The sequence below is a fragment of the Cenococcum geophilum genome (genome assembly GCF_001692895.1).
Source record: "Cenococcum geophilum 1.58 unplaced genomic scaffold K441scaffold_45, whole genome shotgun sequence".
Classification (NCBI taxonomy): Eukaryota; Fungi; Ascomycota; class Dothideomycetes; order Gloniales; family Gloniaceae; genus Cenococcum; species Cenococcum geophilum.
The window spans coordinates 436,463-568,910 of record NW_027137603.1 but is presented as its reverse complement, the minus strand read 5'-3'; the positions used below and the strand labels follow the sequence as shown (position 1 = coordinate 568,910).

At 38.3% G+C, this 132,448-nt stretch overlaps 13 protein-coding genes across 13 annotated transcripts; 5 read left to right on the top strand and 8 right to left on the bottom strand.

The window, feature by feature from the left end:
- Window positions 1-46,573: 46,573 nt before the first annotated feature.
- Window positions 46,574-47,269, top strand: K441DRAFT_493282 (uncharacterized protein; the record flags this gene model as incomplete). The annotated part of the gene is made up of 1 exon (XM_067641989.1): window positions 46,574-47,269. A coding segment is annotated over one exon (696 nt), but the record flags the coding sequence as incomplete, so codon positions are not given.
- A 6,282-nt stretch (window positions 47,270-53,551) lies between these two features.
- Window positions 53,552-57,604, bottom strand: K441DRAFT_665667 (copper-transporting ATPase-like protein). The gene has a single exon (XM_067649532.1). It carries the CDS (start codon window positions 57,189-57,191, stop codon window positions 53,598-53,600), a length of 3,594 nt encoding a protein of 1,197 aa, XP_067500226.1. The 5' UTR covers window positions 57,192-57,604; the 3' UTR covers window positions 53,552-53,597.
- A 778-nt stretch (window positions 57,605-58,382) lies between these two features.
- On the top strand, window positions 58,383-59,701 carry K441DRAFT_665664 (uncharacterized protein). Its single transcript, XM_067649531.1, has 2 exons — window positions 58,383-58,672; window positions 58,766-59,701. Exons 1-2 carry the CDS (start codon window positions 58,435-58,437, stop codon window positions 59,341-59,343), a joined length of 816 nt encoding a protein of 271 aa, XP_067500225.1. The 5' UTR covers window positions 58,383-58,434; the 3' UTR covers window positions 59,344-59,701.
- A 655-nt stretch (window positions 59,702-60,356) lies between these two features.
- Window positions 60,357-61,151, bottom strand: K441DRAFT_578096 (uncharacterized protein; the record flags this gene model as incomplete). Its single annotated transcript, XM_067644280.1, has 1 exon — window positions 60,357-61,151. The coding sequence occupies one exon, from the start codon at window positions 61,149-61,151 to the stop codon at window positions 60,357-60,359; it is 795 nt and encodes a 264-aa protein (XP_067500224.1).
- A 1,337-nt stretch (window positions 61,152-62,488) lies between these two features.
- Window positions 62,489-65,047, top strand: K441DRAFT_617316 (uncharacterized protein; the record flags this gene model as incomplete). The annotated part of the gene is made up of 4 exons (XM_067645788.1): window positions 62,489-62,713; window positions 62,784-62,935; window positions 63,086-64,622; window positions 64,800-65,047. Exons 1-4 carry the CDS (start codon window positions 62,686-62,688, stop codon window positions 65,045-65,047), a joined length of 1,965 nt encoding a protein of 654 aa, XP_067500223.1. The 5' UTR covers window positions 62,489-62,685.
- Window positions 65,048-65,889: 842 nt separating this feature from the next.
- On the bottom strand, window positions 65,890-73,423 carry K441DRAFT_617313 (uncharacterized protein). The gene is made up of 4 exons (XM_067645787.1): window positions 73,005-73,423; window positions 67,448-72,949; window positions 66,440-67,399; window positions 65,890-66,376 (listed from the first exon to the last, which is right to left on the bottom strand). The coding sequence occupies exons 1-4, from the start codon at window positions 73,164-73,166 to the stop codon at window positions 66,359-66,361; spliced, it is 6,642 nt and encodes a 2,213-aa protein (XP_067500222.1). The 5' UTR covers window positions 73,167-73,423; the 3' UTR covers window positions 65,890-66,358.
- Window positions 73,424-73,615: 192 nt separating this feature from the next.
- K441DRAFT_233537 (Metallo-dependent hydrolase) lies at window positions 73,616-75,802 on the top strand. The gene is made up of 4 exons (XM_067640664.1): window positions 73,616-73,639; window positions 73,780-73,923; window positions 73,978-74,853; window positions 74,916-75,802. The coding sequence occupies exons 2-4, from the start codon at window positions 73,788-73,790 to the stop codon at window positions 75,635-75,637; spliced, it is 1,734 nt and encodes a 577-aa protein (XP_067500221.1). The 5' UTR covers window positions 73,616-73,639; window positions 73,780-73,787; the 3' UTR covers window positions 75,638-75,802.
- Window positions 75,803-75,966: 164 nt separating this feature from the next.
- On the bottom strand, window positions 75,967-76,716 carry K441DRAFT_680113 (DUF899-domain-containing protein; the record flags this gene model as incomplete). The annotated part of the gene is made up of 1 exon (XM_067651341.1): window positions 75,967-76,716. One exon carries the CDS (start codon window positions 76,714-76,716, stop codon window positions 75,967-75,969), a length of 750 nt encoding a protein of 249 aa, XP_067500220.1.
- Window positions 76,717-77,485: 769 nt separating this feature from the next.
- Window positions 77,486-77,846, bottom strand: K441DRAFT_233521 (uncharacterized protein). The gene is made up of 2 exons (XM_067640663.1): window positions 77,771-77,846; window positions 77,486-77,703 (listed from the first exon to the last, which is right to left on the bottom strand). Coding segments are annotated over exons 1-2 (183 nt in total). The 5' UTR covers window positions 77,773-77,846; the 3' UTR covers window positions 77,486-77,522.
- Window positions 77,847-80,241: 2,395 nt separating this feature from the next.
- On the bottom strand, window positions 80,242-81,595 carry K441DRAFT_665656 (ribosomal protein L18ae). Its single transcript, XM_067649530.1, has 4 exons — window positions 81,556-81,595; window positions 80,939-81,123; window positions 80,671-80,847; window positions 80,242-80,613 (listed from the first exon to the last, which is right to left on the bottom strand). The coding sequence occupies exons 1-4, from the start codon at window positions 81,557-81,559 to the stop codon at window positions 80,455-80,457; spliced, it is 525 nt and encodes a 174-aa protein (XP_067500218.1). The 5' UTR covers window positions 81,560-81,595; the 3' UTR covers window positions 80,242-80,454.
- Window positions 81,596-81,849: 254 nt separating this feature from the next.
- Window positions 81,850-83,731, top strand: K441DRAFT_689269 (uncharacterized protein; the record flags this gene model as incomplete). Its single annotated transcript, XM_067652282.1, has 6 exons — window positions 81,850-82,439; window positions 82,500-82,572; window positions 82,628-82,777; window positions 82,840-82,901; window positions 82,970-83,396; window positions 83,642-83,731. 6 exons carry the CDS (start codon window positions 81,850-81,852, stop codon window positions 83,729-83,731), a joined length of 1,392 nt encoding a protein of 463 aa, XP_067500217.1.
- A 1,570-nt stretch (window positions 83,732-85,301) lies between these two features.
- Window positions 85,302-86,760, bottom strand: K441DRAFT_233435 (uncharacterized protein). The gene is made up of 4 exons (XM_067640662.1): window positions 86,341-86,760; window positions 85,945-86,275; window positions 85,611-85,883; window positions 85,302-85,536 (listed from the first exon to the last, which is right to left on the bottom strand). The coding sequence occupies exons 1-4, from the start codon at window positions 86,514-86,516 to the stop codon at window positions 85,510-85,512; spliced, it is 807 nt and encodes a 268-aa protein (XP_067500216.1). The 5' UTR covers window positions 86,517-86,760; the 3' UTR covers window positions 85,302-85,509.
- Window positions 86,761-89,457: 2,697 nt separating this feature from the next.
- On the bottom strand, window positions 89,458-91,391 carry K441DRAFT_233404 (uncharacterized protein). Its single transcript, XM_067640661.1, has 2 exons — window positions 89,532-91,391; window positions 89,458-89,489 (listed from the first exon to the last, which is right to left on the bottom strand). The coding sequence occupies exon 1, from the start codon at window positions 91,294-91,296 to the stop codon at window positions 89,935-89,937; it is 1,362 nt and encodes a 453-aa protein (XP_067500215.1). The 5' UTR covers window positions 91,297-91,391; the 3' UTR covers window positions 89,458-89,489; window positions 89,532-89,934.
- Window positions 91,392-132,448: the final 41,057 nt, after the last annotated feature.

Below are 132,448 nucleotides of genomic sequence, written 5' to 3'. Positions count from 1 at the left end.
ACTATACCTTTATAATAACTAATGGCTAACTAGAGCCCGCTAATTAGTAAATGCCAGCCTAGTATATAGCGCTATACCTTACAATATCTAGTGCTATTGGCTTTGCTGCCTTAAAGAGACCTAGGTTGGATACCTCCTATACCTACCATAAGTTTAATAGCAGAGGCTGCGATAATATAGCTTATAAATACCCGCATAAGTGCTTAAAGTGTAGTAAAGATTATACTGTATTATCTAAAGCTTGCGCCTAGGAATAGTAAAGCGAACCTTATAAAGTAGGGTCTAGCCTAATAATAACACTAACTTTAATTATACGCCTAGGGCCTAGGCCTAATACGTTACTATTATTCCCTACCTTTATAGAGGCGAAGGCTCTCTACTACTCTCTATCGCCCCTAAGGATCTTAGCGTAGTACTCCCTTTTATCTAACTACCTAGGTAATCTACTAGCTATCTTAGTAGGTATCCTAACCTATAGCTGTGAGATAGGAGCTGAATTTATCCCTACTCCGAGATCTTATATAAACTATAACTCCTTTTAGGATAACGCCAACCTTATCTTTAAGAAGATAATATTAGACCTTAAAAAAGAATATATTAGAATCGCGATAGGGCCTATTATAGTCTTACCTCTTAGCCTAGTGCTAAAATCAGATAGAGGATACCGCTAAATTTACGATCTCTCCTTTCTACTAGTATCTTTAGTTAATAACGCAATCCTAGAAGAATATAGAACACTAGTATATATTATAGTTACCGCTATTTAAGCCCACGTTATTTCTATAGGTTGTAGATATCTACTGCTTAAAAGAGATATTAAAGACGCGTTCTATATAGTCCCCCTATCTTATAGGGCAAGAATATTAATAGGCTTCTCCTAGGAAGGTGTTACCTACTAAAAATGCTGCCTATTCTTTAGTCTTTAAACTGCGCCGCTTATATTTAACCTCTTCGCGGAAGGCCTATACTGGATACTCTATTTATAACTACCTTACGAGGTGGAATACTACCTAAATGACTTTATCTTTATCCTTACCAACCCGAATAACTTAGCGGCTATTACCTAGACTTATATCTCTGTTATTAACTCCCTAGGTATCCCTTAAAATAACTCTAAAGATATAGCAGGAACTATTATTAAAGTTCTAGGATATACTATTAACACTATATAAATATAAACGCGATTATTACTATAGAAACAATTACGTGCTATTAAGAAAGTCACTACCGCACTTTAATACGGCTTATTATTGTTCCTTTAAGCCTAGTAGCTTACGGGCTACCTTATATAGTGCGCCTACGTAATTAAACTTAGTTAATCTTACTCTAGATCCCTTTAGATCTTTATTACTACTTAGCCGGAGACTTTAGTAAATAAGTATAAACCTAGACGATTTAGCACCAAGTTGCGAAGTAACTTATATATCTGGCTTAACCTACTTACTATAAGTAATAGGGTATTATTCTTTAACAACGTTAAGCGTGCCCGTATTTATTTCTTTACTAACGCCTTTACCTAGTTTAGGTTTAGCGGCTTTTACTTTTTTAAGGAACTTAAATATAAGGATAACTAGTAGTGGTATACAGCTAATCTCCCTTAATCTTAGGCGTTTAACATATTACCTAAGCCTAGTTAACGAGTAGACTATATTAATCCAAAAGAGATGCATGCTATTGCTTACGTATTTAATTTATAGTCTACCAACTAACAGTATAGCGCGCTATCTATTTACACTAATAGCATAGTGGTTTACTAGGGTATTAAGAAGACCGTTATCCGTAGTATAGTAAACGAATCACTTTATAAGATCATGCTTGCTGCTATAGCTTATGATATTATAATATCCGCAAAGTAGATTCTAGGTGATTTAAATAGCTTAGCTAATATACTATCTTAATTCCAGGCCGCAGCTATCTATTAGTTCTACCCACACTAGGCCCTTAATTTATTACTACTAAAGCTAATAAGTTTTTAATAGGTGCCGTAAACCTAATAGACTACTTATAACCGCCTATAAACTTTAAAGATAATATTAACGCGCTATTTAACCTCTACGCGCTTCTTCTCTAGAACGGCCTTACGCTAGTAACCCATAGGAACTATTCCTTAGCAGTTAACAGCTAGGAGTTATACTGCGCACTTAAAGGAGTCTCCCCCTACCTAGCTAAGCCGCGTAAACTAGGCGAATAGATTACCTACCGCGTATTTAGTACCTCCTAGCCATAAATAGGTAGGCTTAAGGCCGAAACCTTATAAGCCTACATCTCCGTAATTCGCTCGCGCTATATAGATTACGGTATCTTAATTATAGCATTTAAGGATCCTATAGTATACCAATTACTTACTAAAGTAACCACTATTTCTCCCTTAGTAAAAAAGGACAAGCAACCTATTACTAGAGATATTTTAGCCTAGGTAGTAACACACGGCCTATTACTACTGGATATTAACACTAATGCCGCATTTACCCTTGCATTTACTGGATTTCTATAGATAGGCGAGATTATATATACTATGGCGGAGCTTAAGAACCGAATAACTTTCCTAGCAAAAAAGGCCACCTAATATAATATCACCTTTACGCCTAGTGGGATAATATTCCGCCTTAAATGGAGTAAAGCCGATAAGTAATACTAGGGCGTTAACATTACCATCGCGGCGGTAGGCGGCCTATTATGCTTAGTTGCTACTATAACAAAGCTGTTTAATAGGGACCCTTAACCCCTTAACTCTCCCTTATTTAGTCTTAATAGTAAACCCTTTACCTCTCTAGGGGTTTATAAGATCTTTCCTCTTATTTAGTAGCTGCTAGAATTAACCTAAGTAGTTAAACTACTCCTTCCGCTAGGGCGCTACCTAGTTCGCTAAAGATTTAGGGTATTTATATTAGCAAATTTAGTAGCTAGGCCGGTAGTTATTAAAAGCCTTTCGCCTATATATTAGGACTAAAACCACTAATCTCCGTTGCCTTAACTCTTACTTTTAGCGTAGTGTACCACTCTTAGCGTAAGGATTACTAGGTAGCAAGTTAAGATATTAAGAGCGCCGCTAAGGCGCTAGTGGTAAGTAAGCTAATAGCAATTTTCTATGCCGGGTATAGAAAATCCTAATTAGTTGGCTTATAACTTAGGGTTGGTAGAATATGGCAGAATATAGCAGAATACGACAATATAGCAGAATTTGGCAGAATGCGATAATATAGCAGAATTTGGCAGAATGCGATAAGGTGGCAGAATTTAGTAGAATATAATAATATAGCAGAATATAGCAGAATGAGGTAATGTCTTGTTGGGCGTAGGAGCTTTGCTTGGGGACATCTGGCCGCTTTAAGGCAAATCCTTAGCAGATTTAAGTGCTAGGAACTAGTAAAACTACTAAGAACTAGCCCTAGAGCGACCTTATAGCCCTACGCCTCCTAATTATATAAAAATTAAATATCCCCTTATGTGACTGCGATAGATAGATACTAGCGTCTATATATTACTTGGCAGTATCTACCTTAGCAACGCATAATGCTAAGACCTCCTATAATATTCGTAAATATTAAACGCAGTTACTATATAGCTAATTTGCTTTCCCTACCCGCTATCCCTTATACTTAGTATACATTATATATAGATAGCGCTTTAAGGCAATTCTTTAGTAGGTGCTAGGAACTAGCAAAACCACTAAGANCTAGCCTTANTGNNACTACTATAGTTANATAGTCTTGNAGCTATAGGCTTNCNGNTAGGGANATCTAGCCGCTTTAGGGCAAATCCTTAGCAGATTTAAGTGCTAGAAACTAGCAAAACTACTAAGAACTAGCCCTAGAGCGACCTTATAGCCCTACGCCTCCCAATTATATAAAAATTGAATATCCCCTTACGTGACTGCGATAGATAGATATCCTTTATAACGGTTATAATATTACTAGGAAGTAACTGGAACCCCTTTAAGCTTTAGTCCTACCTAAGCTAATTAAAAAATTAAGCGCTAAAGGTAACTTTAAAATCTTCCCTTAAGCTAGAAATACTAGAGGAATATATTAATATATCTAACTAGGGACCTAACCGGAACCCTCCCGGAAGACTACTAGCCTATAATTAGTATAGTAGTGGTATATAGACTGCTTATAAGCTAAGTAGGCTTATCCCTTTAAGTAATTTAATTTAAGCACTTGTGATAGCGCTATGGCACGCCACCTGCTAAATTCTACCATATTCTACTAACCTATAATTGGCTCGCCTATTACTAGCGCCTTAGCGGCTGCCCTTATATATTTATTTACTTCGGTCCTAATAACCCCTTTTCCTTCTCTTTAGCTTAGTATCTTTGTAATATAGCATTCTATAAGCTTCGGTTTAGAGGCATTTATACGAGCCATAATATTATACTAAGCTTACCCTACACTGCCTAGGAAGGCCTTAATAATATCCTACTCTAAAAAAGAACATTTATCTGCAATAACGTGTTAATATATTATACTTAGATATTAAATAACACTATACTACCTAGGAAGGCCTTAATAATATCCCCCTTTATAAGCCAGACAGGATTAGACCTTTACTATTAGAATTAAAACTAAAGCATATAATACTAATATACCCTAGGAAGCTAACAATAGTACCTAAAGTAAGCTTATTTAAGAGAGCTGCCTCTACCTAAGAGGAACCTAAGATTTAATTAGGATTAGAAATTAAAGATAATAATAACATTATAGACGTATACGAGCAGATTTGCGCCTTTAAGGCTAGCTAGAAAGCTAATTGTCTTAAAGTAAGAAATATATAAGAAACCCTATAAGAGATCCTAAAAAGCCTTACAGCCCTATAAAATAGCCTAGCTTCCCCTTTTTAAAGCCCTAGCCGACCTATTTACTCTACTAAATGCGATATACTAGGGAGTACGGATATAATAACGAAGTAATTAAAGTCCGTTAAGCTCTTTAACCCTTAACCCCTATCTAATGGGATAAACTCTACCTTTAAGAATTAGAGGATCTAAGTATAAGGAAAACTCCGCGTTAACTATAACTATTTCCCCTCTAAAGAAGCTAAGATGCTTTACCTCTTTAGTTAAACTATAGAAGATGCCTAATATTACCTTTAAGCCAAATTTAAGGACAACTCCCCTATCCGCTTTATATCTATTAATATAATACTATAGTATTTAGCCGCTATATATATAAATCCAAATAAAGTATAGGATACGCCTTATAACTATAATGGCTTAATAATAAAGTTAAACTAATCCTTTACTAAGTTTTAGACTTAATTCTTATACCTAGTAGGCAAAGGTTATATTCCCCTTAAGAACTACTATTTAGACCTGTATAATAAGCTAACGGTTTAACTATAAGAGAAGATCATAGTAGCCTTAAACAACCTACTAACCTACTAAAGACTTATAGCCTACTATCTATCGCTAGACTTAAAACTAAAGCGAATTAATACCCATTCTAATTAATAAAAAAAGGCTTATAGTAGTTAAAACTCGTTAACTATACCTATAGGAGCTAGAGTAGGAAGATAAGCTATAACAGCTTTTATATTAAAAGCGGTTATATTTATATACTAGCGAGCCTCGCCCGACTAGCTATATACTATATTATTAACTAGTACCCGTCGTAATACCCTAATTAACCCTGCCTTAGCTACGTGATATAACTATAATAAGGAGGGTTAGTTTACCTTATTATGCCTAGAGCTAAAGGATATAGGCAATATTAAGGAGATAGAGAAAGGAGAAATGTCTAATAAGTTAGGAAAAGAAGAACCCTAGGGAAAAACTCCCCCCTAGGGTACCCTATTAATTTTAAAGAAATTAATCTTAGTTAGTTAATAGGTAGAAAGTATTTTATAGTTCTATATATAGTATCTTAAAATAAATATAGAGTAAATATAACCGCCCTTATTAATACTAGAGCAAATAGGGTTAGGTAACTAAGCTACCTCGCTTATATATATTGTTCCGCATAGCCGTGCCTAGCATTAAGCCAGTTACTTACTTACCTTTTGGTTTATATAGCTAAGTAGTACAAAGCTTATTACCTTATATAGTAACTAGCTTAATACCTAGGGCCTTATAGGTTTAAACCTCATTTATACCCTAGGCTAACTTAGAAATAGCCTACTAATCGTATAACTAAAGGAGCCGGTTACGCAGCTAAGCCTTAGCTTGGTTAGGTTAATACCGTAACTAAAGACGCTAGTGCCTACGATTAAAGCGTAAGGCTAGCCTCTTTAGGCGCCGCGCTGTAGCTGTTAGAGGTCTAATATATTTATACACATATGCTCCCGAGGTATAGGTCCACCGAGTTTATATCTACTACTATTGCGCCTAGGGACAGTCGCCATTAGTAGGGATGCATTGTTAGGTAACCAAGCCACCTCGCCTATATATATTGTTCCATACAGCCGTGCCTGGCACTAAGCTAGTCACTTACTTACCTTTTAGTTTATATAGCTAAGTAGTACGGAGCTTATCATCTTATAAATAGCTTCGCCTTTATAAATACTGCCTATATAAATTATATTGCCAAATTTCTAAATATAAAGGCCACTTAATTAGAGAAGCCTATTTAGGTAAAAGGCTATAACGCCTAAGCTAGTTAGCTAGTTACCTATATCTTAAAGTTATATATTACTCTTAACAGACGACGCTAATATAGTATCCCTTTTTATATTTTAGACCTAGGGTCTTATAATATAATCCTTAGCCAAAAATAGATATCCTATTTTAATATTAGGCTAAATATATAATAAAAATAATTTATTTGGCTAGAGGATAAACCAAAATTACCTTATTTATTAGGGAAATCTAAACTAATTATAAGACACTAACTATAAAGGCTAACCCTATATACTAGTAGGATATCTAGGCCCGTAACCTAGCCTTTACTTAAAAAAAAACGCCCGCTAGAAAGCTAGAAAGAACTCTATACTAATAAAGATACTTTTCTAAAGCGCTATATTTAAAGAGGACTCTATATATAGAAGTGGGATAGATAGTAACGTAAACAACGTCTAAATTATATAGATTTAACTGGTATAGAAAAGAACGTATTAATAGGATATAAGGGATAACCTCTAAAAGATGTGATAAAAGCTAAAAGGAGTAATAATAACGTTAGTACCCTAGAAGCCCCTAAAGTTATATATACCCCCATTATTATATAACCCTCCTATAGTAAATATTGCTATAATTAGCGCTATAGCGTTTTACTTTAATATATACTAGAAGAACAATAAGGTCTTTATAATAAGCCTATATAAGATTAACTAAATTATTAATAATAGGGAGGAAAAGCTAGCTAAGAAAACTAATAAGGAACTAGTTAAACGCCTTCTTTTTACTATCTATATAAATTATAAGGATATATTCTCAAAAGCGGCTTTAGATAAGTTACCCCCTTACCAGATATATAATTATAAGATTTAATTAAAAGCTAATAACTCGCTAAGCTATAGCCCCCTCTACTAATAATTAATGGATAAGCTAAAAGTAACTAAGTAGTACTTAATTAATAACCTAGATAAAGGGTTTATTAAGCTAAGTTAAGCCNCTTTTACTTCCCCTATTTTATTTATAAAAAAGCCTAATAAAGGCCTTTGTTTATATATTAACCATTAAAAGCTAAACGCTATTACTTAAAAGGATTAGTATCTTATTCCTTTAATTAATAAGACCTTTATATATCTAAGCTAGGTAAAGATCTTTATTAAACTTAATACTGCTAAGCTTTCTACCGAATTAGAATAGACCCTATATTTAAAGATTTAACAATATTCCGTACCTATTATAGTTCCTATAAATATAAAGCTCTTCCTTTTAGACTAATAAACGGACCGGCTATATACTAAAGGTATATAAATAATGTTCTTTTTAATTACCTTAATAAATTCTATACGGCGTACCTAGACGACATTTTTATATACTTAGATAATAAACTTAAGCATTAAGTTTATATTAAGAAGGTTTTAGAGAAACTACGGAACGTAGGCTTATAAGTTAATATTAAGAAATATAAGTTTAGGATAAAACGTATAAAATACCTTAGGTTTATTATAACTATAAAAGAAATTAAGGTTAACCTTAAGAAGGTAGAGGTAATCTATAACTAGAAGCCCTTTTATATAGTAAAAGAGATCTAATCCTTCCCTAGTTTTTATAACTTTTACTACTGGTTTATCTATAACTACGGAATTATAGTAAAACGTCTTATACGACTAACTAGGAAGAATACGCCTTTTATTTTTAATAATAACTATATAGAAGCCTTTAAAGAGATAAAAGATTAGCTTATCTCTTTTTTAATTCTTTATTACTATAACCTAGACCTTAAATTAATGCTAGAAACGGACCCTTCTAATAGGGTTATAGCGGGAATTCTATTATAGCGACTAGTACCCTATTACCTTCTTTTTAAAAATAATAAACCCGGCTAAGTATAACTATAAAGTATACAATAAAGAAATGCTAGCTATTATTTAATTTCTTCTTTAATAGCGCGTAGAGCTAGAAGGTATAAACTCCTAAATTAAAATATATATAGATTATAAAGCCCTAGAGTACTTTATAACTATAAAGCAGCTTATTAGTTAATAAGCCTAGTAGGCTAAAATACTCTCCTAATTCTTCTTTACGATTATATATTATTCTAGTAAGTAAAACTCTAAGGCTAACGCCCTAACCTAAAGAGAATAAGATATAGGACCCTAGGATGAGCTAAAGACCTAATATTAGACGCGCGCCTTTCTCTATCCTAAATAGCTTAACCTATAGATCCTTAAGGAGCTAGACTCCCAGCTAAACAAGCTAGTATTAATAGAGGAGACCTTAGACGAACTAATAGGGCTAATTAACTACCTTTTAACTATAAGCCGTACGGCTAATGCCCTAAAGGCCCTCTGCGATTAAGCCGTAAAAGAAACCCCTAATTTTAAAGTGGAGGAAGGGTTGTTCCTATATTAGGAGCGGCTTATAGTCTCTAATATTAATAATTTACGGACTAAACTAATCTATAAAGCTTATTATTAAGTTTCTACGGTATACCCTAGCAAGAATAAGACCTATAAAATTATTAACTACCGTTATTGCTAGCTAAGAACAGTTATAAATATCAATTAATATATACGGAACTGCGAAGACTGCTAAAGACCTATAACCCCATAGGACAAGACCTTAAAACTATTTAAGCTACTTCTAATACTAGAGCGCCCTTAGTAGTATATCTCTATAGACTTTTATAAACTACCTATAGACCGTAACGGATACGATATAGCTATAGTTATAGTTAACCGCTTTAATAAACGCCCGTTTTTAATTCCCTGTTATAAAAATATTAATACTAAAGAGGTAGCCTAGCTATATATCTATTACGTCTACTAAATTTACGGACTACTAGATATTATTATATCTAATTATAGGCTATAGTTTATATTAGCCTTCTAGAATAAGTTTACCTAAATCCTAGGTATTAAGCTAAAGCTTATTACGGCTTATTACCCCTAGATAAACGGTTAGACGAAGATTATAAATTAGTACCTAGACTAGAGGCTTAGGCCCTTTATTAACTACTTCTAAAATAACTGGTTTAAACTACTACCCTTAATAGACTACGCCTAAGTAACCCTACCCTATAACTCCATAGGGTTTGCCCTAATTTAGCTAAAAATGGGATACTTACCCTATATAAGCTTTAACTAGAAAAGGCTAGAAAACCCCTAGACTATATAAGAGAAGCTATCCTATAGTAAGGCCTAATAGTATACTAAACGCTTAGAGGAAGTCTAGACGGTAGCCTATAAGAACCTAAAAAAAGCCTAAAGGTTAATAAAATAGTAGGTGAATAAACACTATTAAGAGCCTAACTTTATCCCTAGCGATATAATCTAGGTTATAATAAGGAATTAAAAAACTAAACGACCTAGCTATAAGCTAGACTACTAGATAGTAGGACTATATAAGGTAAAGCTCCTAGATTTAATTAGGGTTAACCCTATTTTCTCGCTAAATAAGCTACGGAAAGCTATAAATAACCTATTACCTAGATATAAAAAAAAAAGCCTCCCCTACTAATTTAAGTAAACGGTAATAATAAATAGAAAGTTAACAAAATACTAGCCTATAAGATAGTATAGGGAACGCTAAAATACCGTATTTAATAGAAGAAGTATAATTAAGACTTAACCTAGTACCCTATATAGAACTTTATAGGCTACCCCTAAAAGCTTAAAAGGTTTTATAACTAATACCCTAATACGCCTAGACCCCTAAAGTACCTAAATAAATAGATAGAATACTAGTATAATAAAGACAATAAGTTACTAGAAGAGTATAGGGATAAAAACGCCCTAAAGACCTAATATAGCTATCTGCTAAATTCTGCCAAATTCTGCTAAATTCTGCCAAATTCTGCTAGTACTGTAAAACTTTAAATATCTAGGAACTTTAACCACTGGTTAAAGTTATTTAATTAGTTAGATCCTTGCTAAGATTTTTAGCGGCTCTTAGCTAATTACTTTCTATATAACTTATAGTTACCTCTTATACTTAGTCTAGACGCACTTACGTCTTCTTTTCTTTATCTTATATTTTATAATCTTATATTTATAAGCCTAGTACTATTTTATTTCTAATTAAGCCTAAGGGTAGGCTTTCTTTTAAAAGGGGGGGGGAGGGGGGGTAATATAACGGCGCTATAGCACACTACCTGCTAAATTCTGCTAAATTCTACTAACTTATAATTAACTCGCCCATTACTAGCGCCTTAGCGGCTGCCCTTATATATTTATTTACTTCAGTCCTAGCGACCCCTTTTTCTTCTCTTTAACTTAGTATTTTTATAATATAGTATTCTATAAGCTTTGGTTTAAAGGCATTTATATAAGCTATAATAGTACTAACTTAAGACCTAAGGCTTATTAGAAAACCTATACTAGTTACTAATACTAATACTACCTCTATAGAGGCAGCGGCCAAAAGTACCTAGCCCCCCCCCCCCTATATGCGCTAGCCGTTAGTAGCTTAATATAGCGTAAGTAATGCTTAGCGTATACTACGGGGTTGCGGCGTATATAGCTCTCCCTTTAATACTATATTTATTATAGAGTGAGTATAAGCGGCAATAATATATAGTAAGGTAGATATTATTAAGCTATATATATAAACTATATGGGGAGGTTAAAATATTACGTAAAGAAAGAAGGTAGGAAAATAGGAAGAAAGGGTATATATTATAGACTTAGTTGCTTAGTTAATACATACATAGAGTAAAATAGGATTTAAGTGGTAGTCTTAGCAGAACTTAGTAAAACTTAGTAGAACTTAATAGAACTTAGTAGAACTTAGTAGAACTTAATAAAACTTAGTAAAACTTAGTAGAACTTAGTGGAACTTAGTAAAACTTAGTGGAACTTAGTAAAACTTAGTAGAACTTAGTAGAACTTAGTAGAATATGGCAGAATGCGGCAGATTGCCATTAGATTGCCATAGATTGCGGCAAATTGCGGTCTCGTAGTCGGTCTTTAGTTGCTAAGTTAGTGGGAATAGGTAGACGTGTATAAGGTGTTACGGGGGTGTCCTGTAACAATATTCTATAAGCTTTTAAAATCTATTAAATCCTTACTATATCTTACTATTTATAATAAGTAACTTATATAACATCTATATAAGGGCTTAGGCCCTTACTATAAAGATTTACGGTAGTATAAATGCCGATATTTAAGCCGCTACTAGAATAAGCGTCTCCCGCATTAAATTAGTCATCTAAAAGCATGGAAACGCGGCTTTAACAAGGCCAAAAGCCGCATAATTTTTAATATCTACCTTAGAGATATACCTTAATTAGGTCGCCTAACTAAACATATATTTACTAAAATTTAAGAGGTTATAGAGAAGGTCTATTATAACTACTATAGTAGAGAAAAGAGTACCGGGTAACTTACTCTTAATACTAATATTAGCGCTAAAACTATATAGTAAATCCTTAGGTTATAGAATTTCTATAAGACTAAGCCTACTTATAAGCCTGGCCTTTTAGTATAGATAAAGAAGAATAGGCTTAAGTTCTACCTTTACTATAAGGACTAGACTTTAGAGGACTAAATAAACATTATCTAGAGTAATAAGACTTTAGTTATTCTTAGCTATTGCCTTAGAGGCTATCGCGTATAGAGGCAGCTAGAAAAACGCTTTCTTAAATCTATAATAAAACCTCAGTAGAAGGGCTATTTAGAGTTTATATTCTAGGGCAGCTTTTTATATTATAGAAAGGGCCCCTGCTATATTTAAACCCCTAAGATAATATAATAATAAGCTACTATAATAGCTAATCTTATTAGAATTAACGCCGAATTTAAGCCTATTATAAGAGTAGAATAGGAGCTTACTACCACCATAAGGAGAATAGAAATTTGGAATCTTATAGGTAAGAAACCTATATGGAAATGGGATAAAAGGCACGGTAAGCTTATAAGAGGTAATAGTAAAGGAGTTAATTAGTATTGCTATATAACGTTTATTCTTACGCTAAAGCTAATTCCGTTTGCTTAAGCTTACAATTTTTTTTTTAAATATACTAATTTAAGAAGATAAGGCTCCCTCTTACGTTGCTAAGTATTATAACCTTTTAATAAGTGCTATAGAAGTTTAACGCCTTACTTAGTATAGTAATTCGCCTAATATAAATATAATAAAGCCAGCGTGGCTATACCTTAAGAGAGTTATTACTAAGAAGGGCGCCCTTATAGCTTAAAAGCCTATTAAAAAAGCTTAGTATAAAGCATAAAGGGAGCTAGAGCAGTAGCGGATCTAGCGTTAGATTAAAAGGATCCCTTATTATATATAGGAGATAATAAGGCTTAAGGGAGGCAATAAGTATCACGAAGGCTTATTAGATAAGCTATCTTAACTAGGACTACTAGAATACTAAGTCCCGTAGCATAATTAAGAGGATATATCTAATATTAAGAAAGAGCTATAGCTAAAGCCACAGCAGTATGCTCTAAAGAAGGCCCTAATAGTAGTAGTTAAGAGCGCTACTAGCACTGCCCTTACTGCTATCTTCGCGATATAAAAAGCTTATAAACTATCTTAAAAACTACCCTAAGAGCCTCTAAAGCCACCTTCTAAATTACCTCCTAAATTACTATAAGCTCTACCTTTAGAGCTATAACAAAACCCACAACAGCGCCTGCTAATTAAGCTACTTAATAATATCATGGACCTTATATCGGCAGTAGTATAACTACTAAAAAGAGTTATAAATGGGTTGGTTAAGATAGCACGGGGGGCGCTAGAGCCAATTAAGCTATAGGATAAGGGGTAGCTAAGTTATATAGCCAGTTATATTATAAGTTTAGAATATAGGAATATAGGACGTACTAACGTACTAACGTACATTTCTTAGGCACAGTATTATGTATTTAAAGGACTATAGTCCCTACCTAGATAGTTCTCTTCTTTATAGTAAATCTTAAAATATAATTAGAGTTAATCTATTAGGTAACTACTCCACTAGTTATATTACCGTTATTAACTTATTAATTACCTATATACCTAGCCCACTAATAAGTCTATTATAGTATTTCCTATAAGGCTTTGTTATACATTTACTACCTAGTTATAGTATTAATAAGTCGAATAATATGCTATTAAAAGCACTAGTTATAACACTATTAATAGTAGCAACTACTTTAGGAGTAAGTGGAGATACTAGTCTAATATATACTGGAATTGGGTTAAATCTAAGACTTTAATTAGTTCAATTTGGTACTAGTTACCTGATAAAGGGACGTGCTCTCTTACGTGCTACCCCATCAAACTTGCGACCTCGACCTTACGACCTTAAATCTCAAATCTACCCCTTACTACCCTCTACCTTCTACCCTAGTTACTACTCCCTACTACTACCTAAATGCCTCCCGATCGTATATTTTGCACCGCCTATAGGCAGCATCGTTCTTCTACTAACTTTGCAATAAACTATCTTGGAGCTCCATATAAGACCTATAACTCTTATAGGGTTAATACTTTTTATTCTCTCTTTACTTACTACCCTTCTAACTCTATATATAGGAGAAAAGAAAGGGTCAGTCTTAATAACAACCTTTAGCGGACCTTCCGTAGCCTATAAACCAAACTACAGCCGCTACTGCCTCCGCTACTTCCACCGCTGCCTCCGCTGCCGCTTCTCCCTTTACTTCCCGCCTCCTTATACCGCCCGTATTAATCTAGCTACAACTGCCCGTATTAATTTAGCTATAACCTACTACCGTCCGCCCTATCGCGGAGCAGCTAGATTATAGTCCTATTACTACCGTCCGCCCTATTACAGAGTAGCTAGATCTTGGCCCTATAGACGTCGCCTATAACTTCTACGCCGCCCTATATTAGATTAATAAACGTATTAGTATATTACAGCCTAGTAATCTACGCTTTAAAGCCTGCTATAAGCACGGCGATATAAACCTCCCTCTATTTTAGCCTCCGCCAAAATATCTATACGATCTTTTAGAGTCCTGTAGTACTTCTACTAGGCAGTTTAGGGAGCGGCTCCGCGCATATAATGCAGCATTAGCTTTTACATCCGTAAACTATACCGTTACTAACTATAGTATAGCCTATAGCGGCCTAAATTACTTTTAGATATATGGTGAGCTTTACCACCTATAGGGCCCACTAGAGCCTCCTACTAACGTTGCTCCGCAGTATACCTAGCTATACTTTTATAACCCTAGTTATGCTACAGATATCCGGCTATAGGCCTATCCTAATACCTAGCTAGATGTAAATATTCTGCGGTACCTTACTGCTATACTATCTAAGATACGGAACCCTTTTATTACCCTTTATTAAACCGCAAGGGAACGGCTTTAGGCTTAGCCCGTAATAACCCCGTTACAGATTATTTTAAACCCGCAGATATAGCTTATCTTAAAGGCTAGTGCTAATTGGCGCTATAAGAACCTCCTAATAAGCGATAAGGTGGCCATTATTATACCAGACGAGTATAGTAATGCTAGCTTCCGTAATATTGTGCTTACAGAGCGTTATACGCCTAATAAGCAGCCGTAATACTGCCGTATTAACTTAACGCATGCCGCATATATGCCACTCCACTACGTGCTACTCTTCCCCCGCGGTAATACTGGCTGGCACTAGGGTCTCTAACTACGCGACTCCAATTAAGCCCACTAGCGAGACCGTTTAACCTAATAGGCCTACTTTTAGTTCTACCTACACGTCCGTAGGCACTCTAAGTTAATCCCTTTTACCTACTACCGGCTATTTTAGCAGTATATTGTAGATATATGGGCACTATATAATTAGAATAAGCTTAACTAGATCTGCTTTTACTAACCTACCCTCTATATAGAGCTATATAACGGCGTTATAGACGCTCTTACCCGCGCCAATCTGGACCCTAAATTATTAGGCCGCTGCGTAGTCCTTTTATTAAGCTTCCTTAGCAAAGCTCGCTTTATTAGCCAGTGCTATTAGGATTTAATAGCTATTATCCGCAAATATAGCCGTCCTAGTATATTTATTACGTTTACTACTAACCCTAAGTAGGATGAGATTACTTATAAGCTACTGCCTAGCTAGACCGCTATAAATAGGCCCGATTTAGTTATACGCGTCTTTTATATAAAAGTTACCTACTTCCTACACGACCTAAAACGAAAGCAAATCTTTAGCTAATACCGCGGCTCTATTTAGACCATTAAGTACTAGAAACAGGGCCTGCCCTATCTATACCTACTATTTTTCCTATATCTATATAACCGTAATAGGCTGCTAGACCTAGCTATTATTAACTATTTTATATCCGCCGAGCTTCCGCAGCCGGAGGATAATCCTACTAGCCGTCTTACTAAGATCGTAAAGTTAATAATAGTTTACGGCCCTTGCGGCTCCTAGAATCCGCAAGCTCCCTATATAGTTGCGCTAGGGCTAGGCCTTCCGCTAACCTACTTAAAGCGGTACCCTAAGCCTTTTAACCCTACTACCGTTATATATAAGGACGGCTATCTAAAATACCGCCGTTATAATAATCTGCAGTTATAGTCTGTCCGCTTACTAGGGGGGGCTACGTTTAAAATAAATAACCGCTAAATTATTCCGTACTCCCTATATCTAACCGTAAAGTATTATATATATATAAATGTTAAGATCTACGCCTCCATGCGGTCTGTTAAGTATATCCATAAATATATATATAAGGGGAGCAACCGCACTACTTTACGGCTTATGGACGGTAATAAGGTAAGCCAGTATTTATAGGGCCGTTATATTAGCCCCTCTGAGGCTATCTAGCGGCTATTTAAGTTTCCCGTTTATAAGGAGTTCCCCCCTATAATCTAGCTTGCGGTATACCTTCTAGGCAAGCAGCCTGTATACTTTTAGCTAAACTAGTCCATATAGGAGATCTAGCAGCGCCTTAAGCTCTCCTACTCTACCTTAATGGCCTTCTTTAAGTATAACGCGGAGTATAAGGATGGCCGTAACTACCTATATTAAGACTTCCCTAAGCGGTATATCTTTTATATAAAGTAGCGGGAATAGCGTCCTCGCTAGCGAAGTACTGTAATAGGCCGTATATATTACTACAGCCCTATTACGGGGGAGAGGTTCTACTTATGGCTACTACTAACGTCCGTTTTTAGCCCTACCTCCTTTAAGGACCTCTATACTGTTGCTAGTATAATATATCTAACCTTTTAGACTGCCTGCGTAGCCCTAGGGCTGCTAAAGGATAATTGTAAGTGGATTAATTGCTTTATAGAGGCCGCTATTTTTGCTATTAGCGCCCAGCTACGCTCCTTATTCGTAACTACTTTACTTTACGGCCCTATTACGGAACCAGTTACCTTATAGGACCGCTTTAAATAGTTAATCTGTAATAACCTACCTTGCTTTCTAGCCCGCCAACCTAATATTTCTCCTATAGTCAGCGAGGACGATAACGCCTATCTTAATTACGGCCTATACCTTATTTAATAGATACTTGCGGATTACCAAAAGACGCTTGCGGACTATAGCCTGCCCTAGTTTTAGCACTAATAGGGTATTATTACGGAGAGAAGTAACCCGCTTTTTATAGCTGAGCTACTACAATATAACCCTATAGAGGAAGAACGCTAGTTTACTAAGCTACGCTAGCAGCTAAATACGGACCAAGCAGCGTGCTTTAATACTATTATTGCCGCTATAAATACCGATCCGTAAACGGCCCGCTTCTTCCTCTAGGGCCCTATAAGCACTAGTAAAACGTTTCTCTATTACTACCTCTATCACTACTATCGCTTACGCGGTAAGATTGTTCTTTATATAGCTTCTTCTGGTATTACGGCCCTTCTACTACCCGGCAGCCGTACTGCCCATTCCTATTTTTGGATACCTATTAATCTACACAAAGAGTCTACTTATAATATCTTTAAAAACTTAAATCTAGCCAAGCTTCTACGCCGTACCTCTCTGCTTATCTAGGATAAGGTGCCAATGCAGCACCGCTACTACTTTAAAGCCGTACACCGTATACTTACAGACGTCCGTTCTAACGACTTTACCTTTAGCGGACTCCCTACTATCTTAGGCGGCGACTTTGCTTAAATACTACCTATCGTCCTGTGGGGGAACCGCGCAGCTATTATAGGTGCTTACCTGCAGCGGTTATTCCTCTAGCCTACCTTCCGTATTCTCTTTCTATGGTTAAATATACGTGTCCGCTAGGGCGAGATAAACTAGCAGTTTACCGCTTAGGTATAAAGCTTATCCTACGATATATCCCTAGCTAGTAGGGTTAGTATTCTACCTAGTATAGCCCAGTTCCAGTTTTAGGAATCCTTCTACGGGTATATATACCCTCCATATCTACTTATATAGGCACACTATAACCTAGATACCTTCCACAATCGCGCTATCTTAACTATTCGTAACAATACTATAGCTAAGATTAACAAGGCTATCCTTACGCGGATCTGCGGCTCCCTAAGCACCTTTTATTCTATGGACTCTGTAGAGTAAAATAAAAAAAAAGATTATATAGAACTGCCGCCAGTAGAGCTCCTATAAACATTTAACCCTAGTAGCCTACCTCTATTAAAGCTTTCCCTAAAGGTAGGGGCGCCTGTAATCCTTTTACGGAACCTTTACCCTAAAAAAGGGCTATATAACGGCACCTATATAGTTATTACACACCTAGGCCGGCGCTATATTAAAGCTTAGATGCTTAGCGGCAGCTTTTACAGGCAGCTACGGCTAATCCCTTATATTAAGCTTACCTCTATAGAGGGAGAACTGCTATTTATTGTCAGTAGAAGGCAGTTTCCAATTCGGCTATGCTTTGCTATAACTGTAAATAAGTCGCAAGGGCAGTCTTTTAACTTTATTAGGGTTGATTTACGTATACTAGTCTTTATATATAGGCAGCTATATATTATATTATTAAGAGTAACAGATATATACGGGCTTTTGCTATTACTGCCGCAGAATGGGGATAGTATAACTGCTAATATTATATATTTGGAGGTATTACTAGCCGTTATAGGCTAAGACGCGGGGGGATAGTATGGTAGTAGTGGTGGCAGTAGGGTAGTAGTAGGGCAGTAGTAGGGTAGTAGGGTAGTAGGGCAGTAGTAAGGCAGTAGGGTAGTAGTAGGGCAGTAGTAGGGCAGACTAAGTTTAGAAAGCTAAAAGCCCGCCGCAGTATCTATTTAGAGGTTTTGCTTTTATAATAAGGTATATTATTTTATTATATAACTACTTCTATAACTGCCCTATAGGGCTAGTAAAACTTTTATAAATGCCCTATAGGGCCTAGTAAACCCCCCCCCCCCTCTACCCCCCCTCTATCTCCCCTCCCCTACTCCTTATCCTTATCCTCTGACGACTCCTCCTTAAGCATAGCCACTAAACGGCGGAGCAGCCCTATAACCCGCCCGCGCCGCCTAAGATAGGGGCGGACGCGGGTAGACAGCGCCTCTTCCTCCTCCTCCTTATTATCGTCATCATTATCATCATTGTTATTGTTATTGGCGGCGGCGGCGGTAGCGGAAGGTACGTGGGTGTAAAAGTGGGAGTGGGAGTGGGAGTGGGAGTAGGCTGCGGTAGGGGAGGCGGAGGCGGCAGCAGACGCTATTATCTCTATTAGTTATGCTTTTTACGGCTTATATTACTAACTTACGGACTTAAAAGGAGTAGCGCGCCCCTTTACTGCTATAATGGCAGTTAGTATAGCTACCGCGCAGCTGGCTAGCAACTAGCACATACTCCATAAATAGGCCACCGCCCTATATGCACGACGCATAAGCCTATAGGGCTATTATACCCCGGCTTTACGCTAGGGCGGCCTCCATATTCGGGGCCCTGGCCTTTAGGCGGACCCCCCAATAGACCCTAAGAGCTCCACCTAGGCCAGGAGCCTACTATAGAGACACGCCCTAGACGCGCGGCAGGGGATATAGCGCCCGCATTATGGCCATATTAGCGGCGGCGGCTTCGGCAGCGGCGGCGAGCGCGGTAGGCGAGGGATTCTAGGGCGGGAGGGCGGCGGGCTAATTCACAGCCGTAAAGCTGGCTGGGGAGGGAGTAGCGGTAGTGGGGGCAGCAAGAGCGGCGGCGGTAGTGGGAGCAGCGGCGGCAGCGGGAGCGGTAGTAGCGGCAGTAGTAGGAGCGGGGAGGGGTCTAGCGGCAGCGGCAGCTACAGCAGCTATTTACATATTAGTATCTTCTTAAATTCTTAAATTCTTTTATAGTACTAATACTTACCAGTACGCTTATCTACTAGGACTAAAGTCCCGCGCGCAGGTACCTTAGCCTAAGACGGCGGCGGTAAGGGCGAGAAACGGCGGCCGGGCGCGGACATGGCGGCGGCAGCGGCGGTGGTGGTAACGGTAGTGGTAGTAGTAGTAGCGGCAGCGGTAGCAGCAGTAGCAGAAGCAGGAGCAGAAGACGCAGTAGCAGCAGCAGCAGCAGTAGTAATGGTGGTAGTAGTAGTAGTGCTGTTGCTTAAGGAAGAAGACAACGACAATAACGACGACGTAAATAGCTATTATTAATATACGTCACGTAATTAATTATATAAATCTATATTACGCGATTATTATATAAAGGTAGTTTTATGTTACTATAAGGTAGCTACATAAATTCTATAGTAGTAAGGTAGTAGTGTAGTAGTAGTAGGGTAGTAGTAGGGTAGTAGTAGGGTAGTAATAGGGCAGTAGTAGGCAGTAGAGGGCAGTAATAGGCAGTAGAGGGCAGTAATAGGCAGTAGAGGGCAGTAATAGGCAGTAAAGGGCAGTTAAAGCTTTAATACTCTAATTTTTATTTTTTTTCCTACTCTTATCTTATATAAATATATATAAAAATATTAATAGTCTTTATAATAGTCCTTATAGTAGGGTCTTTAGTATATATAATTATCTTATATAATATTTTTAAAGAAAGAATTTAATTTTAAATATAAAATGTATTCTATAATATAAAGTACTCTTTATAATAGTAAAAGTAGTACTATATAAAATTAGAATAAAAGTAAAAATAAAAGTTATAGCTATATCTTAAGTAGTAAAGTTAGTAAATTAAAAGGGAATTAATATAATAATAGTACTATAAATATAAATAAATGTAAGAATAAAGATAAAAATAAAAATAAAAATAGTTATAATATAGTATTAAAATTAATAAACTAATATAATAATTATAATAATGTAGAAATAGTAGTAATAATAATAATAATAATAAATTAGTAACTAAAGTATTAGTAAAATATAGTATATAAGTAGTAATAAATATAGCTATAAATTAGGAAATAAAGATATATTAGGAGTAATAAAAAAGAAGTTATTTTAGTATTTAAAAGGGGAGTAGTAAAGGTAGTAAGGGTAATAATAAAAATAGTATAATGGTAGTAGTGGGTAGTATTAAGCAGTAGTGGGGCAGTAAAGGGCAGTAATAAGTAGTAGAGGGCAGTAACAGGGCAGTAGTAGTAGGGCAGCAGTAAGGCAGACTGAGTTTAGAAGGACAAAAGCCCGCCGCAGGCGCGAGAATTCCATTAAATTTCCAAGGAACCAAATTACTGGCTGTAAGTCAGTAATTTGGAAATTTTCCTTGGAAAATTTAACGGAATTCTCGTATATAAGATACTAACTAATAGCTTATTACAGTAGGTTAATTATAAAAAATAGTTAATTAATTAATAGATAATAATTAAATACTTAAAGAACGAATTAATGGCATTGAAGTAGTAAAGGTTAAGTTACTGTTAGTTAAGCGATTTTTAGGGGAGAAGTTAAAGCTTAAAGGGTTTTAGTATAAATATGTTTTAAGGTAATACAGGAGGGTATAAAGCTCGCTATGCTAATAGACTAAGTAGTTTACGCAGGATTGTTCCTAATGGGAAGAGCACTTAAGTAGTTTAAATCTTACCTTACTAAGATATAAGAGAACGGGAATACGACTATAAACCTAGAGGTAAAGTTTATGTTCTTAAGTTAGGGAGAATTTATAGAATAACTTATATAGATATTCGGGGACCTAAAAGTAATAACTACGGTAGAATAAAGCTCTAAAACCTAGTATAATAAACCTTAGCAATTAAGTATATAACATAGTTTTAAACACTAGCTATATAGGTTAAGTAGAATAATAAGGCACTTATAGTATAGTATAAACAGGGACTTAAGGCAAAAGTCTAGGATGTAATTATTCTAATAGAAAATGCGGATATACTTAGGGAACTTATAAATTAAGCAATTAAGATTAATAATAGAATCCATTAAAGAGAACAAACCAAGAGAGGATAAGATAGAGTTTTATAGTTGTATAAGGCGCAGAGCATGTAATAATATAGTTAAAATTAGAAACTATAAAATAGCGGACTAGAGCTAATAGACCTAAGCGGTACTAAAAAATCTAAAAAGTGAAATAAAAAACTATAAAAACCTAAAGGTTAAAGATTAAGTAATTATAGGACTAAGGAGTAGAGGCTAAACTAGGGATCTTAGTAGTAGAAGATATTTAGGCAGACTCTATAATAAGAGAAATGGTTTAAAGAGGGGGCTTATATAAATTATAGAAAATAGGGTTATTTCGCTAGAGACTGTAAAGATAGTTAGAATAACTATACGGTAAAGGGAACTAGGCTAGTAGATAATATATATATATAAAGGGACAATAGTATGCTGCGGGGAACTAAAGAGTGTTTAATTAAAAGTTTTATGTTTTATTATAATAACATATACTAAATTTATAAAAACGCTAAGTATAGCGTAAGCTATTAGCTATAAGAGCTAAAATTAATAGAGTTTAGAGAAACTAATAAACTATTACGTAGATTAGATATTAAAGATAATAAATTTAAAATAGGCAAAATATTTAGCAATAATAAGGTAATAAAGGTAGCTTACTAGGAGTATATAGACCTTAAAGAAGTTATAATAGAGGTAGAAGCCAAACCTACTATAAAGAACGGATTAGTAATAAGGGTTAAGACTCTATTAAATATAATATTTATTACTTTATAAAACATAAGAGAAGTAAAATAGTAAACTACTTTAGTACTTAATAAAGGCAAAAGGCCTAAGACTTAAGACTTTAAAGAAAGGATAATAGTATAAGCTAGTTATCTGTAAGGATAGATTAAAGCAGAAGATTAGGAAGATAAGACTTCCGTAATAAAGAGGAAGTATCCTATAATAGGTAGATAAAGTATTTAGCCTTAGAGTTAAATAGTTAATACTAGAATTATAAAGTTTATAAATCTAAAGGATTCTATAGCTAGATACAAACTAAAAGAAGACTAAAAAGGATTTAAAAATTAAATCAAAGTGTGGTAAGAATAAAGAGGCTACTAAGGGTTAGAGTACCTATATAAAAAATTACTAATAGGCTAATAGTAGGTACGCTAAGAGTAAAATAGCTTAAAGAATTAAAATAAGAAGAGGACCTAGGAGTTCTAACTAGATTTAAAGAAAGGCATACTAAAGGTTATAATAATGCAGTAATAATAAGATGTTTTCTTATAGATAGATTATATACGCTTATAAAGCTATACTAAAAGTAGTATAAGCAGCGATATAATAATAAATAAAAAGACTTTTATATATAGCTAAATAAAAAAGTTATTTAAGACTAAGTAATTATAAAGAAACGCATAAGTTATATTAAAGGAGCATTAATTATAACGTTAAGGAATCTAGAAAAAAGATTAGAAGACTAGAGAAGTGAAAGGAAAATTATAGTACCTATAAATAATAAACTAGCGTTTAGATTAGCTAAATAAAGGTTTAAACTTATAAATAAAGATAAGCTAAGAGTTAACCTAAGACACCTAGTATATTATATATTAGTATAGATTATATATATAGATAATATATATAATATAACGTGTTTCACCAGCGAGCCAGCCACCCCACTAAGCCGGCCACTTCAAAATACACCAAAAAGCCAATATTTTAATCTTAAATATCTTAACTACTACTTAATAATATTTTCTAAAAATTTAAATATAAGCTCTTATATACCTATTTTAGTATATATTATAATATTAGAGCATACAGCTTAGTGGTTATTATAATATAGAGTTTAGGGGTTAAAAATAAAGATATTTTTAAATATCTTAACAACTACCGGAGCGCATACTCTTATATTGTAATGAGTACTAAAATAGGCATATGAAAGCTTATATTTAAATTTTTAGAAAATATTATTAAGTAGTGGTTGAGATATTTAAGACTAAAATATTGGCTTTTTGGTGTATTTTGAAGTGGCCGGCTCGGTGGGGTGGCCGGCTTACTAGTGAAACACGTTATAAGAATCCGAAGAAAAAGAATTAAAAATACCCTATAAGGATATATTGGGCGCTAGATAAGCGATAATATAGGAATGCTAAGTATATATACGGCTGGTATCTAATAGAAGTTTAAAAGTTAGAAGACTTAATACTTTAGCTAGGAAGATTCCTTATAGAAAAATACTTAGATAGATAATAGTAGTGGGAATGCCTAGAGAACACGTGCTTATAGTATATTAAAGACAAGAAATAAACTAGGTATTGGCTAAAGAGTAAGCTAAGTGCGGCAGGATTAAGTAGCTAATAGTTAGGAAAAGTAGAGGCCTATAGGACTAGAGGGAGCTAGTAGTAGAACCTTAGACCCTTAAAGGAATTTAAGGACGACACCTAAATTTATGAGTTAAATAGTAAGATTAGCAGTTCGAAGCGCTAATAGATAGTAAAGTAATGCGAAACTATATCTTACTAGTAGCAGTTAAGAGAATAGGACTACCTTATAAACAGAAGGAGCAATCTTACCTATTAGTTATAATTTTAGGAGATCTAATAGCCTATAGAGGAGGGATTATTAACCTTAAAATAGGACCTATTTAGATAACCATTAAAGGGAGACGAATTAAGATGTCTTTTAATATCCTACTATTAGGACGGGATAAGGCAGTATTAGGAATGCCTTAGTTATAGGAATATAATCTAAAGATNNATTAGATTANANGTTAGGTNAATATTANAGATACTTAACGCNNTAAGATNNNANAGNAAACNAAGNTAGTATNGTACTAAGTTNGAGTAATATATAAAGAGACTAAGTAAGGCTTAAGTTATATACTAAAGAGATACTATAAGTATAGCAAGAAACTATAGTTACTAGAAAGTAAAAAGCTAGTAGAGTATATAGCATAGAACTATAAGATAGAGTTAGAACTAGGAATAAGTCTAAGGTTCTTTCTAACCTATAAGCTTACTAAAAAAGAGTTAAAAGCACTTAAAGAGTTTGTTTAGGAAAACTTACAAAAGGGATATATTAGACTATTATAGTTATTAGCGGGTTATCTAGTACTGTTCGTACTAAAGAAAAATAGAAAGCTTAGGTTATGCATTAACTATAGGCAGTTAAATAGTATTACTTAAAAGGATAGGTATTCTTTACCCTTAATTAGCGAAATTTAGGATAGGATAGGTAACGTATAAATCTTTATAAAGATAGATCTAAGATAGGCGTACTATTAGATTAGGATTAAGGAAGGTAACGAATAAAAAGCAGCTTTTAGATTAAAGGAAGGACTATATAAACCATTAGTTATATAATTTGGGCTTATAAACACATTAGTAATGTTTTAAAAGCGTATTAATAATATATTAGGAGAATACTTAGATGAATTTATTATAGTATACTTTAACGATATTATTATCTACTTAATAACTAAGGAAGAACATAGGGAATACGTTAAATGGGTCTTAAAGAGACTATAAGAAGAATAGATGCTAGTAGTAATTAAGAAATACGAGTTCTTTATAAGGAAGACCAATTTTATTAGATTTATTATTAAACTAGGCTAACTTAGTATAGATCTAAAGAAGATTAAGGCTATAGTGAATTAGTAAGAACTAGAGAATGTTACGCAATTAAGATTATTTCTAGGGTTTTGCAATTACTGTAGAAGGTTTATAGCGTAATAGTTAAAGGATATTAAACTATTTACGCGATTAATAAAGAAAAAAGAACTATAGGTATAGGGAGAGGAGTAATAAGAATTATTTAAGAAAGTTAAAGAGTTATTTACCTAGGAGCCAGTTTTTAAGATCTATTAACTAAAACTAGAAATAGTTGTAGAAATAGATACATTAGACTTTATACTAGGGGCGTGCTTTATATAGAAATACTAAAATGGATAGTACCTAGTGGTATACTATAGTTAAAAGATAATACTACTAGAGTTAAACTATAACATCTATAATAAGGAGTTATTAGGTATAGTTACAGTACTAAAAAAATAGAGAGCATTCTTATAAGGTATAGAGAAACTATTTATGGTTAAGACGGATTATAAGAACTTAATAGAATTCCTAACAACGAAGAAACTTAACTAAAGATAGGTTAGATGGGCAGAGATACTTATAGAATACTATTTTGAGATTTAGTATACTAAAGGCACGGATAATATACGAGTAGACGCTCTAAGCTAAAAAGCTAAACTATAGAATAACGAAAAGCCGTTAGGGGCTTTACTATAAAAAGACATAGACGGATTAATTAGGTATAATTATCCGAAAATTATAGTAACTTAAAAGGAGCTAGAAAGAGTCTATAAGACACTAGGAAGCTTTTAGGTATAAAGAATTCTAGAAGCATAGCTAGAAGATCTATAGATGGATATATATAAGAATTAAGAAGTAAAGTATATCCTAAGAAGTATAGCGAAGTATTTTATGGAAGACTTTTATAAGGGAATAACTTAAGGACATAATAGAGCTACGGGCTTAGTGTTAAGACTCTAGGAAGAGTACATTATTAACGGAATCTAAAATATTATAAGAAAAGTTATAAAGGAGTGTCTAAATTGTTAAAGGAATAAACTAATAAGGTATAAGCTATATGGAGGGCTATAACCTATTAAAATACTAGAAAGACTATAGGAGGTCATATTATAGGACTTTATTATTAAGTTACTAAAGTTAAGAAATTTTATTACCGGATAAGATTATAATATAATCTTAGTAATAATAGATAAGCTTATAAAGTAGGGATATTTTATAGCATATATAGAAGAAATATTAGTAGAAGATATCGCTAGAATCTATATTAAAGAAGTGTTTATAAGATATGGAGCACTAAGTAAAATTATATCGGATAGGGATCTAAGATTTATAGTAGTATTTTAGGAGGTATTTTTTAGCGGAATAAGGAGTTAGAGTAGCAACTTCCACTATATATTATCCGTAGATAGACGGTTAAATAGAAAGATTAAATTAAACGCTAAAGCAGTATCTAAGGCATTATATTAATTATATATAAAACAATTAGGTATTACTATTACTAATTATATAGTTTATATATAATATAACACCTTAAGAAGGAATAGGTATATTACTATTTAAGGCGAATTACGGATATAAGCTAAGGATATTATTATTACTATAGCAAGTGAAGAAAACGAGTAGCATAGCTAAAGAAAGAATAAAGATATTAATAAATCTTTATATAGACCTTATAGAATTAGCAAAAAAAGTATAAAAAAGAATAAAAAGGTATTATAATACTAAGAGATCTAAGGGACCAGATCTTAAGGAGGGAGATAAAGTATAGCTACTATATAAAAATTTTAAGAGTTGACGACTAAGTAAGAAGTTAGACTACGTTAGACTAGGACCTTTTAAAATTATATAGAAGATTTTACCGGTTACGTTTAAGTTAAACCTATTAGCTAAAATAAAGATCTACCCTATATAGTATATCGCAATGCTAGAACTAGCATATAGGAATATTAAGCCACTAGTTTATAAAGTAGATACGTATAAAGGATAGGAAAAAGACAAATAGTAAGTTTTAAAGATCGTTAGTTATAAGGATATTAACGATAAAATATAGTATAAGGTTAAGTGGATAGGCTATACTAAGACTACCTAGAAACTACTAGAGAATTTAAAAAACGCTATAGAAAAGGTATAGGAGTATTAGAAGAGATTAGGTTAGGCAGTATTAATAAAAAAGGATCGCTAAAGAATAAGTTACCTAAGGGGGACCTAAAAAGAGTAGTTACCAAACTACTTAGATCTATTTCCTTCTCTATTAAAAAAGAATCTGTTTTTTTATCGCTAAGTTCCTATAAACCTTATTCTATAAGTTTTTACTCCTTAGAACGGACCTTCTTATAAACCTTCTTAAGACGGATTAACCAAGTGGACGCCATAAGACGAGACTTAAGGGCCCGTTGCTAAGTATTAGCAGCCTCTTATTCTGTATTACGGAAATAACGCAACTTCACTAAAGCAATAAATAGTTTATTATCTAGCCGCGTAGCAGCAAATTAAATATAAAACCTTAAGATAAATTAATTAGGGAACTAGGTAACTATTAAGAGTAATAAGTTACGTATATTTAGTATTAGAGATAGAGCGAACGTTATAAGATAAATAAATATTCGCTTTAGTGCACTCTAAGTAAGAGGATGGTTATTAGGAGAATAGACTTACCAATATAATATAAACTAATCCCTCTTTTAAACAACGAGAATATAGAAACGGTATAATCTTACTAAGAGATAATATTGCAGCAACAGTGCGAATACGACGAGTAGTTAAAGACGAAGAAATTGCTTTAGGTATAATAAGTAAAGATATTAACTAAATTAATTAGACGGATATTACACCTCTAGTAAACGACTTAGAGATATTAGGAATCTTTAAGAATAAAGATAAAGAGAAGGGAGATAGTGTTACGGACGCTTTAAGTATAATATTATAACTACTTAGAGAAGAGTCAGAAAAAGCTAGTTAGTTAATTTAGGCATAGTCTAAGATGGAACCAATAGAGCTATATAACGAGGAATGGTAACTAAGGTTATAGGATATAATTTATATAATCTATATAATCTACGTAATCCGTTATAGAGTAGATAAAGTACACGTATATTATATATAAGAAGGATTTTATAGGAGTGCAGTTATATATTTAAGGACCCTTAGTCCCTACCTAGATAGTTCCTTCCTTATAGTAATTCTTAGAATATAATTAAAGTTAATCTGTTAGGCAACCACTCCACCAGTTATTATTACGTTGTTAACTTTTGTATTTGCATTTCCTACACACCTAGCCTATTGACGAGCCTATTGTAGTACTTGCTATAAGGTTCCGTTACAGCCTATAAGGCGCCTATAAGTTACCTATAGTGCTCTACTACCTTACTTTTTAACCTTCTTAGAAACCACTGCTGCTGTAATAAGCCTACGGACGCGCTAGTATTGTAAACTTTACTCTACTACTATAGAGTCATTAGGGGGCGCCTGTTGCTCGCCCCCCCCCCCGTCCCCCCTACCCTCTCTTACCATTTCCTTTACAACCCAGAACTGGTTTAGTATATTTTAACTAATAAGCCACTAGGTAACCGCCTTAAGGCCTTTTTATATTAAGAGTAGTGTATTATAGTTCTCTGTGCTAGCTACTAAGAGCATTACTTCTTAATTAGTACGTAAGGGGTATAACAGTATTACGTATTTTGGTGTCTATCTTAGCTAGCTATATTCGCATCTTAGGCTACCTACTAGGACACCAACCTAGTAGAGCCAGTCTTTTAGTCCTATTATTCCTATTCTTAAGAGTATTGCTATTATATTTTCTGCCTTTATTAGGCCTTCTTAGAGCCCTAGAGTATTTACCCCCTATAGCATTAACCATGCTATGGCTTAGGTTTCTTTTGCCTTAGTTAGCCTCTATACCTTTAACTCCTATACGCCTCTTTAGCGTTAGTCCAGCCAGTATTATATTACGGTAGATAGTTTTCTAGCATTCTTTTATACTTTACTTTAGCTCCTTTTTCTCTCTTACTGTTATCTTTACTAGCCTCTTACGCGTCTCCCTTCCTCCTCTATATAGGCCTGGGCCCTAAAGTAGCACTATTCATTCTTCTTCTACTTTCTTTACCTATTTCTCTAATATATCTTCCCTACTTTAGGGTTATTAGTTTATTCTCCTATAGGGCGCCCTAGGGTCCCTCTATAGTTTATTTAGGCGTATCTTAATATACTTTATAATATTAGAGTTATATTTATTTTACGCCCTTTATATTATAGCGGCTTTAATATATAGTTATAGGGGGGGAATATTAGCTTCCTTTTTAAGCAGTGCTGTAGCCGTTCGCTTATATCCGCCTATTATACTTTACAGGCAGGCTGTTTAGACCTTTTAGAGTAGTTTAAGGAGCGATTTAAGGGGGCCTTTTTTAGATTCTCTAATAGCCCAAATACTAGACTTATACGTTATGGTTGGCTAAATAACTGCTATATATAGTAGGCGTGACCTCTAGAAGCATAGACCCTATATAGAATTAACGATCCTGGATAATGCGATGTACTATACTTAGCCCTTATAGGCTACTTACGCCGCATATGCGCTCTACTAGAGCTTGCTATCTACCTATACTCCTAATACCCTTAGGCCCTAAACTAGTTAACCCTTAAAGCCTTAGATGTAAATTATATGCTAGAGATCTGCGAATTAGTTACGTTTTCTTATAAAGTGGATTAGTTGGTATTTCTTTAGTAAGAATTAGACTCTATATTGTCTTGCCTATTTTATATAGGTATTATAAGCTTTCTCTAGTGTTCTACAATTCTCTACGGCTGTTGGCCCGTATATAATTAGGTTTGTATTATTAATAAAGCCTATCCCCTAGGTCGCCCCTTCTTTAAAGAAGTTAAGTAGGTTGCTTATAAAGAAAAGGAAGANTATAGGCGAGAGGGGTAATCCTTATAGTATTCCTGTTGTAACTGTAATAGAGAGGCTCTGGTATCCGCTAAAGACTAATAATGTTTCTTTCTAACCTATAAACCCTTAAATAAATTATATAATCTATTCTAGGAAGCCTTTTNCCCTAANGATNTATAGGAGACGCTTATAGGGTANNTTATTATAGGCGCCNCTAATATCTAGGCTAAGCATTAATACTATAAAGTCCCTTCGCATCGCCNATGCGGATTTAATAGTAGTAGCGAGTAGCGTAAGTGCTAATAGTATTAAGCGGTTCTTTCTTGCCCCTATTTAGCTTTGTAGTAGTAGGTTATATTTCTTAGCCGTATCTACTATGCGGTCCGCTATTACCTTTTTTAAGATCTTACTAAGGGTGTTTTTTAAGGCAATAGGGCGGTAGCTTCCTGGGATTAAATAATCTACTTTACCTTCTTTCTATAGAATAACCGTTGTTATAGATCTTCCGAGTCGCGGGTAGTAGCCTATAGTAAAGTATACCCTAGCTATATTTGCAAGCTAGGGTACTATAAGTGGTCTATAGGTTTTTAAGGCCTTATTTAGAATCCTATCTGGTCCTAGTACTATATTATTTAAAAGGCAGCTAATAGTTTTAGCCATTTCCTCTATTGTTATATTACTGTTAACCCTTAGGCAAGTCACCGGTGTTTTACCTATAATATTACTAAGGTCTGCTAAAGCCAGTTAGGGGAAGAACCTTTTTATAAGGATCTTTGCCTTCTTATTATTGTTATTAGTAGCCTATAATTCCCCTACTCTTTATAGGGGTAGTAGGTGTAGGTCTTCTACTAGGCGCCCTACCTTTTTTTTTATTACCTATTTTGCTATAGCCCAAAGGCCCTTGTTATAGGGGAGGCTTAGGTTAAAAGTATGCTTATTTATAAACTATCTCCAGTTATTCCTTACTTCTTTCTTTAGGGTATTCTTTAACTAGTTTCTTATATCTTTATATTATCTCTTATCTTTAGGGTTATAGCTACTTATATATTTCCTTTTTGCTTATTATTAGCTAGTAATAATAACTGTATATTATGCGGACCATACGTATTACGTATAGGGGCCCGGTTTTAAGACTAGGTAGTACTTTTTTAGCCTATTTTTAATTACTGCCTAGATCTTTTCTAGTCTTTAGTTAATTTCCTTAGGGGTGGCTAATAAGCCTCGCTCGTTTAGAATTAGGTAGATTTCTTCTAGGTCTTAGAGTTGTTATTTAACTATATTAAGGAAACTGTTTATTTTAAGCTTCCTTATTACGTATCTTTTACTACTTAGTTACGCCTTAATATCTAAATCTAGCTATATTTAGATAGGGATATAGTCTAAGGCGAGTGCCTATTCTTCTTTAGGGTTATACCTTTTAAGTCTTTAGTATAGGCCTTTGTCTATAAATATAAGGTTAATTATACTTTTAGAGGTTCCTTATTGCCATATAGTTGCTCCTAAGGGGGTGGCTAACTTAAGGCCCTAGGTGTCTATAGCTCTTAATAGGCACTCTACCTATTAATTAGCAGTAATATAGATACCCCCTGTCATAGGACGGGGGCAGTGGCTATAAAGCGTATGTATTCGAGGAGTCTATAAGACGTTACGCGATCGATTGTAAGGGTTGAGGGCGTAAGGAGGTGATATACCTACGCGTAGCTGATATAAGCTGTACGTAAGGTGTATGTAAGAGCACGGGGCTCTCCTATAGAGGCCCCTGCGGTGGGGTTCCGTAACACTACCCCCCCTCTTATAGAGGCGGAGCTCCGGCGACGCTATAGTTACTATATATATATAAAAGAGACACTTAAGGTATAAAAAAGAAGAAAAGGGGGGTATCGCTAAAGGCTTGAAATAACGTTATGTGATAGGGCTTAGCATCTAAGAATCCGACTAATTAGATAACTTTAACCGCCGGTCGAAGTTCTTAGACATCTTAACAATACTCCAGTTATATAATTGCACTTTACTGTAATCTAACGGTAATTTAACGGTAATTTGCCCTTACGTAGTAATGTATAATGGTTTAACTCTATAAGGGCTCCTATAGAGGATTAGGTATAAAGTCTCTGCTTAAGCCTAGTTTCTATAGGTTTGTATAGTAAAAGTCGCTAATTAGATCCTTTATATTTTTAAAGTCTTCCTATAGTTGCCATTCTAGCTAATTTATGTTAAATCCTATATATATAGCTCTATAGTAGAGCCGTCGTCCTCTGCCTTTGCTAAAGTATTTAGAGTTAATAATTTGTTTAACGGTTTACTCCTTATGGTTCTTGTCTTTGTTCTTATCTTAGATTAGTACTAGTAGGGGTTTAGGCTATATCTACCCTAGTAAGGGGTTGGGCTAATAGAGGTGTAGTAGCTATAGGTAAAATATGGGCTATATCCCGTAGGTAGTTAGGGTAGGTGGGAGTTCTAACTTATATACGGCTCCCCTATTAATAACTCGTTTAATTGGATAGGGGCTGAGGTTCTTATAATTAAGTGACTTTATAGGCCTCTATATAGAGATATTGTATGCATCTAGCTATACCTAGTCGCCAATACGCATCTTCGGTAGTGGCGTTCTATAACGGTTAGCGAAGTAGGCCTGCTTTATTTAAGCCTAGGCTATTTCTTCCTTATAGTAGTTAAGTAGATTTTTTATATGGTTTGCATACTAGTCGGTAAGTAGCATCTTAAGGCGTTTTCTATATAGTAATTTCTTATTAATAGGTTCTAGTAGCTCTATGCCGGATTAGGGGTGATAACCCTTATTCGCGAAGAACGGGGTAAGTCCTATAGTGGTTAAGACGTAATTATTCGCTATAAATTTACCTAGTGGGAGGTAATCTACCCAGTTATCTTAACTATAGGCGACTACCTATTGTAGGTACGCTTTTATGCTGGCATTAGCGTTTTCTAGTTACCTAGCAGTTTTATAGTAGAAGGATATAGACATCTTAATAGAGATACTAAGGCGTTAGCAGATTTGTCTCTATATATCGGAGTTAAATTATATGCCTTAGTCGAATATAATCGAGTTAGGTAACCTATATAGTTAGTAAACTTCGTAGAGGAAGGCGTTAGTAACGTTGCTAACGGCTACGCCTTTAGTTAAGACGTAGTGGCGCTCTTTTATAAGTTGGTATATTATTATAAGGATGTTCTTATAGGTACGGCCGTGTCGTTTATAGGGTAGTAGGTTAATAATGAAATCTATAGCGATATCTGCCTATTATCGTATAGGTACTAGTAGAGGGTGTAGTAGTCCTTAGTACTTTATATTAAAGGCCTTGGTGCGCTTATAACTATAATAGGCGCCTATAAAGTGTTTAACTAAGTCTATTATTTTTGGCCAGAAGTAGTATTGGCTAAGAAGCTTATAGGTTCCTTCTTTACCTAGGTAGCCGCTTAATCGGAGGTCATAGGCCATTTAGATTAGTTGCTGTTGTAGATTTTCTAAGTTAGGGATAAATAGGCGGCCTTTATAATAAAGCCTATTCTCTTTTACTTCTAAAGCTGCTATATTAATCTAGCCTAAGCTTTAGAGGTTAGTAGGTAGCGTACGGGCGCTGGCGGTCTTTGTGGTAATAAGTTAATATATAGTAATGGGTTAATAGAGGCGTTATATACCGTAGTAATAAGCTCATTAATTTCAGGAGGTAACTTTAATTCTGTGGTATAAAGCTGGGGTATAGTTGACTCTATTATAGGTAGTATGCCTAGGGCCAAATTTCGTACTTTTAGGATCGTCTATTATTAGAACTAATTACGGGGGTTATCTTTAAACTAAGGAAGGTCTTGCGAGCGGTATATTAGGCTATTAGGTTTAGTACCTTATACTCCTAGTCTATATATAATTTTAAAGTTAAAACTAGAGAGGAACTTGTTTTAATATACTTAGTATTAGTTTAGCTACTTCGTGGTTATAAAGTACTTAAGGTTATAATAGTCCGTAAGGACTTTAGTTAGCTGGTTAAGCTCTACTAAGAAGAGTTCTGGTTAGAATTCTTTAAACGCTTATATAATTATAAGGAGTTCTTTATTATAGATCTTATAGTTACACTCTTATAGTGTAAGCTTAGACGAGTAGAATGTGACTAGGTAAAGGAGATCGTTATTACCTATCTAGGAGAGGACGCCTACGTTAACGTGGTCTAAGGAGTCGGTTTTAAGGTAGAGTTGTTATCCTAGTGTAAAGTGAGCTAGGATAGGTACTTTAGTAAAGGCATTTTTAAGGTCTTAGAACGCCTTCTTGTATTCGGGCGTCTAGGTAAAGCATAGGTACGTTTTTCTTCCTTTTATAGAAAGGCCCTTTGTTTATATTATTGCTATAAGTAGTACTACTACGCCTAAGAAGTTATATATAAATTTCTAATAGAAGTTAGCAAAACTAAGGAAGGCTTATACGTCCTTAATACAGTTAGGAGCTTACTATTTAGTAATTATGCGTACCTTCTTAGGGTCCATACGGATACCCTTAGTGGTGATAATTAGTTTAAGGTATTTTACTTCTGTAACTAAGAATTCGCATTTCTTTAAATTAATATAAAGTCCTACGTCCCTAAGGCGCTATAGGACCTTTTAAATATGTTTAGTATACTTAGAGGGGTTATTGCTATAAATAAGTATGTCGTCCAGGTACGCAGAGCAGAAGTCATTAAGGTAGTCCTATAAGGCGTTATTAATATAGCTTTAAAAGGTGCCTAGGCCGTTATATACGCTAAAGGGCATAATAGTATATTTAAATTGGCTAAAGCGCGATGCGAATGCGGTTTTCCATTCGTTACCTTCCCGTATTTAAAGATAGTTAAAGGCGGCAATAATATTAAGCTTAGTATAGATTTTAGCTTAACTAAGCCGCTTAAGGGTCTTACGTATAAGCGGTACTGGGTATTAGTTTTTAATTATAATAGCGTTAAGTCCTCTATAGTTAACGTAGAATTAAATACCTCCTTTTAGCTTCTTAGCGAGAAGAATAGGGGCGGCTGCTGGTAATATACTAGGACAAATAAATCCTTTGTCGAGGTACTTGTTAATATACTTTTTTATAACTAAAAGCTTGTCTTTTAATATTAGGTAAGGTCTCTTATAAGGTGGCATTTTTCCTTATTTAATATTAATGGTATAGTTATTAGGTTAATATAGGGGGAGTATATTTACGCTCTTTTATAAGCATATATTGGTAAAGTTATAGTACCTCTTAGGGAGGAGCTTACGGAGTTCTTTGTTGGTAAGTTCTTTTTTAAGCTTTATAAACTTCTTAAAGTCTAAAGGTAAAAGTCCGTAGAGTTCCATAGGAGCGTCGTCTTCTAAAAGGTTAACTATATCTATTCTATTACTATAGAGGACGTAGTCCTATTCTTTATTAAGCTTATATAGTTGTAATTAGGAAGCTATAGTAACAGTCTAGCCTTTCTTATATACTATACGGTAAAAGGCTAGAGCACTTATGTAGTAGTAATTAGTTATAGGTAGGATAATAAGGGGTTCCTTAGGTTAATATCCTAGGGAGTAAATAGAGGCGGCTAGGCTATACCCTAGGTAAGTCTCTTTATAGTATTTAGAGTTAAAGGTTACTTCTCTCTTCTTCTAGTTAATGGCGGGGCTATATTATTTGAGCTAGTTTATTCTAAGGATAATAGGGTAGTTGGTAAGTAGTATTATATAGGCCTAGAGTTCTTCCTAGTGCCTATTTATATCTAGGTGGAGTTGTGCTATATAGGTAATCTTTTATACGGTATAATTACTATTAGTAAGTTATAGGGCGCGGGCTTTAGTAAGGGGTAAGGTAGGTAGGTTATAAGTGCGTATAAATTAAGTATCTATAAATTTATTAGTAGCTCCGCAATTAATTATAGAACGGCTTTTATATTATTTTTTGGTAGTAGTTCCTATTATAGGTAAAACTATCTATTTCCGTCTATTTATCTTTATAGAGTTATCTATTAAGTAAGCCGATATATAGATCCCTCTGTTATTAGGGCATCCTAACCCACGATTTAGGGCTAGGACTTGGCGTTTTCTATTTCCGTATCCAACTCTACCGCTATTACTACGTCTTTATCTTATATAGTAGTGGCGCGTAGCAACGTATTTAGTATTTAGGGTATTAGGTTAGGTATTAGGCGGTAGCTACTAAATCTAGCTATTAGGTAGTTTAGGTTATCGCGATAATAGCCTTTTTAACAGTATTTATAGTAGTGTCCTAGTTTCCGGAGTAGCTTGCGCTCTCTATTTAGGAGTTTTTATAGGAAGGTTAGTATAGAGAAATCGATATTAGTTCCGGTAGTACTTAAGTAGTAGGCGTTAGTGGCTTAGTATATATAGGTTTGGTAGGCCTGGGGGGCTTCTATAGAGAGGTCTTTAGGTAAGGGTTAGTAGTAGTAATCTAATTTAGTTGTTATTTAATCTTCCGTAGAGCTGCTACTATATTATAAACATTATTATAGTTGTAGCTGGCGGCTGCGTGACTAAGGCGATAAGTAACTTTTTTAAGGAGGTCCTTTTAGTCTTTAGTATTGTCTTAGGTAAGGGCTTTGGTATATTCTTAGAATTTAACATAGAATTTGTTAAATAATTCGGTAGGGCTCATCTTTAGGGTATATAGTTTAGCTCGGTTAGTGGCTAGTAGGTTATAGTTGCGGTATATTAGGTTGAAATCATTAAGGACTTCTTAGTAGGACTACTACTTTTAGGGGCTACTAGTCTCTTATTAGGCGAAGAGTCTATTAAACGGTGTACCCTTTATTCGCCTAATAATGTAGCCAATCTTAGTATCTTTTATAGGAAAAAGGCAGGCGCTTTAAGTTAGTTTCTTGCAGATTTGCATCTTCTAGTAGCTGTATTCCTTATAGTCTCCCTAGAAGACTAGGGGATTAAAATAACGTATATTAGACCCTACGGTAGCAGTTTAGGTCTGATTATTATAGCTTTTATTATTGCTGCTTTAGTAGGGGTTCCTATTAGGTAAAGCTGCTTAGCGCTAGCCCTCTATTAAGCGTTAAGTAGGTAAAGTTACTAGGGGTATAGAGACTTAAATGGCGTTATATATAGTAAAGAGGTGTCTGGCGTTATTATAAATATACTTATTAAGCTAAGATTATAGGTATTTAATTATACCTTCTCTTTTAGTAACTATAGCAATTAGTGCAATCTTAGCCTTCTTTAACTATTAGACGTCGCGTTTAGACACGCGGAGGTTATCTTTAATTTCTTAACGTATGTTATCGGCGAGCGCCTTATAAGCTTGTAGGTCTTAAATAATATTGCAATTTTAGGTAGTACGCATCTTGGCTCGTATAAGCTTTAGGTAGTAGTTCTATAAAAGGCAGTAGTATTTATTAGGGTCTTATGCTACTATTTTTACAAACATCTTAGCGTCTCGTATTTTGATTTTAATAGGTAGTAGCCCTTCCGTTTACTTGTCCGTAATTATATAGTTAATAAAAAATAAGACATTATCGGTGTCCGTCTCCTTAGGGGTTAAGGCTAGGGCTAATAAATTAAATTCTCCTGGGATTAATTAGCGTTGTAGGTTAGGTATAGGTATTAGATTATTCTTTAGGTTTAATATAGTAGCTAGTAAGGGATATTGTCTTACTATTATAGGTTCCTTAGAGTATAAAGTGAGGTAATTTATAGACACGCTGCTTTTAGCAGCGCCTATAGTATTATAAAGATATAGAATTGGTTATAGGCTAAGCGTTAGTAGTAAAAAAGGCGCAACGTAATGTTATAGGACGGGGGCAGTGGCTATAAAGCGTATGTATTTGAGGAGTCTACAAGACGTTGCGCGATTGATCGTAAGGGTCGAGGGCGTAAGGAGGTAATATACCTACGCGTAGCTGACATAAGCTGTACGCGAGGTGTACGCGAGAGTACGGGGCTCTCCTATAGAGGCCCCTGCGGTGGGGTTCCGTGACACCCCCCTACCGCAGGTAGTAGAGGTTTATATCTCTTAATAGGATAAACTCTATGCCTTCGGTTTCTAGTAAGCTTATTATTAATATAATATTCTCTATTTATAGGACCCCTTTAACCCTAGGGTTATATACATTAATAATTTATACCGGTCCCCTATATATCTAGATTATTATAACTATAATATTTAGGTTAACTACCTACTATAACTATAAGGATAGGCTAATAGCCTTACTAATTATAAAGTACACGCGTATAGCTGCTTTTAGTTTATATAGGAGCTAGAATCCTTAGGGGCAGTATATTAATTATATATAGGTATTGTAGTACGGCTCTTATATAGTAAGGATATAGTGTTTTTCTAGGTCTAGACTGTCTAGTAAAGGCCTTACAAGACAGTGGTTTGTATTACTGTAGTTATACTATATAATAGATAGGTAGCGGACCCCCAGTAAGAGTCCTTCGCCTTTCCTTTATTCCTTACTTCTTCTATTTCTACTTTCTCTAGGATATTTAGAACTTCTATCTCTTATATTTATACCCTAGTCACTACTTATTTTATATAGAGCTTTCCATTCCTATATCTTATGTTCCTACTAGCGCTTTTATATCTAAATCTATTATTATCTCTAGTTCCTCCCCTGTTTTTACTAGCTGGCTATATACCCTTTATAGGTCGGCTATAAATATTATATTTACCGCGTTAAATCTAATTCTTAATTATCCTAGTCTTAAGCTTACTATAGCTGTCTATAGGGGTCTTCCTATAGGGCGTCCTCTCCCTTATATCCCCTATAACCCTTATATCCCTATATAGTCTAATAATATTACGCGGCGCCGCTTCTGGCCTATTAAGGCTTAGGATAGCTAGCCTAGCCCCCTAATACTAAAGGTAGGAAACACTAGGAAGGCACCTACGTCCCCCTAGCTTATCGCCTGTTATTTCCATTCGTATAACCTAGCGCACAGTTATTCCCATAGCTATTAAGCCCTTATCTTCCGCCTCCTATATTTAATACAGTCTTCTCTCTTTTACGCCTTATATATGCTTCGGTGGCAGTTTACGCATTTTATTTAATTTTAATTTAAGTAGTATCTTATATTATAAGGGCCTACATAGTAGCCGCAGCACACTTATACTGCGTATGTGGATTAGGTGTATCCCTATTATATATAGCGATAGCATTATTCTAGGCGTAGTCTATAGTTATAAAGCCTTACATTATATATAAGGCTATTTATAATTATTCCTTTTTAGATAAGGAGTTTTTATATTCCTAGTGTATATATACTAATAATAAGGGAGCTATATATTTGACCGGCGTCTCCCTAGCGACCCTTATATCCTCTTATTATTCTTATTATTTACTTAGTTTATATTTTCCTATTAAAGCTATTAGATTTAGGTAATCTTAAAGCCTAGTATAAAGCGTTCTATATGTTTTACTATCTCCTATATAGTTGCTATATTATCTACCTAGCGTCCCTTTTTTACCCTAAGGCTTATAGGAACCGCTAGGACTTTAACTAGGTAGTCTTCGCAGAGCACTTTTATACCAATACGTTCTCCTAGCCTATCCCCCGCCCTTACGGCTTATTTCTTTACCTATTAGTTCTTTAGGGTAACTTTAATATCTCCGCTCCTAAGGTGTTGGACTATAACTATATTATAAACCTCTTTATAAATCTCTATAAGGACTTCTATTTCTAATTATCTCCTAAGCCCCTCTACTTTTTCTATATTTGGTTATATTATAATTATATACCTAGTTATTATCTTAAGGGGAATAGGTTCCCTATGCTATAAAAGCGCGGCTACAGTGGCCTAGGTACGGTTTACCGGTAAAGGGGGTTTTTATTTATTTTTAATTTTACTTAGCCGTTAGAGGATTTAATTAAGGGTTTACTAAAGGGGCGCCTAAGGTTCGCTAGACTAGCGAAGCTATTCTACTAGCTATATTAGTTCATTATAGCTAATAGTTACTCCCCTATAATTCTAGATACTAGACGCGTCTAGTAGGCTTTATATTTTATTAGATGCCTTCTTAATAGAGGTATTTCCGCTTTATAGTGTGGTATTCGCCTATCTTTATTGTAGAGGGCCGTTATTAGGCGTAGATCTGGCGGTTACGCGCGAGTGCAAGCCACCGTCGGTTAACGTGTGCCTCCCCTGCGATGCATACATCTTAGGGGGATTCTCTGGGTGTTTTTCAGGGTTCTTTTTGGTTGGTTTTGGTCTTTTTGGGCCGGGTGTAGTAAGAGCTCCTGTTCTAAGAAAGAATATAAGGAACACGTTAAATAGGTTTTAAGGAGACTATAAAAAGAATAGATACTAGTAGCAATTAAGAAATGCAAGTTCTTTACTAAGAAGACTAATTTTATTAAATTTATTATTAAGCTAAGTTATATTAATATAAACCTAAAGAAGATTAAAGCTATAGTAAGTTAGTAAGAACTAGAAAATATAACGTAATTAAGGTTATTTTTAAGATTTTATAACTACTATAAAAGGTATATAGCATAATAGTTAAAGAATATTAAACCGTTTATAAGGCTTATAAAAAAAGAGAAACTATAGGTTTAGGAAAATAAGCAAAGGAAATAATTTAAGGAACTTAAGAAGTTATTTACCTAGAAACTAATCCTTAAAATCTATTAACTAGGACTAAAGACGGTTGTAGAAATAAATATATTAGACTTTATACTAGGAGTATATTTACTATAGAAGTATAGAAACGTATAGCATACTATAGTTGGAAAATAATATTACTAGAACTAAACTATAATATCTATAATAAGAAGTTATTAAGTATAGTTATAGTACTTAAGGAATAAAAAGTATTCTTATAAGGTATAGAGAAACTATTTATAGTTAAGATAGACTATAAAAACCTAATGGGGTTCCTAATAATAAAAGAACTCAATTAGAGATAGGTTAGATAGGCGGAGATGCTTATAGAATACTATTTTAAGATTTAGTATACTAAGGGAACTAAAAATATAAGGGTAGACGTACTAAGCTAAAAGGCTAAATTATAAAATAATAAGAAACTATTAGGAGCAATACTACGCAGAGATAGTAATAGATTAATTAGGTATAATTATTCTAAAATTATAATAACTTAAAAATATAAGCTACCGGAAAGTAATTAAATAAGAAGAATTTAAGAAGTGTAATTTAAAGACCTAAGTATAAGAATTAAGAAGTAATATATATACTATTACGGCACTAACCTATCGCATACTGTTTTATACTATCTTATATTATTTCCTACTATTTCCTACTATTGGCTAGCTCACTACTAGCGCCTTAGCGGCTGGCCCTACTATCTATATACAATACCCCTTTCGCCTCTTCTCCTCTTTATACCACAATATAATTATTTAGCCTACCTATATTATAGCACTGTAACAGTTTATAGTATCTCCTCTTACGCCCCATCGCGATCTCCGTCTCCCTAGTCTATAGTCTCCGTTTTCCTAGTATAATCGCGATCTAACATAACCGACAATACCGTACTATAGTTCTAGATAATCTTAGTATAGTCCTAAACAATCTTAGTATTATAGCCAGCTTTATAAATTTTAATTGCATTACCTAGATTTCTTAAAATGGGCGACTATAATATAGATAATACCCCATTAGCAAATATACGCAAAGCGCTTACCTACCTCTTTAATACCTCCCACCCTAATATTACCTAGGCAATTAGGAGCAGTTTAGAGTACCCTAAGGACCTTAAGGTGGCGGGAACCTTCTATCACCTCTCTATATGTATAACCTTCTTAACTAGCGTTAAAAGTGGTCTCTAGACCGTCTATAATAAAGGCCAAACTATAAAGCTCTAACTTAAAGAAGCTCAGTATAGAATTAACTCCCTTAAAATACTTAAACTATATATAAAATAATACGAACAGTAAGCTCTAATATATACTAAGACTATATAAAACCTAAGCTCTTAGATTACTACGCTTACCTAAACTATTACTAATAAGAATACCGCTGCTAGCCACCCTCCTCCAACTAAACCCTATAGAAAAAAGCGTAAAGTAAAAACCCAACTCCGTTTAATAGCAAGGGATCACTAATTAAAAAGTAAGAAATTTTTAAAATATAGGAAATAAAGATCTAAGGCATTTTCTAAAGAGACGTAAAGTGCTTTAAAACTCTAATAGATAAGGCTTATAACTATATTAAATATAGCCTTAATATGCTACGTATATGCCTAAATAGCCTAAGTAAATGGACCATTTCTAACCAAGAGTCTATATTTGTGTATATAAGGAAGCACTATAAGACTATAGATACAACCTAAGCAGCTAAAAATAAGTTAAATACCCTAAACTAGGGCGAGTATAACTACTAGTCCTAAAAAGCAGAGCTTAATAAATTAATAATTAAAGTAAATAAGACTAAGGAACATAAAGTGGATTTACTTAAAAAGAATACTTCCCTTAAGATAAAGGACCTAGACCTTACCCTTGGCCGTAAGATCGGCGATGCTAACTATAAGGGTTAATGTAAGTAGATAAATATATTCGCCTATAACCTATAAAACCACGCCTACTAAATAAAGCTAAGTACTACTAAGCTAAGTACTACTAGCAGCTATTAACCTACATCACCTAATAGTACCCTAGTACTAGCACTATAGAATAACCTAATAGATCTTAACGCCGTTAAATTTAGCAGCGGCAGTAGTAGCCTCCCTAATAATGTTTAAAGACATTATATAGATAACAAACTCTATATAGCGTGTAGTCAACCTAGCTACTAAAAATATACTTATAACCCTAGGAAGAACCTAAATCCCCTTCTAATACTACCGCGCCAACCCCTTCCTAGCCGCAGTAGATTCTTTAGTAGAGGAGATAGTAATTAAGGCGGTAATTATGGACGTAGACATAGGCTTAGACATAGAGACTTACTCCTATAATTCCCTTCCCTAATATAACCCTAGCTAATAGTTCCGTATATAAACTACGGATTAGTACTTTATACTACTACTAATTATAAAACCGGCTATATCCTTAGTAAAGTACCCTTTAGCATATATACACCATCGGAGACCAATATATTAAGACGCACTAGCTAAAACTATAGCTATTAGCTAAGCCCCACAACTTAATTATTAAAAGGCTAACCTTTAGACTAAGCCGCCTTTAAGGGTTAGAACTATACAGGGAGGAGAATAAAAGAATTAGACCTATACTACTAAATTAGTTAAACCTTATCCTAAGCTAGCTACTACTTAACCTTAAAACAGCAAGCGGCGATAAGAATACTATCCTTATTTAGACCTACCTCTCCTTACTACGTAACCTATTCCTATAAGTCCTTATTAAAATAGTAAGCCTTATTAATACCGGCAGTATAGCACTAGCGTTTGCAGACGAAAACTCGCTTATAAAAAAGCACAATATTATAATAAAAAGACTCTTAGTCTTAAAACCACTCCGCCTTACTAATAAACTCCTATCTAGCTTTATTACTTACTACTTTACAGCAATAATAACAATTAGATACTATACGGAATCTATACTCTTCTACGTTATAAAGTTATTACCCTCTACCCTAGTAATCCTTAGAATGCCCTAGCTTTAAAAGCATAACTTAAAAGTAGATTTCCCCGCCTTAGAGCTTAAGTTTAACTCTAATTACTGCGCCTATAACTGTCTCCTATAGTATATTCCTAACTATAATTAAATAGCACTATACGGACGCATTACACAGCTAATACTTAAATACTATTAGCTAATAGTAGAAGAAGTACCTAATACTAGCGAGCTAATATATATAGTAAATAAAGCAAAGATCCTAGAAGACTAGACTACTAACCTATCCCTAAAAAAACGAATACTACTAGAACTATAAGTCCCTTATATACACCCGCTTAGCCTAAGCCAGCTAATAAAATACCTAACTCTAAGTTATTTGCTATATATATATACGACCACATATATAACAGCTAAGGGTATTATAGCTAAGACTGGGACTAGAGTAATTAAAACCTTCCCCCTATAACGCCTAACCTTATACCTATCTCCTACGCGTACTATATAGGGCCGCCGCCTTATTTCCGCCCCCCTAGGCTAACTAAGCCGTATTAGCCTAGCCATAGCACTAGAGAACTAGACACGCCCTAACCTAGACAATATTAAATACACCTATGCTATTAATTTCACCCAGTTCTGTAAATAAAAAGGCATAAAGGTAATAAGAATCTATATAGCGGAACTAGTAGAACTAGTTAAATAAAAAGAGCACTAATAGCTACTTAAAGAGCTGCTTATAGGCCTAATAGAAGTACCAAACCTATTAAAAAGGTCTTTTTACTAGCTAGTAAAAGGCGATTATATAATAAAGGAAGCCCGCAAAGCACTACCCCCTTACTTTTATAACTTTCTTAAAATAAACCTAAAAACTAGGTCTAAGTTTCTACGCCAAAAGATAGTTAACACTAATATTAAGAAATTCCTAAAAGGCAAACTAGGATTAACCTATAAAGATATTTTATAACGCTTACTAAAGGAGTTTCGCAAATATATTAAATACTTCCTCTCTAAGAATATAAATAAGCTGCCCCCTTACTAACTATAAGACTATATAATTAAGATTATACCTAAAAAGTAAGCCCTATACTATAAAAACAAACCACTCTTACCCGCTAAACTTAGGTATATAAAAAAGTAGATTAACAAGATACTAGATAAGAGTTTTATCCGCGAATTAACTTTACTAGCCGCTATACTACTTCCCCTTACTATAAAACCTAGCGGCGGTGTATAAATCTACTATAATTATTAAGGCCTAAATATAGTTACTATTAAGAATCGGTACCTATTGCTACTAGTCCGCAAGACACTTAACGCACTCTATAGCGCTAAATACTTTACTAAGCTTAATATAATTACTATATTAACCAGATCTAGATCGCGAAAGGCTATAAGTAGCTTACAGTATTTATTACCTAGTTTAGACTCTACGAGATATTAGTTATACTATTTGGTCCTTATAATATACCTACTATATTCTAAAACTATATTAACCATATCTTATATAACGCCCTTAATAACTACTACACTGCATATCTTAATAATATCCTTATCTTCTCTAAAATACGCGCCAAATATATAAAATATATAAATAAAATCATCTAGAGACTTGGTAATGCTAGACTCTAAATTAATATTAATAAGTCCAAGTTCTACGCTATAAAAATAAAATACCTTAGCTTAATTATCTTAACTAATAGTATAACTATAGACCCTAAGAAGGTGTAGGTATTATAGAAATAGAAGGACCTAACGTTAGTTAAGGAACTATAGTAATTTCTTAGCTTTGCGAACTTCTACTAATAATTTATCTAAGGCTACTCTAAGGTAGTTAAGCCTATAACTAGGCTACTAAAAAAGAGCACTAGCTAGTTATAGGGCCCTAAGTAAGCACAGGCGTTCTAAACCCTAAAAATAGCGTTTACTATAGCACTAGTTTTAGTATACTATAACTATATAAAGAAGACCGTAGTAGAAATAGACGCCTTAAACTAGGCTTTAGGAGGTGTACTTTACCAAGCTAACGAAGATGGTAAACTTAAGCTAGTCGCATTCTTCTTTGCTAAGCACTCCGCCCCTAAATATAACTATAAAATATATAATAAGGAGCCTCTAGTAATTATAAAAGCACTAAAAGAATAGCGCCCTAAACTGCGGGGACCCGACACTGTGTGTCGCTTAGAGGGGGGGTGTCGCTTAGAGGGGTGGTGTCGCTTTGGTATTCCTCAGATCTGCTCCGATCCGCCAATCAGAAGCTCCAATCCAAATCCACATTAAGCCTCAATCAAACCAAAAGCTTCAAATAGACCCCGCTCCAACAAGATCACTGCGGCTGACGCTGAGCTGGAGGTCGCTTGACGTTTCCAAATGCGGCGTATGCGGCCCTTCCCGGAATCAACATCAAGATGTAGCTGCATTACATCCTTACAGTTGGTTGGTTTTACTAGAGCAAGCTAACCTGGTTGGCTTCTGAGCAGTCTCTCCTCACAGCCCCCACTGCTATACGATATGCGCCCCCAACCGCGCATTGACTTTTCCTTCAGCCTTGTGCCCAAATGATAAGTATCTTCTGGTACTTCTAGCATTTATTGCCGCAACCCCAAGGCTCCTTCTCCTCACTGTTTATCTAACTCAACTTCAACACCAAATTTCTCGTAGTCTTGAAAAACAGCCAGTATTTGTGAGAGTCAGGTAGGCATCCACCCCCCTAGGGTCTTAACACAATCTCGGGAATAACATATCCACTTCGCAGCAGATTGAGCCCATCCGCTACGTACTGACAGATTCAGACTTCTGAGTGAAGATGCCCCGGCGTAAAATGCTATCCAACTTCCCGGGCAAAGCTCGAGATTTCTTGAATGATGAACTATCGTACAATCTTCAACGGCCATACCCATTCCACAAACGATTTAAGACATGTGTCTCTATCGGCATAATCCTCTTCCTGGCGGTCTTCACGGTATTCAACGTTGCCACCACTGGGTTTGATATGCAGCCGAAGTATACTACCAACCCAAATGGGACTGAGGATCACAAACAATGGTTCAATAACGTATTTTTCACCTGGAATGATGACACGCTCAATCCACAGTGCCAGCACTTTGACATACCTGTTGGATATGACTTCATGACGACCAACTTAGGCCTCCGCTATACAGTCACTGGCGTGTCTTCCCAATCCGATTCCTCCAACCCCAAGGCAAAGTTGACTCAGCGGTCGTCGTTATCCTACCATAATAACTCGCTGACGGACTGCGAAGTATCTACGATTGATATTGATTTAAGAAAATCGGACGACACAGCCAACTGTGACAAGTGTTGGTGGAGCTGGATGGATAGCTCGGCCGACGCTACCACCCATTGTAAGATCGTCCTTGACGAGGGACCCTTTATTATATCGTTCAAAACCCACTACACGAATCTTGCTACCCTTTACAATGACGTAACCATCGATAATTCGATCCCTTCAAGTCCTTACAGCTATCTTATAGTTGACGATCCAACTACCCACGCGAGCATCTGGTGGGGAGCGCGGCTCCTGAATAACTATTTTCTTGGAATACAGTACATGATGGCAGCAGCATCGCCTGACAAAAACTCGTAGAAGCGAGCCGGCATGACGTTTATCCCTGTTGAAGGGAAGTCTATCAAGGACCCGGGGCTGTTTACGCTACGATATTTTACTCTTACGTCCACCGGAACCGCTACTAACCTCGTCTACCCGAATCCCTCAGATCTGTATAATAATAAGACTCTTAGTGAGTCACGCCCCCTTACTGAAGCACTATTCTTTGCGAAGGTATTTCGCTCCCTAAGGGGTTGTTCGGTTGCACCTCCGTTATGAATATAGAGGCTCCATATTGTAACGGAACCGGAGCTTAAATGTAAATATAAAGGTGTACTTATCTACCAGTTTTTGTAATTAGTGGGTATATAAAGTAAGTTCTATGGCGTAGAAGGAAGGAAGGATTATTACAGAACGTTTTTGTAGTTATTAATTTCTAGATAAACTTCCTTTACGTTCTAGCTAGCTAGAAGGGCTCTGCTTATAACTTTAAAGTCCTTAATTTAGCGAGAGCTAAAGGATTTAAAGCCTTACCTAGTAGATATTATATTGCAGATATTAGGTACTCTAATACGCCTATAACCCTAACCCCCTACCGTAGTGTATAATATTATTTTTGTAAGTAAGCGTAAGTAAATATTAGACTATAGAACGTAAAGGAGCTCTTTAATATTTAATATGCGGTACTAAGGAATGTAGTAGAGCGTACTATAGGAGTTTTTAAGAATTGTTTGTAGTACTTTAAGGCTAGTAGGCGTCGTCTCCTTTTAAGTATATAGGTAGATATAGTATACGCCTTAGCTATAGTTTATAACTTTATTAATATAAATAATTTAAATAACCTACTAGATAATAATCTAGAGGTAGAGGATAAGGTTATAGATAAGGATAACATAGGGCTTGTAGAGGTAGAAGGCGATATAGTTATAAACTAAAGACGCGATAAGATTGCGGAGCTTATATAGAAGAGTTACTGCTAGGTAATTAGTAGGCTAATTACTTAAGAATATATAGTAGATTTAGGTGTATTTATTATATAAATCTATATAGCTTTCCTATATAGATTGCTTATTAATTGCCTCTATATAAAGGCTCTAAAGAGTAACCCAGATTTTACCTAAAGCTTGCTTTTTTATGCGTTGTTCTTCCTACTAGCTAAAATATTATTAATTAAGCTTTGCTAAAGCTCTACAGCCCTAGCCGTTGTAAGAAATAATCTGGTAGTAGACTCCATTTTAAAAGCTTATAAAATAGCTAGTTGCTCTATAGAATCTAGGTTACTAAACTTATAGGTAAACTCTATAGAGGCCTTCTCTTAAGGAGATTTTTGGGCAATTAACTCTCTTATAGCCCTTATCTCTCTTATTACCTTCTCTACCGTCTTCTTTAGTGCCTTTATAACTTGCCGTCTTTCTTACTAGCGCTTTATATTAGATTTAGTGGCTCTAGTAGCTTACTTAATAGCCCGCTTCTATATAGCTAGTAAAGAAGGTTAACTTAGCGTTAAGGAAGATCTAGAAGGACTAAGGTACTTAGCTAAAGGTAAGCTTAATTAACTGCCTTTAATAGAGCTGCGAGCTAACTTTAATTTAAAGGCCTTATCTACTTCCTCCTTGGCCTTCTTTTTAGCTTCCTCTTTAGCCTCCTCCTTATTTTCCTTATCTACTAAACCTAATACCTATAAGGCCACCGCTAAGAGAAGTTTAGGGTCTATAGAGCTCTTAATTGCTTTGTTAATTAACCTTATATAACTACCTGTTGCTAAAACTCCGTTAAATAGCTCCTGTAGTAGATTTAGGAAGGTAGGTGGTATATTATAAAACTTTTTAGCGGTAGGATTAGCTTTAAAGTAGGCCTTTATAACTTTCTTACTAGTAACGGGTACGCCTTTATCTTTATCCTACCCTTAGCTAGAGAGGTTATAGAGCTCCTTTTATAGCTTCTAGTCCCTCTTATAGTTGTTATACTTACTCTTAATTTACCTAAGAGTAATAGGCTGCCGGGAAATAGTAAGCGTATAATTAAGAGTAATCTTCTAGCCGTTAGATTTGTAAGAGCTATCTGTATAATATCCTTTTTTAACGGCCTTAATAAGGCCTTCTAATATCGCCTCCTTTATCTCGCCTGTCTATCTTAGACGCGCATTCCTGCGCACTGCGGGTGTCGCGGGCGTTATAGGCGTTATAGGCGTCGCGGGCGTTGCTGTAACTCTACTACGGCTATAGGAGGTGGATAAAGGTATAGAAAGCGTTGATTGCAGAGGGGGCGTTGGCTGAGGAGGAGGCTCTATTAATATACTAAAGTAGGGAGTTGTGATAGAGGCCTGGTGGTAGAGAGGGGCTTACGCGAATTGCTTACTGATGTTAATTACGTATTATATAAAGTTAAATCTGGAGCCTTATCTGGAGCTACTAAATAATTGCCTTTATTATAGGTTTAAACGAGCTATAGTGGTAGCCGCTACTAATTACAGAATGGGCGACACTAAAAGGTGTACGGATTGAACAGTTATATAATGGAGCCGATTTGCAACCGAATATACCCTAATTCTTGCGGACTTGGGAAACAATTATATAGAGAATGTACTTCTTGACCCCAAGTTGCTCTAGTATATTCTCGACCTACCTAATAACTCCAACAGACAACCTGGAGCGCCTTTGCGCAACAGCTCCACCCTGGACTGGTGGAAATTTTAAGGAATTGCACCACCCGGCGAGCTAGCAGAGTAGGAATTCTTGACACCTATGGCTGAGAGCTACACGAAATTTAAACCCTTACCGGACCGCTCGGTACTCGGCAAGCTTCCATTTACGCACAATATATTTGCTCTGTGGGCCAGTGGAAGAGTAAGTCAACCATAACGTTAACAGTCTTGGTCGCCAACTTCGCATTGTTCCAAACGGGCTGGATGATCTTTAAGTGGTTAGCAGACCAGTTTGTTAAAGGGAAGGACCAGAGAGCAATGTATTGCGAGGGCTGTATTGAGCTTAGCAAGGGACTAGCGACCATGGAACCGGAGGAAGCAGACTTATCGACGCCGAAGAGACTCAAGAGAGAAAGCAATTGGTCCATTAGTAGTACTCAAGGATTATTGGAAGACCATACCAATGGGGCTGACTCTTTTATTGGATAAATATGGCGCGGGTGAGGAAGGAGGGTCCAGAGTGGGTAACAAGCAAGCAAGCCAAGCTGAGAGCCCTTAGCTTGCTGGCTTGCAATTTTGGGCACCTTGAGCTTGCTGGCTTGGCTTGCTTGATCGAAATTATTCGGCTTGCTTGCTTGCTTGACCGCTTGATTAACTTTGTATAGAATTTTTGGTGTTATATACAAAATTAGGGCTATAAGCTACCTAAAAGTTCCTCTGCGGCCACAACTTATAGTAATTATACGGTGTAGTTGCGCAGAGGTAGTTATCGCAAGGCTTAGCGTGGTATTAAGGACAGCTTTAAGAAACGCTTTAAGGGAGGCTTAGAGGAATACTTTAAGGGAGGGTCTAAGCGAGGCTCTGAGCGAGGCTCTAAGTAAGGCTCTAAGGGAGAATCTGAGTAAGGCTTTAAGAGAGGCTTTAGTAATAAGGACGCTACAGCTAAAGTATCTAGATGTTAGCTTTTTCCTATATAGATTGGGGCGAACTTACTACTTATACTGGATCTTTTAAAGCCCATCTTTTTATAGCTGCGGCTATACTATAAGGCAGTAATAATATTAGGAGTAATCGCGAATCTATTGCGACTTTTACAGGATCTAATATTGTTGAACGTAGAATAGGATAAGGACTCTGTCTCTTGAATATGGCTCTAGAAGCTCTCTATATAGATCAGGTAGGTCCAGGCAACTGAGTCAAATAGGTAATAGAAAATAGGTAATGAGACATTCGATGAGACATTTAGTCATAAGTTGAGAGACAACTGAGACATAGTTCGTACAGACGATCTAGGTCGTCAGACAGTATTACGATAGTGGTAAGGAAGTCCGATTCAGGTCGACAAATATGTATACTCTTATAGTTATTAAGCTCTATAGTAAGAGAGTCTACTAAAGAATAGTATAAGTAGACGTCCCCTATACATAAATTATCTATAGTACGCCTTAGTTTAAGCCGCCGCTATTATTAAGGTAATCTATATCGCTATTAAGTTTATTAAGATACCTATTAGGATATCTATTAGAAAGTATAAGCAAAACCCCTTAATACGATATGGGTTTTGGCGTTAAATATATTGTAATACTAATAGTATTATTATATTAAGAGTTATATATAGGGTAAATAAGCAGTAAAACTTTAATAAAAGTGGATTTTAAAGCCTAAAGGGTATAGATCTCCCTCCTTATAGGCTAGATATACCCCCTTTTTATATAACTAGTCAGTGATGTCACTGGTTAGGTTACTTTATTGGATCGGTTCGGTTATACCAAAATTCAAAGCCTAACCGGTTAGACGATTTTATTGGCTTAATCTGGATCGGTTCTGAAGCTTTAGCGATAACCAGGTAACCAGGAACCAGTAAGGCCTTAGTGGTAAGGATTTGGGTAAGGGCGAATATCACCTAAGGGAGCCAAGCCTCGTCTATTGGCTTAAAATTGCCGTATAGCAACGCCCGAGTTAATCCGTTTGAGGCTTTGTAGATAATCAGATCAATTAAATGTAGTTAATTTAATAGAGTTAATAAAGTTAAGGTGGTTATTCCTAACCGCATTATCCCTATCGCGTCGCCTATATCACGTCGCCCATAACGCGTCGCCTTTATTATTACTACCCTTACTACTGCCCTTATCGCGTTACCCTTATTACTGCCTATATATTGCCCTTATTGTTTTATAATTAATGACTAATCGTCGTTCAACACCGTGCCAAGACTCGCGATAGTAAGTACGACGTTCTAATTTGCTTATTAATCGCTAATATCACTACTAACGTCCTACAAGCTTTATAGGATCTCTATATACTATTTTATTACTTTATACAACTCCTCCGTACCTTCCTTAAGCACCTTTACCGCTTTATATACTATATTACTCCAAAATCTATATATTTTATCCGGTTGATCTGGTTTAACCGGTTACATAACCGGTTAGTAGCCTAAATCCGAATTTTGGATCGGTTTTGGCCTCATTTTTGTAACCTAACCTAACCGCTGACATCACTGTAACTAGTTATACCGATATTAGTAGTAGAGCCTAACAATATCGTTAAAAGTTAGATTATCGTTAGTTATACCAAAAAAGGCTTGATAAGGGCGTGTAGATTGTAATACCAAATATATTATTATATACCCGGTATCGTATTAAGGAGTTTTACCTATAGAGAGGAGCTAGAAGAAACGCTAGGTAAGGAGCTTTATAAATCGTTAAATAGGGGTATAGGTATTCCGCTAGTAATGTCTATTATTTCTTAATAAGATAAAGGAAGTATTTTAGAGTTAATTTAGGGCATAAGATAGAGCGTTATAATAGAGTTATTACTAATAAGAAACTTTGAGTTTATATATAAAGGGCGCCTATGAGCTCTTAGACTCTTAGGGAGAAACACCTCTTAGTATAATATAATTAGGTTAGGACTTTATAAGACTTCATAGAACTAGGGTATAGTAATTTAATTAGCTTAGGAGTTTGCAGGAGTCCACAAGCGTGGTACTGATCCTTAGCGTTACGCCGGGCGCAATTTCTCCCTAGGAGTCTAATTTATAAGATAACGCACAGTAACGTAAGGACCAATTTTGACGGGTTAAGGGATACTCCTGCCGGACTACCGCAGAACCTTGAACTAGCTAGGCGTCGTTAATATTGCAGTTTAATACTAAGAACCCAGAAACGCTATGGAAGGAGATTTATAGAATTTAAAAACCCGAATTTTAATGTAGACGGAATTAAAAACAAGAACCTCTAAAAGGTAGCAGAAATAGAACCTTACCATCCAGTCAAGCAAAGAGAGGCGTCAAGGGTGATTCGTTTCCCTATTGCAACAAAACATGAACTTTCGATGCTTCCCGGGACCTCCAAAAGGGGCTCACTGCAACCAACACAGCCTGGGATTAGTTGTAATTATATCTTTAGGTGCAAGGAAGCACTAATATTTCTCCTCTTAAGCCAGTTAATTCTCCCGAGTCATGACCTATTCCAACTTCACAATACCTGCAGCTGGGATGCATATAGATATGTAACGAATAGAATTATTTGCAACACCTTACATTACAAACATCGCTCAAAAAACCCCGAGAGGCACTTCAGTACTCTCTCTCTCTCTAGCTCCAAGCCTCCGAACGCTAAGACCCAAAACATACAATACAAAAATAAAAAATCACCAATATCTCTTTCCCATCCCCCCTCACGCATCCCCCATATCCCTCAGCGGGACATACCCCACCTCCTCCCTGGCGCGCCTCCGCGCCCTCACGGCCTCGGCGACCCAGTCCCGCGCGCGCCTGAAGACGCCCTCCTCGCCCAACCGCCTCTCGGCTTCGCGCTCGGCCTCGGGCACCTCAGCACCGGGATCCAGCACCGCGACGCGCATCCACCTCGGGCGGCGCCACCACTTCAGCGCCAGACTGCTCGCGACCACGCTGACGGAACTGCACGCCATTGCCGCGCCGGCCGCCATCGGATGCAGGCTCAGGCCCCAGGGCAGGAAGAAGCCCATGGCGAAGGGCAGGCCGATGACGTTGTAGAGACACGCCCAGAGCAGGTTGAGCTTGATGCGGCGGAAGATGCTGCGCGAGAGGATGAGGGAGGCCGGCACCGCGAGCAGGTCGGTGCTGCTCATCAGCACGATGCTGGCGGCTTCCATGGCGACGTCGGTGCCGGTCGACAGCGCGATGCCGATGTTGGCCGAGGCGAGCGCCGGCGAGTCGTTGATGCCGTCGCCGACCATGGCGACGACGCGGCCGCGCGATTGTAGTTCGGCGATGATCTCCTTTTTCTCCGAGGGGGTGGCGGACGCGTGCACGTTGGCGGGTGGGATGCCGACTTGGGAGGCGACGACGAGGGCGGAGGAGATGGTGTCGCCGGTGACGATGGAAGCGGAGATGCCGAGGCGGGAGAGCGCGAGGATGGCAGCGCGCGCTGAGGGCTTGAGCGTGTCGGAGAGGGAGAGGCAGCCTGTGTAGGTGGTACCGATGGCAGTGTGGATTGTTGTGGTGCCGGCGGAGCGGGATTGCGGCGAGGGGCGTGGGCGAGCAGTGCCGGAGGGTGTGATTGGGACTTCTTCGAAGGACGGCGGGATCGTGATGCCCTCTGAGCGGAGGTATAGAGCGTTGCCAATGAGTACGCGATAGCGTCTTCGCTCGGGTGAGATGGCAGCTTCAACGTTGGCAGCGATGCCTTTGCCGACGACGGCATCAAAATCGCCTACACTTCCATCGAGAGCACCTTCGGGACCGAGTCCGAGATGGTCTTTGGCGGCGAGGACGATGGCTTTGGCGATGGGGTGCTCACTGCCCATTTCAGCAAGGCCAATCAGAGTCCACCATAGCCGGGCTTTCTTCTCATCTTCGTCCCAGCCTCCTTGCAAATCTGCCTTTGAAACACTCATCTTGCCCATAGTCAAGGTGCCGGTCTTGTCCAGAACGACATGGTTGATCTTGGTGGCAGTCTCTAGAGCAGCACCGCCTTTGACGAGAATGCCTTGCTCAGCGCCAACACCAGTGCCAACCATGACTGCAGTCGGTGTGCTAAGACCAAGCGCACAGGGACAGGCGAAGACGATAACCGAAATACAGAGCTTTACGCAAACCATCAGCTTGCCGCCACTGGCATGATTCAAAAACACCTGTGGGGGAGAAGGAAGAACATGGCTGAGGACCATCCAGGAGACAAAAGTTGCTAGACCGAGAGTAATGATAATAGGAACGAAATATCCAGCAACAGTATCAGCCAACCGCTGAATCGGCGCTCGGCTTGTCTGAGCTTCCTGAACCAGGCGTACGATCTGGCTGAGCTGAGTATCGCGGCCAGCCCGTGTGACGACGAAATCAACCCGGCCAGCACCGTTGACCGTCCCGGCCATGAGGAGGTGTCCTTTTTCCTTAAAGATTGGCATAGCCTCGCCAGTGACCATGCTTTCATCGACGTAGCTTTCACCGCGCGTGACAGTGCCATCTGCAGGAATCTTATCTCCAGGCTTAAGAATGACCACGTCTCCCACCTCGATGAGTTCTGTAGCAATGACTTTCTCCTCCGCGGCATTACCATTCATGTCTTTGCTGTCGTCTTTTTCTTGTGAAACGGGGATATCCCACCCTTCCGCTGCTTTTGCTGCGGCAATGGGATCTGCGTAGATAGTAGCCATTGAAGGTGCTAACGACATGAGCCGCGAGAGAGCCTTAGATGTCTGGCCTTTAGCCCTGTTCTCTAGATATCTGCCAAGGGTTATGAAGGTGATGAGCATAGTGCTAGTGTCAAACACTGTAGCTGGTCTAGAATGCGGAGGAGTGACTATAGATACGAGCATGGCTGTAACGCTAAAGAAGAATGCTGCGGATGTGCCTAGAACGACTAGGACGTCCATAGTAGGAGAACCATGGCTAAGTGATTTGAATGCTGAAATGTAGAATCGTTTCCCAATGCCGAACTGAACAGGGATAGTGAGGAAAAGGCAGACAACATCGCCGAGCCAAATACCAGGCGCTAGGCAAATGCTGCCATAGTCGAGGAATGGAAGAAACATAGGGAATATCATGCTGGTGAGGAACACCGGTAGGGCAAACATAGCAGAAACTTTGAATGAGCGACGCCATTCTTGAATCTCTTTGGTCTTTGCAAGAGAATCCAACTGCGCGTTGTTGTCGTCCGAGTCGGCGACGAGTGCATTGTATCCCGCCGCTTCGATGGCTTCGACTAGCACACGTAAGCCAACATTTGAGGGCTTATGTGTGATCGAGGCACGAGAAGTGCTGAAGTTCACTGTCGCGGTGATAACGCCTGGGATTGCACAGAGAGAAGATTCGAGCTCTGAAGAAGCTTTGGTATCCATTAATCCATAGACTTTGAGGTGGGCTGTAGCGTTTGACGTTGACGCCTGGGCGCTGCTATCAGTTGATGACAGAACTTTGGCATCGAAACCTCGGTCTTCGATGGTCTCGACGATTTGATCTTCTGTAATTTTGGTTGGGTCATGAACAATAACGGCCCGTTCTGCAAGCAAGCTGATGTTGAACTGCAAAATCCCATCAGCCCCTTTGAAGCCACCTTCGATCGCAGACGTGCAAGCTCCGCACGTCATGCCTTCCACCGCAACGGTTGTGGTGAGGATTTTCCGCTTATCACGACTTCGCTGTGACCTCTTCTTCGTGGGCATGGCAGCTTTTGTTTCCATGACTTTCGCATCGAACCCAGTATCTTCAATTATCTCCGCTATCCGCTCTGGCGAGATAATTTTGACATCGTGTTCGAGGACCGCTCGTTCCGATAATAATGATATGCTGAAAGCCTTGATGCCAGACACATCCTTGAACGCCCCTTCTACCGCAGAAGTACATGCGCCGCAAGTCATTCCTCCGACAGAGACAGTTGTAGTAGATATCGATGAATCTTGCTCCGCCTCCTCCTCTTCGTCTTCAGAATCGCTCAAGAAATGATCCTCCACAGCAGGCGCTGCGGCTGGCAGATCCGAAGACAATACCTCTGCGTCGAAACCTCGATCTTCTATTATCTCCTTGACTTTCTCTGCTGGCAGTTTTACAGGATCGTGTTGTACAACTGCTCGCTTCATATCCAAATTAATAGACACATTGCCCACGCCGTCGACTCCTTGAAACCCGGTTTCTATCGCTGATGTGCAAGCTCCGCAGGTCATCCCCTCAACCTTGAGGGTTGTTGTGGCCATGTGTGCAGTTGGCGCACTCTTTGACGGTTGCGGTGGGGCGGTTCGCGACAGGGATTTGTCGACATCGCGAGTCGATACTGGTAGGTATGACGGTGCCATGATGTGAAGATGGCTGTGGTAAAGGACCGATGGGTATCAGCCCTGAGAGGGCTACTTCTGCGATTCTGGCCAGGTTGAAGTGATAATGCGGCGGAGGGTCTATTGGGGAGATGCAGGTCGGGCTGCACGAAGGGAATAAAGGGAATGGGGTGACGTAAGATGACTATACTGAATGACGGGAATATTAGGTGAGAAGTGTACAGATTTACAAGAAGGTCAGCTTCTAGCACGCGATTGATAATTAAGGTAATATGCAAGCCACAAAGTAAGCCACGAAGCCACTTCGGGGAACCGATAAAGCCGGAGTGAGGGCGATGCCGCTAGAGCCGAGAATGGAATAAGCAGACTCGCCTGGGCTTCAGCTGAATGCCAAATACGGCAAAAACAAGAATACGGGAATACGAGAATGAGAATAATCGTAGCAGAGAACGAATATGAAAAAAATCATGGCATGAAGCCCGAAGATATGGATTTCCAAGGCCGTCAAGCTTTGTGTTTTGCCTTGGCCCTGCTCTCCAAGACGAAACTGGAGGTGTCGGAATGGTAGGCGATGAGACGGCCGCAGTGTGATTACCCTCCACGACTCCTACTCGAGACATCCACCTGCCTACACCTCAGCCCCTCATACGCGAACTTTATCCCTTAGTATCGCCCTAGTCTACCGCGATAACTGGGGTCTTTGCCCCGAAGGCATCCATAGCCATCCACTCGTGTGGCATTTCTTAATCACCGCTTAATTTGTGATTGGCCAGTGTGCTCTCCCCAGCACGGAGACCGATGTTTGAGGCCATCGAACCCACAGATAGTGCGGGACAGACCTCGAACGACCTCCTTTCACGATTCCGTGGCAGCATCCCTAGGGCGCTTGCGGAGAGGAGGGGCGTGATTGATTCAGTCATTACTCGGTAATAGATAGATACTTTGGAGGACTTTGGGTGCTCCTCGCCATCGAGTAAGCAGTTCGTATAGGCTTCGGAAGATCTGTCCAAGGAGACTTTTTACTATTTTCTGAATTTCGCAAGACTATGGAAGCTTGCCTAGAACTGCCATTTCAGGAAGGTTCAAAACTCGAGAGCATCCGGGGCTCCTTCGGGGTCCAAGAAAGCTTGTGATCTAATCAGATCTGGGCGAGATCGCCAAGCATGAAGCTTCACTGTTGACTGAAATCCATCCTCCGCACACTACCTCCACCAATTCTCCCAATAACCCTAATTCAAAACGAGACCAGCACCCACAGCCCAGCATGGAGCAGACCCGCGCCCTCAACGCGCTCGAACCTTTCCTAGCCCTCTCCAAATCCGCAAACTCACCCCGCGCCGCCGCCGACCTGGTCACCCAAGCTACCTCCGCCCCGCACACCTATGTCTTCGCCGAGCTCCTCCAGACACCAAACATCCAAGCCCTGAGGCAGTCTTCCGAATACGCCCCCTACCTCACCCTGCTCGAGATATTCTCCTGGGGAACATGGGCGGACTACAAAAGTAGGCAGCCGGCTCCCGCACCCAACCTCACTCCCACCACAACATACAACATGAAAAAACATATAGTAGCTCAGACTAACACATCTCGAACAGCGAACCCCTCACTCCCGCAACTCAGCCCCGCCCAGCACCAAAAACTACTCCTCCTCTCCCTCCTCCCCCTCGCCCACTCCCACTCCACCCTCACCTACTCGCACCTGATGACCGCGCTCTCCCTCCCCTCCTCCCGCGCGCTGGAAGACCTCCTCACAACCGCCATCTACTCGTCCCTCCTCACCGCGACCCTCGACCCGGCCCACAGCATCGTGAACGTGGCCTCGATCGCCCCGCTCCGCGACCTCGCACCCGGCAGCCTGCCCGCCATGNAAGCGACGCTGTTTGCATGGAGCCAGCGGTGCGAGGGCGCGCTGGCGGATCTGGACGCGCAGATGGCGGCGGTGCGCGCCGCGGCGGTGCGGCGCGAGCGGGAGCGGCGCCGGCGCGACCGCGGGCTCGAGGCCGCCATGGCTGCGCTGGAGGACAAGGGCGGCGCGCCGAAGCGGGGCGCCGTGTTCGGGGATGAGGGCCAGGGCGCTGACGCCATGGAGATTGATCAGGAGGGCGTCGGCAGGTGGGTGCGGAATGCGAAGAGGGGGTCTGGGCTTGCGGGGCTGGGGGGGCGGAGGCTCTGAGTCGTTGTTGCTGTTGCCGTTGCCGTTGTTGGCTGGGGAGAGGGCCGGGGAGGGTGTGGGTGGACTGCGTTGTGGCGGCTAGCTAACGCTCGTGAAAGGCTCAACCTTAGTGCCTTCCTCGCCCTCTAGTTTCCTGGTGTTTCAGGTGGAGTTGGTACCGTCTGGTGGCTTCTAGCAGGCTTTTTTTCGAAATGGGGTGTTTGGGGGGTCCCGGCATTGATGTCGACACTGCGTTATTGTAGGTATGTCGCTAGGGGGGATGATTCGACGCATTGTCATGAGCAGCACGCCCATTCAAACCGCATTAGCATAAATAGACACGGCAGTCTTAGAGGGAATGAAAGTAATGATTGTCTATTCGGAACTCTACGACAGTGGCTTTATAAAGTGATTTAATATGCTCTTCTTTTGAAACTTCTTCGAAGTTGGAACAAGGTCTCTTCAAATTGTCATGACGGCAGGTAAGGCCTTGCAGGAGAATGCTATTCTTGTTAGTACAGACAATCTGATAACAAGTACGAACTAACAGCAAAGGTCTATACTTATTGTAATATATCTACTAACACGAACCAACCTTATACGGGCAAACACCGCACAGCATCTCGTGCAGCACTCATAGAACGCACACAGTCGAAAATCTGTATATTGTTGCCAGATGCAAAATCTATTAGACGCTTTTTCGTCTGCCAGTGACTATCTACAACATCATTGGGGGAAACCAAAGCACACGCTCAGAGAGAGAAAAGGCACAGCAAATCATACGGGTATTACTCCACAGCGGCAATATGCCTGTTCCCCCCGTAAACTCCCAGTCCGATCTGATATCTCATCGAGTTCGAGTAACGCCAGTAGAATGTTAATGTTCAAAATGTGTCAATGCGGGCTAAAACCAGATGCAGTGACGAATAGCAAGGGTGGAATAAGCCAAATAAGCCGCAGACGTAACGAGGAGAAAGGAGCACAAAATATGCTTTCGTTAAAGGTGAAGGGAGCCCAATTTGGAAGGAGGGGGATCAAGAGGCTGGACCGATGGACGGGTTTGGAGGCATGGGCGGTGCGTCAAGCGATGCCATAGCACTCGCCAGTGCCGGTCGCAGCGAGCGCGGTGCAGCAGCCCCCGATGCCTGGATGCCCAGCTCCTGTCTCCCCAGCGCCTCTCTCTCCTGAGCCTCTTTCAGGAACTGCTCCCACTCCGGGTCCATGACGACGCTGACACCCTGCTCCCGCATCGCCGCCGCCTGGATGAGCCGCTGGTTCAGTTCGAACCCAACGCTCTCCACCTCCTCATCGCTCTCCTCGTCTTCCTCTGCCATCTCCGAGTCCATCGCCTCCTCCGCGGGCCGCACCTCCTCGATCTCAACCTCGATGTCCGTCTTCACGTTGATGCCTTTGTTCCGCGTCGTCCTGCCGCGTCGATCAACCCACTCTCCGATCTCCAGGCCCGTCGTATCCCGCACCTTGACCCCTTCGTCCCTCTCGTACCGCTCGCGTGCCCACAGCGTCCCTTCCCAGCGGCAGAAGCCTGCAATCTCCGATTCGGTAAGGCCTAGAGCATCGAAGGCCTGGAAAAGGCGAGCATGGTGTGGGAAGCGGCCTAGGCGCTTGCGGTGGGGGGTGTGTGAGTAGTTGAGGCCCGGGTAGCGTGCTTCAATGGTGTCGAGGGAGCCGTAGAAGGTGGCAGTCTCGATGCGGACTTCGCCGACTAGGTTTTTGGAGAGGTGTGCGGAGAAGGAGGCGGGATCGTCAGGGCGAGGGTGCGGGAAGAGCTGATTGTACACCAGAACGGATATGGGTTGTTTACGGTGCATCGTGGGCCAACCAGGGAGAAGTCAGGTATAGTTTGTAGGAGGGTTTCGTTTTCAAGCGGACGTCGCTGGGTGGAGGTTCAGGACTAAATAGGTGAGATGATCAGGCACCGTTTGTGAGGCAGAGGTGTTGTTGAATTGAGCTTGTGGGGCGCTGGAAAGGACCTGAAGTGGCGTATTGGCTTAGGTGCCGTTCCTGATCGAGAGAAAAGGAATGAACGTGACTCCGAATCTGATTCACGCGTCACACAGCCAAGCTCTGTCACACGTAGCCTTGTCGCTCTCTTCTTTAAGAAGTGGGTTCTGATTCGTTGGCGGAGACGCTTTGCACTTGACTCTTTAAAAAGGGAGCGAGGAGGAATAGCTGGTGAGCGTGATTCAGCGGGAATTTGCGGTGGCCTGGGGCTACAGTAAATTCGTCTCAGAGCAAAGACCTCCGGAACACCTTCCTAACTCGGGGAGAATATTTCGATTACTGCGTTGGGCCTTCCCCTGTGGTAACGACGATGGGCTAAGCTCAGCAGCCAGCGTGCACGTAACCGTCTCGGGCCCGGCGGAGAGGCGGGAAGGGCGGTGGTATCGGGATGAATGAAGTGACGGGCGTGAAGGAGGATTCAGTCAGTCTGGAGAGTCTGCAGAGTCAGGAGGAAACTCGCTCGGACGGCACAAAAAAGGAAGGGGGAAATGAAGCAGCATGTTCAGGTACACCGCCTGTACTTTATAATCGGTTGTCCCATGGTCCAGCAGCCAGCAGATATGATCCTCCTGCCAGCAAGGGCCAGGGCCGGTAGAGAATGCGCCGGGGACGATAGTTACGGGCTAGGCTCGTCGCCTCGAAACCTATTTCTTGCCTGCAGCCGCTTACCATTGAGGTCCGCTCACGCCCGCCTTTCAAGGGTTGACTTGGGGCCGATCCACTGGTCTTTATTGCCGCATGGCATGGCAGCTCCAACGCCTATCACAGCGGACGCAAACAAGCCGAAGCCCACCGTCCGACGCAGGAAAGCAAATTCGGCGGCTGCCGTGAGGTGGTGGTGTGCAAGCTGTCAATTCAAGGCCCATCTGACCCTGCCGGACAAAATGCTTGACCCCGCTGAGTGGCTACCAATTTTTCCGCTCTCTCCTAGAGGCAAATGGTCCCCGGCATCACCGCCGTGGTTGGCGGTAGTCCGCCCACGGCACCAGCGACCTCGAGGGGCTACCAAACTGGTCAGCAGCGGGATGGTCAAATCCAACCACACCAAATCTGCCCAGGGTCATGCTGTTTTTCCATGCAGACTGTAAGCCAAGATCGTTTCGAAGCCACTGACACACCGCACGACCGAGCATTCTCTGAGCACCCGTCGAGCAGGAACCGTGTGTGTTTTGCATCAGCCCCCGTTGACCGGCCCATGTTGCGGGATCTGGCTCGTGAAAGAACGAATGGATTGAAGCACATGACTTGGCGTCGTCGCGTTCTTTGAGGGCCCTTCTCTCAAGACCACCACGTCCTAAAATCTCCAACGCCACCTACATACCTACACAACCGCTGCGGGCCATGTCGACGTTCAAGGGCGTTGTCACAGGTAAGCATGTTTCATAATCATCCCTCTTTCCAGCCTACGCCGTATTATTCCTCACCCAGTGGTCCTGCAGAATTCCCCCAAATCAGGATTGATTATTTTCGAGTAATTTCCGGCCAAAAGCCTCCACTAGCCTGCTTCCTAAGCCATGTTCACTCTGACCATCTTCTTGGGTTGGAATCCCTGAAGTCACCGTTCATTTACTGTTCACCTGCAACGCGGGAGGTGAGTCGATTGGTCACGTTAGTCTGCATATATTTCCGTGCACCACGGTTTCTATCCTTCCATCGTGGCTCGAATCATAGCTGGCTCTTGTTTCGCGTTTCCTGTCAATGTGTAAATTGTTATCTTGTGGCCATGTCTTGACGATTTTAGATCCTGTTGCGTCTCGAAAGGTACCCCCATCGCATGAACTTTGCGAAAGGCATTCTCGAATCACGTAAACAAACATACAAGCACTTGCAAACACTTCTCAAAACATTGCCACTAGAAACACCAACCGTCATCGAGCTGTCCCCAGGCAATGAAATTCGCGTCACCCTTTTCGCTGCCAATCATTGTGCGGGAGCTGTCATGTTCCTTATCCAGGGCGATGGCAAAGCAATCCTGTACACCGGCGACATCCGATCCGAAACATGGTGGGTAAACTCGTTGGTCCAGAACCCAGTGCTTATACCATACACACTTGGTCCTCGCCGACTTGACTGCATATATCTTGACACCACCTTTGCAACTAAATCTGAGCCATATCGAGAATTTCCATCAAAATCTGAAGGCGTGAGAGAGCTCCTTGAGAAAGTAGAGAAGTATCCAAAAGACACGCTATTTTATTTCCAAGCCTGGACATTCGGATACGAAAACGTGTGGATCGCACTCTCTGCATTTCTTGAAAGTACTATTCATTTGGATCAGTACCGGTGGGGAATTTACAAATCCCTCTCTGCACGAGAAAATTTTCTTCAGTCCCAAGAAGCACCGCCACTGTGCGGTTTTCACTGTGGCAACCACTACAGTGAGGGTTGCTTAACTGGAAACCCTCATGTCAGACTTCACAGCTGTGAACGTGGAACTTCGTGCCCGGTAATTGAAGAGAACCCACAGGTGGTGAGTATTATTCCAATCGTGACACGCCTAAGTAATGGCGTCGAAATTGGTGAATTAGGTGCAGGAGGCGGGAATGGAGATTTGAATCAAATCCACGAGCTTGAAATCAACGACCCCAATGCTGTAGGCCAGTTAATGCAACTTTGTGCTGCGAAGCTAGAGGATCCCGAGTTGCTTTCCAAGATCTTCTTTTTCTTGTCGTCTGCAACGGACGAAACTAAGAATAGAATTTTGCTGGACACAAGCACAAAAGGCGATGATCCTCATGACGACACTTCGCTTCTTGGAGACATCCCACTGCAGGAACTCGTCGCTATACTGGCAAGGGTCGCGACCACAACACCGTCTTCGGCTGGCTCTGAGGTGCAATTATCTAATACTGGCACTGCGCTAGACAAAATTGATGGTCCACTTCCGAAATCCATAACATTTCCTTACTCACGTCACTCTTCATACAGTGAACTTTGCAGTCTCGTCCGAGCTTTCCGTCCTCGGGATATTTATCCTTGCACCGTGGACCCAATCAATTGGACGTCCGCACTCAGCATACGCGCTCTGTTTGGCCATCTCTGCTCTGCCGATTTGTTTGCTCATGATGCCGAGATGACGGATATGCTGGATGAACGCAGAGAAAGGATGAGAGCTGATAAGCGCCAGCGACCGGAAGACACCCAGACAACGGAAGATGAAGAGACACAACACAGCGCTGCTGTGAGAAATGAAAGTTTGGCAGAGCACGAAAATAGCTCTACCATGTTCTTCACGCCACCTGTAGTGGCAGAGAGACCGTCGAATGGGAGTGCTCCTCGTGGCAACTCAACACTTAAACCACCTGTAGCCAGCGAAGCTATAGGCCTCGGCATCTCTATCATTAATGATACTGCTTCAGCTCGAGCAGCTTTTCGTCCACCAGCTCCTAAAAAAACAACCTATCCACCTTGCCCTCGCTTATCCACTCCAGAAAACGTCATAACGATCTCTTCAGACTCCTCCACCAATACTAGCCATTCCAGTATTTCTGCCTCGGTCCTCTCACCCATCTCACCTCCTCACCGGAAAGCTCAAGTGAAGTCCCCAGTGCAACCCCCAGCACAGCCCCCTGAAACCCGGTCCCACAAAATTCGCAAGCTGGCATACAACGCCGCGCTAGGCTTGAATGGATTGAGCTGGCCAGATTTTGGAGGACTAGTGAGTGCGGGGAACAACCATTCAAAGAAAGAGGCGGAATTATGAGATATAAATTAGGCAGCGGGCCTAAACATTCGATAGGCCAAAAAAAAAGCCAAGAAGGAATGGCTGTTGGGAAACTAGCAATGATACCCCTGACCATATCGGCATTACTACTTTAACTTCGTCTCGGAGGTTTGATATTTTTTCGTTTAAGTTTTTCGTTCCGATACCATGGTTCCATGCTTGCTTAGCCCTGCTGCTAAGAGCCAGGAAGATCCCCGCTGTCCCTTTGGGAAGGACACATCATTAAAAATAACATCGACGCCATTCATTATCGCACGCCGATATATACACAGTACGCCCGATTGTCGATATTATTTAACTCCTAGTAGCCCTTATCACTTCCAATACCCCAAAGTCATTCAAACACCCTCATTCCATGGTTCTGCTTCAGTCCATCTAAATGGACTCTTCGTGGCACCCCACGCTAGTGTTTCTAAGCTCTGATAGACTAAGTGTTCTCAAGCTTCGTGATTGAACTGCCGAATTCGGTTGGGCGGCAACCATTTCCGAAATGGCCGCCCTAAATTATGGGACGCGAAATAATGTCGAAAGTTAATATTACCCCATGTGCCGTTGATAGAGGCTTACGTACTACGAGCCATTTATGCGGGTCCTGCCCCGTACCATTCAGGTTCTGCACAAGTCTCTGAAGTCCTTCGCAACCGAACATACCGAAAAACCTACCTAGTTTTTAATTAAGCATTTGAAGCCATTTATGAAGGCACAACTAGGCTGCCAAATTTGAACACAGGCATCAATAGCGTATGAGACAGCTTGGAATTTCATAGCACATCACTTACGTTGGAGTGCTAGGCTCCGATGACGGAGCTCATGATTATCATGCGTGAGAAATGTGACCCTCTATTCCCGGAATATATACGGTATGCAATCGATATTAACACCGCCTAACTTATACACCATTTCCTTCAACCTCCTAGCTGTTAAATACAATTTCGCCGATAAACGAACCCCCTTACCCCCCCATCATGATACGTAGAGGGTATTCAGATGTGGAAGATGTCAAGAGTCGTTTCGTGCCGGTTCCCAAAATCAAAGAAACGCCGTTACGCTGGTACCGTTGCGGTTCATGCATGTGTGGTTGGAACTTTGAAGAGAAGAGAGAATGCTGCGCGTCACACTATGTTCCCGTGTCTTGCACCATCGCTATGCAAATTGAAGAAGGAAATAACGCCTCTGATGAGGGAGAATGAAAATGCATGCAGAGAGAAAAGAAAAGAAAACCAGAAGGTCGAATCACCTTGCGTTGAAATTAAAAATGCTAGTAGGATTTTATAAAATGCGTGAGCTATCTCAATAGCTCTTGTATTTCTAGGAACATCGTTAGCAAATAAATCCTACGAAAGGGAACGCACAGGTGGCGGGGAGGCTTACATCCTCTATCTTCCTTCTGCTCTGTGAATCCAACGCATTGCTCACGCCAAACAATGCGTTGCTCACAGCTTTGGTTGCGCCAAGGGCAGGTTTGAGAATCACGGTCGGTGCTCGGCGAATGACAGCCTTTGCTGCCCCCCCTGCACTTCCGCTCTCCATTACTTCACCCGGAATAGCGATAACGGCATCACGAGCGGTTAGCAAGTCTCGCTCAAGATGGCGTGCCGCACCCCGGAGACCTGCCATAACACCGATTGGTTGATTTGCATAATGTGAGATGGCTCTAGGTTCGTCGAGAGCACTGGGCGAGCTAGAAGGGTCGAGGTCTTCCCATGAATCAGCTGATGAGAGACCCGCAGACGCTGATTGTGGAGACAAGAAAGCTTCTGCGCCCTCTAGAACGGTCTGGGTGCCAATGGCGAGCTTGGCACCAAAGCGAGCCAGTTCCGAAGTAGTAGTCTTAGCGAACGCGAGAGCTCCTTTCTGGACGCTGCGAACGATACGGCCGTCCTTTTTGTACTCGCGCATCGGGACGACGACAAGGTCGCGGACACCGCTGCCTACGTTGACAATTGAGCGGATAGGCGCAAGACCAGCGAGCACGCCGGGAAGCTGGTTATTTTTCACGTCAGGCATCCAAACGTCATTGAGGGTTTGGTGCAATTTGTCGAAACTAGTAACGCCGTAGAGGATAGCATGGCGGAGCATTATGTCGGCACCATCTAGAATGAAGAAGTTCATGAATTCCGTTGTGTGGCCGGATCGGAGGCCGGCATAGTCCACCTTTTTGGGCTTGTAGTCTAGTTTTATTTGGACAGTATTCACCTCAACGCGCTGAAGGAAAGGCTGGTCAGCTTTGCTAGTGCTTGGTGCAACGGAGTCATCCTTGAACTCGAAGAATCGCGTGATAAAGTCGAGTGCATCCTGGTCAACGTGAAGTCGGAGAGGAAGGACAGTAACCTATTTATGTTAATGAGTACATAAAATAGCCGATTAAAACATGCTTACCTTCAAGACCAGTTCAGAAGCAGCCAGATCACGAACAGGTTTTACAGTTAGGAGCTCCAGATTTATCATTGACCGACCCATTTCGCGTTGGGTTGGGTCAAGAAGAGAAGTGGCGAATTTCTTCCAGGTTGAAGTCGGGACGTGGTCGAAGATCTCAAAGTCGTGAACGCGGAGATTGACTGAGCTTAACGTCTCGCCAGATTCAGGAGGGAATACCACAATATCGGCAGCGACTCCTCGTAATTCGAAGGTAATCTTGTGGTGCCTGCTCCGCTCAAGCTTGAGTTTTCGGCGCTTCGACTTTGGCGTCCTCTGCCGTACTGTCGAGCGAGATGCGGTTGTTGTGGCGTAGCTACCAGTCTCGCTGACAAGGTCATCCACATCATGATTAATCTTCTTTGAGAGAGCCCCCTTTTCTTCATTCACCGGGATGCTGATCCATACAGAATTGAAAAGGAAATCTTCTTCGATGACAACATTTTCTTCGTCGTCATCTCCAGACACTGTCCTCTTCTGTCGTCGTTCTTCAGCTCTATTTTCCACATCCTGCACTGCCTGTGCGATTACACCTCGAGTCTTCGGCCAGTCAAATCCATCAAATAGGTTCCAAATGACATTCGTGTCGCGTACACGGATTTTTAGGGGACTGTCAGTCACTTTGAATTCATTCGACAACGTGTATTGGTTTTTGGTAGAATCCCATTTATGAGCAGTGCCTTTGATTTCTGAGTCCGTGCCAAAATAATTGTCATCAAAATCAAACTCTTGTTCACCTTCGGCAACTTCATATTGCTCTTGGAAGCTCTCTAAGAGGCCTCTTTCGCCTCGCCGTCGAGTTATAGGAGGGCTTGCCAAATGATGGAGGTCATCTTCTCCAAGCATGCCATCACCAATATCCTCTTCAGTGGGTATTGATTCAGGATTGTAGAAACTTCCAACATATTCAAGATTCCTCGGGACCTCATCATCCATGCGGTCGGCATCATCCATAGTAAACGTACCATCTTCAGCCTCATCGTGAACAGTGGCGAAGGCATCTCCAGAAAACGAATCCATCATTTCTTGTAGTGGAACAATTGTCCGATACTGTTCAGCCGTGCTTGGCGGCATTGGCGGTTTCAATCCGTTCAAGATACCGATTAGTGTTTGTGTGGAATCGGCGCAGGTTTCTAGTATGATCAAGTCGTCTTTGAACTCAACTTCCACAATTTGCGGCTGGCCATTTCTGTTGCCTGTCATACCCACAGATATCTTTGCTGAAGAGATTGTGCTGACAGATATGAATCCGCTTCGGCATAAATCTGTAACTTGTCGGCTACCAAGCGCAGAGGCGTGAGTAGGAGTCGACGAAGGGTCAGTAGGATCATCGATGCGATCTATATCGTCTATTATTAGTACGGAGGCTTTCCTTATATCCAGAGTAGCTGAAAGTTCTTGGCTTTTGGATAATGCACCACTGAACCGGGTATTTGTCAGAACAAAGAGCCCTTTGGAAGGCAATTTTCTCGGATTCAAACCAAGGGCACAGTCACGAAGAAGTAAGTCGACTTGCAGTGGCTTAAAGGGTGCAGCGGACGAGCTACCAGACTCGGATGATTGCCCGCTCAGTACTTTCGGAGAAGAAGGACCTGTAATAGTCGCCACAGAAGAAGCTATACCCGAAACAAGGTCTTCAGTTGTCCCATTATCTACGAGGCCGAGAACAGCCATGATGGTTGAAACTCGATATTCAAAACAGACGTTGAACAATTTCGCCTTGATCGTAGGCTCCATCTCGTCACCAATCATCCTTGCCATAATCATGGGTAATTGATCCAGTGGTCGCAGCTCGATGACTTCGTCGATTAAGGTCTCTTCCCCATGGTTTAATAAGATTTTGCCGATTTCCATCGCGAAAAGTGGTGGCAAGCCCACATGCGCAAATTGGGACGCTTGACAAGATAGGTTAATATAGCCGATTCGCTCGTTGACCATGACTCTACCATCAAAGCGTTTGACCTCGGCGAGAGTGAGGATACCTGGGCGATCATCCTCAGGAAGATACTTGGTGACAGTAGATAATTTAGCCATTTCGTTTCCAAGATCCTGGAAAAGCTTCATGCGATCAATATCGGATACATTTATACTCGCACTTGCAATTGTTACTCGAAGAACAGATCCCTTTTGTCGCTGCCGAAGAAGAGTATCAATCAGGATGTCGCTGTCATTTTCGTACTTGTCCTTCGAAGGTGTGATTATCGAAAGCAGTCTAGTCAAATCTACCTCTTCTGGGGTGAAAAGAAACCTGATGTTGAAATCTTTAAGTTCTGTGACCAACGCGGGATTGCCTCGTGGAAAATCAACATACGGTCCAGTAACTCGAACTTCCGAAATGTGTATGCCCACATTGCTTTCACGCAGGATCATCTTGACAGCACTCGTCTTAACATGCACGGCGCAGCTCTTCCCTCTCAGCAAGAACGAGACTTCACCACATCTCAGGTCGACCTTAGGTGAGGCGGGAGAGCTCGACGGAACAGGCTCCGGGATGCGGTCAAAGTGAACTCCTCGAGGACGCTGTTGTACTTCCGTTGGGGTGCTCTGTACTGTATTATTGGAAGTTATTGAGTTTCCTAGCTCCAATACTCCACTAAATCCTCCAAAAGAACTCAATGCATCCTCCAGCATTTGCACGTCGAAGAGGAGCTTTAAAGGACGGGTGAAGATACGGAGTCTGCGTTCTGATGCTTGCTGGTAGTCGATTTGCACATCATGATCTAAAATTTCCCGAGTGTCTCGAACAGATCGCCTGAGTCCTACACCTGTGTCGAAGGATATGATATCCTGATCCAAACAGCCAAATGTAAATTTTCCTATCTGTAGCCTAGCCACAACATCATTTGCTTTAGTCCTAGCAGTAAGCTGTAGATTTTTGATATCGGTCTTCAGAATTGTGTCACTTGGATTTTCCTCAAGTCTGAAAAGGGTTCGAGCATGAGGACCATCCGGTAGAGACTCCGTCACCAACCGCTCGATCCAAGCAAATGCAATATGCTTGATGGAGAGCTGAAGAGAACTTTCCGAGCTGGAACTAGGTAAATCTTTCGGATCGTGAACTGGCATTTTCTCATCTGGAGTATTAAACATGAACAACAGCCGCTGTACCATCTGGAACATCATCCGGCCAGCAGAAAAATCAATGTGCCCATGTATTGTGCCTATTTCCAATTCTATCCCTAGATCAGAGGATTGCTTAGGAGCGCGGGCACCGGGTGCAACTTCATTCTGAATAGCTTTTGAAGCTAGATTCCGTTTAAAGGCTTCTGCCGTATTGGAGCCTTTCTGTCGCCTCGTTGCGGTTGACTCAGCATAAAAAGAAAATGAACCCGGCATATCTTGGAAAACGGATTCATCACCAAGGTCCATGGTAGGTTGGAGGCTCTCTCGTAGATGTTCAGTAGTATGGCTGAGGTCGGGTTGAGCGATTGAGTCAGGATCCGATAGGTTGAAAGGAAACCAAACACTAATTTTATCAATACTCAAAAATGGTTTGGAGATTTTGGTATTGTCAGAATACGTGCTGCCAGGGGGACCTGGTAGCGGTACGTGAAAGGTTTCATTTCCTATTGTCGCAGGAGTAGTTCGACTTGGAAGTGAACCAGGGATATTCGTTGACTTAGCGCTCGCTCGGCTACCTGGTCGTGGCGTTTCGCATCCGTCCTCAGCTTCTATAACGCTTTCAAAAACAGTCGAAGCTTCCATTGCAGGAGGTAAGGATTCTGGTGCATGAGGCGCTGTGCCCTCGCTAGAAACCGAAACAGAGTCCCATCCGCCGGGGATGACCATATGCCGGCTCGCTTCAGAAGGTGCAGCACTCATAGCGCTCATATACATGCTTTCAGCTTCGTCGTGTGTAAAGAGCTTCGACTGCGCCAAGTCTTCGATCAGCGGCGACGAACTGGAGCTGCTGTTCGAATCTCTACGTGTTTCAATAGTAGCATGTTTGGCGGCATCCAAATTGTCAGTAGAGGTTGAGCTTATGGTGGATGGATTTGGCTGCGACCTCGACGTTTCGCTAAATTGATGGAGTTCGAGGGCTGTGGCGCCTTGAGTGGTGCTTTGAAAGTCAGGCACTGTCGCAGAGAGAGGTCGGTTCGGAATACGTGGGATGGTTTCCTCGGGCCTTAAAGTGGCACCTTCACTTGTCTTATCCACCGGAGGATCTGGCGAAGGACGCAACTCCTCAGCTCCATCATATCTGGATTCCAACAAGCCATTCTCCACTACATAATCCAAGAGACCTTCGTCATCAAACAAACTGTTCTCACCATACTCAGCTAGGTGGGTAGAATGATACGATCGGTGTTGCATATCCGCGCCTTCATGGTTAGCGCTTTGATCCCTTGTCTCCTCTTCCTCTTCGTAAGCGGCATCTGCGAACCTATCTTCATCGACAGTGAGAATAGATGATTCCAAGGGCTCATTTTCTTCATGAATTCGTTTGGATTGAGACAGGAAGCTAAGCGGAACATCTTCGTGACCTTCCGTAACGGGCTCGGGTTCAGGATCGGGCTCGGGTTCGGGTTCGGGTTCGGGCTCCCCAACAGAGCGGTGCGAATCTTCACGATGCCTTGATGACACTCCGCTCATGGAAGAATCACTATAACTTTTGTGGCTATTGGACACATCAGAGCGGATGTCGACAGGCGATGAGGATCTTGAAACTCTTGACAAGGAGGCAAAGCTCTCCGGATCTGAAATGAGTCGAGCACAAATATTTTCCATGAACATTCGACGCTTCCCATTTCTGGATGTGGGTTCGACGTCTTGGGAACGCCCGTCTTGTGTCGTTATGTTTATCTCAGGATTTCCAGATGTCAAACCGTCTACAGAAACCCGCTCAATATGGAAGTTTACCGAGACGGAGGACGGGTAGTCATCATTGCCAGAAGCGTTGCTTGTTTCTGGAGGCAAGTGGCCGTCAATCTGGACATCGATACGTTTGGCGACGATTTCCATTCTATTCACTGCCCCAATGATGTAGTTCCGTAAAACTGCTGGTAGAGCGAGCCGTGAGCCCATTCCTACTATATTTTCGTCTTCTCCATCCTCGCTAGACATTATGGATTCTTGAAGATATTCTGTTTGATTATTCAGCGCCTCCTCCAGCTCTTTTATCTTCTCGGCGGGTTCTTCCCTTAGGAAAGATTTGGCCAGGTCTTCGGCGGTAGGTAAATGTTCATCATCTTCGGAAGATGAGCTGCCCAATGAGTCCGCCATCGGTGTAGCTTCCCGTTGCTCGTGTCGTGAACGTGCCCGAACGCCAGCATGTTTATCAGTGCCTGAATCACTAACATCCCGTGTGTCTGTAGATATTTTTGCGCGTATTTGGACACCTTCGATTTCAATGACTATTCGGGGGTTCACTGATTCCCACGCAAGTGTGACTCGGAGGAAGGATACGCGAGCTTTTGAAAGATGAAGTTCTGGGGGAAGGTTTAGATGCAGGAGCGATATCAATCTCTACACAGTTATAATCAGCAGAGAGTTAAACAGGTGGTTTTGACATAAGGCTTGCCTTGACACGTAACCCAACATCCCGTATCTCCAAGGTCGTCTTCTTGCCCACGGCAAGATCGACGAAGTCAGAAGGGTCTTTATCCAAGATGTCAACATGATGAAGAGCAGACAGAAGTATCTTCTTGCCGATGGAGGAGGATATGGAGAGGAGGAACGCCATGGTGGAAGGTGAGTTCACCGAGGGGGAGGTGGACTACGGTTGCGAGGACGAGGAATCCATAGGCAGTACCGTTCTAGGTTTCTGATATGCTGTGAAGGTGCTGATATGTCAAACAGAAAGTTAGGTTAGATATGAATGTCCTGGCCTGCCAAGAAGTTTTTGCCTTCACCAAGAGGAAGTCTGAATGTACTGTATTAACAAAATGCTGAATTGCGAAGGGATGGAGGCTTGCGATGGTGCAGGCAGTCGATGTGGCATCCAGCCACTCGTAGACAACAGGGTCACGGGGGTGAGGTGGATAGTAGCCGTTTGTCGGGATGAATGATGATGCTCAGGTCCCCAGCTGTCCCGCGCTGGCTCACGGCTCAGAAGGTAGGGCGAGCGGGTAAAGTGCGGCAGACAAACAACTACCAATCACCCCGCCGTCAAAGCTTCTCGTTTGGCGGGGCGAGAGGAAGCAGAAGGTCAAGGAGGTAAGCAAAAGAGATCTACTCGAGTGGCCTATTTATAAGGTTGACTCATCCCTTGATAATCCTTCCTTCCCTTTCCTGCTATTCTTCTTTCCTTCGTCTTCATTCTCCATTCTATATTCTAACTTGCCTCTGCAATCAAGTTCCAAAAATGACTCGGCAGTCAACTGAAGATGATGACGCATGTGAGCAAGCCGAAGGCGTTCCACGTCTTGAGGACCAGTTTATCCAGAAATATCTTCTTGGGAGAGACTCTCTCGTCGCACAAGAAAAGAAGCAAAGAAGCGGTTGGTGACAAGTGCAATAAGGCAAACTAGAGATGACGGTCTGACAATATTCAGACCGTGTCTTCCGTGAGAACCTTTCCCCAGTGGCGGCTGAGGCATGCGCCATCACCGACCAAATACGCTTCGAGGAGCAGCAGACTCTCTGGACCAAAGAATACGAGGACAGTCTAGCTAAACAAGAAGGAGATATCTTTCCCGGGATGATGTTTTCACTCGCAAAAGGTCGAATGGAGAAGAGCAAGCTATGGCAGATAATCCGACGCATGCCCAAAGGAGCACTCCTCCATTGCCATCTTGAAGCAATGGTAGATTTGGACTGGGCTCTTGACGAAGCCTTCGCGACCGAAGGAATTCATATTACAAGTCCTCAAAACCTCTCCACTGCGAACGCTCGCCTAAAGGCTCCCTTCTCCTTCACCTACGCAAAGACTAGAAATGCAGATAACCCATCTATTTGGTCAGAATCTTATCTACCAGACACGCCAATACCACTATCTGTTGCAGCAGAAAGCTTTCCCGAAACTGGGCGCCAAGGCTTCTTAAAATGGGTCAAGTCCCGCTGCACTATAACAGATGAAGAACATCTTAAGCACTATGAAGGACCCAACGAAATCTGGCGCAAATTTCTGTCTACATTCCCAATATTGGGGAGTCTGATTTATTACGAACCAATTTTCCGGAAATTTGTTAGAAGGCTGTGCAAACAACTTCTAGATGATGGAGTGTTTTATGTGGACATGAGGGCAGCTTTCTACACACCGTATAGGAGTTTCGCATGCGAAAACTTTGATGAAGGTTATTTCAACATGCTTAGCGTTCTTGAGGATGAAATAGAAAATTTCAAGGAGTCAGAAGAAGGAAAAGGATTTTGGGGAGCTCGGATGATATGGACGACTGTGAGAGCCTTCGATAAACGCACTATTATCAACGGTGAGCTTCTCAAATGCTTCTTTCGACTTCTCTAATAGCAGTGTCCAACTAATACAATCCAGCCATGAAGCAATGTATTGAGATGAAAAAGGAATATCCGGAACTCATTGCAGGATACGATCTTGTTGGACAAGAGGATATGGGGCGGCCGCTACAAGACCTCATACCGGAGTTGTTTTGGTTTAAAAAGCGATGCATGGAAGAAGGTGTCGATATCCCATTCTTCTTCCATGCTGGCGAAACCCTAGGCGATGGCGATTCGACCGACGAAAACCTCTTCGACGCGATATTGCTTGGTACAAGGCGTATCGGTCATGGCTTCTCCCTATACAAGCATCCGCTGCTCATAGACATGGTCAAAGACAAAAAGATACTCATCGAAAGCTGCCCAGTCTCAAATGAAGTTTTGCGACTCACAGGTTCTATAATGTCACACCCTCTTCCCGCGCTCCTTGCACGAGGTGTTCCAGTCTCACTATGTAACGATGACCCCACAATTTTTGGGCAGGACTTGAATAGCATGTCACACGACTTCTGGCAGGCGCTCCAGGGATGGGAAAACCTAGGTTTGGCTGGACTGGGGTCGCTTGCTGAGAACAGCGTCCGTTGGGCATCATTTGAGGACTATACTGCGAAGGAATGGCTTCAAGACATCAAAGACGGTGCTTTTGGGAAAGGTGTACGTGCTCAGAGGCTGAAAGAATGGATGGCACAGTGGGAGCGGTTCTGTTCTTGGATTGTGACTGAGTATGGTGTTGACGAGAATCTTGAACCTGAAGAATAAACCACGGATATAGGAAAACGTTACATTCAACTGCTAATTGGGGATTTCTGAGAGTCCTTCAACAAGGACCTGGAGTTCACTCGGTTTCTGTAGGTTCGGAAGTAAGGCTCACATCACACTTCGTGAGTCATTCGCAGCCAAACGCGATCAGAGGCCTTTGATAACAACAAACATAAATTTTCAAACAACACCCAATCAAACCAATTCGTTATTGAGGGTAATGACAGAAAAATGACAAAATTTCAGTACAAATGAAGGAAGGAGTTTCCAATTAACAAAAGCGTACCGTGAGAGATCGCCAACCTACTGCCAATTTCCGCAACTCCCTTTTAGACAGTATCATTCCGTGCATCCCACTCTCCCCTCCCCTCCGGCGTTAAGTCCAACAAATTCCAGACTGGGCTTAACAGATCCATACCCCTAATGACATCCTCCGCAAAATGCGGCGTCGTAGTATACAAATGCCTGACCACCCCTTCCTCCCTCGGCTTCCCCTCTTCAACCTCATACCTAAACACGCTCATTCCAGGCCCCTGCTCCAACTCGGGAAACCATGCGGGCCGCTCAACTCCCAGATCCTTGTTAAAGTCGGATCCATAACTGGACAGCAATCTCAAGTTGGCCCATCCCCGCTTCCTCGCCCACCCGCGCAGCTTCTCCAGCGGCGCCTTGGCCACGACGACAAACGTAATGCGCTGCGCAAGATGCTTCGCGACGCCATTCAGCCCGTCCAGGAACATACTGCAGCTGGGGCACGCCTCTTCAGCATTCTCTCGGAGCATCATATGGTACAGAACCAGCGTCTTGCCACCTTCTCCGGCTACTTCTCCCAAACAGATCTTACGGCTAGGGCCATCAAGTGCAAGGTCCGCGGGGCCTTCCTCAAAGACGTATTTGGGGAGGATGGGGCCCGGTGGAAGGGCACGGCGCTGGGCAGCGACGCGCTCGATTTGGTTACGGAGGGCGAACTCCTCATTCAGAAGGGCGCGGCGGGCTTCTATGTATTCGGAGGATGCAGAGGCGGGCCACTTGAGGAAGGCCGGGTCTGGGGTTGGTGGTGATGTGGCTACTTGAGACATTTTGGACCGACCGGCGTCGCGTGGAGTTGGTGATAAAAGGGGAGCCGGTGATGAAGCTCTGTAGAAATCTGAAGGTCTGTTTATGATAGCTCCAAAGTGCTTGGAGATGTATGGTCTTTGGAAAGGGGAAATTGCGAGTGGTTGCTCAGGTAGTTGGACTTGAATTTGATTGAAATGGAGAATTGGAAGTCAATGCTAGTATCGAAGGATTTGAGAGTAATATTGTCCGGCGGATTCAATTTAAATTTATATCTCTTCGTTGCTCTCCTATTCCACAAGGCATCAACTGCTACTACTCACGTGAATGCGCGATAGAATCCCGTTCAGACACGAGACACGAAACACGAAACACGAAATACGACAACCTCGTCCTATGACGTGCATGGCATCGCCCAAACGCGACTGTGAGTCAATGAATGATCAAAAATGACAGAATGTAGGCCAATTGAGAACTACACAGGAATATTCGAGCTGCGGGAAAGATAGACGAGCGAATCCTGAGAGTTGATGCCTAAAATCTCGGTAGTGAAGATAGAGAACTTTCCTGTGGGATTACTGATCAAAGGCTGAGGGCGAATACCTGAGGCTTAGCAGATGTATAATATTATCATTATGCACAGAATACTGCACCATCTATGCACAATGATATAGTAGTGTAGTGAATGCAGCTCGTATAATTGGATGGTGTTGGCCACGGGTTGGATTATGAGTCACCCCAATTTCAGAAATTCCACGGACTCACGGGGCTTTGGCTGGTTTCAGAAGTATAGTAATCATTAAGAATTGAACGGAGTGTTATGGGGCTTTCAAATACCCCGAGAATCGAAACTATGTCCTGCGACAAAATTACGCAGATATAACCAGTTGCCAATCACTACCATAAAAAAGCGACATCCGTTTCCCACGCCTAGAAGAGCTGCACATTGGCTACACCTGCTACGGACACCTGACTTAGAATGTGTATCGGAAACCCTGTTGGTAGTCCTCCTATGAAGAACATTAGTACAGATATACATCTTGATATACAACTTCTAGATTTGGTTAAAAAACTTACATTGCTCTCTTCAAATTACGAGTTCACCCCGCGCCTGCTTCTTGCTATCAAAGTAAAACTTGACGATTAACATTGCAACAATAACGAGGGTAAGTAGACAGCATGCAATGCAGGCGTAGAGACTAGGGTTGTTAATGAAAGGAGCAATTTATCAAAACAGGCCGGGGCGAACCTAAAAACTAAGCTTCCAACGAGTGATGCGCTGCAGGAAGCACGCTTCTATTATTGCCCTTGAACATTACGGGTGGGACTGTTTCGACTGATACCGGTACACACAATATTCTGGAACATTTCTGCCTCATTCCGGAACGAGTCGTGTATCGCTTTGATCGGCTTGATTTCGGATTGCTTGCCTCATTCCGGAAAAGATTTTATATAAAGACATTAGAATCAAGCATAAGAATGCTCTATAACATATATAATAATTAAGATCTCTACCTACGTTAAAATTAAGACTTGATTTTATGATTAATCGTGGCTAGATTTTAATTGATTATGGCTAATTAGGGTAATTCTAGAGAGCCGAACCGCCTCACGAGCTAAGAACTCTACCATAAGATCTACCTCTGTCCTCTATAAAAGCCCTTATAATCGTAGAGCCGTAGTAAAGTAATACTAGAGTTAATTTTATGTTTTAGAACACTACCCCATTCCGGAATCTGTTGATTAATCTAGAACTAAGACAATCAAGACAATCAAAACGGTACACGACTCATTCTAGAACAAGGACGACTCGTTCCAGAATGAGGCAGGGATGTTCTGGAATATTGTGGGTACCGGAACAATGTCCGCTAATGGAGAGGAAAGCATGGAATATTGTGGGTACCGGAACAATGTCCGCTAATGGAGAGGAAAGCATGGAATATTGTGGGTACCGGAACAATGTCCGCTAATGGAGAGGAAAGCATGGCGATCAACGGCTATTTCGGAATAAATTTGCTATGCACACTTATGTATAGGACTCGCGAGATATTCCAGAAAGTGATCATGAAGTTGGGAAAGATCCTTCAGCGCTGAAAGTCGCAACTCTCGAACCGATTTTCCGGGCGTGTTAGACCTGGCGCAAGGGAAACCAAGAAGGCACATCACGAGCGGTTCATATATCTCAGGACGCAATACGAGGGATAGGGGGTGGGAGGGGCGTGGTGGTATTGTTGCGAACGGGATTCTGCAGTAGATTGTATGATGAGAGGTTGAGTGAGCAATAGGATTTTGGATTAGCTATATAGCTACATGGCGGGCGTCCGAGGCATCTGGCCCGTGCGCGCGATCAAGAACATTAACTTCCTTGCGTCAAGCAGTAAATAGATAACTTTATCAACTAATTACACCACCAAGGTGGTCCGCAATTACATTTCCAATGATATAGATCGACTCAACACTAAAGAATAAAGCTCTATATATAATATATATACGAAATTTGACATATTCGCGGCCTCATCTAAGAGGCCTCGGTGATCTGGCAGAACGATTCATCGCCTGCGTATGCAGCTTACTGATTGGTGCGCACGGAGCACAGCTCTCAGGACGTTAATATCAATGCAAGGGATAACCCTCTTCCTTAGAAGAAATCCGTACAACCCATTACCCAGAACCATCTGCCACACCTACACCCATTATAATCCTTACCCTTTCCGGCCACACAATGCGTTCTCCATAAAGATGATGTTGGAGCTGGAGGAACCTTTCGGCATGTTTGATGTTGATAACCGTGTTAAATGCATTATTGTGACTGGCAGGATATTCTGCGCGAGCGTAGATTTAGAACAAGGATTTGTGGAAGGCCGGGAACCGATTAATGAACATCGGGATGGGCGAGTGCATCAGAAGTTCCAATAAAATCCAAGCAACCAGTCCATTCCTAGCCGTCAATTATAGCACCAATTGCATTTCTATATATGTATGTCTGACTTTCTCCACTCTATAGAGGGGCTTGAGTAACCCTCGCAATCAACTCCTGCCGCAAGCCCACCATCGGCGCCCTCCAAGCTCGGCCGTCGGTGTCGGTATCACCATGACCCTACCCATGAACATAAGAGTCGCCTATCGATCCGCAAAAATAGGCTTCGTGTTCGCTCGTCGTGGCTTAGTCATGGAAGCCTNCTCCTCTTTCTTCCTACTGCGCTTAATTGAGCACTTGCGCGCCATGTATCTTGTCACCACCGGAGCTACATATAGGGCAGATGATAAACGGACCCTGTTCAGTGAGTTGTGTGACAAGCTGGAGGATGTATTACTCGCGTAAGTTAGCCCAAATGCTATTTCGTTCAATGTAAATTTGGTAATTGATCTCTTGGCAAAGACAACAAGGGGGGCGTTAAGTCGCTCTGGGAGAAGAGGATAGCACAATTTAGTGGCACAATGGAGAACAGCGCTCTAGCAGCATATCCATGGTGGATGCTAATTGACGTTGTCGGGAGGGCAAAGGCAGATAAAAGTGGCGCGAAGCCTAAGCTTTGAAGGGCTTGGCTGGGCAAGTAAGGTGACTGTTGGATGGATACATACTAGTGACATATAAATCGAAAATTCGATTGCATCATCATAAAAGTCTTTCAAGCGAAGTATTCGTAGGGCTTTTCATTTATTCCTAATATACTTCCATTCGTCTTGAAGCAATGCCGAAAATACCCCGGTATGCCAGTCCATCCTTCACAATCCAGTGTGCCAACAAGGAAAAACACGCTTCAATAGAAAGTCGAGGGCCTGTGTGCGGAGAAGATCTTCTTGCTGGTGCTCCGACCAACACGGTGAGGAAGAGGAAATTTCAGGTTCTTGGTGAGGAGTTGCTTGATGTATGGGCGGCGAATGTCATCGGTCTTCTCAATCTCAATGACCTTGAGGATCTGTAACAAAAAGTCAGTGACGTTGAAAATATCTTGCAACATCAGCCTATAACATACATGAATCGACCTGAAACGAGCACGGTGCCTGGCAGCCATGTCTTGGTAGAGAGCCTCAACAGCATCTGTTCGTGACATCTCGCGGTACTCTTTGTACATATTGTGTGTGCCGGAGCGCGAATCATAGCGGATCCATATACCGAAGTTCTTGACCTTTTGGGGGCGCTTCTCGTGGATCTAATTCAGTAATCATGTTAGTATTGCTATTAGCTTGAAGTAATAAATGCCATGCATCCATCAAAAACAAAAGTTGGTTTGTGAAGAGTACCTGGTTGAGTGAGACAATCTCGCCATTCGCCTTCTTGATCTTTCGCAGCTTTCCGAGGAAATACCAGAATCGTGACTTAGCAACGACATCATTGGGAGCAAAGATGCGCATCCGGTAGAGCTTAGGGGTAGGGTTGGGCTCGCTGGGTAGATGGCGCCCGATGACCTGGTATTCCTGGAGACGACCTGATACTCAAACGTCAGTATTGTATACTTTTCCCATTAAAATTAATTTTATCTTCTCTAGCGGCAATTGCGGCTAGTGATATTGGTGACAGAATCTGAGTCGGTATGATATGATGATAATTCCAATGTGGTTAACGTTGTAGTGTTGGCATTGTGTCGCATGAGCGTCCGTTGCAAGATGTTCGATCGGTGAATCCCTCCTTCAATCAAACTCTAGTATCTAAAGCTATTGCTCCCCAGGTACCCTGAAGTTCCCAGAATATATGGTGCTATTATTGAGTTGTTGGGCGTCTGAAATTGCGGGATTGCTGGAATATGTCACAGGTCCTGGCGCAACAATCGCCATGTCTATTTCTCTCCGGGTCTAAAGAAATGAAATGCTTACCCATCTATTCAAGATTAGTATTATTTCCAATATTTGAGAAGATGCTACCATACCTTGATTGTTGCTGGTGGTCGAACGGGGTCGGTAGTCTGCTTCAATGTCGTCGTCCAAACTTTTGCAGACGAGTGTTGAGTGCGCAACGCCAAGGACTTAGCCGAGAGGGCTCTGCAAACCAATTAAACCTGCCGAGATGTCTTTTTGATCTCTGCGGGAAGGCCGAACATTCCATTGTCCGGAAAAATGTCTTGAATTCACTGGAGTATTGCCTCATGGCGATTCCGAATACTCAACTATACATCTATATCTTGCCGGTCGTCATTCAACATTAATCACCCACTGAAATGGAGGAAGTATTCGCAGATTTCCGTCGTGCCATCACCGAAGGCAATGGATATGCTCTGGCAGCAACAATAAGCCCAATCGCCCCGGGACACGATGCCGGCCGTCTTTATGCTTTCTACCGCAGCTCGAAAGCACATCAGATTGATGGAGATATCCGCTATGCTATAAAATATAACGACACCCTTAGACTGCCCCGCACAGAAAGCTCTGCTTGGAATGATGTCTTTGTCAACTACTGGAAGGCAGTGGGCGAGATATTGGCTGCAGAAGAGGCTACAAATCAAGGCAGAATAAGAGATGCGCAGTGGAGCAGAGTGTATGATGCCTGGAAAGACGTTGCCAATACCCTCATTAAATACCATATTTCGGGCGTTTTTCCGGCATGGACAATTCCTTGTCTCTACCTTGCTGGTAAATACTTGCGGACATTCGCGATCAAGGCGGACGAACAATCTGCTAGGGTCAAGGGAAACGTGACATTCAACGCAGGGTATCAGGACGACGTTGTTAGTTCAATAGGCAAGAATGAGAAGCTAGAAGATGCCGCAAGACAGTTGAACAGGATGTTCGCTCTATGTTTGGGAGACAGGTGTGTTCAGTGAAAGTGCGTAGTATTGGTGTAGCAATAAGGCGCTGAGTTTCATGATAGGGCCCCTATTGAAGATTCTCGAAAATGGGGTACGTACTATACCGCCAACCTACTCTTCAAGACCCATTTCAAGGCGAGTCTCCTTGGCAAGATGCTGAGAACTATGAATGCTGACTCTCATGCCCTAGCTCAACTCCATCAACCTTTCCAAGAATATCATTCGGTCGATACAGGCCCAAGTGGATATGCCACCCCTTGAAGCCTTCCCAAAGTCCCATCAAGTGACCTTCAAATATTACGTAGGAGTCGTTGCCTTCCTTCAGGAGGACTATGTCCAGGTATGCCTGCCATCTATTTCTATCAAGGCGTTGAGTGCTGACACACCACCCCTGGGTTTCAGGCAGAAAAAAATTTGACTGAAGCATGGGAGTTGTGTCACAAGAATGCGCAAAAGAATCAAGAGTGAGTTACACTACACCACGTGGCTATTTTCAACGTAGGCAACAGTCTTACTAACACTTGACTAAAAGGCTAATTCTCACCTACTTGATCCCCTGTCGCCTCATTACGAAACACACCCTCCCAACGACCGCCCTTTTATCACCCTACCCTCGCCTCCAAGTACTCTTTAGCCCTGTTGCAGCTTGCATTAAGCGCGGCGATCTTGCTGGCTTTGATGCTGCTCTTATAGCTGGCGAAGACGAATTTGTCAAGCGGCGCATCTACCTCACCCTAGAACGTGGGCGAGACGTTACGCTGCGAAACTTGTTAAGAAAGGTCTTCCTTGCTGGAGGCTACGAGCCGCTGAAGGAAGGCCAAACTGAGGCTGAGCGGATCAGGAGGACTAGGATCCCTATTGGCGAGTTTGCGGCTGCTCTAAAGTTGGGCATGNGAGTTGATGGGCAGGTTCTGGAGGATGATGAGGTGGAATGCATGATCGCGAATATGATATACAAGGTCTGTCCTTTCTCACTTACATCAATTCTCCAACTGCCTATAGCACCCCTGAAATTCGCGTGCACCAATTTACATCTATTCAATGCCGTACCTTCACTCGAGCATTCCCTAGTGTGGCCTCCCGATGCCTTGCAGGCGGCATACGAAGTCACCTCGCTTACGCACGCTTGCCACCTGCACGACAACGAAGCTTCGCTCTCATTCTGTAGTCAAATATACGTCAGCTAACACACGATTTGTTGCAGAACCTGATGAAAGGGTACATTTCCCGTGAACGCGCTATGGTAGTGCTCAGTAAAAACGCCGGCATGGCATTTCCAGGGACAGGTGTCTGATTCCTAAGTGCTACGCGACTAGTCTGAGGCGCCCGTCGCACGATATGACTGGCTAAGATCGGCACATGGGGGCTGCATGCCATTTTCATTATAGACACTGGGCTTTATCCTTTACGCTGTTGAGGCGCAATAGAAACGTAGCCCGTGCGCGAACAACAAAAAAATCGATTGAATGCACGGGCTCTAATTGGCTCGTTAGTTATTGCGCCTATATCAACGGCGGAAGGGATATTACCGAGATGCAATATACCTCATTCAGCCTTGACTGCGCCTACAACTATTATGATCCCTCACCAACGAAAAGAGTCTTTTCACACACCGGTTCTATACCAGTCACATCCGCCCCGTCCTTTGCCACCACACCATCCCACACCCCACGCCGCTCCAACCGCCTAAAACATCCACTTAGACAAGTCCGCAGCCCTCTGCACCCCCTCCGCCCTGCAAACGGCACCTGCAAACGACACTAAATTAGCCTCCCGCATCTGCATTTCAGCACCCATGCATGCATCCCTCTTCATGAGTCACACCTGCCCCGGACCCTCCGCCCTACTGGCCTGCGACCCGGTGGCGTGGGACCCTCGCTGCAGCTGAGTCGTTAGCCCCAACGTTAATTGTGCAACTTACTTTTGACTTTGTCGGAGGCCAGCGCACGGCTTTGGTAGGTTATCCAGCTCTTTGTGAGGGCGCTGGGGCTGGTTGGTAAGCTCTTCGCAGCCGGGACTGCGGACGCGATTCGCTCACTATCGGGCAATCTTTTACCGTTCATGCCGCAGGAATAGCAGCAGTATGCAACCCTCATTCCTCACATACGCGTTCCATATTACTCGCTGGACTGTGCTGCAATTACACAATCTGCCCATCAGATTTACAGCACGACAGATTGCCGCGGAAGTGATCAAATCAAATCAAACTTCCCTTTCAGTGGTAGTTAGAATAGTTCATTCTAGATCGCGTGAAGAGCTGGCTTTCTAGCTATTCGTCCAAATTCCCAGCCGTTGTCTTGCCCAAGCCCCAAAATTCCTCCACAGAATCAATGTCGTAATCTTCCCTCCCCGAATCAACCCAATACGGAAAACATGGTACACAATCAATGCCTTGTCCTGCAGCAAGTCGTTGCCGAGACAAAGAAGCAAAATCGCCGGGAAAACTGCAAGAACTGCTCAAAATGAGGAAGAAAAACTTGATATGAAGAAAGAAGTTTTTTTCGGAGTTTCATAATAATATCTCCGTTATGACCGCAAAAATATCCAAAGCAAGAGGGCGACAGTTCCGGTCGAGGCAATTTTAACGCTTCCTCTCCGCTGTAGCAAAAAACACATGACTGTAGAAGAGGGATATAGATGAAAAACAAGAGAGTCATAATGCAGCGGGTGCTTTTGCCGCTTCGCTGCTTAAGATGAAAACATAACCGCGACAAAAACACAGTAAGGGATATGGTACAACATGGCAGAAAGAATGCCAGAATCGAAATCACAACGCCGGGTATAAAGCCATAGTCTTGCTCGGAAGTAGGGTAAAGTATAATACAAGAATATTAGATCCGGGTTCCGTTTTCGCGGGATTCGTTGCTAGAAAATCGGGAAGGGGTTTTGAAAGCAGGGGAGCGAGATCCAGTGAGCGAATGTATCGAAGTGGATAGAGGGGATTAGCAGCACGCATACTTATTGTAGGCGTGCAGGTGGGAAGCCAAGGGGAGGTGAAATGATATGGAGGTTGGCGGAATTGAGCAGAGGTGCATGAGGAATCTACGATGGTTACGAGTGCGTGTAATTCTCCTACTTTGCCGCGTTGGCAACATCATCCTACATGCCGCGTTAGCGGATTATTCGTCTTGTTTTGAGTGAGGAGAGTAATGAGGCTATCGTTAGAAACTTACCATGTGGTTGACCATCGCCACAAATAAGTCGAAGAAAAGCTTCCCACCATTTTCCATCTCGTTTTGCATCGTTCCACTACGCTTGAATGTGTGGCGGCTACGAATGATGAGGGCAAGATAATGCGCACGTAGCTTTGAGTCGTTGTCGGGAGTGTTGGCATAAGCGTAGCGAGCGCTGCTAAGAATGGTGCTACATTGGATTCCGGACTGAAGACCCTGTTTGCGAAGGGCAAGGCGTTTGAGCTCTTCCAGTCCGTACTTTTCTGCAGCGCACTGCGTTGAGACGTTAGGTCATTAACGGTTATGTAACGAGGAAGTGATAGCCGCAACTTACGTAGATGACCGTATCTTTCAGAATCGGTCCATTCACGGCACTATGGAATATGGTTGATTCAGCTGTACCCCGTCCATTGCCTGCATCTTCCAATTGCCAACCGTTCCGGCGTTTGTCAAACTCAAGTCGTGGGTAGTAGTCGCCCTTGTAAAGATATTCTAGGATGGACGAGAAGATCTCCGGTTCTTCGTCCGGCAGGTCGATACGCTTGGAGGTGGACTGAAAGAACTGATCGCGACAAGCCGTTTGAAAGAAAGGCGAATGGCAAAGAACGTCTTCGTGAGCAGCGAAAAGACGTTGCTCACGACCGATGCAGAGAGTGATGATTGCACTGGTTAATGTACTAGACGTGTAAGCAATCTGGACTTCATGATCGATGGCGGAGGAATTTCTCACCTTCCTACAGTCGGGCTTGTTTGTGCTGATTTTGGTGATGCTTGTTGTGCAAGTTTCTCGACCTTCTTCGTCGAAGCAGAGTCTCTGAACGAGCGATTTTTCTTACTTGTCGACTTGCTCGCACGATGTTTGGAGAAGCTTTCCGACTGGTATCTGGCTCTGTTTGATCCGAACATGTTGGCCGAGGTATCGGGAATCCGCGAGGCTACGTGGAATGCAGGTTTAATGATGGGGATGGTTGAATGTTTATAAATGTTTGTTCATAGGCAACAGTTGACGACGACGGCAACGCAAACGTAGGAACCTCAGGCAGCAACTGGAACAAAGCGAGAGAGAAGGCAATGATGGGATTTGCAGAGTGAAGAGTCAGGGGAATATATATGCAGCAGCTGGGAGGCCAGCTATCGCGGCCAGTCCACTGAGCAACCAGGGTGGGGAAATAGTGTGGTGGTTGATTGGAACGCGTCCAGTGGGCTCCGACACGCCAACGCGATATCATGTGCCATTTACCCCTTCGAGTCAAGGCAGCCCTTGACTCTTCGTGCGGCCGCAGCGGCCCGGGAACTAGGTCACGGAGATGGCATGTTTTGAAAAGGGCTAGGAGACAAGGGTCAAGGGTTTCACACGATTCCGACCTAATGCTAAATGGGATAGGCTGTCTCTGATGGGCATTGGTGGCGAGTGGGCGTGCGACGGCATCGTGGCTTATCGTCGCGAAAAACCAACATTACGGCTCAACAACCCGTGAACTGTAAGAGAAAATGGCATTTTCCTGTACTTGCCATATCTGCCAATACTCGGACGACTTTTGTGGTTGCTGCAACGAGGCTGTAAACTAGGAGGCGGGCTCACAAAGGGAATGAAGCTGTGAGTCCTCTTCCCTCCCTTGGCTTGACTAAAGCTCCCTAGTCCACCCCTCGGCTGGAGCTTCTGCACAGACCAGCTCTGGGTCAGGAACCAAAGTCAAAAGTAAGTTGTGGAACACCCAAACCGCCCCTCCACCATATCGCTCGGCGAATCATTGAAGAGATCATCGACGAGGGAGCTGGATTCCGTATAAATGGTGATGGACTTCCCCTGCGACAAGAGGCCGAAAGCCAAGAGCCGATTGTGAAGCCCTTCATAACTTCCGCTTTCCCCGACGCCTATCCCCTAACCAGCCCGTGTCTTGCCCGTGCCACGGCAGGTTTTCGTGACACACACTTGAATGAGCGTCTTTCGTTTTTCATCTTCCGTCTTTCATCAGTCAGCCTGGTGAGAATGGACCCTCAAAAAGGAAATTTGCTAATATAAGCTGTGCACCCTGTACAGGGCGATGCACAACATGTGATCGGAGCTACTAGATGAGGCTTGTCACCGGGTAAAGCTGGAGAGGGAATTATTGAGCGCATGCTTAAAGGTTGAGATGAGTCGCCAGTATCAATGCTTGAAGTATGAGCATGAGAACACTCAGACCCTCGTCCAGAGGGATTAGGGATGCATATTCCAGTTTACCGTATGTGCTTACATCACTGCAATCACAGTCTTCATGTGGGAATGGGGATGGTTCGGTAGAGAATTTGTTGTGATATTTACACATGCGAGTTGTTACAAAGGTGCCTTCGCGCGGATATTACCATACTATTATTCTCCAAATCTGCCCAAGGTCTAGCTAACTCACGTACCAGTCATCTAGAAGTTTTGTGGAGCTAAGCCTATGTTCACCGCATTCAGCTCGAGATAAAGAATCACTTCTTGCGCCTTCTTCACGTCTACAAAGTTTTAAGGCTCTATTCTGCTTCGTTATGGGCTTTTCCTTTCCTACATTTTATTTTAGAATTTCAATTTTCACAAACCTCCCTCCGTAACTTATTTCACGTTCTTGGAAATTAAATGTGGTGTAAATAAGGACATGNACTGCACATATTTCATAAGGGAACGAATCAGTCTGAACACCCTTTTCATATCCACTAATTTCTAAGCTTCCATTTTGCTGCTTCTTGTATGTTTTTCTTTTTGACCCTCCATATTTTGAAGATTCTAGGGTTTTGGTTTTCACGAGGCGCAGCACTTGTCGCGCCAGCAATCGTTCTTGCATAACTCAAGCACGAGAAAACTAGAAACGTAGTCTACAGAAATTTAAACCCAGTCTTTCCGTTTCGGGGTTGAAATTGCCATAGGAAACTTTCTGCTAGACGTACATCTAGCGCACTACTTCCTTGGCACGTCCAGGCACGATCTACTTACACCACTGTCACCTCCATAAGGAATTCAACACCTCCGTCGAAAGTAATTAGTGCGAAAGTAGTCCAGTTGCAGGACATTGACGGTTCGCCAAGCCACAAAATAATCCATAGGCAGCCGTTGCTGCTGGTGGGGCTACCGTCCAATCATCAATCATTGATCCTCCAGTGTCATTCTTGCAATGGAGTATTAGCCATTTAATGCTAAAAAGAAACGAGATACGCGTACTAATATTACTCCCAACGATACAGCATGGGTTATAAAGCCCTGGTGACGCCGTCCATTCAGCTCCCGATATCGTTCGCTGCACATTCGAACACGTCCAATGGTTTGTTGTAAGCGTGCACCGCTCCTTCCTCTTCCACCCCGTGAAGCAGATAAAAGAACCCAACAATGGCTCCAAAGACGCGGGCGATAACTGTAGAGGGGAAGAAAGGGAAAAGAAAGAAAAGGGTCTCATTTACAGACGACCTAAATACTTTCTCTCCGCTATTACAGCTTTCTTTATAGCCTTCTTTATACTCTCGTTCTCTAACTCTAACCCTACGCTCCCCTGAATTACCGCTCCCGCCATGTCTAGCTGTATCTCCTCCACTGATACCTTCGCCTTCGCTATTAACCCTAGCCTCTAGCATTAAAACGATATCCTCCCGTGTAAGCTCTTATACTAGCACCAACTGGCCCCATCAGCGTCTATCCCCGACGAAACTCGCCGCTGCCGGGTTCTACCGTCTGGTCTCGGGTAACGAAGAGGATATTGTAGAATGTGCTTTCTGTGGTACGCAGTTGTACGACTAGGACGATAGGGACTACCCCATAAAGGAGTTAATAGTAGACTATAAGGGCGACTGCTTATAGCTAGAATCTAGAGTATAAACACAGAACTCATGGATCGAAATGGGAAACAACGACAGATCTCCTTAACCCTGCATGGATCGAAATGGGAAACAACGACAGATCTCCTTAACCCTGATGACATCCCATTTGCTCAAATTGCTTAGAAAGATTTGTATTTAGCAGAGGAAGGAGAAGGCGCGCATCGTTGATGAGCTCCTCCTGAGTGGGAATGTGTGCAACACGATGCTAGGACAGGAGTCCCTACTCCAGCTGTTATCAGAGAGGCGTGGAATTTGAGTTCCAGCAGGCACCAATCTCGCTCGCCTGGTTTCCACTCCTCTATCACAACCTATAGTGTATCATTTTAGGTACAATCTAGACCTGTCCAACTACATTTGGATTCAGGAGCTCAACGTTAAATGAGGGATCCTAAAAGGCAGGAGATGTCGGAGAGGCGAGTGCTCCGAACTTGATGAAAATTGTGGAAGCACAAAGGAAGGTAAATGACTGAATATGTGCTTGGAAGGCATACAACTAGTGCCATCCTGAGCCGCCCCACCTACCCCCATTCTCTCGATCGTACTCTCGTTGATTGTAGCTACTCCACTCATCTCTCATGCTTCGCGCATCTCGATCGCTCCTAGTCTGACCTCCACTAACCCTTCGACCTTGGAACACGGCTTCTCCATAACAGTTGATCATTCCGCTAATCACGCCATTACCTGAGAACTCGATCCAGCCAACATTGTCGTCACCAAAGGACATTTCGCCTTCGCTATTCTCTCGTCCACGCCATCTAAACTCGTAGCGCTCGTCGGATGCCGTGTATGGACGTCGAGGCAAGTGGAGAATGCCGCTGTACATGCCAAAGTCGTAGGCGCCCCAGAGCGAGTTTCCTTCCAAGGTGAGGATCAACGAGAAGGAATAGCCGTCATACATATCCCATTGCTCGAGATCGGGACAATCAATCTCATATCGGCCGTTGAGGAGGCCCAAGCGCGAACTGTTCTGAGAGCTGGAGTGGCCAGAGTCCCGTATAACGCTCTCATAGTCTGGGGGAGGTTCACTGGTGGCGCTGTCATCGGGTTGATCCGAGCTATAATCATCGGAGTAGAAGTCGTCGAGGAATGGGAGGTTGGCTCGACTCGGAGCACTTTTGCGTGCCGTTTGTTTTGTTCGAGGCGGACTGGACGGCAGAGCCGAGCTCTGCGCTGTAGCGAGCTTGCTATTCTTAGCTGTGGCTTTGGGTGCAGAGGACTTTGCCGTGCTGGCCTTTGACTTCGGTCTCGTCGACTTGGTCGCTGCTGATTTCTCCGGCGGCGTCTTTTTCTTGGTTGCGGGCTTGGGCTTGTTTGCAGCGGCCTTGACGGAACTAGCGACGGACTGAGGACCTTTTGACTTGGCCGTTGTTGGCTTGGATTTCTTTGCCGGCAGGGATGGAGCCGCATTTCCATCAGACTCGGTTTTCCTCTTCTTACCTGCCGTGGTGGAGGATGTAGCAGTCGTGGTTGTTTTGGTCGATGTTCCGCTCTTCGATTTCTTCAGCTCGGCTTTTGCCTCTCTCTCCATCTTCGACCATTGCCTTTTCATTTCCGCTTCCAATTTGGTGATATGGTCCGGCACTGCCAGAGTCCCTTTGTTCAGCGCGTCGAGCAATCGGGTCTTCGCAACGGCCTTTGTTTTCGAGGGCTTGAGTCCGTAATGAAGCAATTGCGCCTCCCACCAATGACCGACGGGATCTTCGAGCTTGTGATCGGCGGTATTGGAAGGGCGCAGGATCGCACGCAGTTCTGGTACGTTTGCGCGGCGGTGACGGCTCATGTTGCTAACCTCGACGAAGAGGGAGTCGCCGGCGAAGGAGAAGCCGTCCTTGACAACAGGCGCGGCGAGCGCCATGGCCGAAATTTTGGATCTTTATCGAGTCTGGGGAAAATTGGAGTTTTGTGGACGGTGAGTAGAATTGAATTAGTGGACTTGGGGAAGTCGAGTCTATGATGGTCCAAAGAACCTTAAAGTCACCCAATAGCGCGTCACGGGGTCTGACGACAAGCACCTTCCCCGTTGACTCAGCATGCTTAGACTAAGAAACCTTACCTCAGCAAGCTTAGACGTGATTCCGTTGGTGCGGATTTTCAATCGGTCCGCAAGCTGACTAACTACGTTTGTGCTAAACCACCGGTATCACGTCTGAGCGGGTTTTGTAGCACTTATAGACCTCATCAGCCTATTTTACGATTTTCCCTATATTCGTGGTTAAATTGCTTAACCACAACGGCATAAAATACTACCAAAAGTTGATCGATTAGAGAGACAACCCAATATTTCATGAATATTGGGTTTAAACTAGCCCTTGGCTGCCCAAAGTCAAGATCATTTTCGCCAAAAAAAAAAACCGGTTATTAAGGACGTCAGACTTAGCTATAATGCTATAACGGGTATATATATAAAGCCTAAAAGTTAATTAATATAAAGCTAGTTCTTGCGATTATTTTAAGCCTATATGCAGCCCTAGGCCTTACGTGGGTAGCTTTGTTAACTTTGTTAAAGATTATATATATCCCTATACAAATAAAGGCAACGGACGTTACAACGGACGTCGCAATAGACGTCGCAACGGGTGTCGCAACGGGTGTATATATAAGGCCCAAAAGTTAATTAATTATAGAGCTGGTTCTTACAATTATTTTAAGCCTATATGCAGCCCTAGACCTTACGTAGGTAGCTTTAACAATTTCGTTAAAGAAGGTGACTGCTCTACATATAAAATAAGTCGGGTCGCCTAAGAAACCTTACAAAAGTCTCTCAGACTATAGAATGAACTTTTTGATAAAAAAGGTTAGTGATATCCGCTAATTAATTCTACGGTCTAAGCTTGCTAAGGTAATAAGAAACTAATAAATATCCACTACGCAGATTATTGAATATCCGCAAGCTAACCTATTTAATTAATCCATCTGTTTCTTAGTCTAAGCCACTTTAGCAAGCTTTTAGAAGCTAAGCCGCTCTATTTATATAAGGCAAACTATTAACTTTAACGAAATTAATATAAGCAACCACCACGTTTATTATCCTATAAATACCTACGTTAGAATCACCTTAATTAGCTCTTTAATTAATAGATTTTCTAGAACTAACTACTAGCTATAAGTATATCTAAAAAGCGTTAAAAAAACCCCTCTACTTTACCTAGTTGGAGCCAGTCCTCTTAAGCTTTTAATAATAAACTACCCTCTCTATTAACTAATATCGCTAGAGGATTAAGAGATATAGCGGATATAGTACCCGAGGGCATTAGCGGTCTTATCCCACCCCTATTATCTCCCCTATCGTCTCCCCTATTGTCTCCCCTATTACTATCCTTAGCTTAAATACGGTCCTTAATAGCCTATTTACCGCTACTAAACTATATGGATCCCCAAGAGGATAAAAAAGTAAGAGTTAATAAAATATCTATAATATCCGTAATATCCGCTAAAAGGATATCCGCTGCAGAGAAGGTCTAGGTAATTATTAACCGTCTTAGGCTATAGTAGATGTCTATAGGAGACCTAGCGCTTAAATGGATTATAATAGCTAAAGGTTTATATAAGGTACTAAAGAAAAAAAGAGTAAGGGAGCTCCTTAGCAAACTCCTAGAGGATACTAATATCTTAAATATCTATACTAAAGAGATAGAAAAACGCGGTATAGCAGGTACTAATATTACTCTTACTATCTAGGGAGAGCTTAAAGAGCTAAGGGAAAAAAAGTTATTATTTGGCGGCTTTAACTAATATACAGATATTAAGCAGCTTAACCTTAGGCAGTGCTATTAAGCTATAAAGACTTACGCACCTATACTAGAGCATATAATTACAGTATATTAAGAGGGTTAACGTAAATATTCTCCATATAAAGGCCGTGCGGTCCTAATAGCCTCTACGCTTATATTTAGCCTTTTACAAAACTCTACAAATTATATCCCATAGCTATTAGGGATATATCTTTAAGCTAACGGCGTTAAGCGCTATATGCTTTCTATACTTTATAGGCTTAGATTAATTAATGGTTATACCACTCTAAATTAGCAGAAGGAGCGAGTAGCCTAAAAGTCAAGGTTTAGCCTATAATCTCCGCGGTGCAGGTATACACTAACCTATATATAGGTAAAAATCCGCTTAATAGGTGCGGCTTCTAATATAATTGTTGTCTATAATAACTTTAACTACCTCTAATAAGTTTAGCATTAAACACTTAGGGATACTAGGACGTTCTATTCGCGCACGACTAGTAAGCTTATCTTTGGCGTATATATACCTAATAGTGGGCTTTAATAGAGTATGCTTCGTGCGGATATCCTAATTAAGTTCTTAGATATTATAAAGGCTCCGGGTAATCTATAAGACGAGATATAGAAGCAGATCTTAACAGCTTTAATCTATAAAGCTATTATAGAAGTATACCCAGGCCTTAATATATTACTCAGCAAAAACCTATAGTTTAAACATCTATATATGCCTACTATTAATGTAATACCCGCTATATAGACGTCTAGGCTCAACCTAGGACCTATTATAACTAGAAAGGCTTCTATATCTAAAACCTATAAGGTATTAGATAATATCTTTCTCCATTAAATAAATCTATAACGTACTAATAAAGTATTTAAGAAGCGACTATTTCTAATCTATGGTGATTAAAAGACTATAAAGCTTATTTAGTTGTATTAAGGAGAACATACTAAGTCAATATCCGCCTACGATAGCCTACGTTAGGCTCTACCTATTCTAGCTCTTTAGCACCTAAAGCTAAACTACCTATATATAGTTATACGGTATTACTATAGTGGCGAGCAATTAGCCTAAAAGTACTCTATGCTGTATACATACATAAACCACCTAGGTTGAAGAAATATCCTAGCCGAGCGCGCGCCGTTTTATTATATGGAGGAGCTAATTCTCTATAGCTTCGACGCTTATATTATAGCGTTGCTCCATACTTAGATTAAGGGCTCCTATAACACTAAGTCGCCTATAGATATTAAGCGGTACCTTAAGAGTCTATCTCCGCAATATTTATTAGCGGTAGTTAAGAATATCCGTATAGCTGTTTTCGGTTAGGAAGTCTCTTAGGCGGCTAACTATACCAACTAGCCTACGGAACCGCGGCAAAAGGGTTACCCTAAATAGGCTAGCAGTGCTATATCCTTATAAATACTTCCTAAGCCTACTAATATAGAGTTTCTAATATACGTCCGCTTTTTATAACTAGTAGAGACGTATAAGGTCTTTAAGCATGCCATTAAGCTTACGGATATCGGCCTACTTAGCTATATACTCCCCCGCATCTATATTTATTTCGTAGGTAGTTAGAATAAAAACTATCTACTAAAGATGCTACGTTTCTTCTAGTTAACTTTAACAGATGCCTATTTCCTTAAGCTCTAGCAAGCTATCCTAGTAAATAGTTTAGTAAATAACCGCGGTAAACAGAATAGTTACTACCCAATAGATCTTAACAACGAGCTACTTAATAGGGAGCTAAAGCAGCTTATACACACTTATAGCAATTTAACGTTTAACCTAGACTCGCTCTTCCACTAAAGTATTTATATAACTAACTATATAGGGCCACTATATATAAAGTTTAAGATTATATTTAGCGAATGGATATCTACTTAATATACTATTAAATCTACTATAGCGGATATTTAATTGCTTGCTAATGCGATTGCCACAGGTTCTATTATTTGCCATTAGGCACGGTAAGTAAAGATAAAAGCGCCGCCTCTACTATAACTAGGTATTAAACGACTTAATTAATCTACCCTTAACGAGTTTAATTTATAACTAGGCGGTGATCTTTCCGCTATGTTTAATAAGCTTAATCTCTATAACGATAATAATGAGTTAAATGGCTTTGTGTTGCCTACTAACTTTACTTAAACCTAGCTTTAACCTGCGTATAAGTTGCTTAATAAGTAATATAAGATATTAGTTATAAGCTATTACCATAACCGCTTAATATCCACTATAGTTAGTAGCACTAGTACATATTCCCAAGTAATTAATATTATTAATTAATCAATCTATTTAGTTCCTAGGCCGCACTTGCTAAGTATATAGGATAGGAAAGGGAGGGGGGGCGTTATCCTAATAGATATTAGCTACTGGGTTGCAATATCCGCTTAGCGGATATAAGGTAAACTCACCTAGTATTAGCTAACCCCGCTTAATATTAGCCAACCTCGCCTAATATTAAGCCGCTGTATACTAATTAGCGTTGCCGTTAATTTCCTATAGTGCTCTTTGCATACATTTACCTCTATTTAATCGCGCTGACTACCTTTACAGTACTAATAAAGACGTATTTAACTAGCAGGTTACTAGCGGCATAGATATATCTAACAGCTAGTATAATAGTAATAATAGAGGAGTAGGAGCTAGAGACCTAAGAGTTGGCGAAGGTATAGGTATATCCTCTTCTTAAGTTATTAGCAAGAGGTCTATAGCTGACTGTTAACTAGCCTATAATATATTAGCGCCATGGCGAGGCGCTGATTGCTATAGCGCTAATATTTTAAATCTTCTATCTAAAACCTGCAAAGCCTATATAAGAGCCTATAATAAATACTTATCTATAGCAGCGTGCTGCTTTAGCGCTTGGGAAAACCGCTCTAATATCTATATAATTAACCTAGAAGAACCTAAGAGTTGCCCTATTTCTTCCTGCTTCTACTTTTATTCCTTATCTACTAAAAGCTTAATAAGGGATAGAAGATCCTCGCTAAGAATATCAGGATCTCACTTAGGCATTGCTTACCTTAATAATGCTATATCTGAAACCCACCCTATATTATAAAGGCGATAGAGCTGCTTATCTAGTATAATATAATTAACTATAGGCGTTTATAGTATATCCTAATACCTAGCCTCCGCCTATTACGTAAACCACCCCCGTATATTGCTTAATATAGGCTCCCGGCGGGTTTTCGCGATATTTATACTAGCTATAGTGCGGATATTATACTTACAATCCGTAAATATTACTAGGTTATAGTTACTGTAATACAAGTCTTTGCTAATAGTAGACTGTGGGTCTCTATAGTATATAAGTTATATCGCTTATAAGCATACCTAATCCTTATTAACTAGCCGCTATAGGGTAAACGGCAGCTTACTATATAACTACGCATTAGTTAACCGCTTCTTTAGGCATAGGGTTAGTATAATAAGCTCTTTAGGTAGGCGTACTATAGAACTACTAAGGCTTAACCTACGCCCGCTTCTTATATCCACTAACTATTTAGTACTAGCTAACGCTATAGATAAAGCATTGCTTGTAATATCCGCAGTCTCTACGTTTTATCGCCCGCGGATATTATTACGCAGCGCGCTTACGCGAAGATCGCCTATACGCTAAGGTTATGTATGCTTAAAACCACCTAATTTATCGCGAGGACCCTACCAGCGGCTCTTAACCATAAAGATTGCTTCGCCTAAAAGGCCTTTTCCTTAGCCTACTCGGCTAAACCGCTATATTAGTATATTATAGGATTTATAGCGAGGCATTCTATATTGGATTAAATAGTAGATATCTGGGATATCTGTACTATATGCTACTGCATTTAATATAACCAGAATTTAAATTTGAGACGTTGGGCGCGCGTACTCGGCATATAAGCGGTCTTTATTAATATCCGCAAGCGTTACGTAGTAGCTCTGCACCATTTCTCTAGTAATAGTAGCATTGTAGCCGCAACGGATTAACTAGCTGCGAATAGTATTATAATAGGAAGCTATCTACTCCTTAGAATTAAAGAAGATAATTATCTTTAAAATTAGCTGAAGTTAATCGAACTATTAGCGGTGTATCCGCTATATAGATATTAAGCGGCTTCTTAATTACTTGCCCTTCCCTTAGTTACTATTACTAGCAGTATATAAATACACTAGAGCAGCAGTAATAATAAAGTAAAGAGCTCGAAACTCCTTCTTTTCTAGCATAGTTATAACCCTCTATATAATCTTTAGCTCTGGCTAATTAATTAGGGTTTTAATAACTTATATATTAGGTTTAAACCTAGCCAGCTTATATATAGTCCAAAACGTAAAGGGGTCTAGCGTTGCGGTATATATAAACTAAGGCTTATTAACTAAGACTAAACGTACTTTAAAGAGTTATACGTATACTATACGGAAGGTCTCTCCCTAATTAGCAAGTAGGTGTACTTTATTAACCACTATAAGGGCAATATGGGAACGAAATATTAGGTCTATTAGAACTTTATATAGCTTATTACTAACTAAAAGCTCTAGGGAGATAAGGATATGTGTATAGCTACCTATACGGATATTCTTAATTAGCTCGGCGGATATTATCTTCTTCTATATATAAACAGGTCGAATATAAGGTAGCTTTATAATCTTTTTTACTTACTCTAACCTAATTGCGTTAAGTAGAAGAAGAATAATAATAACTGCATTAGGTACGAGACATGGTAGTGCTTATATTATTATACTCTTGCTAAAAGACGTCTTTGCCATAAGTATAAGATCTCGCCGCTTAAATATTAGCACCCTTAGGGCCTCGAGCTGCTCCGTATAACCGCGGTACGAATATATCTCCGCAATAGCTTTATCTAATTTGCTTATTTAAAGCTTATAAAAGCTGCTTATAAGTTAGGGTAGCTCCCTCCGTAGGCTATATAGCCATAGAGACTGCTAGGGATCCGTTTTAATATAATCCCCAGCCCATTATATACCACTAGCTTATTAATCTGCTTAACCAGCTTATAATTTACAACCTCTTCGCCTTATTCGCTTTAACGGAGGTATTAGTAGATAGCGCTTAAAGGTAGTAGAGGGAGAGGAGAGGGTTAGATAAAGGCAGGGAGGGCTTAAACACGTTATAATAGATAGATCTTAATAGGTTTTAGTCGTTAGACTATAGATATAATGGATGGAGGGTGGGTGGTTAAGATTAACGTGTTGTTAGTGCGGATATTGCTAATTATACGCTTTGGCGATCCGCGTTACGGCTATTTTAAAATTAATGTTAGGAGCGGGAAGGCAGGGAAACTTTTTATGTAGACTATTTAATTCGCTAGAGCTTAGTGTATAATTAATAGATTTTTTAAGCTGCCCAAACTTATTAAAATAATAAGAAGTAAATATCCGTAATATTAGCTATACGGATATCGTAACGTGCGTTACAAACGTCGGCCAAAGTATCTTAGACCACAACGGGACAGATAGCCTAAACTGGTTTAGTGTCATTAGGCCGGGTTTATCCAGCCTCCCATTATAGTCTAAGCATGCTGAAATAACCTTCCCCGGTAGACCGTTAGCACGTACACTAAGCGCATATACTAGCATACTGCTCCTTATTACGCAACGAATTTTCTACTAAGGGTCTAAGAGCTTAGGGGTCGTTTGGTTGCAATATAGAGGCCTTATATTCCATTTCATTCGGAGTGATTTTGTCTACACAGCCTCAAAAATTTAATATTCCTCTCACCGCTCGCAAAACGCCAGAATAGCACGCTAAAATATTGGCAACTTTACCGTATACAGCTATTGAAATGGAGCTCTTGGCGTCATTTTAATATGGAGCTTAAAGCTCCCGTTACAGATTCCAGTTCAATATGGAGGCTTTATATTTACACACGTCCGTACAACCCATAGAGCCACAGACGCGTCCTTTCTGCCGGACTTTCAGTTCATATTCAATCTAACGGTTTTGCAACCGAACACACCCTTATGCTTTAGTGGTAACGGAGCGTTAAAATACACCAAAAATCACCCTTTGTACTGCCGTATTTTAACCCTTCTATAACGTCTAGATACTATCCCTTAATATAGTACTTTACGTCTAATAAGAATATAGCCTGTGCTTACCAATCAAATAAGGTTAATGTAGTAGGTGTAAGGTATATTGCCTAGGTATACAATAGGGAGTAGGTAAGCCGAACATAAGTTACAGAAGAGTCGATGGAAGAGAATAATATAGTAAAGAGTATAGCAATAGCCTCATATGGAGACAAACCAATAAGGAGGATAAGAGGGCTGTAAGCCTAAGGGAGCTTATAAGGAGATACTAAAAGATCCCTTATATAGTCTATCAGACCTCTAGTATCCCCCCCCCCCCNACNTGCACGCGCAACGCATACAGCAATTTTGCTTTATACACACTAAAGAATTTCAAGTTTAACCCTTATAATTAAGCTTAAAAAATTAAACGCTTTGCCTTTCTTGTAGGTGCACGTCTTGTAACAAAGCCTTATAGGAAATACTATGGTGGACTTGTTAATAGGCTGGGTATATAGGTATAGAATAGTTAACAATGTAAATATAACTAGTAGAGTAGTTACCTAATAGATTAACTCTAATTGTATTCTAAGATTTACTATAAAAAAGAGAAACTATCTATAGAGACCGTATGTCTTTAAATATATAACTCCTCCCCATAGTAAAGGGTTCAGTACATTAGTACGTTAGTACGTCGGTATATTACATTTCTATATTCCTATGTTTCTACGTTCCGAACTTATAACATAACTAGCTATATAACTTAGCTACCTCTTATCCTATAGCTTAATCGGTTCTAGCACCTCCTATACTATCTTAACTAACCTATTTATATCTCTCCTTAGTAGTCGCACTACTGCTAATATAAGGTTCGTAACACCATCTCCCTCCTTTTTATCTTTGTCCTTAAAGATATCTCCTATCTCTAAGTTGTCTATTAGAGGTATAGTATTCCCATCTTTAATTTAATAACCTTTATTATTCCTAATACCTTCTATTAAATCCTCTATATCTAATCGTCGTAACTAGCTAGTGGCATTTATTCTATTACTTAGTGAAGTCATACCATCCTATTCTCGTTGTGCTAAGAAGAAGTTAGTATATATTATAATTGCGTCTCTATCTAGTCGCTAACCTTCTTCCTATGCTAAGTATACGCGAGTAAATATGCGATTATTCTGCAATATTTAATCCGTCTCTAACGCTAAGTATACGCGTCTTATTATTCTTTATAACCGTCTAGTTCCTTATCTAATCTTCTTTAGGGTTACGCGTGTTAATAGCGGCTAAAAAACTAAAGAGTAAGCTAGCTAAGGCTCTTGCTAAAGTATAACATTATTCTAATAAGGCGTCTTAGGCCCTAAAAGCTTAACTAGATACTTATACTTACCTAAGCCGTCTAGTAAAAGTCCGTAAAAAGGTACGCTTAAAAGAGCTTTATTTAGTAAAGTAAGGTCTATTTAAACTTAAGGCTAAGGAGGCTAAAAAGGATCCTAATTAAGAAGCGGCGGAAATAGTTTGTACGCTAGTAGTAGATCCCTTAAATAATCTAGCTGATCTATTACCTTTAACTAATCCCTTTATCTTTAGCTCCTTCTTAATATTACCTAACCCGTTTTCTTTTAATACTCCTATACCTTTTCTATAGCATTCTTTAAATTCTATAGTGGTTTTTAGGTAGTCTCCGTATAGCCTATTTACTTAATCTTATACTATATTTTATTGTTAATGTCCTTATAACTAATGATTTTTAAAACTTACTATTTATCTTCCTCTTATCCTTTATACGTGTCTACTTTATAGATTAGTGGCTTAATATTTATATATACTAGCTCTAGCATTACAATATACTATATAGGGTAGATCTTTATCTTAGCTAGTAGGTTTAACTTAAACGTAACCAGTAAAATCTTCTATATAATTTTAAAAGGTCACAGTCTAATATAGTTTAATTTCTTACTTAGTCATTAACTCTTAAAATTTTTGTATAGTAGCTATACTTTATCCCCCTCCTTAAGATCTAGTCCCTTAGATATCTTAGTATTATAGTACTTTTTTATTCTCTCTTATACCTTTTTTACTAACTCTATAAGATCTATATAAAGATTTATTAACATCTTTATTCTTTTTTTAGCTGTACTACTTATCTTTTTTTACTTATTATAGTAATAACAATATTCTTAGCTTATATCTATAATTTGCCTTAAATAGTAATATACCTATTCCTTCCAATGATGTTATATTATATATAAACTGTATAATTAGTAATAGTAACACCTAATTATTTTATGCGTAGTTAATATAATATCTTAGATATTATTCTAGTATCTAATTTAATCTTTCTATTTAACCGTCCGTCTGCGAGTAATATACGGTAGAAGTTACTACTCTAACTCCTTATTCCGCTAGGAATACCTCTTAGAATACTATTATAAATCTTAGATCCCTGTCTAATATAATCTTATTTAGTACTCTATATCTTATAAATACTTCTTTAATATAGATTTTAGCGACATCCTCCACTAAGATTTCTTCTGTATATGCTATAAAGTAGCTCTATTTAGTTAACTTATCCACTATTACTAAGATTATATTATATTCTTATCCGGTAATAGGATCTCTTAACTTTAGTAGCTTAATAATAAAGTCCTATAATATGACCTCCTATAGTCTCTCTGGTATTTTAATAAGTTATAGCCCTTTATATAGCTTATACCTTATTAGTTTATTCCTTTAGCAATCTAAATACTTCTTTATTACTTTTCTTGCGATATTCTAGATTCCGTTAATAATATATTCTTTTTATAGCCTTAACACTAAGCCTATTACTCTATTATATCCTTAAGTTATTCTCTTATAGAAATCTTTCACGAAATACTCTACTATATATTTTAGGATATACTTCGCTTTTTAATTTTTATATATATATCCATCTATAGATCTTCTAGCTATACTTCTAGAATTCTTTATACCTAAAAGCTCTCTAGTGTCTTATAGACTCTTTTTAGTTTGTTATCCTCTTAAGTTACTACTAGTTTAGGGTAATTATATCTAATCTATCCGTCCTTATCTTTGTATAGTATTGCTCCTAATAGCTTCTTATTATTCTATAGTTTAGCCTTTCTGCTAAATACGTCTGCCCTTATATTTTTAGTTCCTTTAGTATACTAAATTTTAAAGTGGTATTCTATAAGCATCTCTGCCTATCTAACTTATCTATAATTAAGTTCTTTTATTATTAGGAACCCCGTTAGGTTCTTATAATCTATTTTAATTATAAATAGTTTCTCTACGCCTTGTAAGAATGCTCTCTATTCCTTAAGTACTGTAATTATACCTAATAACTCCTTGTTATAGACGTTATAGTTTAACTTTAGTAGTGTTATCTTTCTGCTATAATATAATACTGGATGCTATATATCCTTATGCTTTTATAGCAAGTATACTCCTAGTATATAGTCTAATATATCTATTTTTATAACCGTATCTAGTCCTAGTTGGTAGATTTTAAGGATTAGCTCCTAGGTAAATAGTTCCTTAAGTTCCTTAAACAACTTCTTTTATTTATCTCCCTATGCCTATAGTTCCTCTTTCTTTGTAAGTCTAGTAAAGGGTTTAATGTTCTTTAACTATTATATTATAAACCTTTTATAGTAGTTGCAAAACCCTAAAAATAACTTTAACTGTATTATATTCTCTAGTTCTTACTAACTTACTATAGCTTTAATCTTCTTTAAGTCCATATTAATATAACCTAGTTTAATAATAAATTTAATAGGTTAGTAGGAGAGGGCAGAGTAGGTCGCCTGGCGCGGGACCAAGCATCTACGACCCCTCCTATAAGACACGGTCAGCCTATTATAAAGAGACTCTTACAGGCAACACGAAACGGGAACTGGCAGTAGTATAGGGTGTTGCGCCCCTATACTACTACTAGTCTCCTACGGGGCGTAGTGCGTAGTAGCTACTGCTAGCTCTAAGGACCTTACCCCTTAGCTAAGCTCTGACCCCTAGTGCACCTAGTAGGCAGGTAGGATTACGTCCTAGCCGGAGAGACTACTACGTGGCTTAAGAGAACGGATGCGCGTATCGGTGTATTAATAAATAGGACTGCTCGCTAGGGCAGTATACTGGTGAGGTACGCTTAAGGAGCAAATAGGAGTTACTCAGGCGGGAGAGGCTTGGCTAGCCTTGACCGTAAAAGGTACCTAAGGCTTCTATATTGCAGGATGCAGCCACGACGCCCTTATAGGATTACGCTAGTAGTAGGCGCGTAAGACGGGAGTTGCAACCCCTGTAAATGGCAGCTTATGCCCGTGCCGGCGGAAATAATAAAGAGAGGCGTAAAACTAGAGGCTATGGAAGGCTCCTAAGCCATATAAAAGCGTACTAACTTTAGGAGGAGACTCTTATATAGACTGCTGGGGGGCAGATTAGTACTTAGGCTAATAACCTATTATAAGATACCCGAGAGAACTGGTAAAACTCCCTGTATTATTAGTAGTGGCAGCTAACTGCTTATAGAAAGCCCCAGGCCCTTAGGCTTAGTAAGGGAGAGCTACTTAAAAACTAAGGTAGAGGCCTGGATAAGTAGGTATGTTAAACTCTACTATATTACTAGCTAATATATAACTACCTGCCTTAGCTAAGCTATAAAACCAATGCCTATGTAAAACTATAGGGGTATATAGAAGAACACCACGCGCAGCTCTAGAAGGTAAGGCAGCAATCCCACCACTAGACCTATATATCGACACAACCGCTATATAAAGAGCAGCTATAGTATATGGCCACCCAGTCAAAGAAAAGATACGCTAAATGCTAAATTGTATACGAGGAACGAGACACATACGAGGGGCGAGGGTAAGGGCCCCTTAAAGGGGTAACACGCCTAAACATACTAGCTAAGAAGCCCTCTATCTACAAGTAGTAGAGAAAGAAAATGAAATATAGGAACTAATAGCCCACCAGGCGGAGACCCGGCGCTATACTAGTAGAGCGCTATAACGGCAATAGAGATTAGGAGGCCACCAATATAAATGGAGACCTACTATACTAATCGCAAGATTATCAGATCTTAAATGGAAGCAACGATGGAAGAAGGCAGCGAAAATATAAGAGGTAACTATATGGAACACCCCATAGTTAATACTAACTCTCCCCCTATACGAAGGACTAATAGGCAGAATTATAGCCGCCTTCCTACTACGGACAGAGGTCCTAGGGCTAAATATATGGCTATTAAGCGTCTATATTCTAAATACTACCCCCTAATATACATGCGGATGGCTAATTTAGACAGTGCGCTATATCCTACTATTCTACAGCTACCGCATAGTAAAGGACTAGCTACTCGCTAGTGTAGGCACAAACAATATTACCTAAATGCTCTCTATAAGCAGGGGCCTATAAGCAGCAGCAAAATGGCTAGTAGGCTAGGGAATCCTCCTATAGTTCTAAATAGTATACGAGATCTAGCAGGAGGATACTAAGGAACACGCCCTATTCTAGCCCCTTAGCGACTGGACATCCCCTACCTAGCCATAGGTAGCATACTGGCGACTCGCTAAATTCTCCTATTATCCCCCCTAAATCTTCTAATATACCTAGGAAGCATAGTACAAAAGGCAGATAATAGAAATAAGGATATACTAGCTAGGTAAAGGCGGAGCGCGTAAGACTAGCTAAAAGGAATTACTTAGGTTTTTTCCCTTACGGGACTTTTTCCTATATAGAAAGGTAGTAGCCTATATAGACTTAAAAAGGGACCAAATCGGGCAATAAATAGAATCAAATAAATAAAAATAATAAATTTAATAAAATTAGTCTTCCTTATAAAGAACTTACATTTTTAAATTACTACTAGTATCTATTCTTCTTATGGTCTCTTTAAAACCTATTTAATATATTTCCCATATTCTTCCTTAGTTATTAAGTAAATAATAATAATATTAAAATATGCTATAATAAACTTATTAAGGTGTTCTCCTAATACACTATTAATTTGTTTTTAAAACGTTATTAGTGTATTTATTAACCTAAATTATATAACTAATAGTTTATATAGTCCTTCTCTTAACCTAAAGGCTGCCTTTTATTTATTGCCTTCCTTAATTCTAATCTGGTGGTACGCCTATCTTAAATCTATCTTTGTAAAGATTTACGCGTTACCTATTTAATCTTAAATTTCGCTAATTAAGTATAAAGGATATCTATCCTTTTAAGTAATGCTGTTTAACTGTTTATAGTTAATATATAACCTAAGTTTTCTATTTTTCTTTAGTATAAATAGTACTAGATAACCTATTAATAACTACAATAGTCTAATATATCCCTTTTATAAGTTTTCTTAAATAAACTCCTTAAGTACTCTAGACTCTTTTTTAGTAAGCTTATAAGTTAGAAAAAACCTTAGACTTATTTCTAATTCTAACTCTATCTTATAGTCCTATACTATATAGTTTACTAGCTTTTTACTTTCTGGGCTCTATAGTTTTTTACTATACTTATAGTATCTCTTTAGTACGTAACTTAAGCCTCGCTTAGTCTCTTTATATATTACTCTAACTTAGTACTATACTAACTTAGTTTACTATTATATCTTACGGTGTTAAGTATCTCTAATATTAACCTAACCTATAATCTAATTAATCTTTAGATTATATTTCTATAACTAAGATATTCCTAATACTGCCTTATCCTGTCCTAATAGTAAGATATTAAAAAATATCTTAATTTATCTTCCTTTAATAGTTATCTAAATAGGTCCTATTTTAAGGTTAATAATCCCTCCTCTATAGGCTATTAGATCTCCTAAAATCGTAACTAATAGGTAAGGTTATTTCTTCTGTCTATAAGGTAATCCTATTCTCTTAACTACTACTAGTAAGATATAGTTCTATATTACTCTACTATCTATTAGTACTTTAAACTGCTAATCTTACTATTTAACTTATAAATTTAGGTATTGTCTTTAAATTCCTTTAAGGGTCTAAGGCTCTATTACTAGCTCCCTCTAGTTTTATAGGCCTCTACTTTTCCTAACTACTAGTTATTTAATCCTATTATACTTAGCTTGTTCTTTATCTAATACCTAGTTCGCTTTTTATCCTCTATATACTATAGATACGTATTCTCTAGGCATTTCCACTACTATTATCCGTCTAAGCATTCTTCCGTAAGGAATTTTCCTAGTTAAAGTATTAAGTCTCCTAACTCTTAAACTTCTATTAGATGCCATTTATGCATATACTTAGCATTCCTATACTACCGCTTATCTGGCGCCTAATACATCCTTATAGGGTACCTTTAATTCTTTTTTTATATATAGATTTTTATAGATTTTATATATATTATCTATATATATAATCCATAATAGTGTATAATACGCTAGGTGCTTTAGGTTAACTCTTAACTCGTCCTTATCTTTAAATTTAAACCTTTATTATGTTAATCTAAACGTTATAACTTTTACTTCTCTAGTCCTTTAACTATTCCTCTAGATCCTTTAACGTTATAATTAAGGCTCCTTTAATATAAGTTATGGCCTTCTCTATAATTGGGTGGTCTTAGATAACTCGTTTATCTAACTATATATAGAAATCTTCCTACTTATTATTATGTCGCTACCTATACCACTTTTAGTATAGCTACTAGAGTGTATACGGCTTATCTATAAGGAAGTATCTTCTTATTACTATATTATAATAGCCCTTTATATATCGTTCTTTAAACCTAATAGAGATCCCTAAATCTTCTTCATTTTCTAATTTAGTAAGCTACTTAGCTTTTAGTATACCTACTCTAGGCCTATTAGTGATTCTTTATATAGGTGCTCTGTCCCTTATACGGCCTAGTATACTAGATCTCTTATCTAGTTTCTATTCTTACTATATAAGGATTCTCTATCTAAACTCCGTTATAGTTTCTTTTAGTTTTCGCCTTATAAGCGGATTCTTAAAGTCTTCTTACTTCTTAATCTTAGTTTGTTTAATAGTCCTTATTTATATCTAGAAATCTTAGTCCTATAGGATTCTCAATCCTAAACTTAGCTCTAACCTTAGTCTAACTAGGCTTCTATAGTGTTCTTATCTTATCTTAAAAATCTTAAATCTTACTTATCTCATCTTAAGAGTTTTATATCTTTAGGAAACTTTGTCCTAAGCTTATTTATATATTACTAAACTAAGCCGTTACTCTGCTCTATCGGTTATCGTCTATTATAGGTCCTTAAGCTTATCTTATCCCGTCTTAGGAATCTTAAGTATCTTATATCTCCTTATAAGAATCTTAAGCCTTTAGCCTTTTGCCTTTATTAAGTGCCGAAGTAGTTTACTATCCTACTTCTCTTACGTCTTATAAAGTAATAGATATTATATCTAGCGGGGTCTTAATCCCTACTAATATCCCCTATTCTGTAGTGGAATTATCCTTTACCTTTATTATAATATCTCTAAGGTTTATATGCTCCTAGTAAGCTGCCCTTATTACCTTATTATTATTAAATATTTCGCCTATATTAAATTTATTGTCCTTAATATCTAATCTATAAACTAGTTTATTAGTTCCTCTAAACTTTAATAATTTTAGCTCTTATAGCTAATAGCTTGCGCTATACTTAGCGTCTTTATAAATTTAGTATGCGTTATTATAATAGAATATAAAACTTTTAATTAAGCATTCCTTTATTCCTTGCAGTATATTATTATCCCTCTATATATATATATTATCTACTAGTCTTATTTCTTTTACTACGTAGTAATTCTAACCACTTTTATAATCTTTAATGTAATAACCCTATTTTCCGTAATCTATATAAGCTCCTTTTTTAAACTATTTTTTTTGCTATAGAGTCCGCCTAAACGTCTTTTACTGCTAAGATCCCTAGTTAGGCCTTTACTTTTTAGACCTTTAATTACTTAATCCTTATCCTCTAGGTTTCTATAATCTTTTATTCTATTTCTTAGATTCTTTAGTACTACTTAGGTCTATTAGCTCTACGCTATACTATAGTTTTGAACTTTAACTTTATTAATACGTATTTTACGCCTTATATAACTATAGAACTCTATCCTAACCCTTATTAGTCTACTCTCTCTGGTAGATCCTGTTATTAATTTTAATTACTTAATTAATTAAATTCCTAAGAGTATCTGTATCTTCTATTAGAATAATTATATCCTAGACTTTTACTTTAAGTCCCTATTTATACTATACTATAAGCACTTTATTATTCCATTTAACTTATATTACTAATGTTTAAAACTGCGTTATATACTTAATTACTAAATTTCTTTTTACTATAGTAGTTGCCTCTAGGTCTCTAAATATTTACGTTAATTGTTCTATAAACCTGTTTTAACTTAAGAATATATATTACACCTTTTAGTTAGTAGTTATTATACCGTACTCCTATACCTCCATAAGGTAGGGCTTAAACTACTTAAGTGCTCTTCCTATTAAGAATAATCCTGCGTAAGCGACTTAGTCTATAGGCGTTCCTAGTTTTACTTCTTCCTACGTAACCTTAAAGTGCATTTATATAAGGAATCCCTTAAGTTTTAGCTTCTCCCCTAAGAATTGCTTAATTAAGGGTAACTTAACCTTAGCTACTCTAATCCTATTAATCCTTTCTTTAAATATCCTATTATTATCTATTAATTAATTAACTATTTTTTATAGCTGTTTAATAGTAACTAGTTATAAGTTAGTATCTACTATACTAGTGTCCTTACCTAATCCTAAGATAGTCGCCGCTATGGACGCCGTTATGGCTGCTGCTTTTAGTGGTATATTATTTAACTTCTTTTACTATAACCTTAGTAGTAAATATATAATAAAGCCTTATAGGAAATACTACGGTGGACTTATTAATGGGCTAGGTATATAGGTATAGAATAGTTAACAACGTAAATATAACTAGTAGAGTAGTTACCTAATAGATTAACTCTAATTATATTCTAAGATTTATTATAAAGAAGAGAAACTATCTATAGAGACCGTATGTCCTTAAATATATAACTCCTCCCTATAGTAAAGGGTTTAGTACGTTAGTATATTAGTACGTCAGTACGTTACGTTCCCACGTTCTAAACTTATAACGTAACTAGCCACATAACTTGGCTACCTCTTATCCTATAGCTCGATCGGTTCTAGCGCCTCCTATACTATTTTAACTAACCCGTTTATATCTCTCCTTAGTAATCGCACTACTACTGATATAAGGTTCGTAACATATCTCTTTTAGCAAGCGCATGGTATTTATACTAGATAGTGCACCTAACTAGTAATTACTAAAATTGCTATATATTGCGCGCGCATATATAGGGGGGGGGACACTAAAGGTCTAACAGATTATAGTAGGCTCTTAAATTTTTTTTAGAGAGCAAAAGGATAGAAATAAATTGTAAAAGGATAGGGATAGGTGTTAGGATTTCTTATAGTTTTTCCTACCGTTTTCTAATTTCCTAGTAGTTATAGTAACTTGGTATTTTACTAAGGAACTATAAACTCCTACTTTAGAGGTTTATACGCTACTAGGATATATTTACTAGTACATATTAAGCTGCCTAAAAAGGATATATATATATAGAACTATAGCGCCATAGCCTAGAGGCTGTATACGTAGTATTATACGTAGCATAATATAATGGATATAATTTTTTTTAAAAAAGTTTAATTTGGCGCCTATATATTTAAACCCTTTAATTTTATAGTATATTGATATACAAACTTAATCTTTAAAGTTAAGTCGCTTAATATAAAGTAGCTAATATTCGTTCTTATTATAAAACGGTATTTTATATACGCTATAGTCAAATAGAGTCCTTAGAGCACGTCTTAGTATCTTTTAATCCTTACTATCTAGAGGCTTACTTATAGTATTTGGTAGTAGATATAATAACGCCTTTTTTAATCCCTTATATTATATATAAGACTTTTTACTAGCCTCTATATAAGCTAAATAGTTAACAAACTTACTTAATATCTTAATAAGCTTATAATACTCTATAGGAATCTAAGAAGCCTTTCGCTTACAATTATAAATTAAGCGCTTAAATAAGGTATTGCGGAGGTCGATTTAGAATTACTTATAGTTATTACTAACGTAGGACCTAAGGAAGCGAGACACCTCCTAGCAAGACACTTTTTATCTTTAAATAACTATAACAAGGCTAGCCTAGTTACAGTAGGAATGTCTTAGTAAAACACTTAATAGATAAACTCTAACACTTTAACTAAATTCTGCCGAATTCTACTAGCTTAATTAATTTCTACCAAGTTCTGCTAAATTAATTAAATTCTATTAAAGTCTGTTAAAGACCGCGTGCATATATACGCACGCATTAATCACTAAGACCCTGACTATTTAATTATTTAATTCTCTTATTATTTAATTCTCTTCTTTACGCAATATCTAATTCTCTATAAGAGCTATACCCCTAGATTTAAATAGAATATATTTTATTCCTTTAAATTTACTTTAAAGCCTCTTTGTAACCTTATATTACGTTACATTAATATAACTACTATTAAAATAACAAACGAACTCGAACCCCCTATATTAGCTATAAGTATTATAGCCCTAGTTAGAGTGTAGTAATCTATAATACAATAGTGTTTTATAGATGCCTTAGCCTAGTAACGGGCTATATTAATAGCTTAGTACTAGTAATTAATAGAAGTAATCCGCAAAGAACTCTATAATATAAAAACACTTATATTAATAACCCCAACACTACTTATAAAAAAGATTAAAATAACTATATCTAAACCTAGCCTATTAAACACGAATTATAAACTAGTAATAATGGCTTAACCTATATCTATAACAAATCTAATACTTATTATAAAATCTAAAAAGCTCCCTAACCCTTTAATACTTAATAGGAACTAAAATAACCTACAATACTTTATAACTAAGCTCTATCTTAAACTTTTAATAAACTATAACTAATACCCTACTAAAGCTAGTAAGGTTAGCTATAAAATATCTTGTTTAAATAAGGACGCTGCATAAACTATAGACCCATCCTTCTATAACAGCACCTTTATTAATTTTATAATCTTTATCTCTTTACTAAAATTAATATATAATAACGCTAGCCGTAAATATACCGCTATTACTAAATTAAAAAACCTATAATAACAGAACCAAGACTTTACTAGCTTCTTTTTAGAATTTTTAGACCTTATTAGTAAGCTAAATTAGAATAAAGCCTAGTTAGTAGGTAGGGAACTACTAAAGGATTTATCTAAATTTGCTATAATATAATAATAAATTAATAAGGACCTTTAATATAGCAAATAAACCTATTCTTTAAAGCTAACTATACCTTATATTTAAAACTTTATAAAACTAGTATATACCCTAAAGCGCGATCCATTTCTAAAACCTAAAAGCCTTATATATAACCCTATAGACCTTAACGATGATTAGTCCTATATACCCTTAAAAACTAATAAATAAAGAATATAAGCTATAAATAGAGAATGCTTTAGATATAGTAAAAAGGGATATATTTAAAGGAATTGCTAAGCTTACCCCTTTAAAAAGGTCCACTATAGTTCCTCCTAATCTTTAAATTGCACTTATTTCTTAAATTATACCTAGTCGCTATAAAGCATTTTGCCTTTAGTTAACTTAGAAAATAAATTATCTTAGGGCTAAGTTGCGCCTTAAGATAAAAAGTAGGAGAGTATAAGTATCTAGGCTCTTTTAGCGCTAATATATAATATAACTCCCTTAATATACTTAGGAAAATTTAAATACTTAAAAAATAGAAAGAGGTATAAATCCTAATAGATAGTGGAGCTACTAGTATAGGCTTTATTAATACGAACCACGCGAAAACCTAACGCCTAAATTTAAAAAAACTTAATAAACCTTAAGGCCTATAAGACTTTAATGGCAAACCCTTAATATATAGCGAACTAACGCACTACGCATTTGTAAAAATATAAATTGGCAAATACGTTAAATACGTTTCCCTATTTATAATACCCTAAAGTAATATAAGGTAATACTTAGATACGGATAGCTAAAACGATATAATCCTTTAATTAGCTAGGTTAAAGAAATACTAAAATTCCGTATAACCTACTGCTAAAGTTATTATTTAAAATACTACCTAGCCTACAAATATATATAGGACTATTTAAATTTAATATAATATAAATTGCCTTGACTATAAACCCCAAATTAATATAATAAAGCTATAACTGCTAATTATAATAAAGAATACAAAGACGTTTTTATTAAAACCTCTTAAATTTTAGATAATATAGGCCACATCCTTTATTTTATTAGTAAGGGGATAAGATTATAAAATCTTTGCTATAATAATAGAAGATGATAACTCTATAGTAGTGAGGTAAAAGTTTGCGATACTAGCGCGTCCGTAGGCTTGTTACGACAGCAGTAATTCCTAAAGAGGTTAAAAAGTAAGGTAGTAGAGCATCACTGGTGACTCGCAGGCGCTAAGTAGGCAAGTCCTAAAAGGCAGAGAGATGGATTACGGGGTTTTCTTAAATAGAGTTTTCTCCCTATATATAAATAAGGAGTAGTCCGCGCAAGCCCAATAGGGATCTAAATTGGACGTTAAGCAATGAATAATTAATAATAGAAGATATTAAGAAAGCACTAGAACTAAAATAATATATTAACCCTTAACCTCTTATAACGTGGTTTACCACCAAGCGAGCCACACCACTAAGTGAGCCACCTCCAAATCTCACCAAAAATCCGATATTTTGATTTAAGATATTATAACAACTATGCAATAATAATTTATAAAATTGTAAAGATAAACTTCTATATATATATTCTACTAAATATTAGCATTTTAAATAATTTAGTTTAGTAATTTTAAAATATTAATATTTGGGGGCTAAAATAGGCCAAAATAGACTTAATTGTCTATTTCTTAATAACTACTAAAGTAAAAAATTTAAAAATTAAGTATTATATAAAACATATATAATAGAGTATATTATTATATTTTTATAAATTATTATTGCGTAGTTATTGTAATATCTTAAATCAAAATTCCGGATTTTTGGTGGGGTTTGGCGTGGCTCGCTTGGTGGTATAGCTCGCTTAACGTGGGACACGGGGTTTTGCTCGGTCCCTGAGTTTTGCTCGATTTGAACATCAAAATTCGCAAAAATGCCAACTTAGTCGTAAATAATTAGTAAAAACCATTACGAATCATCGCATTGTTGGTAAGGAGTCTTGAAGCAATTAAAATATATATAAGGTCTATCTAAAGTCAATTTCTTAGTGTTTTAAGGCTTAATTAGCTGGTGTATTTAGCCCTAGTCACTATTAATTAGCTTACCCTCCTCATCTAAGGACTTGTTGTTGGTTATATTATCATCCTCCTAGTCTTCTTAGAGGTCCTCTAGTAGACCTAAAAGATCTAGTGTCTTCTTAGCTACATTCTGAAGTTGCTTAACAATAACTTAAGCTGCAGCATATATAGAAGAAGACTCTTCTACCTACTTCTAGAGTGTCTCGGCTGTTAATTAATGCAATTACCATTGCTTAGCTGCTTTAACAGCCGCTAATTAGGCCTTAGCAGTATTCTTCTGTTAAGCAATCTTGGCGGCAGCGTCTAAGGCCTTCTTTAACTTCTTCGCTACCTTTGCTGCGTCCCTTACCTTTCTATTATAAACCGTAAATAGTTTCTTTGCATTAGCGATAGTCCTCTAAGCTTCCTTCCTAGCTTTTACCTGTTCCTTTTTAAGCGTAATTACTATTTAATGTTTCTTCTATGGCTTATCTCTAGCTATTTTAGCTTCTTTTTTAGCCCTTACGGTGGCTTCTTTAGCAGCTATAAGTTCCTAAGCTGCCGCCAGTATAAGAACTAACTCCTTAGAGAGTACTGTCCGTTTCCACTTCTTCCTTTCCCACCTTTCATCAGTATGTTGCCGTAGCTCCTTATTTTCCACCTGTAGTAACTTAAGATTATCCTCTAAAGATTGTAGGTGCTTTATTAGCGAGTTAATATAGGCCTCTATCGCCTCTAGAGTTGTTTCTAAATAAAGAATCGTTTACTAATAACGAGATCTAGCGTAGGCACTATTGGGAGGGAAAGGATATAGAGGTAAGAATAGAATTGCTGCCTTAGCTAGGTAAAGTAGAGGAGTAAATAGTTAAGCAGAGCAGCGTATAAGAGGTTAATTTAGGTTATAGGGGAGGAGACCTACCGCCTTAAAGGCACTTTTTATTAAAGTCTTAGTATAAATTTGCGGTTAAATCTCGCTAAGAATCTTTATAAAATAGTCTTTATTTATACCAGTAATTCCACAAACTACGTATTTATTAACTTTTATAGAGTATATGCGCTTAAGAAGCGAAAATATAATAAGATTTAATAGCTGGAGTATATACGTTAAATGCGGAGGTAGGTATATAGGTATAATCTTATAGTTCTAGCAGTACTTAACAAAGTCGACGTTAATATGGCTACTATAGCCATCTATTACTAGTAGTCAATAGCCAATTAATTCACTATTCCTTCCTTTTTTTACTACCTCTATTACTGCCCTCTCCTATACCTTAGGTTGCTGGGTATAGTACTTAAAGTGCTCTAGCCACTTTAGTCCGATTTTTTAATTTAACTAACTATTCTCACTAACACTTATTAAACAGTTGTTAAGAGCTTCGCGAGCTTCCTCCTATATTCTCTTGGTGTGTATATAGCCTTTAAAGACAATAAAGGGCGGTATAGTTATTCCCCCTATGCCTATACAATTAATCTATAAGACCTACTCCCTAAAGCCGTCAATCGTCTTAAAATTGGTGGCCCTGCCTCGCAATATTACCACTTTAGCGCTATATACATAGCCCATTAAGGTACCAGTCTTATCTATATTCTAAGTATTATTGTCTTAAATATTATACTGGGTCTTAGTATTAGAGTAGTTAGTAAAGAACTTCGTAATAAGGGCGGGATTATTATTAGTAATAGCTCGTTTTAGGTTAATTAACCGTATATAGCAGATTTAAAGCTCGTCTTATTGCTTTAGGAAGTAACTAACCCAGTTCTTACCTAGTGGTTAAATCTCACGGTATTAAGGAAGGTAGACTTATTTGCGGTGCAGAATAATAGTAGCTATTATCCGGATTGTATAGATTCGACATAGAAATCTAGTATTAGTAAGATAAATACAGTGCCAAATAATTACTACTTTGCCAGCTGGTGTAATACGATATTAGTTAATGTGGGCGACTTAGTAAGGTTGGTGTTTACCTTATAGGCGTCTTTAAAAGGTAGAAGGAAGAGCCCTATAGGCCTTTATGTAGGCATCTAGGCTGCGATAAAGGCCGCTAGTTTGCTAGGCTGTTAAAGCAGCTTATAGGCGGTCTTCTATATCTAGTACACAAGGTTTAGAGGGTATAGCTATTATTTAATAATAGATTTTATAGAGTTAAAATATAGTTAAGTTGGTAAAAAGTTGATATTTAAAGTTCGGAAGTGGTAATATTCTACTTTAGGAAACCCACTAGCCTAAAAAGGGAGGCGGTCTACTAGCTTAAGCAAAACTAGGGGGCCGAGCAAAACCCTATATCCTACGTTAGTAGTGAAACACGTTACCTAAAGAGTACTATAACCTAATTAATACGTTTAAAAAACAATTTATAGATTAACTACTACTATATTAGAATAAGTACGATTTTAAAATAGAACTGGAGCCTAGTATAATACTAAAGTTTAGTCCGCTGTACAGAATGTTATAAAAAGAATTACTTATAATGCGATAATACCTTAATAAATATCAAAAAAAAGGATTTATTCGCCCTAGTTAATCTCTATTCGCCTTACCTATACTATATATTAAAGAGCTAAAAGGAGGCTTAAAATTCTATATTAATTACTAAGATCTAAATATAATTATTATTCGAAACTAATATCTAATTCCTCTACTTTAAGAGACGCTTAACTGCCTAGTAAAGGTATAATATTTTACAAAGCTTAATATAGTCGCTGCCTTTAATTAAATTTATGTTTATAAAGGAGATAAAAAGTATATAGCTTTTTATATATAATAGGAACTCTTTAAATACTTAGTAATACTATTTAGTATAAAGAACGGTCTTAATATGTTTTAGAAATATATTAATAATATCTTAATCTACTTATCTTTACTTTCTAAATATTAAAAATATATTTAAATAGTCCTTAAACGCCTATAAGATACGGGCTTATAATATAATATTAAAAAAATATATGTTCTATATATCTAAAGTTATATACTTAGGCCTAATTATATCTTATAATGGAATTAAAATAAACCCTGAAAAAAGTTGCTATAATTATAAATTAGGAAAGTCCTAGTAGCATATAAGATTTTTAAAGATTTTTAGGATATATAAATGTTTATTATTAAATTATTAATTACTTCTTAAATTTTATTTAGCTATTAGTAAACTTAATAAGAAAGAATATAAGATTTAAATAGACTACTAAATCTAAATAAGCTTTTAACAATCTAAAATATTATCTTATAACTGCACTAATTTTTACCTACTTTAATTTTTACTTTAAATATATTGTTAAAACAGACTTATCTAATTATATACTAGGAGGAGTATTATTAAAATATAATAAGAATGGCGAGTTATATCTAGTAGCCTTTCTCTTCTAAAAACTCGCCCCTATTAAATTAAACTATAAAATATATAATAAGGAACTACTTATAATTATTAGATACTTTAAGTAATAGCGTTTAAAACTTAAAGAATTATTATTCCTAGTACGCGTATTAATAGACTATAAAAACCTATAGTACTTTATAACTCTAAAGTAATTAATATAACGCTAAATTTATTAGGCTAAACACCTTTTATAATTTAACTTTAAGATTATATATTAACCTAGCAAACTTAATTAAAAGCCTAATTTATTAGTATAATAATTATAGAACTTACTTATAAACGCCTCTAATAAATGGATTATAAATTAATTATAAATTTTACTGCCTCCTAAACGCTTTAAAAAACTACGCCCTATATTTCTAAACGCGGAACTTAATAGAAATAAATTAGAAATTAATAAACTAATAGATTATAAATATAAGAAGAACTCTTAGATAGTAAATATGTTGGGAATAAAGGCAAGTGGTCACCATATAAGGTAAATTGCCATTATGGGTAGTAAGTTGCCATTACGTACGGCAAGTTGCCGTCACGTGTCGCCGCGGCAGTAGCGTGGCGAGGAGCCTTAAGCTCCTTGCCCTCCCTAATATATACAAAAACAATAATTATTATACTATCTATGAACTGTAGCTATGTAATATCCCCTTATGTAACTAACACTAATTAGTGGTTAACTTTACTGTTATACTATAGAATAGCTAGGTATTCCACTAAGAAGAGATAAGCCACTATACTAGTGCTACTTATGCTAAAGAAAGCTATCTTTTAAGGTTAGAACTGGTCCTAAACCTTAAATAGAACTCTTCTATAAATTTAAGGATTTAAAGGCTAGAACTAGTCCTAAGCCTTTTTAAGATTATGGATTCTTGCGTCTATTACGCAGAATAATACGCTTTATAAGTCTTTATAATTTAAGGCTAGAACTAGTCCTAAGCCTTATAACCGTAAATATATATTATAAACGCGTACTAAATAATAAACGTATACTAAATAATAATCCCTATACTAATAACACTTCCCTCCCTCTAAAAATATGGCTACGCCTACCTTAAATAACTAGAAAGACTCCTTACTACTAGGGGTAGCTAAGTACGCGAAACTTATTAATAAAGATTAGGACGAATTCGCCTTTAATATAATAACTTATACCATAAAACAAGTTAACGGCTTTCTTCTATACTATATTATATTTTACTAAAATAGATATTATACCAACTTATAACTATAGGAGTATTTTAGGAAGGATTTTATAGGATGGACTACTGATACCTAGGCACTTGGTAACGTTAATATTGTTTAGAACTTTTAAGACTTTCTTTATAGGAATAGGGTATACGTTACTAAGAATAGTAACCTAATTACTAGTAATATTTAGGCCGCTATTACTAGTGTAGAAGAACTAATATAGACGGAAGCTAAGATTATACGTTAACTATAGAAACCTAAAAACAACCCATATTCTTTAGAAGGCAACTTTAATTTGTATTAAAACCCCTAGAATACTAACCCCCTACCTAGAGCTGCTCTCCTACCTAGAGGTACTCTCTTACTTAGAGTTGCTCTGCCTTTACCTCCTCTACTCTAGCTAACCGGTAAGCCTTTACTATAAGAAGTTACGAATTTAATAAAGGTATATTTGGACAAAGAGAAGAAGTTTAGAGGAGAATTATATAATATACTTAGAGTAAAACTATAGGTCTTTTATAACTGTTGCAATAAGGTTAAAATTTAATACTACTAGTACTACTACGCTTTCTCTATTATATTAAAGGGATAGGTAGTAACATTCTATTATAACTATATTGCGGGTAAAAACTATAACTTTAATATAATGCTTTAGCTTACTAGAGCCTACTTTAAGACTAATAAGAATAGCTAACTTTATATATCTAAATGGCGGGAGACTATATTCTAAAGAGTTATTACTTTTAACCCAATAAAGACTTATTTAGAGTGCCTTTAACTACTCTTTAATAAACTCTAGAAAATCTAATATAGCCTTACTAAAACTTACTAAAACGAGAATAGCCTAAGGGACTAGGTTATCTTAGCATGCTGTAGCGTTCCTAAGTATAACTTAGCGTTATATAAACCTATAAATATATTTAAAGAAGTATATACTAAGCTACGCTCCGCTATAGGTACTATAATATAAATATAAGAATCTTAATAGTTCTATACTAAAAACCCTACCTAACTAAGTATTCCTAACTAATACGATTATAACTAGACTAATTAAATATATGGTGGCCGCGGTAGGAAATATAGAAGAAGGTATAATTAATGTTAACTATAAGGTAATTATAGAGGTCCTTATAGAGGTTTATTTTAAAATAATTACTAAAAGAAATACTATATTTATAAGAAGCTAAATTGCTAGTTAACTAGACACTCCCTTAATAAGCAAAAAAAGGTATATAATAAGTTCCGTTAGAGTATAAGAAACGTTAAAAATTATAAGGTTACTGCGGCCTACTTTTAAAGCTTCCTAGTTTAATATAAAGACGTAAAAGACCTTAAGGGTAAGGTTAATAAGACCAAATAGCTCCTTATAGATATAGAAATTAAGAACTACTTACCTAACTAATACTTTACTAAGTATAGTAAAGTAAATAGCATATAAACTGTCGCTGTCCTTAATAACTAATTTACGCTCTATTTTATTATAAAGTTAAATATCTTTAATAAGCTAAAGGAGAGCTCCGCGTTTTCCTTTAATAATAAATACTTAGCAAACGTCTTTTATAGTATTATGCTAGATACTAGAGCCGCAGGAGTATCTATAGTAGAAGAACCTTAAGTTTAAGCCCTTTAGTAGCTTAATAGCTTTATTTAGATTAACTATTTAACGGCAGGCTAGTATATAATTTGTTTTAGCAAAGGTACTATAATCTCTCTCGGCATAATTAGGGTTTAAACCCCCTTAGGGTATATTAGTTTTTACGTTATTTCTATAAACACTCTATTTTTATTTTATATTAAAGATATAAATAAGTTAGGCGTTAGGCTTAATAACCTTAAAAATATACTTATTTAGGGAGATAATTAGGTACCTATTATACGCAAGTAGGGTTACCCCTAGTTACTCCTTTATTAACTAGAAAAGAGTATTACTTAAAGCTACTTAACTAAGTTAGAATTACGCTAACTATACTATTGTTTTAGCCACCTATCTATTTATTAATTACTTAGGGTTCTTTAATAAGTAGGCTATAAAGTTAAGGTTAAGGCAATTAAGTATTTTATAAAGTATTACTATTACTACCAAATAAACTAGAAGTCCCCTAGCCGATTTAAGTTCACCCTTAAAGATAACTATAACTTTAACTTCTATATTATTATTAACGTTATATATTTTAGCGGTAAGCTAGTACTTTAAGTTATTAACTTCTTAACCTCCTTTTAAGCCGCGCGTTTCTTAAAAGATATATTAGCTAGAAATATATAGGAGACCCTTTAGTTATACTAGATTAGTATCTATTTAGGACCCCCTAATTAAATTATCTATAACGTAAAAAAGAACTTCTTATCTATAGAGTTTTAATAATAAATAAAGGCAATGGCAATTAAGGTTAAGGAAGTCCCTATTAAGGCATATAATAGTATTAAAAAAATAAAATAATATTACGCGCTATTACGCCGCGTATATAAGATTATCTCTTTAAAACTAAAGGATGCTAGTAAAGAACTTACCTTATAAATAGCTATTAAAGCTATTAATAATTCTACTGGCTTAAATAGACTTATACCTATATTGCTAGTCTTTAGCGCCTACCCTTAAATAACTAATAATTCTCTACTATCTCCCTTTATTATATAATAAGCTAAGGCTATTTATAAGGCAATAAAGGAGGTGTAACGTCTCTACGCTATACGCTAGGTTAATAATGTACTAGGAATAAGAAATGGCCTAAATACCTTAACTACGCTTAATCTGCTACTCTAGTCTAAGGTACGCATATAGCGTAAAAAGGGAGAATAGTTAGGCCTATACTAACTTATTGTAATTAATAGTTAAACTTATACTATTTAGATGCCTTACGGACCTACTTAATTCCATTTAACTGTTATTAAGCCTTACTATAAAGATAATAATTNTAAGCCTTTNTAGNATACCCTAGAAGATGCCNTAAANGAGAANTANAATTAATATNCTTTANAAGGCGACTATAATCCTAATATAATTATAGTAGATGCGCTATAACTATAACGCGGTAGAGGTTACCTAAAGGGATTATAAAATTACTAATATCTTGTTAATTTTAAAGAATAATTTATTACCGCGATTAAGAATAGAGTTAAGTTATTAATGGCCTTTATAATAGCTAAGGAGAAGGCTAACTTTAAACTTATAAAATAGCTCTAAAAAGAAGGTTATATTATAACTCTAAGAGCTCCTTTCTAAGCATTTAATAAGTAGGAGATCGATAGTCTTATTATAAGAGGAGTTTTTAAATTTAAGAAGTATAACCCTACTAAGTTTAATAGAGTTCGCATCTTTAAGTTAAGAATAGTTAATAAGATTAAGGGCAAAGCTACTAATACCCTATTTAAGAAATTAAGGCTTATTATCTAAGGCTATAATAATAATAGTAAGGAGGTAATTTTTACGTAGTCTTTTATAATTTAACGAGCTAGTTAGTAAGTTATTATTACGCTAGCTCCCTCCTTAATAAAGAATAAAATAGCGGTTTATTTGTAAGATATTACTTAAGCCTATACCCAATTAGAGACGCACCTTTAGCACTTAATATTAGTATACCTTCTAGAGTAAATTCGCTACTAGTATCCTAAAAATATAATTATAGTTATGCTTAAGCTATTATATAGGATCGCAGAGGTAGGAATTTACTAGTGGGCTACCTATAGCAAGTACTATAAAGAGAAGCTTTTAATAACTACTTCTATATTTAATTTTTGCTTCCTTATTATAACTATAGAAACTCTATTTAGAATTATTGGTATATAAACTAATGATATAATTATCTTAGGAGATAACTAATTCTTAGCTCTTAAAGAAGATAAGCTAGTAAAGGTAAATCTTATAGCAAAGCTAAAGGAAAAGCTTAGTTTAATAATACTATTACTCTTTAATAAATATATCCTCTCCCTAAATAAGGATTCTATTACTCTACGCCAGAAGGGTTAAGGTAAGAAGATTAACGTTATTAACACTAATTTTTTAAAGTAAGGATATATAGAGTAACGCGCTCGCGGAGCTTATATTACTTTTATCTATTAACCTAAGGCTTTATTTAATCTCTCTATTACCGCCTAATACTAGAAACTAACTAAGGATAATATCCTTACCCTAAATAAGCGTCTTTTTTAGTAAATAAACTATTTTAATTGGGGACTACTTTATGTGCCTATTAATATTCCTACTACTAAGCTCTTTATATTTATTAATAGATCGTTTATAAATAATAAAGATTTTAGCTCCTAGTTAGGATATAAGATTATTATTATAAACAAATTTACTAGAGAGAATAACTTTATAATTTATAGTAATCTTATTTATTAGAGCTTAACTAAGAGTAAGCGTATTACCTAAAGTATTTTAGCGTTAAAGATATATAAATAGTTGGCGGAGTTAATATAGCAATTATAATTAGAACTACCCTAAAGATAATTATAGATTAACTCGAACTTCCTATTATCCCTATAATTATATGCACTAACTTATATTCCCTCTATAAGTATTTAGTTAAGCTTAGTACTATAAAGGAGAAGCGCCTTATAATTAATATTATAGCACTTTAGCAATTCTATAAGCGTTAAGAACTCTTTAAAATTTAATAGATTAATGGCTAAAATAACCTAGTAGATATAATAATAAAGGCAAACCTAAATAAGGCACTAGAGACGTTTATTAACACAAATACTTTACGTATATAAGTTAAAAATTAGGTTAAAAGGGAGTTCCTAGAAATTTCTTAGTTATGTAAGGTCTTAAGATATCTAGGAACTTTAACCGGCGGTTAAAGTTATCTAATTAGTTAGATTCTCTTACTAAGACTTTTTAGAGTATAATATTTTAAAAACCCTAACTTAACCTAGCTAATTAGGATTTTTTATCCCCGGGATAGAAAATTGCTATTAGCTCACTTACTACTAGCGCCTTAGCGGCCCTCTAAACAAGATATTTACCTATAACTCCTAAGTAAGAAAGCACCATATACTAAAAGGCAAATTTTAAGATAGCGAGACTTATATTACAATAGTAATAGTAAGTAAAGAGGATTAATATTTGCTACGCTAGTTAAGCGGTATATATATATATAGATGGCAACCATAAAAGAAGAGTTGCTAGTGTTAGGAATAAAGGTAAGTAGTCACTATATAAGGCAAATTGCCATTATAGGTGGTAAGTTGCCGTTACGTACGGCAAGTTGCCGTCACGTGTCGCCGCGGCAGTAGCGTGGCGAGGAGCCTTAAGCTCCTCGCCCTCCCTAATATATATAAAAACAACAATTATCATACTATCTACGAACCGTAGCTACGTGATATCCCCTTATATAACTAATAAAATATAATAAAAGCGGTTTAAATAGGGAAACGGTAGTATAAGAATATTATACTCGCTAAATATAGGATCCGTAATAATTAGTTATACTATTAACAGAAAATAGTAGTCCTAAATTCCAGACCCCTATAGTAGGGTATCCTAGCTATATAAAGACCTATAAGATTATTTAATAAGTATACTACTAGCCTATAATATACGACTATATATAAATATATATTTAAATATATAGAATATACGTACGTAGGAAGACCTCTTATATAAAAAAGTAAGGAGTATTTTAACTATTGCTAATTCTAATGCACAAATAGCGAGATATCTTAATTGACTTTATAGTTAACCTGCCTAACAGTAATAGGTTTATAAATATTATAGTAGTTATTAACTGCCTTATAAAAATGTAATATATAATTCCTATAGACTTAATTAAGGCGATATTAGTAGCCAAATGTTTTATTAAGTACGTCTTTAAGCTATATAGACTTCCTAATTTAATAATATCCAACTATAAAAGCTAGTTTATTTTAGACTTCTAGCAAGCCTTATATAAATAATTAAGTATATAAACATGATTTTTAACTATATTTTATCTAAAGATAGATAGTTAAACTAAAATTATAAACGCGATTATAGAATAATACCTATAAATATACTACTTCTACCTATAAGATAACTAGGAAAAGTAGCTGCCTTTAGCTAAGTTTATTGCGAATAATATAATAAATAAATTAATAGGCGTAACGCTGTTTAACGCAATCTACGGATAAGGCCCTTAACTAGAATTTAAGCTATAAACTAAAACTAATATAATAGGACCTATAATCAAGCGGATCTAGTTAATTAATATATATATAACTTTACTAATAGAATAAAGCAGTTAATGAAACTATTATAAAGTAAATTAGCGTACGCTTAAACGGTATAGAAATGGCATATATAAAAAAAAGCTTCTATATAGGACTTTAAGGTAATATAGTTTACCTAAATATATAAAACCTAAAGACTTAATGTTAGTCACATAGGGTGACTCACTAATAACGACTACTTGAGTAGGTTATAGTGATGTTGGTTAATAAAGCTTATTAATTAGAATGAGGAAGGGCGAGGAGCTTATAACTCCTCGCCACGCTAGTGCCGCGGCGTCACGTGACGATCGCTTGCCTTATTCCCGACACTAACAACTCTTTTTTTATAGTTGCCACCTATATATAAATACTACTTAACTAGCGTAATAAATATTAATCCTCCTTACTTACTATTACTATTATAATATAAGTCTTACTATCCTAAAATTTGCCTCTTAGTACGTAGTGCTTTCTTGCTTAGGAGTCGTGGGTGGATATTATATTAAAGCCGCTAAGGCGCTAGTTATAAGCGAGCTAATAGCAATTTTCTATCCTAGGGATGGAAAATCCTAATTAGCTAGTTGGAATTAGGGTCTATAGAATATTATACTCCCCTCTTTAAAAAAGTCTTAGTAAGAGAATCTAACTAATTAAATAACTTTAACTGCCGGTTAAAGTTCCTAAATATTTTAAGACCTTATATAACTAAGAAATTTCTAGGGACTTCCTTTTAACCTAACCTTTAACTTATATACACAGAGTATTTATATTAATAAACGTCTCTAATGCCTTATTTAGGTTCGCCTTTATTATTATATTTACTAGGTTATCTTAGCTATTAATTTATTAAATTTTAAAGAGTTTTTAATGCTTATAGGATTGCTAAAGTACTATAATATTAATTATAAGGCGCTTTTTCTTTATGGTACTAAGCTTAACTAAATACTTATAAAGGGAATATAAGTTAGTGTATACAATTATAGGGATAATAGGAAATTTAAGTCGATCTATAATTATCTTTAGGGTAGTTCCAATTGCAATTACTATATTAACTCCACTAACTATTCTATATATCTTTAACGCTAAAACGCTTTAAGTAACGCGTTTACTCTTAGTTAAGCTTTAATAGATAAGGTTGCCGTAGATTATAAAGTTATTCTCTTTAGTAGATTTATTCGCGATAATAATCTTATATTCTAGCTAAGAGCTAAAATCTTTATTATTTATAAACGATCTATTAATAAATATAAAGAGCTTAGTAGTAGGAAGATTAATAGGNANNTAAAGTAGTCCNTAATTAANATAGTTTATTTACTAGAAAAGANGNTTATTTAGGGCAANAACGTNATNCTTAGTTAGTTTCTAGTATTAGGCGGTAATAGAGAGATTAAATAAAGCCTTAGGTTAATAGATAGAAGTAATATAAGCTCTATAGGCGCGTTACTCTATATATCCTTATTTTAGAGAATTAACGTTAATAATATTAATCTTCTTACCTTAACCCTTCTAGCGTAAAGTAATAGAGTCCTTATTTAGGGAGAGGATATATTTATTAAAAAGTAATAGTATTATTAAATTAAGCTTTTCTTTTAGCTTTACTATAAGATTTGCCTTTACTAGCTTATCTTCTTTAAGAGCTAAGAATTAGTCGTCTCCTAAGATAATTATATTATTAGTTTATATACCGATAATTCTAAATAAAGTTCCTATAGTTGTAATAAAGAAGTAGGGATTAAATATAGAAGTAGTTATTAAAAGCTTCTCTTTATGGTGCTTACTACAGGTAGCCTACTAGTAAGTTCCTGTCTCTATAATTCTATATAATAGTTTAAGCATAACTATAATTATATTTTTTAGGATACTAGTAGCGAATTTGCTTTAGAAGGTATGCTAATATTAAGCGCTAAAGGTGCGTCTCTAATTAGGTATAGGCTTAAGTAATATCTTATAAATAAACCGCTATTCTATTTTTTATTAAGGAGGGAGCTAGCGTAATAATAACTTACTAACTAGCTTATTAAATTATAGGAGATTATATAAAAATTACCTCCTTACTATTATTGTTATAGCCTTAGATAATAAGCCTTAATTTCTTAAATAGGGCGTTAGTAGCTTTACCCTTAATCTTATTAACTATTCTTAACTTAAAGATGCGGACTTTATTAAACTTAGTTAGGTTATACTTCTTAAATTTAAAGACTTCTCTTATAATAAGACTATTAATCTTCTGCTTATTAAATACTTAGAAAGGAGCTTCTAAAGTTATAATATAACCTTCCTTTTAAAGCTATTTTATAAGTTTAAAGTTAGCCTTCTCCTTAGCTGTTATAAAGGCTATTAATAGCTTAACTTTATTCTTAATAGCAGTAATAAATTACTCTTCGAAATTAATAAGATGTTAGCAATTTTATAATCCCTTTAGGCGACCTTTACCGCGTTATAGTTATAGCGTATCTACTATAATTATATTAGAATTATGGTCGCTTTCTAGAGTATATTAATTATAGCTCTTTTTTAAGGTATTTTTTATAGTATTCTATAAAGGCTTAGAACTATTATCTTTATAGTAAGGCTTAATAATAGTTAAATAGAACTAAGTAGGTCTATAAGGTATCTAAATAGTATAAGTTTAACTATTAATTATAATAAGTTAATATAGGCCTAACTATCCTCCCTTTTTACGCTATATATGTACCTTAGACTAGAGTAGTAGGTTAAGCATAGTTAAGGTATTTAGGCTATTTCTTATTTCTAGTACGTTGTTAACCTAGCGTATAGCATAAAGACGTTACACCTCCTTTATTATCTTATAAATAGCCTTAGCTTATTATATAATAAAGGGAGATAGTAAAGAATTATTAGTTATTTAAGGGTAGGCGCTAAAGACTAGTAATATAGGTATAAGTCTATTTAGGCTAGCGGAATTATTAATAGCTTTAACAGCTATTTATAAGGTAAGTTCTTTGCTAGTATCCTCTAGTTCTAAAGAAATAATTTTATATACGCGGCGTAATAGCGTATAATATCGCTCTACTTTTCTAATACTATTATATGCCTTAATAGGGACTTCCTTAACCTTAACTGTTATTGCCTTTATCTATTATTAAAACTTTATAAATAAGAAGTTCTTTTCTACGTTATAGACAATTTAATTAGGGGGTCTTAGGTAGATATTAATCTAGTATAATTATAGGGTATTTTATATATTTCTAGCTAATATATCCTTTAAGAAACGTGCGGCTTAGAAGGAGGTTAAAAAGTTAATAACTTAGAGTACTAGCTTACCGCTAAGGTATATAATGTTAATAATAATATAGAAGTTAAAGTCATAGTTATCTTTAAGGGTAAACTTAAATCGGCTAGGGGACTTCTAGTTTATTTAGTAGTAATAGTAGTATTTTATAAAATGCTTAATTGCCTTAACCTTAACTTTATAACCTACTTGCTAAAGAACCCTAAGTAATTAATAAATAGATAGGTAGCTAAAACAACGGTATAGTTAGCGTAACTCTAACTTAGTTAAATAGTTTTAAGTAATACTCTTTTCTGGTTATTAAAGGAGTAGCTAAGGGTAACCCTATTTACGTATAATAAGTACCCAATTATCTCCCTATATAAGCATATTTTTAAGGTTATTAAGCTTAACGCCTAATTTATTTATATCCTTAATATAAAATAGGAACGGAGTGTTCGCGGGAATAATATAGAAAGTAATGTATCCTAAGGGGGTTTGGACCCTAATTATGCTAAGAGAGATTATAGTACCCTTGCTAAAACAAATCGTATATTAGCCTGCCGTTAAATAGTTAATCTAAATAGAGTTATTAAGCTGCTAAAGGGCTTAAACTTAAGGTTTTTCTACTGTAAATACTCCTGTGGCTCTAGTATCTGGTATAATACTATAGAAGACATATACTAAGTATCTGTTATTAAAGGAGAACGCGGAGCTCTTCTTTAGCTTATTAAAGATATCTAACTTTATAATAGAATGGAGCGTAGATTAGTTATTAAGAACAGCGATAATTTATATACCATCTACCTTACCATACTTAGTAAAGTATTAGTTAGGGTAAGTAGTCCTTAATTTCTATAATCTATAAGGAGCTATTCGGCCTTATTAACCTCACCCTTAAGATCTTCTATGCCTTTATATTAAACTAGGAAGCTTTAGAAGTAGGCTATAGTAACCTTATAATTTTTAACATTTCTTATACTTTAGAAACTTATTATATGCCTTTTTTTTTATTAAGAGAATGCCTAGTTAACTAGGTAATTTGGTTTCTTATAAATATAGCACTCTTTTAGTAATTACTTAAAATGAACCTCTAATAAGACCTCCACCTTTACCATGAATTTATAATTTACCCTACTAATTACTACCGCGGCTACTATATATTTAATAGTCTAGTTATAATAATATTAGTAGCGAGCAGTCGATAAATAGGGTTAAAGTTAGGACGTTAAGATTACCTATACTTATATTATAGACCTATACGGAGCGGGGCTAAATATTAAGATCTTTAAATATAATATACAGCTCTTATATAAGTATTATACATTAGGAAGCTAACAGAGATGTAAGATATCTTAACGCCTTAGGGCTATACGCCTATAAGTAAGTTATATAAGGGCTATAATTAGATCTTCTACAGCTTATTAACGAGTAGTTAAAGGCCACTATAAATAAGCTTTGAGCAAGCTTAATTAAAGAGCTCTTAAGATAATAAAAGCTTCGAGCGGACACCTAGGGCTTGTAGTAATAAGACCTAAAAGTAGAGCTCTCTCTAGCTAAATATATAGCAGCTACTTAGAGCTTTAATTAGAGTGGGCAGATCTTAATATATTACATTTCGGCAAGATTAGAGCCTTTTCCTAGCTAAAGAATTCTGAAGAAGCTTCGAGCAAGAGCCCTTTAATGCAGGAGCGAAATAGCGTCAGAGCTTCAACCAGAGCTCTCGACCAAGCTTCAACCAGAGCTTCGACAGAAGACTCGACCAGAGCCTTAAATTAAGAGCTTTAACCAGAGCTGCGACCAGAGCTTCTTCCACTGAGCTTAAGCAGAGGCCTCGGCAAAGCCTTGTGCAGAGTTTATATAGACTTTATATTCAAGGCGTTAAGATAGTGCAGGTAGGAGTCAGCTTCGTGTAGGCCTTTCGTGGGGACGTAGGCAAGCTGCGGAAGAAGTCTAAAGGTTAATAAGGCCTAGAGTAATAGGATCCTATATATGAATATATTTAGGTATAATATCTAAAATAGAAGTTATAGATTAAGTAATGTAATGGTTAATAGCTGGTAATATTTAAGGTAAAATATAGTAGTAACTATAACGCCGTTTATAATAATTTTAGTAGCGTTAGAATCGCCTTATAAAGCTTTAGAATATAATATTAGCCAATTATCTATAAAGGCGTTAGTTTGTTATTAATTAATAGTAGTAGAGTTTTAAGTAGAGCTTTAAAGGGGAGATTTGCTTATTTAAGGCAAAATATAGTAATAACTACTAGGCTGTTCGTAATAATTTTAGTAGCATTAGAATCGCCTTATAAAGTTCTAGAATATAACATTGGCTAATTATTTATAAAGGCGTTAGTTTGTTATTAATTAATAGCTAAACAATTTAGTATAGCGCGCGAGTTTGTATAAGAATTATATATAAATTGGCGCGAGGGACTAATAAATTTCTGAACCGTGTACTAGACTTATCTCGGTCCTAGATAATTAACTAATTATAAGCTGCTTATATAATAGGCTAATCATTTTATGTTGTTATTGTCTAGTATACGGTTCGGAAATTTGTTAGTCCCTTGCGCCGATTTATATATAATTCTTATATAAACTTACGCGCTATACTAAATCCTTTAGCTATTAATTAATAACGAACTAACGCCTTAATAAATAATTGGTTAATGTTATGTTCTAGAACTTTATAGGGCAATTCTAATACTACTAAAATTATTGCGAACGGCCTGGTAGTTACTACTATATTTCGCCTTAAATAAGCAAATCTCCCCTTTAAAGCTCTGCTTAAAACTTTATTACTATTAATTAATAACAAACTAACGCCTTTATAGATAATTGGCTAATATTATATTCTAGAGCTTTATAAGGCGATTTTAATGCTACTAAAATTATTATAAACGGCGTTATAGTTACTGCTATATTTTACCTTAAATATTACCATTAAAATAGTAAATATTTAGCTAGAGCTATTAACTATTACCAATCCTTAACATTTAACCTCCTATATTAATATTTATAGTAGATAAATACCTAAATAGCTAATATATTATATCTAGACTAACTCTAGGCCTTATTACCTGCTTTATTGCTCTTCCGCTGCCTGTATAAACGCCTACGCACGAAAGCCTACACGAAGCCTGCACGAAGCCTGCACGACGTCTGCACGAACGCCTGCATGAATACAAACTCTATATAAAGCTCTGCACAAGGCTCTGCAGTAATAATCCTTAAAAAGGTAGTCTCTCTCTATTCTAATATATACTGCTACTTATTCTCTTCTATTTTAAAGTGGCATCTTAATATATATATTATGCGGTTAAAATTATATCCTTTTCCTACTAAATAATTATAATAGAAGGTACTAGCTTAGCCCTTAAGCATAACGAAATAGGCGTTATAGTATTAATTAGACTCTATTTCTACCTTCTAGTAATAGTTATAGAAGATACGTAGTTTTAAATTAAGAATATTATATAATTCCCTACTAAACTTCTTCTCCTAATCTAAGTAGAGCTTCGCAAGCTCTGTAAGCAATTTTAAACTACTTTTAATTTAAGATTAAGATAGGGGAGGTAGGAGTTATATTATTATAGGCTGTAGTGGGGACGTAGGTCTAGTTGGTAGAGTCTAAAGGTTATTAAATCGCGAAGTAATAGGATCCTGTGCCTGCTCTTATTGGGGTATAGTATCTAAAGTCGAAGTTATAGGTTAGGTCATGTTCGGTTACAGCTCCATATTCAATATGGAGGCTCCATATTATAACGGAGATGGAGCTCGAATGTGGATATGAGGGTGTTGTTCGGTAGATCTGACGGCTTTTGAATGTGGAGCTCCTCCATATCGGTAAGCGCGTCAAATTTGCAAGCTATACTATATACAGTAGTTGTAATGAGGTTATTGGCACCGTTTTAATATGGAGCTTCGAGCTCCAGTTCCATATTCCATATTAATCTGGAGCCCCCGCATACGCGCCTGTTGGAATTACAAGGTCATGGGGTCACAGCGGAGGTATCTTGAGGGGTCAATTGATGATAGAGATGACGCAGACGATGAATATTGATTAGTTCGTGATGCAGTAGATGCGGTTGATGTCTATGTAGATTGCATGCGGACTTCGTCCTCGTTATCTCGGTCCCAGACGATCAACCAATCATAAGCTGCTTACATAACAGGTTAATCATCTTATGTTGTTGTCGTCTGGTACACGGTTCGGAAATTTGTTAGTCCCTCGCGCCGATTTATATGTAATTCTTATATAAACTCGCGCGCCATACTAAATCCTTTAGCTATTAATTAACAACAAACTAACGCCTTAATAAATAATCGGCCAACGTTATGTTCTAGAACTTTATAGGGCGATTCTAATACTACCAAAATTATTGCGAACGGCCTGGTGGTTATTACTACATTTCGCCTTAAATAAGCGAATCTCCCCTTTAAAGCTCTGCTTAAAACTCTACTACTATTAATTAATAATAAACTAACGCCTTTATAGATAATCGGCCAACGTTATATTCTAGAGCTTTATAAGGCNATTCTAANGCTACNAAAATTATTATAANCGGCGTTATNGTTACTGCTACATTTTNCCTTAAATATTACCACTAAAATAGTAAATATTTAGCTAGAGCTATTAACCATTACCAATCCTTAACATTTAACCTCCTATATTAATATTTATAGTAGATAAATACCTAAATAGCTAATGTATTGTATCTAGACTAACTCTGGGCCTTATTACCTGTTGAAAATCGGTCATATATTTTATTGATGGAATTATAGTCCTGGGAGAAATTTGATATATGCGGATGATATATAATCATCATTATTCCAATGATTACTGATATGCCGAGAAGGATCTAATTCCCGGAATTCTGAATCCTATCATTCGCGAATGATTATTGTTTCCGGAGAAATTTCGGATGATCGATTTCGGGATATTTTGACTCGGACCGAATATATCTTGATAATCCCCGGATATCTTCCG

Bases quoted from the DNA above. Each gene is read 5' to 3' on its own strand.
- K441DRAFT_665667 (XM_067649532.1), bottom strand. From the start codon at position 57,191: ATGGCACCGTCATACCTACCAGTATCGACTCGCGATGTCGACAAATCC.
- K441DRAFT_617313 (XM_067645787.1), bottom strand. From the start codon at position 73,166: ATGGCGTTCCTCCTCTCCATATCCTCCTCCATCGGCAAGAAGATACTT. The intron at 72,950-73,004 runs GCAAGCCTTATG...ATAACTGTGTAG, and splicing joins ATGTTGGGTTACGTGTCAAG to AGATTGATATCGCTCCTGCA. The intron at 67,400-67,447 runs GTAAGCATGTTT...TAACATAAATAG, and splicing joins CTTCTGAACTGGTCTTGAAG to GTTACTGTCCTTCCTCTCCG.
- K441DRAFT_233537 (XM_067640664.1), top strand. From the start codon at position 73,788: ATGACTCGGCAGTCAACTGAAGATGATGACGCATGTGAGCAAGCCGAA. The intron at 73,924-73,977 runs GTTGGTGACAAG...GACAATATTCAG, and splicing joins AGAAAAGAAGCAAAGAAGCG to ACCGTGTCTTCCGTGAGAAC. The intron at 74,854-74,915 runs GTGAGCTTCTCA...AATACAATCCAG, and splicing joins TAAACGCACTATTATCAACG to CCATGAAGCAATGTATTGAG.
- K441DRAFT_665656 (XM_067649530.1), bottom strand. The intron at 80,848-80,938 runs GTACTCTTCACA...TTACTGAATTAG, and splicing joins AGATTGTCTCACTCAACCAG to ATCCACGAGAAGCGCCCCCA. The intron at 80,614-80,670 runs GTATGTTATAGG...TTTTTGTTACAG, and splicing joins CTCGTTTCAGGTCGATTCAT to ATCCTCAAGGTCATTGAGAT.
- K441DRAFT_233435 (XM_067640662.1), bottom strand. From the start codon at position 86,516: ATGTTCGGATCAAACAGAGCCAGATACCAGTCGGAAAGCTTCTCCAAA. The intron at 86,276-86,340 runs GTGAGAAATTCC...TACATTAACCAG, and splicing joins ACAAGCCCGACTGTAGGAAG to TGCAATCATCACTCTCTGCA. The intron at 85,884-85,944 runs GTAAGTTGCGGC...GTCTCAACGCAG, and splicing joins TGAAAGATACGGTCATCTAC to TGCGCTGCAGAAAAGTACGG.
- K441DRAFT_233404 (XM_067640661.1), bottom strand. From the start codon at position 91,296: ATGGCGCTCGCCGCGCCTGTTGTCAAGGACGGCTTCTCCTTCGCCGGC.